The sequence below is a fragment of the Salvelinus namaycush genome, chromosome 26, assembly GCF_016432855.1.
Source record: "Salvelinus namaycush isolate Seneca chromosome 26, SaNama_1.0, whole genome shotgun sequence".
Taxonomy (NCBI): domain Eukaryota; kingdom Metazoa; phylum Chordata; class Actinopteri; order Salmoniformes; family Salmonidae; genus Salvelinus; species Salvelinus namaycush.
The window spans coordinates 3,658,303-3,802,481 of NC_052332.1; the positions used below are offsets into that span (position 1 = coordinate 3,658,303).

At 42.9% G+C, this 144,179-nt stretch overlaps 2 protein-coding genes across 3 annotated transcripts; one reads left to right on the plus strand and one right to left on the minus strand.

Moving 5' to 3' along the window:
• The first annotated feature begins 427 nt into the window (after window positions 1-427).
• Window positions 428-91,137, plus strand: LOC120021256 (solute carrier family 12 member 2-like). The gene is made up of 27 exons (XM_038964927.1): window positions 428-973; window positions 38,370-38,489; window positions 41,249-41,324; window positions 41,797-41,892; window positions 46,699-46,838; window positions 47,625-47,735; window positions 49,517-49,625; window positions 50,062-50,189; window positions 50,357-50,441; window positions 50,544-50,710; window positions 52,102-52,209; window positions 52,475-52,598; window positions 52,819-52,920; window positions 54,528-54,683; window positions 56,350-56,449; window positions 57,967-58,078; window positions 58,964-59,104; window positions 62,894-63,000; window positions 64,677-64,756; window positions 65,718-65,858; window positions 74,804-74,851; window positions 78,210-78,326; window positions 78,788-78,899; window positions 83,486-83,572; window positions 89,503-89,638; window positions 89,945-90,012; window positions 91,002-91,137. The coding sequence occupies exons 1-27, from the start codon at window positions 428-430 to the stop codon at window positions 91,135-91,137; spliced, it is 3,453 nt and encodes a 1,150-aa protein (XP_038820855.1).
• A 21,422-nt stretch (window positions 91,138-112,559) lies between these two features.
• Window positions 112,560-120,083, minus strand: LOC120021630 (F-box/WD repeat-containing protein 2-like). Of its 2 annotated transcripts, XM_038965436.1 has the most exons (8): window positions 119,649-120,083; window positions 118,658-118,944; window positions 117,012-117,234; window positions 116,385-116,579; window positions 115,890-116,023; window positions 115,454-115,540; window positions 115,060-115,229; window positions 114,522-114,810 (listed from the first exon to the last, which is right to left on the minus strand). In XM_038965436.1, the coding sequence occupies exons 2-8, from the start codon at window positions 118,922-118,924 to the stop codon at window positions 114,522-114,524; spliced, it is 1,365 nt and encodes a 454-aa protein (XP_038821364.1). In that variant the 5' UTR covers window positions 118,925-118,944; window positions 119,649-120,083. The 2 variants fall into 2 exon arrangements, with proteins under 2 accessions (XP_038821365.1, XP_038821364.1); XM_038965437.1 differs by lacking the exon at window positions 119,649-120,083 and having other exon boundaries at window positions 112,560-114,810; window positions 118,658-118,924.
• Between the last annotated feature and the right edge of the window lie 24,096 nt (window positions 120,084-144,179).

Consider the following 144,179-nt stretch of genomic DNA (forward strand, 5'->3'; position numbering starts at 1 on the left):
GCACCGAAAACATAACACCGCGGATTTTATTCGCTTTCGTACAAGTGTGCTGAAAGCGAGAGGACCGTGAAGCGTTTTGAAGACGCGTTAGCCTTGGCTGAAAGTTGATGCCTTTTTCTCGCTTTTTTTTGTAGTGTATATAACGTTAGTGAGGCAACTAGCAAGCCACCCTTCTCCATTCGTAGCTCTCCGCATGTCTGTGGACTACCTTTTCTCAATTCGGATGCACCGCGTTTCTGTTGGAGCGAATATCCAGACGGTCTTCCACCACTTGGGTGGTATCAGGAGTGTTCGCTGACTAACTTGATGTCGGAAAGAACTTGGGTTTAGCAGCAGTGTAGCTTTGCTATTGTACACGAGTTGTGCTGGACATTTAGCTAGCTAGGGTTGTCTCTGCAAGCTCGTCCATTCATCAGTAATATTTGCAATGTCAGCGCCATCCTCCACGCCTCCCGCTCAGGAAGAGAACCAGGCGCCAGAAAATGAGGGACTGACCGTGGATACAGGTTTGAAGCCCGCCGGCCCGACACCCAGCCCGAGTCGGTTCCAGGTGGACCTAGTGGCTGAAGCAGCCAGCGCCGCTGATAAAACGCCCAGCTCGGATTCCACGCTCGTAGCTGGGGACAAAGCCAACCCCGAAGGTTCGGAGCCAGCGGCGGGTGGTGAGGCCAAAGGCCGGTTCCGAGTGGTGAACTTTATGGATCCCAGTGGAGCGAGCCCACCAGAAGTAGTGCCCGCTGAAGGTTTCCAGAATGGGGACACCGTAATGAGCGAGGGCAGCCTGCATTCTTCGACAGGAGGCCAGCATCACTACCACTACGACACCCATACAAACACCTATTACCTGAGGACTTTTGGCCACAACACCATCGATGCTGTGCCTAACATTGATTTCTACCGGCAAAGTGCTGCTCCGCTGGGGGACAAGCTGATAAGACCCACCCTTTCGGAGCTGCACGACGAACTTGACAAGGTAAGCAACCGCGAATTTATGTTTTTGAAACGGATGCTAGAGCAATCTGCTTGGACAGATGCCACGTTCAAAACAACTGGGAACTGCGAAATTTCCGACTTCCGTGCGTTCATGACAACTGGGGGAAAAAGGAGCTCTGACTGGGAAAATGTGTTTGAATGGTCAAACAACTCGGAATTCCGAGGCGGGAAACCCGGGCCTCTTTCCAGAGCTAAGACTTTCCGATCTGAAGATCACCGACGTCATGATTCGATCTCGTTTTTTTTCTTCCGATTTCCCAGTTGTCTTGAAAGCAACTTTCTTTTTGCTAGCCAGCTTTCTGTATTTAGTTGTAATTTTGACATTGTTGCGGTCAATCCTATATTGTTTCGTGGCTCATTTTGCAGTCTCTTTTGCTCATTTTATTGCGCTTGTTTAAAATGATGGCTAAATTGGCAACATTGGTGAGACGTCAATGTGTGAAAAGGAGTTTTGCGCATTCTTCGATAGAAACTCATGTGAATAGGATACACGTATTCGTGGAACTTGAATAGTGTGGTAACATTTGGATTAGAGGTCGACTGATTATGATTTTTCAACTCCGATAACGATTATTGGAGGACTAAAAAAAGCCGATACCGATTAATCAGCCAATTCTTATTTATATATTTGTAATAATGACAATTACAACAATACTGAATGAACAATGAATACTTATTTTAACGTAATACAAAAATAAAATCTATTTAGTCTCAAATAAATAATGAAACATGTTCAATTTGGTTTAAATAATGCAAAAACAGTGTTTGAGAAGAAAGTAAAAGCGCAGTATGTGCCATGTAAAAATGCTACGTTTAAGTTCCTTGCGCAGAACATTAGAACATATGAAAGCTGATGGTTCAATATTCCCAGTTCTTCAATATTCCCCATTAAGAAGTATTAGGTTGTAGTTATTATAGGAATTATGACGCGTCAACTATTTCTCTCTATATCACTTGTATTTCATATACCTTTGACTATTGGATGTTCTTATAGGCATTTTAGTATTGCCAGCCTAATCTCGGGAGTTGATTAGGCTTGAAGTCATAAACAGCGCTGTGCTTCAAGCATTGCAGTAAAGTGCTGTTTGAATGAATGCTTACGAGCCTGCTGCTGCCTACCACCGCTCAGTCAGGCTGCTCTATCAAATCATAGACTTAATTATAATATAATAAACACACAGAAATACGAGTTTACTCTGGGCACGCTTTTCATCCGAACGTGAAAATGCTGCCCCCTATCCCAAACAGGGAAATATGGTCAAAACGGAAACTATCATTTTGAAAACAAAACGTTTATTCTTTGAAATACGGAACCGTTCCGTATTTTATCGAACGGGTGGCAACCCTAATTCTAAATTCCGGATACATTGCACAACCTTCAATGTCATAATTAAGTAAAATTCTGTCAAATTAATTAAGTCTTTGTTAGGAAGAAATGGTCTTCACACAGTTCGCAACGAGCCAGGCGGCCCAAACTGTTGCATATACCCTGACTCTGCTTGCACAGAGCGCAAGAGAAGTGACACAATTTCCCTAGTTAATACTGACTGCTAACATTAATTTATTGTAACTAAATATGCAGGGTTAAAAAATATATACTTGTGTATTGATTTTAAGAAAGGCATTGATGTTTATGGTTAGGTACATTTGTGCAACGATTGTGCTTTTTTTTGCTAATGCGCTTTTGTTAAATCATCACCCGTTTGGGGAAGTTGAAGTAGGCTGTGATTTGATGATAAATGAACAGGCACCGCATTGATTATATGCAACGCATATATGTGACGCTAGCTAAAGTAGTAATATCATCAACTATGTGTAGTTAGTTTTTTTTATAAGACAAGTTTAATGCTAGCTAGCAACTTACCTTGGCTCATTGCAGCCACAAGGTCCGTTTGACGCTGCACTCGCGTAACAGGTGGTCAGCCTGCCACGCAGTCTCCTCGTGGATTGCAATGTAATCGGCCGTAATCCTCGTCCAAAAAAGCTTGATTACCAATTCTTATGAAAACTTGAAATCGGCCCTAATTAATCGGCCAATGCCGATTTTTTTTAAATTTATTTTATTTTTGTTATTTTTTTTTTTACATTTAAAAAATGTAAATTTTATTTTTTTAATTTATTAATTATTATAATTTTTTTACACATCTGTCAACCTCTAATTTGGATATCAGATTAAGCAGCGCAGAGAACGCACAGTTCAGTAAACCAGAGTGAACGCTTTTTTTACAAAGTAGGAAATAGTCACTACAGGAATTGACAAACAATAGGATGTTTTACCTAGGCCATAGCAAAAACATATGTTTACCTAGCAATATGTCTGTATCTGACAGTTCCCACTTGAGTAGGGGGACCACATTTAAAATACCCAAATGCTGACAACAAGATGATTTTGTGGGACAGTGTAGGCTACATTATTAAAAAGATTTTGCTTCACCCCCTCAAAGTTTGTACTGACAGTTGTAGTCTATTGATGAATATACCATTATAGAATATGGATACAATACATCCTCCAATTGCAACATCTGCCTATGCCCACACACATGCTGCTGGGAGTGGTGTTGGAGGGCCAGTAGGAGGCACCCTTTCCTCTGGTCTAAAACAATATCCCAATGCCCCAGGACAGTGATTGGGGACATTGCCCTGTGTAGGTTGCCGTCTTTCGGATGGGACGTTAAACGGGTGTCCTGACTCTTTGTGGTCACTAAAGATCCCATGGCACTTATCATAAGAGTAGGGTTGTTAACCCTGGTGTTCTGGCTAAATTCTCCATCTGGCCCTCATACCATCACGGTCACCTAATCATCCCCAGCTTATAATTGGCTCATTCATCCCCCTCCTCACCCCTGTAACTATTCCCCAGGTTGTTGCTGTTAATGAGAATATGTTCTCAGTCAACTTACCTGGTAAAAAAACAATGTAACTAAGTTAGGCATGCCTAACTTCTAAATGGGCCATGGCATCATCAGTCACTTGTAAAACGTGAACAATTATCATTCACCAGTGAAATGTCAGCTGCGTCTGCATGCCAAATTTTTGATATTAGTTTCATGGAAATACCGTGCATTTGGGAAATATTCAGACCCCCTTCTCCCTTTCCACATTTTGTTACGTTAGAGCTATATTCTAAAATGTATTACATCTTTTTTACCTCCTCACACACAATACTCCATAATGACAAAGCAAAAATCGTTTTTTTTAAACATTTTTGCAAATGTTTTAAATTAAAATAGGTATTCAGACCCTTTGCTATGAGACTCAATTGAGCTCAGGTGCATCCTGTTTCCATTGATCATCCTTGATGTTTCTACAACTTGATTGGAGTCCACCTGTGGTTAGGGCTGTTAAGGTGACCGTATTACTGCCACACTGGCGGTCACGGGTCATGAAGGCAGTCAAATTTCACATAACCGTTTAGGTGCGCTAATTAGGCTTCTCCAAGCTCAGATGGTTATTAGTAGCCACCCAAACTTGCTAACTGCCTGGTACTCAGCACTCTTATTGTCCCTCTAATCACTCTGAAATCAATGCAAATGTTATCAAATCTAATCAAACACTTCATGAGAGCCCATGAGCTCATGTTGCGCGACATTTCTATCGGCTATGCAATTGGTGAGAAAACAGAGTGATGGCCTCTATTAAAAAGAGGATCCCATCAGCTTTCTATAGGCTAGGCCTACTATATTTATTTCTAAACTTTCCTAATATTAAGCACATTGCTTCTCTTTACAACAGGAGTATAGCATACCTGGCTGGCATGACAATTAACCATGGGGAAAGCATCCTCCATTCGCATTTTAAGTGCATAGATGCACCTTTTTTCCCATGGTTCATTTGGTGCATGATAATGGTCCATTCTAAATCAAAACAAATATCACATGTTATTTAGTATATTTAAAGATCTAGATTAAATCAAGAATTGTGTGGTGCGTGACAATATTAGCCTATCACTTGTGAACTTGATTTTCAAGTTTGGGGAAGGTAATTTTCACCATTTAAAAATGTTTTATAATAAAAGCATTAGATGGATAATCACATTTGATGTCAATTTTGATTTTTTTACCCCCCGCTAATGGAACGTTCACGCTTTTATCCTACTGCCGTGTGTGCATTGCTGAGCTTATAATGTGAAGAAATAGCCTAATAGTTTATCAACATTTTAAGCCAAATGTTCTGATCATTTGCATCAGCCTCATTACGTAAAAAAGTTTTTTTTTTATGCTAGTGGTTGTATTTATTTGGGAGCTATCGCATCCCACAACTGTCCCACACTGTTTGGGATATTTATTCTTCACACAGAATAGAATGGTCAACTTTTGTACTATGGGGGATAGTAGATTGACATAGGCTAGTGCTTTTGCTGTTTGTTAGGCCTACTCATCTTGTAGGGTGACAAAAAGTAAATGTGGACAGTTGTTCCATTGTCTTCAATATGCACTTCGGCATTAGATAAGGACGCGCGCAGTTGCGGGATGCTGTGTCTGTCTTCACTTATAGCCTGTGAGAAAGACCCGATCATGTGACGGAGAGCCGAGTGAGAGGTGCTTCGCAGCACGCAGGGAGAAGGGAATTCAAATTATTATATTCAGCCCAAGGGCACAACGGCCGCATGTGACTTTTTTCAAATCATCATTAGTCGCATCATGCAGCCTTAGAATGTATTAAAAATCAAGACATATAGACCGATGTTTGTATCACATCTAAAGTTACAGAAATAACTCAAAATTAATTGTTTCTTTGTTAACCGCTCAACACAAAATAGTCGCATGTGCGCACTCCCGCATGGCCAGGCACGACTCCATCATTAAGTTTGCAGACGACACAACAGTGATAGGCCCGATCACAGACAACGACGAGACAGCCTATAGGGAGGAGGTCCGAGACCTGGCCGTGTGGTGCCAGAATAACAACCTATCCCTCAACGTAGCCAAGACTAAGGAGATTATTGTGGACTACAGGAAAAGGAGGACCGAGCACGCCCCCATTCTCATCGACGGGGCTGTAGTGGAGCAGGTTGAGAGCTTCAAGTTCCTCGGTGTCCACATTAACAACAAACTAAAATGGTCCAAACACACCAAGACAGTTGTGAAGAGGACACGACAAAGCCTATTCCCCCTCAAGCAACTAAAAAGATTTGGCATGGGTCCTGAGATCATTAAAAGGTTCTACAGCTGCAACATCGAGAGCATCCTGACTGGTTGCATCACTGACTGGTACGGCAATTGCTCGGCCTCTGACCGCAAAGCACTACAGAGGGTAGTGCGTACGGCCCAGTACATCACTGGGGCTAAGCTGCATGCCACCCAGGACCTCTACACCAGGCGGTATCAGAGGAAGGCCCTAAAAATTGTCAAAGACCCCAGCCACCCCAGTCATAGACTGTTCTCTCTACTACCGCATGGCAAGCGGTACCGGAGTGTCAAGTCTAGGACAAAAAGGCTTCTCAACAGTTTTTACCCCCAAGCCATAAGACTCCTGAACAGGTAATCAAATGGCTACCTGGACTATTTGCATTGTGTGCCCCCCAACCCCCCCCAAACCCTCTTTTTACGCTGCTGCTACTCTCTGTTTATCATATATGCATAATCACTTTAACTATACATTCATGTACATACTACCTCAATTGGGCCGACCAACCAGTGCTCCCGCACATTGGCTAACCGGGGTATCTGCATTGTGCCCCACCCGCCAACCCCTCTCTTAAGCTAATTCTACTCTCTGTTCATCATATATGCATAGTCAATTTAACCATATCTACATACTACCTCAATCAGCCTGACTAACCGGTGTCTGTATGTAGCCTCGCTACTTTTATAGCCTCGCTACTGTATATAGCCTGTCTTTATACTGTTTTATTTCTTTACTTACCTATTGTTCACCTAACACCTTTTTTGCACTATTGGTTAGAGTCTGTAAGTAAGCATTTCACTGTAAGGTCGACACCTGTTGTATTCGGCGCATGTGACAAATAAACTTTGATTTGAATTGTTTGGAGAAAATATCCTCTATTTTATTCAGCTTTGTTCAATTGTATTCTTCATACTATAAAAATAATGCCATGGAATTCTAAGCAAATCTTTGCTAAATGAACTAGTGTAGCCCATACCCAGATCAGGGCCTAACATAAGGACAACTCAGAGTATGCTATTCTGTTCTTCTGAAATCGACTACAAGTTTTTGATATCATGTTTCTAAAGACAAGTCTAAAATAAATAATGGATTTACATTGCCTTCGGAATGTATTCAGACCCCGTGACTTTTTTCACATTTTGTTACGTTAGCTTTATTTTTATTTGTTTATATATATTTTTTCATTCCCCGAACCCCCCCCCCCCCCCCCAAATTGGAGTAAACTAATGAACAATAATACTTCGGTTTATACACATTTTACAGACAATCGTTTTTACAATTGTTATATTTTGTTTGTTTTTAGTCCTTCCTCTATTTCTGATGTCCATCCAGTTTGACTTCTATTTGTAACTGTGCTATTTCACAAAAGTTCTGAACCTATATACATTTTACAGACCCTGTATGTTATACGTTGGTTATCTTGTTATTAGTCCCACCCTTCAGCTCCATTCAACCCATCCCATCTATCTCTTAACACCATCCATTTTTGGATTTCTATATTCCATATATTTTTCTACTGTGCTGGGATGCTTCACAAAAGTTCTGAACTTTTCTGTTCTCATAGCTTCTACAGATTGTAAATTAAAGAAACATTTTTGCTAAACTAATTATTATATTATTGATCGATTTGACTATGACTTTTCAAATCACCCAGTATTGCTGTCTGCAGCGTTAGTTCTAGGAAAATGTTGCAATTCTTTAGCCGTTCCTGGACCTGTGACCAAAAACGAGCTACATATGGACAATACCAAAATAAGTCATCTAATGACTCTGTCTCCTCACAGCAAAATCTTAGAGCTGGGAAGATTATATCCCCCATATATAAAACATTCTATTGGTTGCAAGAATTTTGTATAATCATTTATATTGATAAATTCGAAGTTTTGAATCCAATGTTTTGCCTGTCAATTCATAAATCATGTGCCATGGTGGCAAAACGCCACCAGTCCTATTTATGATATTATTCACAAAAATTCTTTAAATTATCGAAAAATTAGGGGGTTTTAATCAATTAGTATATTTGACTTTAACCACAATGCTTGTTGTATTTTTTGTTCTGTCTTTTCAGGTGGATTAAATTGAAGTTGCAACCAACTTTAAAATGATTGTTTAAAAAAAAATAACTATTACCTATTATGTTGTTTTCAAATAACCGAACGTGAGCGGTTGTAATCTGAATAAAGGGAAAACGGCCATTCTTGAAAATGGGGTGAGACATTCTTACTAATTTACTAGAGAACCATTTTGGATTTAAGTAACTTTTGTATGATGATGTCGCTCTTGCTGCTGGTGGTTCTTTGGTCCTCTGGCCCTTCCTTGGACACTTTGTTAACTAACCTCCAGACGAGCTTCAATGCCATACAACTCTCCTTCCGTGGCCTCCAACTGCTCTTAAACGCAAGTAAAACTAAATGCATGCTCTTCAACCGATCGCTGCCTGCCCGTCCAGCATCACTACTCTGGACGGTTCTGACTTAGAATATGTGGACAACTACAAATACCTAGGTGTCTGGTTAGACTGTAAACTCTCATTCCAGACTCACATTAAACATTTCCAATCCAAAATTAAATCTAGAATCGGCTTCCTATTTCGCAACAAAGCCTCCTTCACTCATGCTGCCAAACATACCATCCTACCGATCCTCGACTTCGGCAATGTCATTTACAAAATAGCCTCCAACACTCTACTTAACAAATTGGATGCAGTCTATCACATTGCCATCCGTTTTGTCACCAAATCCCCATATACTACCCACCGCTGCGACCTGTACACTCGTTGGCTGGCCCTCGCTTCGTACTCGTCGCCAAACCCACTGGCTCCAGGTCATCTACAAGTCTCTGCTAGGTAAAGCCCCTCCTTATCACAGCTCACTGGTCACCATAGCAGCACCCACCTGTAGCATGCAGGTATATCTCACTGGTCACCCCCAAATACAACTGCGACCTGGCCAAGATAAAGCAAAGCAGTGCGACAAAAACAACAGAGTTACACATGGTATAAACAAACGTACAGCCAATAACACAATATAAAAATCAGTATACAGTGTGTGCAAGTGAAGGCAATAAATAGACCATAGTGGCGAAGTAATTATAATTTAGCAATTTACACTGGAGTGATATGTGCAGATGAGGATGTGCAAGTAGAAATACTGGTGTGCAAAAGAGCAGAAAAATGAACAAATATGGGGATGAGGTAAGTATTTGGTTGGATGAGCTATTTACAGATGGGCTGTGTACAGGTGCAGCGATCGGTAAACTGCTCTGACATTGACCAAGACAGGTGACTATCATCATGACATGCTGCACTTTTGGGTGGACACCCACCAGTCTCAATCAGTGAGAGAAGATTTGAAATAGACAAGATGGCGTACACATTGTTGGATTACTTTATGGCGCAAAACTAATTTAATGGAGCATTTTCTAAATTCAAAGGAAACCCCTGCAACTAAACATGGACGTTTTGGAGAAATGTGGTGTTTTTCACGTCTGTACTTGAGGAAGTATCAACAAGCTAAGGTTGGTTGAGAATTCTCTGCGGTACGCCAAACAGTACCTATCTAATAACGCCTATCAGCCAGCTGGAACAGAGTAATGGTCTGACTAGACAGATTTTTAATAGTTACAGGTATCCCTGAAAACATATACAGTTGAAGTCGGAAGTTTACATACTTAGGTTGGAGTCATTAACTCGTTTTCCAACCACTCCACAAATGTCTTGTTAACAAACTATAGTTTTGGCAAGTCGGTTTGGACTTCTACTTTGTGCATGACACAATTACATTTTCCAACAATTGTTTACAGACAGATTATTTCACTTATAATTCACTGTATCACAATTCCAGTGGGTCAGAAGTTTACATACACTAAGTTGACTGTGCCATTAAACAGATTGGAAACTTCCAGAATATGATGTCATGGCTTTAGAAGCTTCTGATAGGCTAATTGATATAATTTGAGTCAATTGGAGGTGTACCCGTAGATGTATTTCAAGGCCTACCTTCAAACTCAGTGCCTCTTTGCTTGACATCATGGGGAAATCAAAAGAAATCAACCAAGACCCCAGAAAAAAAATTGTAGACCTCCACAAGTGTAGTTCATCCTTGGGAGCAATTTCCAAAAGTATAAACACCATGGGACCACGCAGCCGTCATACTGCTCAGGAAGGAGACGCGTTCTGTCTCCTACAGATGAACGTACTTTGGTGCGAAAACTGCAAATCAATCACAGAACAGCAGCAAAGGACCTTGTGAAGATGCAGGAGGAAATGGGTACAAAAGTATCTATATCCACAGTAAAACGAGTCCTATATCGACAACCTGAGAGGCCGCTCAGCAAGGAAGAAGCCACTGCTCCAAAGCCAGACTACGGTTTGCAACTGTACATTGGGACAAAGATTGTACTTTTTGGAGAAATGTCCTCTGGTCTGATGAAACAAAAATGCAACTGTTTGGCCATAATGACCATCGTTATGTTTGGAGGAAAAAGGGGGATGCTTGCAAGCCGAAGAACACCATCCCAATCGTGAAGCACGGGGGTGGCTACATCATGTGGTGGTGCTTTGCTGCAGGAGGGACTGGTGCATTTCACAAAATAGATGGCATCATGAGGGAGGAAAATTGTGTATATATTGAAGCGCCATCTCAAGACATCAGTCAGGAGATTTGGTCGCAAATGTGTCTTCCAAATGGACAATGACCCCAAGCATACTTCCAAAGTTGTGGCAAAACAGCTTAAAGACAACAAAGTCAAGGTATTAGAGTGGCCATCACAACGCCCTGACCTCAATTCCATAAAAAATGTGTGGGCAGAACTGAAAAGTGTGTTACAAGGAGGCCTACGAACCTGACTGTTACACCAGCTCTTTCAGGAGGAATGGGCCAAAATTCACCCAACTTATTGTGGAAAGCTTGTGGAAGGCTACCCGAAAAGTTTGACCCAAGTTAAACAATTTGAAGGCAATGCTACCAAATACTAATTGAGTGCATGTACACTTCTGACCCACTGGGAATGTGATGAAAGAAATTAAAAGCTGAAATACATAATTCTCATTATTCTGACATTTCACATTCTTAAGATAAAGTGGTGATCCTAACTGACCTAAAACAGTCAATTTTTACTAGGATTAAATGTCAGAAATGGTGAAAAACTGAGTTTTTAAAATGTTTTTGGCTCAGGTGTATGTAAACTTCCGACTTCAACTGTATTCACCAGCCCTCTGGTTGACCTATTTCCAAGAAACTTTCCCTGTCTCCCAGTGTGTGTGCAGGTCTCTTGGAGCCAAGAGGATAGAAAGAAAACATCTTTGATCTCGCCGCTCATCTATCTGTTCTGATGTACGCCATCTGATGTACACTACTCATACTTAGTCACTCAAATCATTGTTGCTTTGGTTACGCTATGCTGTAAGTTTTTTCTATTGGCATTTGTTATTGGCTTGAAGAAATATTACTTGGCTTTTGATGTGGTCGGTCAAGACACACCCACTTCCAGCTTTGATGTTAGACAACTTCTAATATTACTTTCTCAAATAGTTAATTTAGAGTACCTTAAGACAGGATTATCTGACATTTTGACACTGATTGTTTAAAATGTATATTATTTTAATGTCTAGTAGCCTTTTGGTTTAGCTGAGTACAGATGCAGTCTTTCACACTTTACCATGACAAAGCAATCCCAGGCACACTGGCTAGTGTCCACAATGTCAGCCCTTTCATTTGGTCAGCAAATCTACGGAAATCCTTCTCTATCTGAAACACGCCCCATATAATACCACAAACATAGCTCTCAATTACAGAGCATTACCGCTAAGCATTGACACCATTCCCCTGGCATGCGCCTGGCATTGAGATGGCATGCCAGCCCTGAGCTTTCCTTATCGTTCTGTTCAACTTATTGGAAGATGAAAGAAAAACAACGGAAGGCCGCATGCCATGTTGACATTCCAGGGTCTGTTATGTCTCAGACATCATGGTAAGGAGGCGGGGGCCATTCCAGACGGACACACGGGAGGACGCTCAAGTTTAACTGTCTTGGCCTCCATATCTCCAGATGTGATTTTTTCCCACATTCCATCAATGTCCTCTCAATCCCTACATTTTGGGTAATATTTTTTTCTGTCATGTTCTTGTGGTGTCCGTTCTAACTGCAGGTATGGGTGGAGACTGTCCCCATGTGCTTTTTGGAACTGTACGCCTTACGGCTTGTATGTAGAGTACACAGTTATGATCTTCATAAGACATGTGGAACAGTATATTTAGCATGATGAACTCATAAAGCAACAACCCGCAACATGTTAGCTTTGACTGTGTCCTTTGTGGGAAATTGTGTGCCATGCTCTTGTGACCCAGTATATAATAGACTACATGAGGAGGTATGGTTAATTCATACCCAGACTGAAAATCTATGCTAGTCAGTTTCCTACTATAGTAGTGCAACCTCCCCTCCTTAGTTTCCACTATTGGTTTATACTGATCGATCTGCGGTCGTCTCCTTTTCCCAGCTTTGATATGTGTCCCAGCAGCACAACACATTACCATAGACATTTTGACATCCTGTTTTGAATGTATGAACACATCCCTCTTTCCTCCCTTTCTTGAAGTAGGTTAATGACTGATCTATATGTGATTGAATAAGTGAAGGAAGGTGTCCATCCTATACTGATTTCACCAATCCAACTCTTTCCAGATGTGCATTTACTTCAAAAAAGCGAGGACGCGTTTTCTACTATTCCAAACAGGGCCTTAGTCAGCATATTGTTGAACTTGTCACCATTTTTGTCCTTGCGGCATCAGTTGAACATGTGGTATTTTTGGCCAAATGCCTGCATTTGTACATCGGCAGTTGTCAGTAACCGGACACTGGTAAAATGTACTTTAACGCGTCGTATTTTGCTTTGACTAGGCCTGTAAATATTGACATTTTTCTGCATGTATGCACAGAAGGCTTAAGCCGAAGCTTAGCGTTTTCTGTTTCATAGACTAGAGGTAGACCGATTTTTAATCGGCATGGCCGATTTCAAGTTCATAACAATCGGTAATCGGCCTTTTTGGACGCCGACTATGGCCGATTTACATTGCAATCCACGAGGAGACTGCATGACAGGCTGACCACCTGTTACGCGGGTGCAGCATCAAAAGGACCTTGTGGCTTCAATGAGCCAAGGTAAGTTGCTAGCTAGCATTAAACTTATCTTATAAAAAAAACAATCAAACTACACATGGTTGATATTACTAGGTTAACTAGCTTGTCCTGCGTTGCATATAATCAATGCGGTGCCTGTTCATTTATCGTCGAATCACAGCCTACTTCAACTTCGCCAAACGGGTGATGAATTAACAAAAGCGCATTTACGGAAAAAGCACTTACGTTGCACAAATGTACCTAACCATAAACACCAATACACAAAATAAATACACAAGTATATTTTTTAAAACGTGCATATGTAGTTACAATAAATGCATGTTAGCAGGCCATATTAACTAGGGAAATTGTGTCACTTCTCTTGCGCTCTGTGCAAGCAGAGTCAGGGTGTATGCAGCAGGTTGGGCCGCCTGGCTCGTTGCGAACTATGTAAAGACCATAATTAATTTGCCCGATTTTATATTTTACATAATTATGACAACATTGAAGGTTGTGCAATGTAACAGCAATATTTAGACTTAATGTTGCCAGCCGTTTGATAAAATATGGAACGGTTCTGTATTTCACTGAAAGAATAAACGTTTTGTTTTTGCAATGATAGTTTCCGGTTTTGACCATATTAATGACCTAAGGCTCGTATTTATGTGTTTATTATAATTAAGTCTATGCTTTCATAGAGCAGTCGGACTGAGCGGTGGTAGGCAGCAGCAGGCTCGTAAGCATTCAAACAGCACTTTACTGCATTTGCCAGCAGCTCTTGGCAATGCTTGAAGCACAGCGCTGTTTATGACTTCAAGCCTATCAACTCCCGTGATTAGGCTGGCAATACTAAAATGCCTATAAGAACATCCAATAGTCAAAGGTATATGAAATACAAGTGATATAGAGTGTCCTATAATAACTACAACCTAAAACTTCTTAACTGGGAATATTGAAGACTCATGTTAAAAGGAACCACCAGCTTTCATATGTTCTGAGCAAGGAACTTAAACGTTAGCTCTTTTACATGGCACATACTGCACTGTTACTTTCTTCTCCAACACTGTTTTTGCATTATTTAAACCAAATTGAACATGTTTATTTGAGACTCAATTGATTTTATTTATGTATTATATTAAGTTAAAATAAGTGTTCATTCAGTATTGTTGTAACTGTCATATATATATATATATATATATATGATTAATTATTGGAGGGCCAAAAAAAGAAGATGCCGATATTAAAATAGGACAATTTTTTTTTATATATATATATATATATATGTACAGTGGGGAGAACAAGTATTTGAAACACTGCCGATTTTGCAGGTTTTCCTACTTACAAAGCATGTAGAGGTCTGTAATATTTATCATAGGTACACTTCAACTGTGAGAGACGGAATCTAAAACAAAAATCCAGAAAATCACATTGTATGATTTTTAAGTAATTCATTTGCATTTTATTGCATGACATAAGTATTTGATACATCAGAAAAGCCGAACTTAATATTTGGTACAGAAACCTTTGTTTGCAATTACAGAGATCATACGTTTCCTGTAGTTCTTGACCAGGTTTGCACACACTGCAGCAGGGATTTTGGCCCACTCCTCCATACAGACCTTCTCCAGATCCTTCAGGTTTTGGGGCTGTCGCTGGGCAATACGGACTTTCATCTCCTTCCAAAGATTTTCTATTGGGTTCAGGTCTGGAGACTGGCTAGGCCACTCCAGGACCTTGTTCTCCCCACTGTATGTGTATATGTGTGTGTGTGTGTGTGTGCGTGTATACATGCATGCATAAAAATCGGCCAATTGTAATCGGTATCGCCTTTTTTTGGTCCTCCAATAATCGGTATCGGCATTGAAAAATCATAATCGGTCGACCTCTATAGACTTTAGAAAATTAAAATAAGCCCAACCCCTCCTATGCTCCTACCCATCGATTGGTATCAAGAGAGCGACACGGTGTCCAGACAGCCAAGGTTTTAATGAAAAGTAGCATCCTATTAGTCCAATGCCATGTAGTTGGAAGAGCAGCCCTATTGTATGCAGATGGACTATATTAAACTTATTTTACCATCTTAGAATTACTTGTAATTGATACTCATAGTATGACATAATTGTCCACATGCCTTATGTTCTAGTCAATTAACATCACTGATTCCTGACCCTTTTTGCTCTATTTTATTTCCTTCGCTGTGTGCCACAGAGGAGGCTTTCAAATTCAGTCAGTTCGTGCCTGTCGCTTCAAAGTCCAGGTCTCACTACTACCATTTGAAATGTTTTTCCCTTTTATCAGTAGAGCCTGTTAAGGTTTGAAAACGCGAAATGGACATTCCAGTGTAGCCAATCAATCTGTGCCCGTGGACTTGCACAGAAATCAGTCAACCAATTAGCCATCGTTAGTGTTGCTAAAAGGGGACTTGTCAAGTGATAGACTGCAAAGTTACCTGACCATTGCTAGGCACACAGGCTCCGTTCCACACACAAACTCATTGAAAATGTATAAAAAGGGGCATCATTCTGCATTTGTAATGTGGCACTGCTTTGCTGCCACCCATTTTTTTGGTGGGGTAGATTGTAGCCTTTACTGTGTTCTTATTGGGCCTTGAACCCATTACCCAGCAGTAGCAGCAATAGCCGCATGCGACTTGTTATATTGAACAGCCAGAGTGGAAACCCTGACAGGGCAGATTTATTCAGTGCCGGGCGGCCAAGCGGAAGTGGATTGTGGTGTTATATATTGACGTCTTCCTATTGCCACTACAGTGCGGGGCTCAAAGTTGACGAGAGCCCAAACAGGCCAGCTGACTTCCAACTATAGTATGAGTCCGTACTGTGTGGCTTCTTGGCCTTAGTAGTGGGGGACCAGGCATGGAGTAGACATGTCTATGTCCCAGTTAGATGTTTTAATGAAATTTGAACACGTGGCCCAGACAAAAGAACTCCGTTTACAGTAAGTACGCCTTTGGTATTGGCTAACCTTTGTCAATTTTAAAGCCTTTGGATGCAATGACCTTATTGCTCTGATTACAACTTCTTGAGTGTTTCTATGAAGTTCAAGTTGTGTACGAAGTCTGCAAAATGCCCATGCCATCACTCTGTTACAATACAATTACAATCATGTCAGCATGTGGCTTTTGTTCTCATACATTCTTTGGATGGTGATGCTGTGTGCCGATACTTTTGTGTTCCCTTTGGCTCATGTTAGACGCTGACCAATCCCTTTGGCAGTTAGTAAATGTAGTGTGAAGTCTTGACCCCCTTCCTCTCTCTTTAAGAAGTGGCCAAATTTAATAGAGCGTTGCTGACAGACCTGTGACCCCCCTTAGACATTGTTGAGCTTTTTTCGGGGAATTCCCAGTTATGCGTTTCCATGCACGCAACTTGGAAGCCCTTGGTGGTGTGACACCCTGCTCTTTAAAAAAAAAAAAAAAACATTTATTGTATGCTATTCTGAATGATTGGATACTCCCTTATTTGACATGATCAGTCTAATGAAATTACATGGCCTTTTTAAGTGCAACGATTTTGGTCGCATTAGGCTTGGGCAGTATACCGGGGTATTTGGGGATGGTTTTTCAATACCATTTGAAACTGTTTTTGGAAGTTTTTCAATAAATTGTCATATTTTTAGCTACTTTAAGTAAATGCCTGCAGTCAACTTGTGCAATACTTTAGACCGAGCAGATCGCATTCTTCATTTCACCTGTCACATTATTTAACATTATGAAGCTTATCGTAGTTCCCCAGAACAGTTGAGCCAGTCACGTGTTTGTAAAAAGCACAACAGGAGAAAGCGGGAGCATGTGAGTCCAGCTGTGTATTGAAAGTCAAGTTTTTTTATTTATTTATTTCTTCCAATAGATGGGCAGCTACAGTTTCCTTTCACAGGAAATCCATTAGTGCAACACATTCATCAGAAATTGCTTCATTTTCATCAGATGGCAACAGAAGTTCACCGCTATTTGGCTGGCAACCACACAAGTAAATGAGCTTAGCCTTTTCATCTCTTTTTTGGCAACAACAATGCACGGCCATCATGTTTCTAATGTAGATCACAGAAGGGATGTTGCCAGCTACATTTCCTAATGTTTTGCTTAAGGTTAATCTTGCATTTTGCAGATAAAAGTAGGCTGGCTACACCAAGAAAAGTAACCGTGAAAGTAGCTACAGATCAGTCTGTGTGCTGAAATTACATTAAGAAAGAAGCATTTTAGATCAACGTTTATAAAACGCAGAATGATATTTCTTATGCATATTTTTCCCTGCGTATAAAAAATAATTTTGCTCTGTTTAACTTGCTAGTTAAGTAAGTAGTGTTCTCACCATACCAACATTTGAGTAATGATACGATACCAGGCCAAGTATCACGATATCGAGTAGTATTGTGATACTAAGGGGGAAAAATTCAGTGGCCTAGCATCTTGTTCGTCCCGTCCCCCGGACGCTTGTTCACGTTTTCTAAACGTAATGCACTTGTGCTACACTAAAACCTGTCACTGATAGTCACACTTCTACTCAATACAACACATATTGAATTTAACTTTACACTGTTCACTATATAATAGAATACTGCATCGAATTTGCTCATATTTGCAAAGGCCAACATGGAATGGGAGGAAGGAATATACATGCATAGCTGCATGGCATTGTGCCAGTAAGGGGAAAACACTGCATGAAACCTACTCTTCAGTTAAAGCCTTGACACTCTCCCTCTCTCCCACAAACACACACTGCTCCCGACTTAAATGTTAGGCCCCAAACAGAATGTAAGGAGCACCAGAAAGAGATGTTTGATATACACTAAACAAAAATATAAACACAACATGTAAAGTGTTGGTTTCATGAGCAAAAAAAAAATCCCAGAAGTGTTCCATAGGCACAAAAAGCTTGTCTCTCAAATTTTGTGAACAAATTTGTTTACGTCCCTGTTAGTGACAGGTGTGGCATATCAAGAAGCTGATTAAACAGCATGAGCATTACACAGGTGAACCTTGTGCTGGGGACAATAAGGCCACTTTCAAATTTGAAAGTTTTAGGACCTCCCGAGAGGTCTGAGGTGCTAGAGGCATCACACAGACCCGGGTTTGATCCCGGGCGGTATCACAACCGGCCATGATCAGGAGTCCCATAGGACTGCGCACAAATTGGTCCAGTGTCGTCCGGATTAGGGGATGGTTTGGCCGGGGGGGGCTTTACTTGGATCATCACGCTCTAGTGACTCCTTGTGGCGGGCCGGGCGCCTGCAGGCTGACCTCGGTCGTCAGGTGAAAGGTGTTTCCTCCGACACATTGATGCGGCTGGCTTCGGGATTAAGTGAGCAGGTGTTAAGATGCGTGGCTTGGCGGGTCATGTTTCGGAGGACGCATGACTTGACCTTCGCCTTCCGAGCCCGTTGGGGAGTTACAGCGAGGAGACGATCGAAATTGGGGAGAAAGGGGGTGTAAAAAAAGTGACTTTTTTTTCTTCACAAAACACAATGCCGCAGATGTTTTTAAGGGGGTGCGCAATTCGCATGCTAACTGCAGGAATGTCCACCAGAGCTGTTGCCAGAGAATTTTATATTCATTTCTCTACCATAAGCTGCCTCCAATGTTGTTTTAGAGATTTTGGCAGGATGTCCATCTGGCCTCACAACCGCAGACCACGTGTAACCATGACAGCCCAGGACATCCACATTCAGCTTTATCACCTGTGGGATCATCTGACGGCCATGTGAAATCCATAGATTAGGGCCTAATGAATTGATTTCCTTATATGAACTGTAACTCAGTGAAATCTTTGAAATTGTTGCATTTTATATTTTTGTTCAGTATAGTTAGACCTAGATGAATCCTACCATGGGCTGTTGTAGTGACCGTATTACTGCCACACCAGCAGTCATGAGTCATAACTGCAGTAAAATTCCATGTGACTGAGTCACGGGAATCTCCTCTTATGCACTCTGGACATGAGTTGGATGTACCCAACTCCCTAACAATCATCAGGTCGCTAATGGCCTGGTACTCGGGGCTCTCTTGTCCTTCTAAAGGTGGCCACATGCTTCCCAACTGAAAGAGTTTGGTTATGATGACATTTTGTGACATTTTTCAAAATTTGGGAGTTTGGTTAGGGTTTTGTCGGCTGTTCGGGCACTAGTCATTTTTTCTTCCTCCGTGATTGGTCAACTGTAGGGGTGACGTGAGTTTCTGCTTCTTGTCGATTCGGTGTGGATTCAACATGGCGAACGACAACTTTGAGCATCGATTGACCGAGGCGGTACAAAAGTACCTTTACCAGTACGATTCTAGCCATGCATTATATAAAGAGCAGCATGTAAATGCCAATTCGTGGAGGGAGAAGCTGGGGTCTGACCCAACCACTTGTGAAAAGGCGGAGTAGGGTTTGCAACAAGTTCGTCAAGGAAAAGAAACAAGGTCTGCAGTGGAGTTGCGGTTGGAAAGGCTACTCCAGAAATGTTGCTGCTGGCATGAGAAGCATGTAAGACTGAAAGCAACGTGCCGTCTTCACGAAAGGATGGGGTACGTTGTATTTTCTATATTTGTCGACAAAAAGAGTAGTCATGTTTTGCTAACAATAGTTAGCCAGCTAGAGATAGCTACTTGGCTGGCTAGTGTCTAGCTAGCTTAGCAGCATACTTGTGCAAGCCAACCAACTCAACTTTTGATCAAACATTTTGTCATAGAAAGAAAATCATAAGCTTTCCACATTGGTAAGACAAGTCAAAGTTTGGTAGCAAGGTCCAGCTAGTGTAAATGTTGCGAACGTTTGAGCGGAGTTGAGTAGCTAACGTTAGGCCAGGTATACTCAACTCTGCTCAAACGTTTCAAATGGTGTAGTCTCGGTTAATGATATTTGATGTTCATTAATGTTTTGGATATGTGTACTAAATAGACCTCTACATTTTCTTTTCAAGGCACAAACACCAGTGAATGGAGACGGCACCTGGTTTTGTTCTCTGCGCCCCAGTACTGCCTGTTCACCGGCCCCAAGCACTACCTCTGCAGCCAGCCCATCTCCCGCACTGAGTTGCAGTGCAGAATTACAAACGATCTCAATGCAGGACCTGGGAAGCTCTATCTTGGGCCCACCTCCAAGACCTACTCCACTGGCTTGCTCCTCAGCGGCGCCACAGAGCAGCAACAGTAGTAGCAGGGGTTTGAGGAGAAGGGAGACCTACTTCACTGGCTTGCTCCTCAGCGGCGCCACAGAGCAGCAACAGTAGTAGCAGGGGTTTGAGGAGAAGGGAGACCTACTTCACTGGCTTGCTCCTCAGCGGCGCCACAGAGCAACAACAGTAGTAGCAGGGGTTTGAGGAGAACGGAGACCTACTCCACTGGCTTGCTCCTCAGCGGCGCCACAGAGCAGCAGGGGTTTGAGGAGAAGGGAGACCTACTCCACTGGCTTGCTCCTCAGCGGCGCCACAGAGCAGCAACAGTAGTAGCAGGGGTTTGAGGAGAAGGGAGACCTACTTCACTGGCTTGCTCCTCAGCGGCGCCACAGAGCAGCAACAGTAGTAGCAGGGGTTTGAGGAGAACGGAGACCTACTCCACTGGCTTGCTCCTCAGCGGCGCCACAGAGCAACAGGGGTTTGAGGAGAAGGGAGACCTACTCCACTGGCTTGCTCCTCAGCGATGCCACAGAGCAGTAGTAGCAGGGGTGTGAGAAGGGACAAAAGAGCTGCAGACTCAGTCCTAGACACATCACTAGTAAAGACATTGCAAATGTTTGAAGACATCTCAAAATCTGGAGAACGTCATGCACCAAGCCACCAGCTTGTCCCAGAGGTAAATAAACACAAATAATTTCAGACTTTACTCTGATCCCCTTTCCTCTCTTCTGTTTACTTTCTTCCTCACCATGCACACTGCTCTCCAGACACTTATAATTTCCCCCCTCTTTTCATACTCTCCACAGGGTCCTGGCAGCTACAGCTGATTTCATGGATGAACTCTTGACCAATCTCCGGGAGGAATTCGATCACCAGCTGCACGAGTTCGTGCATGATTTCAAGAAGACATGGACCCGAACGACTGGGACCACAGTGAAATGTTCTATTGTTTAGACATCTCAGGAGTCACACTAGACACTTTCATTTTATTCCATAGTTTTACTTTTATTTACATTTCTGTTCCTACCACACTGTTTTACTATTGTTCAGAAATATTTATCTACACTCTGACACTTGCATTGTATTCCATAGATACTTATTTACATGTCTGTTCTTAGCAGACACTTTTGTATTGTGGTTTACTTTCAGAAGCAAGAATAAAGGTTTATTTGTGTGCTGAAAAAGCTCTGTTGCCATTTCCTCATCTCAATACAATGTGTTTCAATGCATTCTATTTCAACATCAGGGACTGACAACATACAGAAGAGCTGTGTGACACAGAATTGACAGACTTTCTTATACTTGTGGTGTAGCTCAATCTAATCTAAATTACTGCGCACTGAGACGTCCCAGAATCCGGTTTCATTTTATTAACAAGATTGAAACTACTGGTTCACAGTGCGGACAAAGAACTGAGACTGCATACAAGAATCCTCCTCCTTGCAGCCATGATGCCGAATGCATTCTGACTCCGACAATGAGTGGTGGTAGGTCCAGCTACGCCCAAATTTATTGAGATTAGCACCTGTGAAGGAGCGGTAGCAAGAGAATGTCATAAATACATATATATATATATATACAGTACCAGTCAAAAGTTGTACATTGTAGAAAAATAGTGAAGAAATGAAAATGATGAAATAATACATATGGAATCATGTAGTAACCAAAAAAGTGTTAACTTCTTTTGGCTGCGATCGGTATGATAACAGCCAGTGAAAGTGCAGGGCGCCAAATTCAAACAGACATCTCATAATTAAAATTCCTCAAACATACAAGTATTTTATACCATTTTAAAGGTAATCTTGTTAATCCCACCACAGTGTCAGATTTCAAAAAGGCTTTACAGCGAAAGCGCCACAAACGATTATGTTAGGTCACCGCCAAATCACAGAAAAACACAGCCATTTTTCCAGCCAAAGAGAGGAGTCACAAAAAGCAGAAATAGAGATAAAATGAATCACTAACCTTTGATGATCTTCATCAGATGACACGCATAGGACTTCATGTTACACAATACATGTATGTTTTGTTCGGTGAAGTTCATATTTATATAAAAAAAATCTCAGTATACATTGGCGCGTTATGTTCAGTAGTTCCAAAAACATCCGGTGATTTTGCAGAGAGCCACATCAATTTACAGAAATACTCATTATAAATGTTGATGAAAATACAAGTGTTATACATGGAAATATAGATACACTTCTTCTTAATGCAACCGCTGTGTCAGATTTCAAAAAAGCTTTACGGAAAAAGATAACCATGCAATAATCTGAGTACGGCGCTCAGAGACCCATCAAGCCAAAAAGATATCCGCCATATTGTGCAGTCAACAGGAGTCAAATAACATAAATATTCACTTACCTTTGATGATCTTCATCAGAATGCACTCCCAGGAATCCCAGTTCCACAATAAATGTTTGATTTGTTCGATAATGTTTATCATTTATGTCCAAATAGCTACTTTTGTTAGCGCGTTTGGTAAACAAATCAAAACTCACGAGGCGTTGCAGACGAAATGTCAAAAAGTTCCGTTACCGTCCGTAGAAACATGTCAAACGATGTATAGAATCAATCTTTAGGATGTTTTTAACATAAATCTTCAATAATGTTCCAACCGGAGAATTCCTTTGTCTTCAGAAATGCGATGGAACAGAGCTCGCTCTCACGTGAATGCGCCAGACTGAGCTCGTGGCTCTCTGCCAGACCTCTGACTCATTCCCCTCTCATTTGCCCCCACTTCACAGTAGAAGCATCAGAAAAGGTTCTAAAGACTGTTGACATCTAGTGGAAGCCTTAGGAAGTGCAACATGACCAATATCCCACTGTATCTTCAATAGGGAATGAGTTGAAAAACGACCAACCTCAGATTTCCCACTTCCTGGTTGGATTTTTTCTCAGGTTTTTGCCTGCCATATGAGTTCTGTTATACTCACAGACATCATTCAAACAGTTTTAGAAACTAATATATATATGCATATATTAGCAACTGGGACTGAGGAGCAGGCAGTTTACTCTGGGCACCTTATTCATCCAAGCTACTCAATACTGCCCCCAGCCATAAGTTTAAACAAATCAAAATTTGAGATTCTTCAAAGTAGCCACCCTTTTACCCTGACAGCTTTGCACACTCTTGGCATTCTCTCAACCAGCTTCACCTGGAATGCTTTTCCAACAGTCTTGAAAGAGTTCCCACATATTGAGCACTTGTTGGCTGCTATTCCTTCACTTTGCGGTCCAACTCATCCCAAACTATCTCATGGGTTGATTGTGGAGGCCAGGTCATCTGATGCAGCACTCCATCACTCTCCTTCTTGGCCTGGAGGTGCGTTTTGGGCCATTGTCCTGTTGGAAAAATAAATGATAGTCCCACTAAGCGCAAGCAGATGGGATGGCTGCAGAATGCTGTGGTAGCCATGCTGATTAAGTGTGCCTTGAATTCACAAAGACACGGCGGTTGGAACCAAAAGTCTTACATTTAGACTCATCAGACAGAAAGACAGATTTCCTCCGGTCTAATGTCCATTGCTCGTGTTTTTAGGCTCAATGAAGTATCTTCTTCTTCTTGGTGTCCTTTGGTAGTGTTTTCTTTGCAGCGATTCGACCATGAAGGCCCGGTACACGCGTTCTCCTCTGAACAGTTGATGTGTCTGTTACTCGAACTCTGAAGCATTTATTTGGGCTAAAATCTGAGGTGCAGTTAACTCTAATGAATTTATACTCTGCAGCAGAGGTAACTCTGGGTCTTCCTTCCTGTGGCAGTCCTTATGAGAGTCAGTTTCATCATAGCGCTTGATGGTTTTTGCGACTACACTTGAAGAAACGTTTAAAGTTATTTTCCGCATTGACTGACCATGTCTTAAAGTAATGATGGACTGTCGTTTCTCTTTGCTTATTTGAGCTGTTCTTGCCATAATATGGACTTGGTCTTTTACCAAATAGGGCTATCTTCTGTATTCCACCCCTACCTTGTTACAACACAACTGACTGGCTCAAACACATTAAGGAAATAAATTCCACAAATTAACTTTTAACAAGGCACACCTGTTAATTGAAATGCATTCCAGGGGACTACTTAATGCAGCTGGTTGAGAGAATGCCAAGAGTTTGCAGAGCTGTCAATGCAAAGGGTGGCTACTTTGAAGAATATATATATAATTGTATTTTTTGGGGGGGGGGTTACTACATGATTCCATATGTGTTATTTCATAGTTTTGATATCTTCACTATTTTACATTTTACAATGTAGAAAAATAGTACAAATAAAGAAAAACCCTTGAATGAGTAGGTGTGTCCAATCTTTTGACTGGTATTGTAGTTTATCAACATGTTAAGCTAAACGTTCTCATCTGTTGTGTCAGGCTCATTGCTTAAAACATTTTTTTTTATGCTAGTGGTTGTAATAATTTGGGATTAATCGCATCCCACCACTGTGTTTGGAATATGTATTTCTCACACAGAATAGAATAGGTCAACTTTTATACTATGGGGGATTGTAGATTGACATAGACCTAATGCTTTTGCTGTTCGTTAGGCCTACTCATCTTGTTGGCTGACAAAGTAAATGTGGACAGTTCTTCCAATATCTTCAATATGCGCATCGGAATTGGAAAAGGATGCTCGTAGTTGTGTCCCCGATGTCTCTTCCCTTGTAGCCTGTGAGAAAGACCCGATCATGTGACAGAGCCATGTGAGTGAGAGGTGCTTCAGCATGCAGTGGGGAGAAGGGAATTATATTCAGCCCTAGGGCACAATGGCTACTGGCTGCAAAAGGCATACATTTTTTTTAGGGGGATTATGACCACACAAAGGGGATGCAGCTGGGAAATATGAGACATCAAGTGCTTGTCAAATTGTGAATGAGAGACTGATGACCGTCCCTGATCACTCTATTGAGTGATCAAAAGTGTTATTATTTTTCCTCTCTCAATTTTCGCCTAAAACGACACACCCTAATCTAACTGCCTGTAGCTCAGGACCTGAAGCAAGGATATGCATATTTGTGGTACCATTTGAAAGGGAACACTTTGAAGTTTGTGGAAATGTGAAATTGATGTAGGAGAATATAACATTAGATCTGGCAAAATATATTTTTGAAATGCAAGAGAAAGGCCATAATGTATTATTTGCAGTTTCTAATGTTAATATATATATGACAATTCACCACCTGTGGAGGAAACTCAAAACACTTCAGCTAGATCGCTATCTCGATATATAACACCTACTGCTAGTAGCCATGAATTAATCTAATCTAAAGTAAATGTAATGCCTTACACGCACTCATGAAAAGTACATGACTGAGCATAAATAACAGGGTTCTTTTTTGTACGTTGAACTCTAAAGTTGTGTCAAACTACTTCGGCTAACAGTAATGGATTTTAAGGATATCTTTCTTTGCCCTGTGTTTCACTTTCTCTGGGTCTCTGAGAATGATCAGATGTTACAGCATGAGTGCCTTAAATCTCCTGCAAAAAAACAAATCCATCCACTTAATTAGTTATTAATCTCCCATATTCAAACTCTCTGGGAATCGAACCCAGGGCGCTTAGTGTGTGGAACTGCAATGGCTTCCAAGATGGCGTAGCAGTCAGACGTGTGTTTTGTCTTGTCCTGTCCCGTGTAAATATTGTTTTTTTCCCTTGTTTTTTCCCCACATATATTTCGTAAAATACTTTTATCTCACTTTGCATCTATGGACTGAATATACTCTCATGCAACCCGCCTCACCCAATGTGGTAAGGATCTGCTATTTTTATACTTTAGAAATGGAACCCCCACCAGAAGCTAGCAAGCTAACTAGCTAGTAGTCAGTTAGCCACTGCTAGCGGTCTTCACTGTTAACTCGGACACCAGCAAGCCTCAGCTCGGTCAATACCTGCCAGTCTGCACAGCATGATATCAACCCAGAGCATATCGGACTGCTTTTTCTTTACCTCATCTCCGGATTCCTACCGCAAGCTCTGAACCTTTACACCGGATCATAGCAGCTAGCTAGCTGCTATCCGAGTGGCTACTCCTGGCTAACGTCGCTGTCCCAAAGCAAGCACCAGTTAGCCTTGAGCTAGCCTCGAGCTAGGCCCATCTCCCGGCTACTCGAAGAGGTCCACCAGCCAATTCTTGGGCTACAATACCTCTTTTGCCAATTGGAGGCCCATCTGCTTGCCCCGCTAGCTGTCTGAATCGCCGTGTCCCCAGCTCGCCTAGCGTAGTAGCGACTACTGAATCGGCTCCCTGACTCATCTATTGCTACTCATTGGACCCTATGATCGCTCGGCTACACATGCCTCTCCCTAATGTCAATATGCCTTGTCTATTGCTGTTTTGGTTAGTAATTATTGTCTTATTTAACTGAAGAGCCCCCAGCCCTGCCCAATATGCCTTAGATTGCCCTTTTGTTCCACCCTCCACCCATGCGGTGACCTCACCTGGCTTAACTGGTGCCTCTAGAGACAAAACCTCTCATCGTCACTCAATGCCTAGGTTTACCTCCACTGTACTCACATCCTACCATACCCTTGTGTGTACATTATGCCTTGAATCTATTCTTCCACGTACAGAAATCTGCTCCTTTTACTCTCTGTTCCGAACGCACTAGACGACCAGTTCTTATAGCCTTTAGCCGTACCCTTATCCTACTCCTCCTCTGTTCTTCTGGTAATGTAGAGGTTAACCCAGGCCATGCAGCACCAAGCTCCACTCCAATTCCCCAGGCGCTGTCATTTGTTGACTTCTGTATACGTAAAAGCCTTGGTTTCATGCATGTTAACATAAGAAGCCTCCTCCCTAAGTTTGTTTTATTCACTGCTTTTGCAAACTTCGCTAACCCTGATGTCCTAAGGGCCTCCCGGGTGGCGCAGTGGTCTAGGGCACTGCATCGCAGTGCTAACTGCGCCACCAGAGTCTCTGGGTTCGCGCCCAGGCTCTGTCGCAGCCGGCCGCGACCGGGAGGTCCGTGGGGCGACGCACAATTGGGCTAGCGTCGTCCGGGTTAGGGTGGGTTTGGCCGGTAGGGATATCCTTGTCTCATCGCGCTCCAGCGACTCCTGTGGCGGGCCGGGCGCAGTGCGCGCTAACCAAGGGGGCCAGGTGCACGGTGTTTCCTCCGACACATTGGTGCGGCTGGCTTCCGGGTTGGAGGCGCGCTGTGTTAAAGAAGCAGTGCGGCTAGGTTGGGTTGTGCTTCGGAGGACGCATGGCTTTCGACCTTCGTCTCTCCCGAGCCCGTACGGGAGTTGTAGCGATGAGACAAGATAATAATTACTAGCGATTGGATACCACGAAAATTGGGGAGAAAAGGGGATAACATTTATTTAAAAAAAAAATAAAAAAAACAAAAAAAAAAAACAAACCCTGATGTCCTAGCCGTGTCTGAATCCTGGCTTAGGAAGGCCACCAAAAATCCTGACATTTCCATCCCTAACTACAACATTTTCCGACAAGATACAACTGCAATTCCACCCCCTTCAGCAATCTACTGCAGAGAGAGCCTGCAGAGTTCTGTCATACTATCCAGGTCTGTGCCCAAACAATTCGAGCTTCTACTTTTAAAAATCCACCTTTCCAGAAACAAGTCTCTCACCATTGCCGCTTGTTATAGACCCCCCCCCCCCCCTCCCCCCACCTATTCCAAAAAGTTTTGGGACACTAAAGTCCATAGAGAATAAGGGAGCCTCCTCCTAGCTGCCCACTGCACTGAAGCTAGGAAAAACTGTCACCACCGATAAATCTACGATAATCAAGAATTTCAATAAGCATTTTTCTATGGCTGGCCATGCTTTCAACCTGGCTACCCCTACCCCGGCCAACAGCTCTGCACCATGTTCAGCAACTTGCCCAAGCAACCCCCCCCCCCCCCCCCCCCCCTTATGCATCAGCTGATGAGCTGATGTTCTGCAAGAGCTGCAAAATCTGGATCCCTGCAAGACAATCTGGACCCTCTCCTTCTAAAATTGTTCACAGCAATTGTTGCAACCCCTATTTACTAGCCTGTTCAACCTCTCTTTCGTATCGTCTGAGATACCCAAAGATTGGAAAGCTGCCGCGGTCATCCCCCTCTTCATAGGGGGAGACACTCTAGACCCAAACTGTTATAGACCTTTATCCATCCTGCCCTGCCTTTCTAAAATCTTTGAAAGCCAAGTTAACAAACAGATCACCAGCCATTTCGAATCCCACCGTACCTTCTCCACTATGCAATCTGGTTTCCGAGCTGGTCATGGGTGCACCTCAGCCACACTCAAGGTCGTAATTTATATCATAACCGCCATCGTTGAAAGACAGTACTGTGCAGCCGTCTTGGCCAAGGCTTTTGACTCTGTCAATCACCGCATTCTTATCGGCAGACTCAATAGCCTTGGTTTCTCAAATGACTGCCTTGACTGGTTCACCAACTACTTCTCAGATAGAGTTATGTGTGTCAAATCGGAGGGACTGTTGTCCGGACCTCTGGCAGTCTCTATGGGGGTGCCACAGGGTAAAATTTTCGGGCCGACTCTTTTCTCTGTATATATCAATGTCGCTCTTGCTGCTGGTGATTCTCTGATCCACCTCTACACAGACGACACCATTCTGTATACATCTGGCCCTTTGGACACTGTGTTAACACCCTCAAACGAGCTTCAATGCCATACAACACTCAACTGCTCATAAACACTAGTAAAACTAAATGCATGCTTTTCAACCGTTCGCTGCTCGCACCCGCCCACCCGACTAGCATCACTACTCTGGACGGTTCTGACTTAGAATATGTGAACAACTACAAATACCTAGGTGTCTGGCTAGACTGTAAACTCTAATTCCAGACTCATATTAAGCATCTCAAATCCAAAATAAAATCTAAAATTGGCTTTCTATTTCGCAACAAAGCCGCCAAACATACCCTCGTTAAACTGACTATCCTACCGATCCTCGACTTCGGCGATGTAATTTACAAAATGGCCTCCAACACTCTACTCAGCAAACTGGATGCAGTCTATCACAGTGCCATCCGTTTTGTCACCAAAGCCCCATATACCACCCACCACTGCGACCTGTATGCTCGTTGGCTGACCCTCGCTACCTATTCGTTGCCAAACCCACTGGCTCCAGGTCATCTATAAGTCTATGCTAGGTAAAGCTCCACCTTATCTCAGCTCACTTGTCACGATAACACCCACCCGTAGCACACGCTCCAGCAGGTATATCTCACTGGTCTTCCCCAAAGCCAACACCTCCTTTGGACGCCTTTCCTTCCAGTGCTCTGCTGCCAATGACTTGAACGTATTGCAAAATAGCTGAAGCTGGAGACTTATATTTCCCTCACTAACTTTAACCATCAGCTATCTGAGCAGCTAACCGATCGCTGCAGCTGTACACAGCCCATCTGTAAATAGCCCATCCAATCTACCTACCTTCCCCATATTGTTTTTATTTACTTTTCTGCTCTTTTGCACACCAGTATTTCTACTTGCACATCATCTGCACATCTATGACTCGTGTTAATTTGCTAAATTGTAATTACTTCGCTACTATGGCCTATTTATTGCCTTACCTCCTCACGCCATTTGTATATAGACTTTCTTTTCTTCTATTGTGTTATTGACTCTATGCTTGTTTATTCCATGTGTAACTCTGTGTTGTTTGTCGTACTGCTTTGCTTTATCTTGGCCAGGTCGCACTTGTAAATGAGAACTTGTTCTCAACTAGCCTACCTGGTTAAATAAAGGTTCAATTAAAAAAATATGCTCACTTTGACATGGTGACAACAATTTAGGCTGTGTAGCGGTTTGGCTGTGTAGCGGTTTGGTCACATACAGCTGATGTGTTGTGCATTGAAGTCCACAAGCAAAGGGACAAGGTGAGAGGAGGAGCATGCGTAGAAGAAATACAACGTGGCTGCTATGAAAGTGAACTGTGTTTTCTCGTGATCAAGGGTTTATTCATTCTGCCGATTCTGTTGAAAATCGTTTCTTAAATAGAACAGAAATGGGGATGAACATACCCGAATTTGTCCAATAGAATCTCTTGTTTGCAACTTTTTGACTAATGATTACACCCTATATCAGCTAGATCCAGGCAAGAGAGTGCAAGGCGGTATTGAATGTCAGTCTGTCCGTGTGTCACTGTCTGTCGCCTCAAATTTCTCTCGATCTGTGTGCACCTACGTTGTAAACTTTCATTCATAGGTTAGGTTGTAGCAACCTCATGATGGGTATAGGGGAAATTCGAGTATCTTGTAGTAGCCTATCGCTGTTACATTGAACTGGGTGAATGGAATATGAATGAGTCATCCAATATGCTGTAATAGAAATAGGCCATGCTCATGGAGAACAAAAAATTGTCCTCCCTCATCTTAAACAACACTGACCTCCGCTGATAGAAACATTTTTTATTTTTTATTTAACCTTTATTTAACTAGGAAAGTCAGTTAAGAACAAATTCTTATTTACAATGACTGCCTTGTTCAGGGGCAGAAAGACCGATTTTTACCTTGTCAGTTCGGTGATTCGATCTAGCAACCTTTCGGTTACTGGACCAACGCTCTAACCACTAGGCTACCTGCCGCCCATAATGGGATGACTGTTCCCACTAAATGCTCAATTAGGACAGCATTTGCCTATAATGTGCACAGGGATTAGCAAGCATCTTTAACGTAATTGACACTCCGACCACCTGCTCTATCAAGATATCATCATTGGTTAATTTAAGTCACCGGGTAATTAGCTATCTGTTAACATTCAATATGTGCAGTGCCGTGAAAAAGTATTTGCCCATTTCTGATTTTGTCTTTATTTTTAACACTTTATATTATTAGACCTTCAACCAAAACCAAATATTAGATAAAGGGAACCTGATTGAACAAATAACACAACATTTTGATACTTATTTTATTGATTTAATAAACAAAGATATTCAAAATACTTTTTCACAATCCAGTGCCCCCTTACACTCAATAACTGGTTGTGCCACCTTTAGCTGCAATGGCTGCAACCAAACACTTCCTGGAGTTGTTGATCATTCTCTCACATTGCTGTGTAGGAATTTTGGCCCGCTCTTTCATGCAGAACTACTTTCATGCTCAAAAACCCACGAGTCGCTGAACTGCTCATTTCAGGTCATGCCACAACATCTCAATGGGTTTTAGGTCTGGACTTTGACTAGGCCGTTCCAAAACTTTACATGTTTTGCTTTTCAGCCATTCTAATGTATTGCTGAATGACCCATCTCCGCTTCGGCTCACTGGAGGATGGCCTGACATTCTCCTGTAAAATTCTCTGATACAGAGCCGAATTCATGGTTTATTCAATGATGGCAAGTCATCCAGGTCCTGAGGCAGCATGGCATCCCCAAACATCACACTACCACCACCATGCTTGACCATGGGTATGAGGTTCTTACTGTGGAATGCAGTTTGGTTTTCACCAGACTTAACGGGACCCATATAGTCCAAAGACTCATTCTTGCCAAAAAGCACCTGGAAGCATCTGGATAATCTTCCAGACTCCTGGATGAAGGTTCTATGCACAGATGAGTCAAAAGTTGAACTTTTTGGACGACATGGGTCCCGTTATGTCTGGCAATTCTTTTGTTGTTGAAGTTTTAAAATGGACTAGTGAAAGTCCAAACCTAAACCCTACTGTGATGTTGTGGCAGGACCTGAAACGAGCAGTTCACGCTCAAAAACCCACAAATGTCCATGCGTTAAAGCAGTTCTGCATGGAAAAGTGGGATTAAATTCCTCCACAGCGACGTGAGAAACTGATCAACAACTACAGGAAGCGTTTTGTTGCAGCTATAAGTAGCACAAGCAGTTATTTAGTGTACGGGGGAAATTGCTTTTACACACAAGGGGCATTGGGAGTTGCATAACTTTGTTTATAAAATACATTAATGAATTATCAAAATGTTATTTGGTCACTCGTGTTCCATTTATCTAATATTAGGTGTCATTCAGTGTCAAACATACAGTGCATTCGGAAAGTACTCAGACCCCTTGACCTTTGCACATTTTGATGATACAGCCTTATTAAAAAAAAAATATATTTTTTAATCCTCATCAATCTACATGCAATACCCCATAATGACAAAGCAAAAACAGGTTAAGACATTTTTGCAAATGTATAAAAAATTATAAACTGATAACAAATTTATAAGTATTCAGACCCTTTACTCAGTACTTTGTTGAAGCACCTTTGGCAGCGATTACTGCTTCGAGCCTTCTTGGGTATGACGCTATAAGCTTGGCACATCTCCCATTTCTTCTCTGCAGATCTTCTCAAGCTCTGTCAGGTTGGATGGGGAGCGTCGCTGCACAGCTATTTTCAGGTCTTTCCAGAGATGTCCGATCGGGATCAAGTCCGGGTTCTGGCTGGGCCACTCAAGGATATTCAGAGACTTGTCCCGAAGTCATTCCTGTGTTGTCTTGGCTGTGTGCTTAGTGTCATTGTCCTATTGCAAGGTGAACCTTCTCCCCAGTCTGAGTTCCTAAACACTCTGGAGCAGGTTTTCATCAAGGATCTCTCTGTACTTCATCTTTGCCTCGATCCTGACTAGTCCCCCAGTCCCTGCCACTGAAAAACATCCACACAGCATGATGCTGCCACCACCATGCTTCACCGTAGGGGTGGTACCAGGTTTCCTCCAGACATGGCGCTTGGCATTCAGGTCAAAGAGTTCAATCTTGGTTTCATCAGACCAAATAATCTTGTTTCTCATGGTCTGAGAGTCTTTGGGTGCCTTTTGGCAAACTCTAAACTCTTCTTTACTGAAGAGTGGCTTCTGTCTGGCCCCTCTACCATAAAGACCTGATTGGTAGAGTGCTGTAGAGATGGTTGTCCTTCTGGAAGGTTCTCCCATCTCAACAGAGGAACCTCCCTGACCAAGGCCTTTCTCCCCGATTGCTCAGAATGGCTGGGCGGCCAGCTCTAGGAAGAATCTGGGTTGTTCCAAACTTCTTCCATTTAAGAATGATGGCCACTGTGTTCTTGGGGACCTTCAATGCTGCAGAAATGTTTTGGTACCCTTCCCCAGATCTGTGCCTTGACCCAATCTTGTCTCTGAGCTCTACGGACTATTCCTTCGACCTCATGGCTTGGTTTTTGCTCTGACATGCACTGTCAACTGTGGGACAGGTGTACTCCAATTCAGTTTTAGAAACATCTCAAAGATGATCAATGGAAACAGGATGCACCTGAGCTCATTTTCGAGTCTCATAGCAAAGGGTCTAAATACTTTGGTAAATAAGGTATTTGAGAGAAAAAATATTTGCAAAAATTTCGAAACTGTTCTCGCTTTGTCATTATGGGGTATTGTGTGTAGATTGCTGAGGAATTGTTCTTAGTTAATCAATTTTAGAATAAGGCTGTAAAGTAACAAAATGTGGGAAAAGTCAAAGGGTTCTGAATACTTTCCGAAGGCACTGTATGCAAAATGAGAGAAAATCAAAGTGGGCAAATATTGTTTCACGGCACTGTACTTGTGACTGACAAGGTCCCTTTTATATCTAAAGACTGTGCTCCTAGTCAACAAGGCGCTGGTAAGTTTTCCAGCTCTGGTTGTTAGCGTGCCAAAAGTGACTAGAGGAAAAGGCCATGTGCTTTAGATGTGTGAATTTTTTTACCAGCTTTGTAAAACCCCTCTAAAATGTAGTGACTTTTTTAGACTCACTGAAAGGCTGGGTAATGCAATGCCGCTGTAGTGAAGCCAGAAGAATCAATAGTCCCAGACTAGGAAGAGCTAGCAAATACTCAAGATCATCTTTTATTCTGACGCTGGAGTAGAGAATTAGATGGGATGAGAGTGCGATGGGATGCATGACTCACTTCCTGAGGCTCTGAGCCTTGCCCAGCTCATCTATTGCATGTGCTATGACCTACTGGTGGAACGCGTGGACAATGTTTGTTAGTTTCCTGATCTCTTCCTCCTTTGTTGAGAGCAAATACCATGCGTTTTAGTTTGTCTGCTTTTTATGAGGATGTCTTCTGTGTGAATTGGTGACCGCCAAATTCTAATTTCACTGCGATCATCACAGCTGAGGGGCTAGCTCCTTTCGTTTTAGAAGAGGTGGGTTACTTACAGCAGTCTGACTAGACAGACCTATTGAGGCAGTAGTAGAGTCTCTTATAGCTCAATACATTGCTGTTCATCCTACTCTCCCTATGCTTGTCCACACCTGGGCCCCACATTCCCCCTCTCACCTGCCCCCTGGCAGCGCCTCCCTGGTCCCCCACAGACGGGCGTTGACAACACCCGAGCCAACCGACAACACCGACCCTTTTTTTATTTTTTATTCCTAGAATCTCTCGTCTCCTCCTCCAACAGCCCAGTGTACTTGCCACCGCCAGACCCCAGATGGCCTTGGTGAAGCAAGTGCTGAGCCCCGCCTTCCTATCCACACAACCCAACCCTTCATATGCCGGGGTACACGCCAGAGGCGCCGTTTCTCTTGTATAATTTATTCACCTATTTATATACCCATTGTAATAGAACCATGTCTCCACTAGACCTCAGTTTACCTACCCGACGTGCTAGAGTAGAGATGGTACAGTTTCCCCTGTAGTTTTCGTCCCTCCCTGCGGCTGTTTAATCTATGTATACCCAAAACCCAAAGGGGGGGGATTACATTTTGTGTGATGGTGTCAGAGCCTTCTGACAGAATCCTCTTTCCCATCAGATAATACACAAACACTCGGGGTGGGCTATTCCGTTTTAAGTGGCTGAGTGCAACTCGGTGCTACTTCAGTCAGCACAGTGGTTGCCAAGACAAATGAGAGGTGACGGGATAGGGGTTGACCTTGAGCGAGGAGCTCAGAATGCTGAGAAAGAAGTCAAAAGACCCCAAGGGGAAAGTGTGGTGTGAGGAGGAGATGCTCCTCTCTTCACTTTTTCTCTAGAGACGTGTGCAGAGTGCAAACTGCTGCAAGTGACGCATGGAGTGAGTATAGACCACATCTAGCTTAGTCTCATTTGTATGACTCTCTCATCCATCATTTAATACAATATGCATTACTTTGCAAATGTTCTACCTGTAAGATCAATAATTTTATCAACAAAGTCATTCTTCATTGTGCGATAGTAGCTATAGCAGCATAACTTCACAAACAGTTAAAAGTGAGTAACTATGTACATTGATGATTAAAGGGCAGAATGTACGTTAAAGGCAAATTAAATGAATGATTGTGGGATGGTAGCGCGTTGTTGTGCAACTCGATAATGCTGGCCAACAAATGTGCCCATCCGATAACTAGCATGATGAGTCAATGTTGCAAAGTTTCCGGAGCTGGGCAAAAATCACTGTCGTGAATATGGAGGGCAAATACCCCTGCTGTATCAGCCAGCCTGTATCTGCTCTGCGACACGGTCACCCTGCGGACTGGGGGCGATCAATGAACCCAAGGTCACCCATACATAGTTTTTATTAAATGTATCCTTTTCCTATGTTTATTTAAAATCCTCCCAAAACAGAGACTATGGAACCGTGGCTAACCGTGACTTGTCTCTTTGGTGCCGATACAATATGTATTGGGATTCTCACGATTCTATATGTATTGCGATTCGATATTGTGATTTTATTGCAATTCGATGTTCCAAACATATTGATCACCATATGTCTGCTGCAGAGAGAGAGAACACGAGAAAACAAGTTTTGATCAGTCAGGGAAATAAAACTGCTGAAAACAAATTGTCTCCCTATTTTAAAAAGAAGATTGAGAACATACCGTGGAGTTTTGGTGCAGGTACAGCCAACTAGTGAAAGAATAATATTGCAATATTGTCAAAATAATATATCGTTGATATGTAACTATCAAATGTTTTCCCTCATCACTACTATACATGTGTAAATGTTGTTTGGGGTCGGCCTTTTGTTCAGTGCCCGTAACGCAGGAAGTGTTTTCCCTCAGGATCACAACTTTTTTAACTTCAGAATATGAATGTCATTAAATTATTGATTTCATGAACCTTGTTTCGTAAGCTACATGTTAACGTGGGCTATTTTTAGCACTTTTCTGGGAGGCGTGATTGTTTTCATTGCTTTTACTGGGAAGCTTAGCAGAAGTAGACATGCTCATGTTATTTATGTTACTGCAGGGTGAGCTGCACACAGTATACTTCCTACTAGGTCACACCGCCTCAGTGCTAACAGTAAATCTGGTTCGTAGGCACATGATTACTTCATGCAATAGCTGTAGGATCAGCGGAGGCATTCAGAGTGACATAAATTAGGTTACTTACATTGTGTCTTCCAACGCCCCTGGATAATGTACATTTGCTGAAGCATTATGACAACTGAGCAACACAATGGTATGGATTAAATGAACTGTGCTTGGGTCATTGATAAGTCATTGTCTCAATGCAGCCTTATAATGCTGTGAAAGGATCCAGGAACCCAAATGATTTGGGTGGATCCCATCCTCCTTATAATACGAGCTTTGTTTCCAATAGGTATCAAAATTGTTAATTAATGTTACACCCACAGAGCTGCAATAGTCTTATAGACAGTTATAGAGGGCTACAAGTTTGCTGAAACATTTAATGCCATGATTTAGGGAGGGCACAGGGCCAGATATTATGGGATGTTTGTTGGTGTCAAGGAGAGACCCAATCGGTTCTTTAAAATCCATCTTCAGCTGTTCTGAGTTTCCCTTCATAATGTCATTGAATCCCACATGAACTATGATCGACTCAATTTCCGGATGCAGGTTTAAAATGTTTGGGAGCAGGTTATTGATGTCCTGTACTCGTGCTCCTGGATAGCACAACGTTTTTGCTCCAGGGACTGAGACATTGAACTGCCCAATACAACGGCCGGAGAAGGGGATGGATAAATCCGCCCATTCCTAGCCCTCACACAATTAGTTGAACCTTTGACGGGCCCATGAGAAGCAGGATAGCATACACCCGCTACTCCCGGCGATGGGTCCAGATCTCCCGCAGCAGGCAGTGCCCCTCTGGAGTCAGCGTAGTTGGAGTCAGCACAGCCGTCGCAGACACAGGCAGTCCCAGCGATGAAGGCACAGGTAGATCAGGCACCAGTGCAGCGAAGCTATTCCTTATGTCAATCTGCCCCGAACCTCTCGCAGACACTCCAGTCCGCTTAGCCGCTGCCTTTGGATTCCACGACTTGTGACATAAGACCAGCACTGATTGGAACAATCCTCTCGATGTTCTCTGTCTACTCCACTACTAGATGGAGGAGAAGCGGATGGAGACGACCTCCTTGGCAGGCAAGTTCCAGGGCACACAGATGCCATTCGGATAGAGACAGATGGCAAGGCAGGGACACATCCATCAGGCCCGTGCGGCAACCAGCCACAGGAGTTGAGAACGAGAATGTACCCAATTTTTGTGTTTTCCCAATGAGTGCGCACAGAATTGACATTTGCTAGTTAAGGATAGCCACCTCATTCCTGTAATCATGCGCAAGCAAACAATTGCCTAATTGGAACACTGGATTGTCTGTTGGCCTGGACGAACGTAATAAACACAGCTTCTACAGTGCTGGAAACATTCGTTGGCTATTCCAGGGGAAGCGGGCTCCATTGCAACTTTTCTAGCTCGCTGGCTAGTTGGGAGCAGGTGTTGACACAAGCACTTATGAATAAAAATAAAAGAGGACCTTGGAAACAACACGTAGAGGGGCAGGAGGTAACAGAGTTTGTGACAGAGAGTGAGTGGTCGGGGGGGGGGGGGGGGGGGGGGGGGGGGGGGCTGCAGGCCGGGAGCGTCCTGGGACACATAGATGGAACAACGCGTATTGGTGGGCCCTGAGAGACTTGACTTGGTGGGACAGCCACCCGCGTCACTGCATTGTCTCTGCACAGGAGGGATGCTTCCTGTGTTTGACCTTCTCCAGCCGATAAGAGGGCAGATGGACCCGTGTCTGTGTGAGAGAATAAATGTTCTGTGAAATAAAAATCGAGTAGATTGTTTCTGGAAATGAATAAACATGGGTGAACCATAGTTTAATTCCGAGCTATTGTTAGCCAGACGTCTTTCTCCATTGTGCATGCTGACCTTAGCGGTCTGTCTCATTTTGTTTACAGGAGCCATTTGAGGATGGCTTCGCCAACGGGGATGAGCTGACACCGGCCGAGGAGGCCGCAGCCAAGGAGGCGGCCGAGCCTAAAGGAGCGGTCAAGTTCGGGTGGATCAAAGGGGTGCTGGTGAGTGGTCAACCCGACAGACTCTGTTTGACCTTTTGCGTCTCCCGAGAGTCCTCATGCTTACCTTTTTGTTATGTGACACAATGTGACGTTTCCCCATCAATATCCCTGTATTTCCATCTCCCCCTCCCTTTTTATGTGTGTCTTTTACTTTCTGCCGTTTCTCTTTGACCCCTGCGTCTACATTGCTACTGCATCATAAGCACTTCTCTTTGTAGATATGACATTGTAGGGAATGCATTGTCCTTGAGTTATTCTCGAACACAATGTTCAATGGCATGGACGAAAATCCTGACTTGGTGTACATGTATTTAAAGTCGGGATTTTGACCATAGTATATTTTTCTGCCCTCTCATTCAAAGTACAGAGGAATTCCTTCATGACCCCACAATCAGGCTAGGCCTCTTTTAGTATTAAGTTAACGTATCATTCAACTTAAGATTCCCTTGGCTGTCTAATTGTATTTTATCAGTCCTACAGCAGTCAAAGAGGAACCTCAATAATTGAGATGTGAGTCGATCACATTCTACTCAAGATTCTGTGCAACTAGCAAGAAATGCTTTGGTGATTAATCCTTCGTGGTCTGTCCAGGCCATAAAATGTTTCTGTGAGTCTAGTGTAAGAATCTGTCAGGGTTGTAGGAATTTGTCACACATTACATTTTATTTATTTATTTAACCTTTATTTAACTAGGCAAGTCAGTGGATGCTCAATATTCAAATTTGAATACGAGTTTTACGTCCTACAAGACATCGGTTGCGGGACGAGCGTAATGCAGTATTGATGGGTACGCTTCCTGCTTTTACTTCCTGCTTTGCTTTTATGGGTACACTCGCAATGGCATTCAGTCCACATATTATGTCATCATTGACTGCAATGGGGACACCCGTTCTATTATTTGTATTTCTTTGGCAACACATGCTATTCTAACGGCTGTTACAGTGACCACGGTCATTTGGCTGGCCAATAACAGTCATCCCAAATTCCATGACTGTCACAGCCTTAAATAAATGTGGTACAAGTTTCTGCTGCTTTTAAAACAGTCAGATGGGTGAGAGGAAGGAAGGCTTTTACATGTCAAAATACAAGCTGGGTAACAAGAACCAGAGATTATCTGAGAAAGAACTAACTGTGCTGCACATCATCTGTCAGAACTGGAAACTTCAAACAACGAGGAAATGGCTTGAAATAAACTGTTTCTACTAGCTGTCATGAATGTAGTTAAAAGTACTTTACATTTTAGACAGGCACAGCGGTCTAAGGCACTGCATCTCAGTGCTAGAGGTGTCACTACAGACCCTAGTTCGATTCCAGGCTGTATCACAACCGGCCGTGATTGGGGGCCCCATAGGGTCCCATTGGCCCAGCATCATCCGGGTTAGGGTTTGGCCGGAGTAGTACAATCCCATTGTAAATAAGGATTTTTTTTTAAACTGACTTGCCTAGTTAAATAAAGGTTATAAAAAAAAAAATATATATATATATATATAATAAATAAATGAGTTTTCATGCCCATAGTCACACTTCAGAAATACTGTTCATTTGAAGCACAATATTCCTTAGCTAGATGTAAAATGGGGCGACTAAGACTTCCTCACCCCCCCCCCCCCCCCCCCCCCCCCCCCCCCAATTTTTTTAAACAATTATTGACATTTATTGTTTTATCTTAGATCTTTGATGTCACCTAGGTAATATTTTTGGAGGTTGTGGCAGTCCATTGTAGCCGGACTACGTTTGCTCAATCCCATTGTCCTTTGCGAGATACAAGACCGATCAGTGCAGGCGGAATCTGATGTAACATCATTTGAATGAACATTTCACATTACCATGGAAATGATTGCATCACAATACCAGGTGGCCACTGCGAGTGTACCCATGAGTTTACGTGTGAAATTGCCAGGGTTAGATGTTCCAAGCACATTCTATTTCTATGTGTGCTGCTGCTGCTACAGGGAGACGGGGTGTTGCCTAGGCAACCGAAGACTTGTTTGCTACAACACCTTAATTGTGTTGTAGCAAAGTTTCATCATGTTGTTTGGAGTCCATGTTACTGAAGAAACGGACTCAACCGTACGAATGCCTGGCTGTCCTGTCTTAAGTTCGTTCCAATTTTTTTTTTTTTTATACGATTATGACTTATTTTACTTTCATGTCGATCTTCATCCATAACTTTCGGGTTACACGGTAATTGTGCCAGCCCTACTTTTGTTCTGTATTCCAAATTCTGACTAGAGAAAAGATTCCTGGTGGGTATGATACTAATCAATGAGTTTATTATACTACTCAATTACAAGATATTTGCACTGAAATTGATGTAACTGTGGTAGATACTGATGAATGTTCTTTGCGGTTGACAGTGATTGGATTTTAATTTAGGCTGGTCATTAAAAGTTTACTTTTTCCTTACGTCAGCCTTGGCCAGGTTTTCAAATGTTATCTTTCAAAAAGAAAAGGGCTTCAATCAGGACTTAAATCACTGTTTAAACATTTCTTCTAACATTAAGTTGTGATCTTGGTGCTCGTAGCAATTTTTAAGACTAGTCGATGACACGGCGACACTGTTACTTTCACTAGGTTTGGAATTTTACCATTAACATTCATTCAGGTCAAATTGCGATTGAATCCTGCATCAAGTCTTGGACATCTAGTGGATTCCCACCAGCAATGTTCCAAGGCCAGGTTATTGGAAAGTACCTTGTTGAGTGAAGTGTTCCCGTTACCTCACATGCGTCCTAACTGCCACTCCTTCCTCTGTGCAGGTGCGCTGCATGTTGAACATTTGGGGCGTGATGCTCTTCATCCGCATGTCATGGATCGTGGGCCAGGCGGGAATTGGTAAGACTACACCATGGAGTAGATTTTTTTATTTAACCTTTATTTAACCAGGTAGGCAAGTTGAGAACAAGTTCTCATTTACAATTGCGACCTGGCCAAGATAAAGCATGTTCATGTGAACTACTGTTTTAATTCACACACAATGTCACCCCGAACCCCCAGCCACCCCACCAAACCACCCCTCTTTCTCCCATCACCTTTTGACCATTTACCATCCAGGTGCTAAATGTTGCCACACGGCAACACATGCAGGCAACTGTTACACACTAGCTTGTTTTTGTAGCGGCGCCGCTACGATTCACAGGCCTTCTGACACTAACCCATGTGTGAATATGAGTGAGAGGCTCAACAAGCAAAATGGGCTGCTTATTGATGCTCATTATTGCAGTTATTCGCCTCCTAGGAGTTTGTAGAAATGTTAATGCTGATTTTGTTTTGTCGCTAGTTAATCATGTCCTCCATTTTCTTTCAGTTCTCTCCTGTGTGATTGTTCTCATGGCAACAGTTGTGACCACCATCACCGGCCTTTCGACCTCAGCGATTGCGACTAACGGCTTTGTACGAGGAGGTATGAACCTTTGCATCTTTCAAGGTCCAATGCAGCCATTTTTTATCTCAATATCAAATCATTTCTGGGTAACAATTAAGTGATTTTGTGTGATTTTTTTGACCATTTTAATTTAAAACAGAAACGTGGCTTCTTAGCAAAGATCAATTTCCCAAGCCAGAATTTAGCTAGGACAGTCTGAGAGTGAAAAAGAGAGATTGTGCAAATGAACAAAGTTGTGACGCATGCTTTTCTGAAGGAAGAGCAGCATTTGTACGTGGAGCAGAGGGGAGAAGAAGAAGGAGAGAAAAAAAACACTAGTAGGAAGCACAGGGGGGGGGGGGGGGGGGAAAGCTGCACAGACAACTCATCCAGAACTTTGACTTCTGGCAGAAAGCCATTAAGATATTAGTATTGAATTGCATAAAAGTGTAGCTTCATCACCTCGTGCGCCACAGAACAGAGACTCACCGACATATTTAAAACGCTATGGACGCACCAGCTACTTCAAAATGGTCGCACATCCTATCTGAGCCCTTGCCCTGACATCATCCAGGTAAAAGAGAACTACAACAGCGTAGCTCAGAAACACATCTCTCCCTCTACAGTGCACTCGAGAGATCCGAGCACAACTGTGAACACAGACAGCCTGGGATGTTCCGTGTTCGACAAAACACAAGACGATGATAAACCAGCACCATCAGTGGATGACAAAGCCTTCTTGGACATTATTAACAAACAGGTTTTCCAGGATGATGGAAACAACTGGTCCTGCCATCTCCCATGGTGGCACCAACAGCATAAACCATCATGCTGTTACCAAACTTGGCATCTGCAATGTTCTTCAAGTAAATGTGTTTGTGAGGTTGACCATGCGGTTGGATTGGAACAGTGAGGAGGCATACGAGTAAGATGTGTTTTTTCTTGCCCAGAGTAAGGCTTTTAATAGCAAACGTGAAGATACTAAGCTGGCCACTGTACAAGTATTTACAAAAAACGATAAACAGGACAATGAACAAAAAGGTAGGCCTAATAAACTCAAAAGAAAACCCAGGCTCCAATCATGGCTGTAAACCTGGCAGCATGCCTACCTGTCTGTCTAGTCCAAACAACAATAACGCACAGGGATTAAATACACATTCCCACAATGCATCAGCCAATGGAAAGAAGACATGACACAATGAACAAATAACATTCACAATGCAAGAAATTCAATAAAACTTGTTCATAAACATATCTGTATTCATACCAGCACACTTAAACTACATGACCAAAAGTATGCCGACATCATCTCATTCCAAATTCATGGGCATTAATATAGAGTTGTTGGGCGATTAGGCCTGGCTCGCAGTCGGTGTTCCTATTCATACCAAAGATGTTTGATGGGGTTGAGGTCAGGGCTCTGTGCAGGCCAGTCAAGTTCTTCCACACCAATCTCGACAAACCATTTCTGTATGGACCTCGCTTTGTGCACAGGGGCATTGTACTGCTGAATCCGGAAAGGGCCTTCCCCAAACTGTTGCCACAAAGCTGGGAGCACAGAATTTCTAGAATGCCATTGTATGCTGTAGCATTCAGATTTCCCTTTACTGGAACTAAGCGGCATAGCCCGAACCATGAAAAACAGCCACAGACCATTATTCCTCCTCCACCAAACTTTCCAGTTGGCACTATGCATTGGGGCAGGTAGCGTTCTCCTGGCATCCGCCAAACCCAGATGGTGAAGCGTGATTCATCACTCCAGAGAACACGTTTCCACTGCTCCAGAGTCCAATGGCGGCAAGCTTTACACTCCAGCTAACGCATGCTCAGCCATGGAAACCCATTTAATGAAGCTCCCGACGAACAGTTCTTGTGCTGACGTTGCTTCCAGAGGCAGTTTGGAACTCGATAGTGAGTGTTGCAACCGAGGACAGACACATTTTACGCTCTTCAGCAGGTGGCAGTCCCGTTCTGTGAGCTTGTGTGGCCTACCACTTTGCGGCTGAGCCATTGTTGCTCCTAGACGTTTCCACGGCACAATAACAGCACTTACAGTTGACCGAGGCAGCTCTAGCAGGGCAGAAATTTGACAAACTGACTTGTTGGAAAGGTGGCATCCTATGACGGTGCCACGTTGAAAGTCACTGAGCTCTTCAGTAAGGCAATTCTACTGCCAATGTTTGTCCATTGAGATTGCATGGCTGTGTGCTCGATTTTATACACCCATCAGCAGCTGGTGTGGCTGAAATAGCCAAATCCATAAATTTTGAAGATGTGTCCACATACTTTTGTATATATATAGAGTATTAATAAATATGCTTCTCATAAATCATTAACCGTTTGCAATGTCTTGTTATTTATAATAATGCTTTAGATTAGGTGACTGAAGACAAGGACGATCATCAGTGTTTTTGTAAAATGTTCAGTGGAAATTAAGTCTTGTTTGACACATTTTAAAGTGAAAAATCTGAGTCTCAGCATCAACCTGTTACCGTGGAATTTCCCTTTACCGTTTTTACCAGCGCTGTCTGATCTTGGCACTTCTGACCACTAGACTTGGCTATTGGTGCATAGAAATGAGCCTCTCATATCAATAGATTAATACTGTAGAAAAAAAATGAATAATTCAAGAGATGGCTCTCCCAACAGTCAGCTCAGCTCAGCTCAGTTTTGCATTTATAATTCCACCTTAATATATTTCTCATGAGTTGCGCAAGGTCGCTTCATGCTGATTTTTATTTAGTGTGGTTTTTTTCTGGCCTTTTCTTGGCATGTTTGGATGAATGGGGCTGAGGTCTCCCACACTACTGAAAGGCTAACCTTTTAACTTTTCTCTGGAATTCATTCAAACGTGCGTCCCGCAGAGCAGTTGCCGGCTCATGTGACATTTGCTTACTCTCCTGTGTTTGGATATGGATTTACAGGTGTGATTTTTACCAGCTGGACTTGGCTATCATTACCATTATCCACGGAATGGAATATGTATTATCAGTCGAGGGCCTCAATGAGATGTTCCCTGATTCATTTGGAGTCGAATGAAGGAGGGGGAAAACACCGTCCACACATTGGTCCCAGTTGTCGCAGCATGAGGGGAAATTCAGTATTGTGTTTCTAAATTTGCAGCAGTTCTCCCTCAAGTCACTGAAAGAGACCAATGCTGGCAGGGAGGTCTGAAATGGATATTAGGACACTCCACATGGGCAAGGGAAAACAAAGGATTAGATTCATTTTAAAATGCGCTGGTGATGAAATCATATTGTAGTAAAGGATATTTGTGTTTTCTGTAGGGTACTCCTCCTGGAGACCGCCTAATCGATTTAATTTTCATAAGGTTTCCAGTTTACCACAGCCAGATTGTTTTCGGGCTACAGGCGGCAAGAGAGGCTCCATATAGTGGCTATTGTTTTGTCTAGAGCAGCAGAGTAACCAAAACACGCACACTATCTAATTTCAACATCCACTCCTCCTGAATTGATTTTCTTTCGAAGTAGGCTAATCCATTACCCTTCGGTGGAATGCAAAAACTTTTCACCAAGGCTAAAACCTTTTTTTTCCCCCTTGGTAATATCTGTAACATGTTCAAACAAACCTTTGCCTAAGAGAAAGTTCCCCCTGCTGCTACTGCACCTGCTCTAGCAAAGTAAAGTTGGTGCATTATGATGGCAAGAGTAGATTGAAATCACATGCCATTTGTAGGGATTACTGTAATACTCCCAATTACAGCACTGTGTAGGTTTTTAATCCTACCCCCCAAAAAATTCCACATATTCCCACATCTCCCTCCCTCCAAATGGTCTCTCAATATCAAAATGTAAATTTTACAGAGGGCAAATCAAAATGTGCTCTCTGAAAGTTTGACTTTCAGGGGATATTCCTGAACGGTTGTTCAATTTAACGTACTGATGTTGACGCTTGAATGGGGCCGAGAGCCTGGAAAACAGCTTCTATCTCAAGGCCATCAGACTGTTAAATAGCCATCACTAGCCTGCTACCACCCGGTTACTCAACCATGCACCTTAGAGGCTGCTGCCCTATATACATAGACATGGAATCACTGGTCACTTTAATAATGGAACACTAGTTACTTTAATAATGTTTACATAATGCCTTAATAATTTCATATGTATATACTGTATTCTATTCTACTGTATTTTAGTCAATCCCACTCCGACATTGCTCGTCCTAATATTTATATATTTATTGACTCTATTCTTTTACTTTAGATTTGTGTGTATTGGTGTATATTGTTAGACATTACTGCACCTTTGGAGCTAGGAACACAAGCATTTCGCTACACCCGCAATAACATCTGATAAATATGTGTATGTGACCAATAAAACTAGATTTGAGTGTAGGTGGAACGAATAGAGCCAGCAAAATATCCCCCATGTGCTCAAGCATGACCCCACATTAATTTGTCCACCCACTCATGCCCTCAGAGATCAGTCGTTTTGGTTCCTTCCTTTGTCTTGTCCCCCACTCGTGTCTGTATGAGCACTTGAGGTGCTCTCCAAAGCTATCAGCAGAGAGGTTGTATAAAGAGAGATCAACGAGGATCTCTACTCAGCCTGTCACACTACAAACTCATTGTGCAGCTAAACGTGTCAATTCATTTGTCTCCCATCTTGGAGCTCCTCCATCCTATCCACTCGTTTGAGCAGATATGTTGTTTTAAGGGTGTCGTTGAGATGAGTGTACTAGGCTGTACTGCAGTTAGTTTTAATGATGTATGCAAATTCAATAGGCTAGCCTACATAATACAGTTATTTGATTAAACAATGTGTTTCGCCTTTCTGAGACAAATTAAATGAAATGTAAATGCTTCGTCCATCTGTCTCTTTGCAGGAGGGGCATATTATTTGATATCCAGAAGTTTGGGGCCAGAGTTTGGCGGCTCCATTGGTCTGATCTTTGCCTTTGCCAACGCTGTGGCTGTCGCCATGTACGTGGTGGGCTTCGCAGAGACGGTTGTGGAGCTCCTCGGAGTAAGTCACCCAATCCTTCCCCACGTCATCATCCAAGATCAACATTTTCTTTCAGTTTTATTTGTTACTTTTTTTCATTTTGATTAAATATTTGGTTTTCCCTCAAAAGGTTAACTTGAAGATTCAATAATACTGCTGAAAAAGCCTACTTTTTTAACACCATAGTTTCCACATCTCTAATAAGCGGTGAAGGATGCTTTGGGTCTCCTGATGTTCAATGTTTATTCTTAGGTTGTTTGCAAGGAGGACTGAAAAGCCACTATTTATTTAGGGGCAGCTCATGCAAAGTTAATAACGATGACGCTTCTCCTTCGAGATCTTTGAAGTATTTTAAGCAAGGCTCACTCAGCGTGGTACAATCCTGCCCCCACACAGTTTTTTTGCATTTTGCTGATTGCAGTGTGCCATTGGCGTCAAGTGTAAGCTGCAAGTGTAATGAATTGTTTTCTCTGTTCATCAGAATTTCAAGCCCCTGAATTTGTTTTGCATTTCAGTAGTGTTTTTCTTTTTTTTGTGATAAAATTTGGTCAGATGTTTTTCCGCCTTTTTGAGATGGGGTTGGTAAAAGAAATGTGTTGCATTTTACATTCCATTTTGCGAGTTAAGTTTCGAACTCAGTTGTAAAGAAGTTGAAAATAAAAAATAAAGCAAAATATTTGCAACGCTTTTTCAACTGGCCAGTATCACAGTAACGTAGCTGAACACCAGACAGCCAGTTATGAATTTGAGTGTTTCTCCTACCTCTTGGTCTGACAGTGAAGTTAATATTCTCCTGTGATTTCTCAGAGCGTGGATTGCATTATGACGGATGAGATCAATGACATCCGAATCATCGGTACCATCACCGTCATCCTTCTCCTGGGTATCTCCTTGGCAGGAATGGAATGGGAAGCTAAGGTAAGATGATAACATACAACTCGGTTTGATTGAATAGAGCCCTCAGTCATGGTTTCTATCTAGAACTTAAGGTGATATTGAACTGCAACTCATCTCTGACGTCAAGCTGAAATTGACCTCAAATAAGCAGAATTCCTTCCAGACTGACTGAATGCAGACATTGATGTACACTGTGCAGTAGGCTAGATGTAATACATTGCTCTGTTTTGTGGTTAATGCTAGTTGGGAGGTGTGGTGAAAGTGTACAGTTGAAGTCTGAAGTTTACATACACCTTAGCCAAATACATTTAAACTCAGTTTTTCACAATTCCTGACATTTAATCCTAGTATAAATTCCCTGTCTTAGGTCAGTTAGGATCACCACTTTATTTTAAGAATGTGAAATGTCAGAATAATAGTAGAGAGAGTGATTTATTTCAGCTTTTATTTTTTTCATCACATTCACAGTGGGTCAGAAGTTTATATACACTCAATTAGTATTTGTTAGCATTGCCTTTAAATTGTTTAACTTGTGTCAAATGTTTTGGAAGGCCTTCCACAAGCTTCCCACATTAAGTGGGTGAATTTTGGCCCATTCCTCCTGACAGAGCTGGTGTAACTGAATCAGGTTTGTAGGCCTCCTTGCTCGCACATGCTTTTTTAGTTCTGCCCACACATTTTCGTATGGGATTGAAGTCAGTGCTTTGTGATGGCCACTCTAATACCTTGACTTTGTTGTCTTTAAGCCATTTTTCCACAACTTTGGGAGTATGCTTGGGGTCATTGTCCATTTGGAAGACACATTTGCGACCAAACTTCCTGACTGATGTCTTGAGATGTCGCTTTAATATATCCACATAATTTTCCTACCTCATGATGCCATCTATTTTGTGAAATGCACCAGTCCCTCCTGCAGCAAAGCACCACCACAACATGATGTAGCCACCCCCGTGCTTCACGATTGGGATGGTGTTCTTCGGCTTGCAAGCATCCCCCTTTTTCCTCCAAACATAACGATGGTCATTATGGCCAAACAGTTCTATTTTTGTTTCATCAGACCAGAGGACATTTCTCCAAAAAGTATTATCTTTGTCCACATGTGCATTTGCAAACCGTAGTCTGGCTTTTTAATGGCGGTTTTGGAGCAGTGGCTTCTTCCTTGCTGAGCGGCCTTTCAGGTTATGTCGATATAGGACTTATTTTACTGTGGATATAGATACTTTTGTACCTGTTTCCTCCAGCATCTTCACAAGGTCCTTTGCTGTTGTTCTGGGATTGATTTGCACTTTTCGCACCAAAGTACATGGTACCTTCAGGCATTTGGAAAATTGCTCCCAAGGACGAACCAGACTTGTGGAGGTCTTCATTTTCTTTTCTGAGGTCTTGGCTGATTTCCCCATGATGTCAAGCAAAGAGGCACTGAGTTTGAAGGTAGGCCTTGAAATACATCCACAGGTACACCTCCAATTGATTCAAATGATGTCAATTAGCCTATCAGAAGATTCTAAAGCCATGACATCGTTTTCTGGAATTTTCCAAGCTGTTTAAAAGCACAGTCAACTTAGTGTACGTAAAGTTCTGACTCACTGGAATTGTGATACAGTGAATTATAAGTGAAAAAATCTATAAACAATTGTTGGAAAAATGACTTGTGTCATGTACAAAGTAGATGTCCTAACCGACTTGCCAAAACTATAGTTTTGGTTAAACTATAGGAGTGGTTAAAAAACGAGTTTTAATGACTCCAACCTAAGTATATGTAAACTTCCCGACTGTAACTAACATGTTCATTCTGTCCACAGGCTCAGATATTCCTGCTGGTCGTTCTGATTACGGCCATCTTCAACTACTTCATTGGCTCCTTGGTCCCACTCAAGTCCAAGGAGTCGCAGGGCTTCTTTGGCTACGACAGTAGGACCCTGTTTGGTTCTCCCTTTTACACAACACAAACTGACATGACTGTCAAGCAAAAGTAAAGACAGTCCAAGACGTGTCAAATTAAATTAGATTGACACAGTACCGGTGGTTTCGTTGCGGAGCTATAATTCTGAATTCATGTATTCTTCTCTGAACTCATGATCTGCATGACTACTGTATGCAGCATGACGTACTGGCTACTCAAAGTTGTACTAGAGATTTTTGGATGAAGTCACAAGACCAAACCAATTGTATTATTTGTAATTCACTTTGCGACCTGGTTCCAGCTCACAGATCAACTGATCGAGTCTGACTATCCTAAGATACGCTCTGCATGCTTTGTGACTATTGCGCCATCTTGCATTCTCTCTTGATCTGCTCACCTCTCCTTTCTCTCTATTTCTCTTTCCCCCTGCTCTCTTGCTCTAAGGTGCGATTATGATGGAGAACATGGGTCCGGACTTCCGAGGCACAGAGTCGTTTTTCTCCGTCTTTGCCATCTTCTTCCCTGCAGCCACTGGCATTCTGGCTGGCGCCAACATATCAGGAGATCTTTCTGTAAGAACCCCTGGTCATTGTTTAGAACAAAACAAGCAGATGACTTATCCCAATTCATATAAAAAGGATACAATCAATGGAACTCATATTGTCTTGATTAAAAGCTTAATGTGTGGGACTTGATATGAAATCAGTGTGGGGGACTAGGCATTTCTTTATATTCACAGGACCCACAACTGGCCATTCCAAGAGGAACACTCTTAGCCATTCTGATCACTGGCATTGTCTACCTGGGGGTTGCCATTTCTACTGGTCTGTGGAATTTCTTCTCATTTGTCCCGAACAAGACCGACTAAATTATACATATTACAGATCGAGAGTTTGTGACAATTTGTCTCTTGTTTCTCATTAAAGGCTCTTGCATTGTGAGAGATGCCACAGGAAACGGCAATGACACACTCGGCGCACAGTTCATGGCCAACTGCACCGATGCCGCCTGCAAGTTTGGCTATGACTTCTCCTCCTGCAAGGGTAACGACGGCCAGTACAACTGCAGATACGGACTCCAGAACGACTTCCAGGTACATTACACGACTACACTACAAAGGTATGTGGACACCTGCTCGTCGAACATCTCATACCAAAATCGTGGGCATTAATATGGAGTTGGTCCCCCCCCCCTTTGCTGCTATAACAGCCTCCACTCTTCTGGGAAGGCTTTCCACTAGATGTTGGAACATTGCTGCAGGGACTTGCTTCCATTCAGCCACGAGCGTTAGTGTGGTCAGGCACTGATGTTAGGCGATTAGGCCTGGCTCGCAGTCTGTGTTCCAATTCATCCCAAAGGTGTTCAGTGGGATTGAGGTCAGAGCTCTGTGCAGGCCAGTCAAGTTCTTCCACACCGATCTCGACAAACCATTTCTGTATGAACCTCACTTTGTGCACAGGGGCACTGTCATGCTGCAACAGGAAAGGGCCTTCCCAAAACATTTGCCACATTTGGAAGCATAGCATTTCTAGAATGCCGTTGTATGCTGTAGCGTTAAGATTTCCCATCACTCGAACTAAGGGGCCTAGTTCGAACCATGAAAAACAGCCCCAGACCATTATTCCTCCTCCACCAAACTTTACAGTTGGCACTATACGTTGGGGCAGGTAGCTTTCTCCTGGCATCCGCCAAACCCAGATTTGTCCGTCGGACTGCCAAATGATGAAGCATGATTCATCACTCCGGAGAACGTGTTTCCACTGCTCCAGAATCCAATTGCGGCACGCTTTACACCACTCCAGCCGAGGCTTGGCATTGCGCATGGTGATCTTAGGCTTGTGTGCGTGGAAACTCCATGGAAACTCATTTAATGAAGCTCCCGACAAACATTTATTGTGCTGACGATGCTTCCAGAGGCAGTTTGGTACTCTGTAGTGAGTGTTGCAACCGAGGACAGACGATTTTTACGCGCTTCAGCACTCAGCGGTCCCATTCTGTGAGCTTTTGTGGCCTACCACTTCGCCGTTGTTGTCCTAGATGGTTGGACTTCACAATAACAGCACTGGGCCAGCTCTAGCAGGGCAGAAATTTGATCAACTGACTTGTTGGAAATCCTGTGATTGTGCCACGTTGAAAGTTGCTGAGCTCTTCAGTAAGGTCATTCTCCTGCCAATGTTTGTCCTATGGAGATTGCATGGCTGTGTGCTCCATTTTCTACATCTGTCAGCAACGGGTGTGGCTGAAATAGCAGAATCCTCTAATTTGGAGGGGTGTCCACATACTTTGTGTATGTCTGATTGGGTGATGATTGTTACCTAGAACGGCAGCCATTATGTGGCAATTTTTATCACCGTTGAGTGGTGAGGGGGACTTGAAGAAACGTACATACTTAGTCCTCTTCGTCCCGGGTGGGACAGAAGTTGTCGAAGAAAGGTATGGCCTTATGGGCTCAGCTGTTTAACCGGTATCATGCCTTTTCCTTAGGTCATGAGCATCGTGTCCGGGTTCGGCCCCATCATCACTGCCGGAATCTTCTCCGCCACTCTGTCCTCTGCCCTGGCTTCTTTGGTCAGCGCCCCCAAAGTGTTCCAGGTAAGCCCCTAGACTCCGTCCTCAGATCCTGCTTCCTTAATCTGTCCCTGCTAGTCACGTTATGCTTTTACCATATTATCCTTACTTTATGGAATAGCCTGCCGAGTTTATGCACACGTCCTGTTACAGTTCCTGTCCCATAGACACAGATCAAAGGCAAGGTTGTGATCTTGTATCCCAATGTTCCTCAGGTCATCCACCTAGTGTCCCATCTACTGATTAGTATAGCGGTGTCCAATTCCAATGGTTTTTCCTTCTCCTCCAGGCTCTATGCAAAGACAACATCTACCCCGGCCTTGAGATGTTCGCCAAGGGGTATGGCAAGAACAACGAGCCCCTTCGCGGCTACATCCTCACCTTCTGCATCGCTCTGGCCTTCATCCTCATCGGTAATTACGCCGTCCAGGTTTAGCCATCTAACAATGACACTATTATTCACAATATGGCATTCTGTAGTATGTCAGGAAAATTGAATTCAGTATTATGTCAGTATATCATTCAGTAGTACATCAGTAATATATCATTTAGTAGTATAAAGTGTACTATTGAATGTCTATGGACAGTTCCCTATGAACAACTTAATCTGCCATGTTTTTGTCTTTATTTTAGCCCAGTTGAACATTATCGCTCCCATCATCTCCAACTTCTTCCTGGCCTCCTACGCTCTCATCAACTTCTCTGTATTCCACGCCTCTCTGGCCAACTCTCCAGGTAAGTCCTTTTGGGACAACAACAACACTTTCCTGAGGAAAAGCAGATAGTCTGGAATTTCAGTGCGACCAAAAAACAGAGCCCCAAAGGTCCTGACTATGGCCAGAATGAAGTCATGAGTCTTAACAGTTAAGTCATTAGGCTTAAAGGTGAGATTTAATAGGAAATAGGACTTCCAAACAAATAATTTATAGGTGGGAGCAGTCCTCACCTCATCCTCATCTTTCTGATAAGGCCCACAGTTTTCTTCTTAAGGAAGTAAATTGGAAGAAATGGGATTGTCTCAATGGCTCTCAGTATTATACAAATGATTGATAGATGCTTGGTTGAAAGCAATACTGCTGGGAAACCTGTACTGCTGCTTATTATTGAATGCAACACATTCCGTATATTGGATTTGACCCTTGTCTGACTGATGTGATTTGTGTAGAAGTCAAACCTCCAGGGACTGGGGTTTAGTAGTGAGGCTAGCTTGGCATGATGGCACAGTGTCATTAAATATCACTTAGTTGATCCAAGCTGGATGATGTCCACTCAGTTTCAACTGTCAGTCTATTGGTGTCAAGAAATCAAGATCTTTACTGTCATTTTTTTCGTACCTGATGGTCATCAGTTGTGCCTTAGTCAAGACGGAAAAAACAAATGAGTGTACGAATTTGAAACAACAATTTCATTGTTGTATCATCCAGCAGTCGTTGTATAAAGTGATGTTTGTTTTTCTGTTAGTACCACACAAAAAAGCCCTAGGAGAACGCCAGGTACAGATTTTATATCTAATTCAGACATTGTCCACGCAGACCATTTAATTACACGGATTTAAAGGGTACATGACTCACCACAGGCAAAGCAAAAGACACTTGGCTTCTCGCCTCTGGAAACTCAAACTGGCAATGTCAAACGCCTTCTTTTCTGGCCACCTTTACAGCCCGTTTTCGCTCTCCCATGAGTGTATGTAAAAATGGGCATGGGGCAAAGAATGACGTCACTCCAATGTACCCTTCATGTCCTGTGGTTTTTGTAGTTCTTGTCATTGTGTAACCGTGCGCACAGTTAAACTGTGCCCCATTGTACCCGTTTACTAAACTCCCACTAGTCTAGTCTCTTTAGTATCTAATTAACTGGGATCCAGTAGTGGATGTAACATTATTGCGCAATGTTGTTTTTTTTACACCATTTTTAATCCAAGTGCATATCCATATGCTCTTTCCTTAAATTAGTGACATTGCTATATTAAGCCGCCGCCCATTTTTTATGATTCAGTAATTTCACTCATAACAATGATGTTTGTTGGAATATGTGAAGAAGTAATGCAAGTCATAAATGAACAAGAGCTCTCAGCTATGGTAAGCCGCAGCTCTCCATAGACACTTGCTGATTCTTCATAGACATGAGTGGCAGATTTGTTCTAGTCTTTTGGATTCTACCTCTGTTCATGTTCGTATGTTATTCCTTAGTTTTGGATATATAACCCATTCTAACCTCTCTACGGTCTTTTACAATAAGGATAAAGGTCATATGCTGGCACCCCTTGGTATTACTGACCGCCAAAGTGCATTTTTACGAGGGTCCTTATAAGGGAGTCCACCTAACGTTTCTCTGACCCTTAGGGTGGCGCCCCAGCTTCAAGTTCTACAACATGTGGGTGTCCCTGGCTGGCGCTGTGCTGTGCTGCGTGGTCATGTTCGTCATCAATTGGTGGGCAGCCCTGATGACCAACGGTATTGTCATGGGCCTCTACATCTACGTGAGCTACAAGAAGCCCGGTGAGTGACTCAATTTAGGCCAAGTCGGCCATCTTGGATTGCCTCAACATCGACGTGTTATTTTGCCAAGATAGGTGCTCATTGAGAAACTTGGCTAACATGGCTTACGGTTATCTTACTTTACAAATATCATCACCATATTATTTCATGAATTAGCCTACCCTTTAATTGAAAAAATATAGCAATGTCCCCAAAAGAGGTCAATCGCTGTGAATTACACCTGACCACTTAGTGTAAATACTTTCCTAGTCTTTTGATTCCACTGAAACATAAACCTTTATGACTAAGCCACATTAGCACAATGCACTGAAAGTCCCCTGATGCCCAAAGATGCTTTGAACACTCCCGAGTGACGCAGTGGTCTAATGCACTGTGGTCTAATGCACTGCATCTCAGTGCTAGAGACGTCACTACAGACCCTGGTTCCCATGATCGCGAGTCCCATAGGGCGGCGCACAATTGGCTCAGCGTCGTCCGGGTTAGGGGAGGATTAGGCCAGGGTAGGCCTTCATAGAAAATAAGAATTTGTTCTTAACTGACTTGCCTAGTTAAATAACATAAATGCTTTGAACACAATGTGAATCAGGCCCCACTATTGATATTTCAAGCTTTTTGTATTGCTGATGCATACATGTATTTTGGTGAAGTGGTAAGCATTTGCATTACAATTATGTTTTTGTTGTGCACCCTCTGCTGCAGTGCAGCCCAGGCCAACATGGTTGAAATGTATTTTTAGCTAAACGCAGGGTTGTGGAAACTGGCAGTATGACTACAGCCGAAATGAACCAGCTATTCACAATGTGATGCTGTATTAAGGTTACATTTGAATCAGAGGGCTTGCCGCTTACAAGGAAGGCAGAACGTGGGTTGTCAAAAACAATGGCTCTCGGCTCTATTTGCAGGGTAGAACATATGTTTCCACCAAAAAATATTCTGTCAACTTCGTCATTCAGTCTGTTAATTAGCATACGGATTTATAAATTCTTATTTTTACCTTGTACATGAATAGACTTTCCCTCCGATGTTTCTATGGTGATTTGCCAAAGGGCTGGCTCATTCTCCTGTTAACTTTTCTTAAGCTGCCCACCCACGCAAGGCAGCGTGACTTTAAATGGGGGGCTTTTAAATGTCTAGTGCTGGGAGGGTGAGGCGGGTGAGGGTGCGGATACATGCAGTTACATGTGCTCGACTGTATTAGTGCTCAGGCTCTCTGGCCTGGCTGTGCCGATTCTATTCTGGAGCAAGCTGGGAACTGGACTGTTGAGGTCCCCACAGAGGTAAGATGGTCGATTGGAAGTCCCCATATGGAACCGCTGGCTCTGGGTAAACAAACCTGACCTGCGCTGGAAACCCCAGGAGTAGCACCAGACACCGATATAGACATTCACAGAGGCACACTTGTATGAACAACACACACATACACAACTAGCTTCACACACTCCGTTTGACATGCAGCTATATACACAGACATGCTCTCCCTCACAGACGTACACACATTCTCACACACGCAGAGTCACAGCTTCACATACAGCTCTACACACTCATGCACAGCATCCCTACTGACGCCCACACTGCATGGGACTTGTTCCAATGTCCTGACTGGCTTAATGGTCACCCATACAGGGTCCTGACTCCAGAATGTGACGATGTTTGTCCTCTCTTCCAGATGTGAACTGGGGCTCCTCGACCCAGGCTCTGACATACCACCAGGCCCTGACCCACAGTCTGCACCTCAGCAGTGTTGAGGACCACATCAAGAACTTCAGGTACAGTGTAGAACACACTTTAACACACACACACACACACACACACACTACTTAGACCAACGGAATGGTATGGTCTTTGAAATGCAGTGGCCCGTAGAAAGGCTATGTTCTTAACACTCACTAAACCACCTTAGTTTTACCACCAGCGTCCTTCCTGGCGTTAGTTTCATTATGCTACTTTTTAAATATTTACTGGGTAAAATGTTCAGCATTCACGTTGTCATAAAGGCTGTTGCCCTGTTACTTCTAACAGTATCTGATAGGCAAATTAGATTAACAACTCCTCCACTTAATTACCCTTCCATGTTTCTAGGCAAGTTGTCACTAACACATGCCCACTGAGGTGTGCAGATCCGGTAAGGCTGCAGCAGGCTGACTGCATCCGGGTGGCAGGGGAGGATATTGCCGTTTGTCCAGTCAGGCTACAGCAGGCCCATCTCTCCGTCTCGGCATGACACATCCCCTTGGAGAGGGTTGTGTAACTGCACACCTGGGACAACAGTGGCAGATACTTGGCATCCTTCACACTGCCTTGGCCTTGGCTCCCACAAAAGTGGGAGACTAAATGGTCTATTCTCGAAAACCTCGAAAACGGTGGAGAGCATGGGAGTTGGGGTATAGAACCGTGTTTCTCGAAGACGTGGGCACTGCCACAACCACACAAACAAGGGGGCAGACATATTCTAGTACTAGTGTTCTGGTGATACAATATCAAGTTGATGCTTACCTTGATTTTAATCAAGCGTACACTCTCGTTCAGGATCTTGTTCAGAAACACTGATATAGGGAAAAGCGTTCCATCAGGTCACCCTCCGAACTCGTCCGAGCCACAACACGACAATCTCATGCTCTATTGTTCACCTGCTCACACACAGGACTGTAAGAGTTGCTGTGGACGCTTTTCAGAATGTGCAATTCGTCCTGGAAGTGTTCCCTTGGCAATAAACCGGCGGGTGAGGGATTATGGAGCGTCTGATATTGTCTTCGGAATTCAAACGTGTTACTCCTGGACTTCTCGTTTCCCTCCCTCCTGGCTCTCTTAACCCCATGTGCTTAACATAGCTTTGATTTGATGTGCGTTACTCCGGGAACTCTCCATCCAAGTCTGTTCTTGTTCCTCACTGAGGAGATGATTCAAACGTCTTCTCTCAAGGTCATTAGAAGACATTGAGTGAGATGAAGCACTGAGGAGTACTGTGTGCATGTGACCTGGCAAAAAGTCTAAAGGGTGAGGCAATCGGTGGCCATTGGTTAACCCTCCTGGAGAGGTAGTGGGTGCATGTTTTTGTTTCAGCTCTGCGCTAAACTGACCGAAATCTACTAAATCAGCTGCTCATTAGAACTTTGATTAATAGAATCATTGATTAATCATTTGATTAATGCTCATCAAGTATATCTCCATGAGGAGGGTTGGCCATCCTTGGGTTAGATATTGGTGTCCCTAGTATGTGTACCATTTACTGTTAGCATGGATACTAGCTAAATGCTGTTTTTGTATTGACTATGTTTTACCACAGACCCCAGTGCTTGGTGATGACGGGATACCCCAACTCCCGTCCGGCTCTGCTCCACCTGGTCCACGCCTTCACCAAGAACGTGGGCCTGATGATCTGCGGCCATGTGCGCACGGTGAGTCACCAGAGACTTCGCCTACCTGGAGACCATTTTGGCTCCATCACATAACTGTACCATTGCACACAACAGGGCCATTTTACAATGTTTCACTCTTATTTTATAGCATAACCTAAACCTTAGATGACTAATCTCAATGCAATGTCATAATTACTTCTAGTTAACTACCGGTGACTAAGTGCTTTATTAACTCCCATTAGAACCAATTTGCGGGAAACAGAACACAGTGGCTGCCCTATTGTTTTGGACATTGTTTGTTGTGTTGCTCATATTTATCCCGTTTACTTTCTAATTCACATTTCATGTTGATTGAGTCGTTGCTCCCAATTAGTGATTTTCTTCTTTTTTTTCTCATGACTTTTAGCGACTTTTTTCCCATCTAAATCCCTCATTTGTGCGTTACCTGGGGGCAATAAAATTACCGCTCCATTAAAGCGGTGTGGGACTGGGGAAATGTAATCGTCCCCGCACTGTGCCCACAACGCTCTCTCTTTCTCTCATAAACACACACACTTTCTCTATTCTTCCATTAACACTGTCAAAAAAGAGTGAGTGCGCCAACACCAGCCAATGGTAAAAACATTCCCTCTTAATGGCGGTACATTTTTCTGGCTAAGGGCTGCTTTTTACGCTTAAGCACCTCTCTTCAGAAATAAGGAAGAGACTCCATGTGTGGACCTTTTAAGGAGTGGCTGTTTTGAATTGGGGCTTCTTCCAGGAAAACTTAAGATCCTTTGATGGTAATTGGTACGGTAAATATATCCACCACCTGTGATTTTGACTGTGCAAGGTGGAACTACATCTACGTTTGTTAATGAGTTGCTAAATGCTACACTTCGCCTTTAGCGTGACTGTTCTTATCTATGTGTGTTGTGTCCACAGGGCTCCAGAAGGCCCAACTTCAAAGAGCTGTCCAACGACCAGACGCGTTACCAGCGCTGGCTGCTGAAAAACGAGACCAAGGCTTTCTACACCCCTGTGTTTGCCGACGACATGAGACAGGGCACCCAGTATCTGTTACAGGTGAGAACAGACCAACGCTGCAATTTGTGGAAGCGGTGGGATCTGCTGTAGTTTATTTATAAGTACAACATTTTTGTTCTATATAAACTCAGCAGAAAAAGAAACGCCCATTTTTCAGGACCCTGTATTTCACAGATAATTCGTAAAAATCCTAATAACTTCACAGATCTTCATTGTAAAGGGTTTAAACACTGTTTCCCATGCTTGTTCAATGAACCATAAACAATTACTGAACATGCACCAACAGCTTACAGACGGTAGGCAATTAAGGTCACAGTTATGAAAACTTAGGACACTAAAGAGGCCTTTCTACTGCCTCTGAAACACACCAAAAGAAAGATGCCCAGGATTCCTGCTCATCTGCGTGAACGTGCCTTAGGCATGCTGCAATGAGGCATGAGGACTGCAGATGTGACCAGGGCAATAAATTGCAATGTCCGTACTGTGAGACGCCTAAGACAGGGCTACAGGGAGACAGGACGGACATCTGATCGTCCTCGCAGTGGTAGACCATGTGTAACAACACCTGCACAGGATCGGTACATCTGAACATCACACAGGTACAGGTACAGGATGGCAACAACAACTGCCTGAGTTATACCAGGAACGCACAATCCCTCCATCAGTGCTCAGACTGTATGCAATAGGCTGAGAGAGGCTGGACTTGTAGGCCTGTTGTAAGGCAGGTCCTCACCAGACATCACCGGCAACAACATCGCCTACGGGCACAAACCTACCGTCGCTGGACCAGACAGGACTGTCAAAAAGTGCTCTTCACTGATGAGTTGCGGTTTTGTCTCACCAGGGGTGATGGTCGGATACGCGTTCATCGTCGAAGGAATGAGCGTTACACCGAGGCCTGTACTCTGGAGCGGGATCGATTTGGAGGTGGAGGGTCCGCCATGGTGTGGGGCAGTGTGTCACAGCATCATCGGACTGAGCTTGTTGTCATTGCAGGCAATCTCAACACTGTGCGTTACAGGGAAGACATCATCCTCCCTCATGTAGTACCCTTCCTGCAGGCTCATCCTGACATGACCCTCCAGCATGACAATGCCACCAGCCACACTGCTTGTTCTGTGTGTGATTTCCTGCAAGACAGGAATGTCAGTGTTCTGCCATGGCCAGCGAAGAGCCCAGATCCCAATCCCCTTGAGCACATCTGGTACCTGTTGGATCGAAGGGTGAGGGCTAGGGCCATTCCCCCCAGAAATGTCCGGGAACTTGCAGGTGCCTTGGTGGAAGAGTGGGTTAACATCTCACAGCAAGAACTGGCACATCTGGTGCAGTCCATGAAGAGGAGATGCACTGCAGTACTTAATGCAGCTGGTGGCCACACCAGATACTGACTGTTACTTTTGATTTTGACCCCCCCCTTTATTCAGGGACACATTATTCCATTTCTGTTAGTCACATGTCTGTGGAACTTGTTCAGTTTATGTCTCAGTTGTTGAATCTTGTTATGTTCATACAAATATTTACACATGTTAAGTTTGCTGAAAATAAACGCAGTTGACAGTGAGAGAACGTTTCTTTATTTTTTCTGAGTTTATATTTGAATTCTACTCTGGTTTCCCTAGAAACACATGCCTTTGGATTCATGCCTAATTTGAATAAATTTTCCTGAAGATCAAGCACATTCAGACATGGGCACCCAGTATCTGTTGCAGCGTTTGTCTGTTCTCACATGTAACGGGTGGAAGCGGTGGGATCTACTGTAGTTTTTTTTATAAGTACGACATTTTTGTTCTATATATATACAGTGGGGAGAACAAGTATTTGATACACTGCCGATTTCGCAGGTTTTCCTACTTACAAAGCATGTAGAGGTCTGTAATTTTTATCATAGGTACACTTCAACTGTGAGAGACGGAATCTAAAACAAAAATCCAGAAAATCACATTGTATGATTTTTAAGTAATTAATTTGCATTTTATTGCATGACATAAGTATTTGATGACCTACCAACCAGTAAAAATTCCGTCTCTCACAGAGATGTTAGTTTTTCTTTAAGAAGCCCTCCTGTCCTCCACTCATTACCTGTATTAACTGCACCTGTTTGAACTCGTTACCTGTATAAAAGACACCTGTCCACACACTCAATCAAACAGACTCCAACCTCTCCACAATGGCCAAGACCAGAGAGCGGTGTAAGGACATCAGGGGTAAAATTGTAGACCTGCACAAGGCTGGGATGGGCTACAGGACAATAGGCAAGCAGCTTGGTGAGAAGGCAACAACTGTTGGCACAATTATTAGAAAATGGAAGAAGTTGAAGATGACGGTCAATCACCCTCGGTCTGAGGCTCCATGCAAGATCTCACCTCGTGGGGCATCAATGATCATGAGGAAGGTGAGGGATCAGCCCAGAACTACACGGCAGGACCTGGTCAATGACCTGAAGAGAGCTGGGACCACAGTCTCAAAGAAAACCATTAGTAACACACTACGCCATCATGGATTAAAATCCTGCAGCGCACGCAAGGTCCCCCTGCTCAAGCCAGCGCATGTCCAGGCCCGTCTGAAGTTTGCCAATGACCATCTGGATGATCCAGAGGAGGAATGGGAGAAGGTCATGTGGTCTGATGAGACAAAAATAGAGCTTTTTGGTCTAAACTCCACTCGCCGTGTTTGGAGGAAGAAGAAGGATGAGTACAACCCCAAGAACACCATCCCAACCGTGAAGCATGGAGGTGGAAACATCATTCTTTGGGGATGCTTTTCTGCAAAGGGGGCAGGAAGACTGCACCGTATTGAGGGGAGGATGGATGGGGCCATGTATCGCGAGATCTTGGCCAACAACCTCCTTCCCTCAGTAAGAGCATTGAAGATTGGTCGTGGCTGGGTCTTCCAGCATGACAACGACCCGAAACACACAGCCAGGGCAACTAAGGAGTGGCTCCGTAAGAAGCATCTCAAGGTCCTGGAGTGGCCTAGCCAGTCTCCAGACCTGAACCCAATAGAAAATCGTTGGAGGGAGCTGAAAGTCCGTATTGCCCAGCGACAGCCCCGAAACCTGAAGGATCTGGAGAAGGTCTGTATGGAGGAGTGGGCCAAAATCCCTGCTGCAGTGTGTGCAAACCTGGTCAAGAACTACAGGAAACGTATGATCTCTAATTGCAAACAAAGGTTTCTGTACCAAATATCAAGTTCTGCTTTTCTGATGTATCAAATACTTATGTCATGCAATAAAATGCAAATTAATTACTTAAAAATCATACAATGTGATTTTCTGGATTTTTGTTTTAGATTCCGTCTCTCACAGTTGAAGTGTACCTATGATAAAAAAATTACAGACCTCTACATGCTTTGTAAGTAGGAAAACCTGCAAAATCGGCAGTGTATCAAATACTTGTTCTCCCCACTGTATATATATTTGAATTCTACTCTGGTAGCCATAGATACACAAGCCTTTGGATTTATGCTAAATTTGAAATATTTTTTCCGGAAGTTCAAGCACATTGAGTCAAAGTGCATGATAATATATTGAAACCCATTGTGGTGTGGAGTTGAGGTCAATTCGAGTTCAACTCCATGGAATGGTCAAATGACATGGAAAACTAGAATAGAAAATGATCCATGGATCAAGATTGAATTAACCCCAATGCAGGTGGTATACTTTAATGTTATGATTGCCGGCCAAACAGACTTGTTCATGCTTGAAAGCGATTGCGTAAGCTGATCTTTTGGGAGGTGCAGCACCCTGTCAAATTGATCTACAGATAGGGATTCATTTAGTAGCGGCTTTAGGTTGGTCCGATCCTGTTCTCCCCCTCTGTTTTACCCAAGGCTGCCGGACTGGGTCGCCTGAGGCCCAACACTCTGGTGATTGGCTACAAGAGTGACTGGAGGGACGGAGACATGATGAACGTGGAGACCTACATCCACATGATTCAGTGAGTAAACGGGGGCTTTGCAAGCCTTCTCATCAAAAGGCCGTCCACAAAGACGCCCGATTTAGAACAGTCATTGTTTTAAAGCACCTGAACATGAGATGGGTTGTGAAGATAACAAGCGTTGTCACACAACTAAAGTACTCTATATGGAGTACTACACACACACATACACACACACTAGTTTGGACTTCTGTCAACTTCTATTCAGTCGCAAATCAAATGTTAAGCAACAGATGTAGACTAACAAGTACTTGGGGATATGGCTAGACGGTACACTGTCCTTCTCTCAGCACATATCTAAGCTTAAACTTAATTTAAGCTTAAGTTAAATCTGGGCTTGGTTTCCTCTATCGTAATCGCTCCTCTTTCACCCCAGCTGCCAAACTAATCCTGATTCAGATGGCCATCCTTCCCATGCTAGATTACGGAGACGTTATTTATAGATCGGCAGGTAAGGGTGCTCTCGAGCGGCTAGATGTTCTTTAACATTCGGCCATCAGATTTGCCACCAATGCTCCTTATAGGACACATCACTGCACTCTATACTCCTCTGTAAACTGGTCATCTCTGGTTAATACTTATTTATAAAACCCTCTTAGGCCTCACGCCCCCCTATCTGAGATATCTACTGCAGCCTTCATCCTCCACATACAACACCCGTTCTGCTAGTCACATTCTGTTAAAGGTCGAAGTGCACAGTTTTCTCAATCATGGACTCTCTTACGGACTCTCTTACAGACTGTTGTGGCTGCTTTATGTGTTGTATTGTTGTCTCGACCCCCTTGACTTTTGTACTGTTGTCTGTGCTCAATAATGTTTGTACCATGTTTTGTGCTGCTACCATGTTGTTATGTTGTGTTGCTACCATGCTGTGTTATGTGTTGCTGCCATGCTATGTTGTCTTAGGACTCTTTATGTAGTGTTGTGTTGTCTCTCTTGTCGTGATGTGTATTTTGTACTATATTTGTATTTCATTTATTTTTAATCTCAGCCCCCGTCCCTGCAGGAGGCCATTTGAATTTTGGTAGGCCGTCATTGTAAATAGGAATTTGTTTTTAACTGAGTTGCCTAGTTACATTTTTTAAAAGAACAATGAAATGCTTACTTACTTACCTTCCCAACAATGCAGAGAGAAAGAAAATAGAGAAACAATAGAAAAGTTAAACATGTTATACACAATGAGTAAAGATAACTTGGTTATGAGATTATGCACCAATGGATTTAGGCTGAATCAGTACCTGGCGTAAAGTGTGGGGATCATTGTATTAGATTGGAAGGTTAGAGATGGTTCAGCCCCAGCATATTAAAACCTACGCTAATACTCTAAGCAATCTGCTCTTTAGTTTTCATTTTATTCACGCTTCTACTATACACTTACATCAATGCAGTTTTATAGAATGGGTGAAGTCATGCTTTCACGTGGTCTGTGAAGATCCCATCTCTACCAGTCAGGCATTTAACTTTGTCCTTCGAAACTTGGCCTCTTTCATTGCGGCTTGAGTTCTTAGCTTGTTTGTTTGCGTTCGCCTCGTTAAAGTGCATACGCGTGTTTAGTCTGAGTGGAAAACTGCACGTTTCATGTAGTTTGTTGTACACACACACACAGGCCCTGCTCAGTGTCAAGCGGCTTCCTGTATAATGCAAACAGAGTGCGTTTGTTTGTTTGTGCCTTTCAGCGATGCCTTTGACTTCCAGTACGGTTCCGTGGTCCTCAGACTGAAGGAGGGACTGGACGTATCCCACATCTCAGAACAAGGTGTGTGTACAAACAACACACACTGAAACACTTTCGTACCAAATTACATGATATACTTACCCACACACACACACACACTCTCTTGCCAAACGACTAATCTTAACAGCTTGTCTCATTTGTTTCCTCCTAAAGCTTTATTCAGTTTTTGAGAAAATGAATTCAGCACTAGTATTTTGCCGCGTCCTGTTAACGTGTTCAGCGCAACGATTGTGTCTGGGCCAATTTGCAACTACACAGGGAATCGAGAGCATCCAATTGAGGTGTGGTTGTTAAACTAAAGTTGGAGAGAGGTGAATAAAAGGGATTTTTCAGTAGATTAACCTTCAAAAGACAGTCCAGCTGCAGATTATTGAAGTTAGGCACTTTGATTTGTTCTCACGCAGTCACTCCCTGTTAACCTTCTTATTCCTCTTCACTTAAAGGTTCACATTTTCTGAGGAAGATCATTTCTTGGTTGAAGAGTAGACGTGTTACTCACGTACCATTCGTTCACCAATAACTCTTAGTCAATGCATGTTGATAATAACAGCATTAAAATAAAACTCAAGTCTAAATTCATCTTCCTTAGTCCAGTCAGTTGACCTGGCTTGTACCATGGCCAATAGTGGGCGGCGACTCTGCTTTTCCACCCAAATTCACCTAAATTGGCCCAAATGGCTCAGCCACCATTTCAGAACACACTGTTTGCCTTTTACCCACCAAATAACCCCATCATCAAGATTATTTCCTACATTTTAAGAGTTACCTTCCACATCTGTGTTTAGTGGACACAAAAATGACTCTTGTTTAAGTTTTTTTCCACTGACAAAGCCCATGCTATTTTCCAGGTAATTGGTTTTTGACGTTTACATGATGTTCTTTTTGCTCTAGGCTAATAGTTTAGCTTCACTGGTCATATGTTAACAAACATTAACAGATGTCCAGTAAACATGGTTAATGGTTTAGCTTTGTCGTTTCACAGATGACCTGCTGTCGTCGCAGGAGAAGACGTCAGGGATGAAGGATGTGGTGGTGTCCATCGACATGAAGGACTCTGACGGAGACTCGTCCAAGCCTTTTTCCAAGGCCACCAGTGTTCAGAACAGCCCAGCCATTCAGAAAGGTCAGGTGTCATTCTAAAGTAACCCACATATAAACAGTGAGTGCCTTTTTACACCAGTCGTTGTGCGCACATACCTGATTCGGCTAATCGAGGTCCCGATTGCTGTGCAGGACGGGAACACTCTTGAGCTCTGAAGGAGCAGGAAGGTTGGTCACCTAATTTTTTACAACTTCACATTGAGATATGGAAAATTAGGCATTTGTGAAATCACAATGTGAACGTGCTGTTTTGGCTCTTGAGGAAGGGGTTTCAGATGTAAGAATTCTGAAAGCAGTTTACCGCCACACGTTGATCCCCCTCTAGATCTCGCAAAGGCCTCACTTATGCTTCTCCAGCCAGTAACTAGGCTACACTGAGTGGCGGGCCTGTAAACCGCACTACTCAGAGAGGAAGTGGCCTCTGACCCTGTGACCCCCAGCCTTCCCACTGGGCCCAGTCTCCACAGCACACAGATGGCTTTACTACAGTGTGTGTCCTTGTTTGTTTACACACACACACTTGTGCATGTACACACACATACACGAAAACATCTCATGCATGTACAGTTGTGGCCAAAAGTTTTGAGAATGACACAAATATACATTTTCACAGTCTGCTGTCTCAGTTTGTATGATGGCAATTTGCATATACTCCAGAATGTTATGAAGAGTGATCAGATGAATTGCAATTGCAAAGTCCCTCTTTGCCATGCAAATGAACTGAATCCACAAAAAACATTTCCACTGCATTTCAGCCCTGTCACAAAAGGACCAGCTGACATCATGTCAGTGATTCTCTCGTTAACACAGGTGTGAGTGTTGACGAGGACAAGGCTGGAGATCACTCGGTCATGCTGATTGAGGTCGAATAACAGACTGGAAGATTCAAAAGGAGGGTGGTGCTTGGAATCATTGTTCTTCCTCTGTCAACCATGGTTACCTGCAAGGAAACACATGCCGTCATCATTGCTTTGCACAAAAAGGGCTTCGCAGGCATGGATATTGCTGCCAGTAAGATTGCACCTAAATCAACCATTTATCGGATCATCAAGAAATTCAAGGAGAGTAGTTCAATTGTTGTGAAGAAGGCTTCAGGGCGCCCAAGAAAGTCCAGCAAGCGCCAGGACCGTCTCCTAAAGTTGATTCAGCTGCGGGATCGGGGCACCACCAGTACAGAGCTTGCTCAGGAATGGCAGCAGGCAGGTGTGAGTGCATCTGCACGCACAGTGAGGCGAAGACTTTTGGAGGATGGCCTGGTGTCAAGAAGGGCAGCAAAGATGCCACTTCTCTCCAGGAAAAACATCAGGGACAGACTGGTATTCTGCAAAAGGTACAGGGATTGGACTGCTGAGGACTGGGGTAAAGTCATTTTCTCTGATGAATCCCCTTTCCGATTGTTTGGGGCATCCGGAAAAAAGCTTGTCCGGAGAAGACAAGGTGAGCGCTAGCATCAGTCCTGTGTCATGCCAACAGTAAAGCATCCTGAGACCATTCATGTGTGGGGTTGCTTCTCAGCCAAGGGAGTGGGCTCACTCACAATTTTGCCTAAGAACACAGCCATGAATAAAGAATGGTACCTACACATCCTCTGAGAGCAACTTCTCCCAACCATCCAGGAACAGTTTGGTGACGAACAATGCCTTTTCCAGCATGATGCCATAAGGCAAAAGTGATAACTAAGTGGCTCGGGGAACAAAACATCAATATTTTGGGTCCATGACCAGGAAACTCCCCAGATCTTAATCCGATTGAGAACTTGTGGACAAAAAAAAATAAAAAATTCTGACTAACTCCAAGCATTGATTATGCAAGAATGGGCTGCCATCATTCAGGATGTGGCCCAGAAGTTAATTGACAGCATGCCAGGGCGGATTGCAGAGGTCTTGAAAAAGAAGGGTCAACACTGCAAATATTGACTCTTTGCATCTACTTCATGTAATGGTCAATAAAAGCCTTGTAATTATACTTCAGTATTCCATAGTAACATCTGACAAAAATATCTAAAGACACTGAAGCATCAAACTTTGTGGAAATTAATATTGGTGTCATACTCAAAACTTTTGGCCACCACTGTATACACGTGCTCACACACAGATGGCTTCAACATTGTGTCTGTCTGCTGCCTCCTTAAACTGTGGACAAATAAACAGGGGAACTGTTCCCACATGTCTTACGGACAGGCTGGGAACTTCAGTTGATTTCCGACACGGAATTTTATTTATGCCACACACGTCACGTTTAATTGTTTCCTCCCGTAGGGAGTCCCATGTCCGTGACCCTGTGGGTAGGCCTGGGCGATATGGCCTAAAAATAATATTGATTTTTTTCAGACCTATGGACAAATAACATAATTGTATTTATTTAACTAGTCAAGTCGATTAAGAACAAATTCTTAGTTACAATGACGGCCTACCCCGGCCAAACCCGGACGATGCTGGGCCAATTGTGGGCCGCCCTATGGGACTCCCAATCACAGCCGGATGTGATACAGCCTGGATTCGAACCAGGGACTGTAGTGGTGCCTCTTGCACTGAGATGCAGTGCCTTAGACCAAATAAGAATTTGTTCTTAACTGACTTGCCTAGTTAAATAAATAAAACAGCCTTATTCTAAAAATGATTCAACAGTTTTTTTCCCTCAATCTACACACAATAACCCATAATGACAAGTAAAAACAGGTTTTAGAAAATGTTGCTAATTTATAGAACAAAATATTAATCTGAAATATCACATTTACATAAGTATTCAGACCCATTACTCAGTACTTTGTTGAAGAACCTTTGGCAGCGATTACAACCTCGAGTCTTCTTGGGTATGACGCTACAAGCTTGGCACACCTGTATTTGGGGAGTTTCTTCCATTCTTCTCTGCAGATGCTCTCAAGCTCTGTCAGATTTGATGGGGAGTGTTGTTGCGCAGTGATTTTTTTCCCCCAGGTCTATCTAGACATGTTTGATCGGGTTGAAGTCCGGGCTCTGGTTGGGCCACTCAAGGATATTCAGAGACTTGTCCCGAAGCCACTCCTGCGATGTCTTGGCTGTGTACTTAGGGTCATTGTCCTGTTGGAAGATGAACCTTCGCCCCAGTTTGAGGTCCTGAGCGCTCTGAAGCAGGTTTTCATCAAGGATCTCTCTGTATTTTGCTCCGTTCATCTCGATCCTGACTAGTCTCCCAGTCCCTGCTGCTGAAAAAAATCCCCACAGCATGATGCTGCCACCACCATGCTTCACAGTAGGGATGGTGCCAGGTTTCCTCCAGACGTGACGCTTGGCATTCAGGCCAAAGAGTTCAATCTTGGTTTCATCAGACCAGAGAATCTTATTTCTCATGGTCAGAGTCCTTTGGGTGCCTTTTCGCAAACTCCAAGCGGGCTGTCATGTGCCTTTTTAATGAAGAGTGGCTTCTGTCTGGCCACTCTACCATAAAGGCCTGATTGGTGGAGTGTTGCAGAGATGGTCATCCTTCTGGAAGGTTCTCCCATCTCCACAGAGGAACTCTAGAGCTCTTTCAGAGTTACCATCGGGTTCTTGGTCACCTTCCCGATTGTTCAGTTTGGCTGGGCGGCCAGCTCTAGGAGAATCTTGGTGTTTCCTATCGTCTTCTATTTAAGAATGATGGAGGCCACTGTGTTCTTAGGGACCTTCAATCCTGCAGAAATGTTTTGGTACCCTTCCCCAGATCGGTGCCGCGACACAGTCCTGTCTCAGAGCTCTATGGACAATTCCTTTGACCTCATGGCTTGGTTTTTGCTCTGACATGTACTGTCAACTGTGTGCCTTTCCAAATCATGTCCAATCAATTGAATTTACCACAGGTGGACTCCAATGAAGTTGTAGAAACATCAAGGATGATCAATGGAAACAGGATGCACCTGAGCTCAACTTCAAGTCTCATAGAAAAGGGTCTGAATACATTATTTTTTAGATACCTATTTTATACCAAAATGTCAAACAACCTGTTTTCGCTTTGTCATTATGGGGTATCAAATCAAATTTTATTTGTCACATACACATGGTTAGTAGATGTTAATGCGAGTGTAGCAAAATGCCTGTGCTTCTAGTTCTGACCATGCAGTAATATCTAACCTAACAATTTCACAACAACTACCTTATACACACAAGTGTAAAGGAATGAATAATAATATGTACATAAAAATATATGAATGAGCGATGGCCGAACGGCATAGGCAAGATGCAGTAGATGGTATAGAGTACAGTATATGCATATGAGATGAGTAATGTAGAGTATGCAAACATTATATAAAGTGGCATTGTTTAAAGTGGCTAGTTATACATGTATTACATAAATTCTTCCTTATTAAAGTGGCTAGAGACGAGTCAGTATGTTGGCAGCAGCCACGCAATGTTAGTGATGGCTGTTTAACAGTCTGATGGCCTTGAGATAAAAGCTGTTTTTCAGTCTCTCGGTCCCCGCTTTGATGCACCTGTACTGACCTCGCCTTCTGGATGATAGCGAGGTGAACAGGCAGTGCCTCGGGTGGTTGTTGTTCTTGGCCTTCCTGTGACATCGGGGGGTGTAGGTGTCTCTCGATTGTGCATCTGTAAAGGTTTATGAGTGTTTTTGGTGACAAGCCAAATTTCTTCAGCCTCGTGAGGTTGAAGAGGCGCTGCTGCGCCGCCTTCACCACGCTGTCTGTGTGGGTAGACCATTTCAGTTTGTCCGTGATGTGTACGCAGAGGAACTTAAAACTTTCCACCTTCTCCGCTACTGTCCCGTTGATGTGGATAGGGGGCTCCTCCCTCTGCTGTTTCCTGAAGTCCACGATCATCTCCTTTGTTTTGTTGACATTGAGTGTGAGGTTATTTTCCTGACACCACACTCCGAGGGCCCTCACCTCCTCCCTGTAGGCCGTCTCGTCGTTGTTGGTAATCAAGCCTACCACTGTAGTGTCGTCTGCAAACTTGATGATTGAGTTGGAGGCATGCATGGCCACGCAGTCGTGGGTGAACAGGGAGTACAGGAGAGGGCTGAGAACGCACCCTTGTGGGGCCCCAGTGTTGAGGATCAGCGGGGTGGAGATGTTACCTACCCTCACCACCTGGGGGCAGCCCGTCAGGAAGTCCAGGACCCAGTTGTACAGGGCTGGGTCGAGACCCAGGGTCTCGAGCTTAATGACGAATTTGGAGGGTACTATGGTGTTAAATGCTGAGCTGTAGTCGGTGAGCAGCATTCTTACATAGGTATTCCTCTTGTCCAGATGGGTTAGGGCAGTGTGATTTGCGATTGCGTCGTCTGTGGACCTATTGGGGCGGTAAGCAAATTGGAGTGGGTCTAGGGTGTCAGGTAGGGTGGAGGTGATATGGTCCTTGACCGGTCTTTCAAAGCACGTCATGATCACGGAAGTGAGTGCTACGGGGTGATAGTCATTTAGCTCAGTTACCTTAGCTTTCTTGGGAACAGGAACAATGGTGGCCCTCTTGAAGCATGTTGGAACAACAGACTGGGATAAGGAATGATTGAATATGTCCGTAAACACACCAGCCAGCTGGTTTGCGCATGCCCTGAGGACGCGGCTGGGGATGTCGTCTGGGCCGGCAGCCTTGCAAGGGTTAACACGTTTAAATGTTTTGCTCACGTTGGCTGCAGTGAAGGAGAGCCCGCAGGTTTTGGTAGTGGGCCGTGTCAGTGGCACTGTGTTGTCCTCAAAGCGAGCAAAGAAGTTGTTTAGTTTGTCTGGGAGCAAGACATCGTGGTCCGCGACGGGGCTGGTTTTCCTTTTGTAGTCCGTGATTGACTGTAGACCCTGCCACATACCTCTCGTGTCTGAGCCCTTAAATTGCGACTCTACTTTGTCTCTATACTGACGCTTAGCTTGTTTGATTGCCTTGTGGAGGGAATAGCTACACTGTTTGTATTCGGTCATGTTTCCGGTCACCTTGCCCTGATTAAAAGCAGTGGTTCGCGCTTTCAGTTTTGCACGAATGCTGCCATCAATCCACGGTTTCTGGTTGGGGAATGTTTTAATAGATGCTGTGGGTACAACATCACCGATGCACTTGCTAATAAACTCACTCACCGAATCAGCGTATTCATCAATGTTATTGTCCGACGCTATGCAGAACATATCACAGTCCCCGTGATCGAAGCAATCTTGAAGCGTGGAATCCGATTTGTCGGACCAGCGTTGAACAGACCTGAGCACGGGCGCTTCCTGTTTTATTTTCTGTCTATAGGCTGGGAGCAACAAAATGGAGTCGTGGTCAGATTTTCCGAAAGGAGGGCGGGGTAGGGCTTTATATTCGGCGCGGAAGGTAGAATAACAATGATCCAGGGTTTTGCCAGCCCGGGTCGCGCATTCGATATGCTGATAAAATTTAGGGAGCCTTGTTTTCAGATTAGCCTTGTTAAAATCCCCAGCTACAATAAATGCAGCCTCAGGATATGTGGTTTCCAGTTTACATAGAGTCCATTGAAGTTCTTTCAGGGCCGTCGAGGTGTCTGCTAGGGGGGGATATACACGACTGATTATGATCGAAGAGAATTCTCTTGGTAGATAATGCGGTCGGTATTTGATTGTAAGGAATTCTAGGTCAGGTGAACAAAAGGACTTGAGTTCCTGTATGTTGTTATGATCACACCACGTCTCGTTAATCATAAGGCATACCATACCCTCCCTTCACCCTTCTTCTTACCAGAGAGATGTTTGTTTCTGTCGGCGCGATGCGTGAAGAAGCCAGGTGGCTGTACCGACTGATAACGTATCCCGAGTGAGCCATGTTTCCTTGAAACAAAGAACGTTACAATCTCTGATGTCTCTCTGGAAGGCAACCCTTGCTCGGATTTCGTCTACCTTGTTGTCAAGAGACTGGACATTGGCGAGTAGTATGCTCGGGAGCGGTGCGCCCGTCTACGGAGCCTGACCAGAGTTGACGTTGCTCTTATATCCAAATATGTGTAGATTGCTGAGTTTAAAAAATATATATTTATCAATTTTAGAATAAGGCTGTAACGTAACAATATGTGGAAAGAGTCAAGAGGTCTGAATGCTTTCTTAAGGCACCGTATAGTACTTTAAAGTATTTTTACTTAAGTAGTATTTTGGGGTATCTGTAATTTACTATTTACTTTGACAACTTTTACTTCACTACATTCCTAAAGAAAATAATGTACTTTTTACTCTATACATTTTCCCTGACACCCAAAAGTACTCATTACATTTTGAATGCTCAACAGAACAGGACAATTGTCCAATTCATTCACTTATCAAGAGAACATCCATGGTCATCCCTACTGCCTCTGATCTGGCAGACTCATTAAACACAAATGCTTCATTTGTAAATGATGTCTGAGTGTTGGAGTGTGCCCCTGGCTATCAGTAAAAAATATATATATATAATATAAGGAATTTTAAATGATTTACTCTTTTACTTTTGATACTTAAGTACATTTTAACAATTCCATTTACTTTTGATACTTAAGTAACCTTTTATTATTTTCTCCGAACTTGTCCAGATTATTTATTTATTTAGTCATTTTCCACAACATTATTCTCCATCTTCTCACACTTGCGAACCTCGACCAGAAAACCTCTCAAAAATACCTTAGAAGTGAGGGATTTAGGTCCAACTTTGTATGTTTTAACCCCCTAAGGTTGATGTCTGCGTCCCCGCATAATTCTAATTAGCATAATAAAAAATCCCCATAAAAATCCGTCAGTTTAAAACTAGAGATGTTTTTTTTGCATTGGATGTGACTCAAGCCACCGCATCCCCCTATGTTGCACTTACGCATCTGCGGTGACAGAGCTAGAGCGTCAGACTATGAGATATCCCGAAAATCAGTCATCTCACAAAATCCTCTGTAGCGTCTAAACGGTTTGACTTACAAACTATTATGTCTATGGAAAGATGAGTCTCTCACGGACACGATGGTGTTCTCCGTTTTGCTCTACGCCCCGTCTTGGGACTTGTCTGAAGTCGGTACAGCCGATCTGCCAACTTCTGTCTGTAGCGTCCAAACAGTTTGGGCTACACACGAGTATGATCCCTCTGTGGAAAGGTGAGACTCTCACGAACATGCACGTCGGTTGTTTTGCTCTAAGACGCCCACTGGCCTCACAAGACTCGTCTGAAGGTCCCCTGGTACCAGTCGAAAAAATGAATGGAACTATATATGGAGACTGTTTAGTGCCAAAAAATGTGCTAACATGTCAACAACAGCAACCCAAAAAATCTTGATCTTTCTTACATCTCTCAGATATAGGGGAGACACTAGAGAACAAACTTATTTGGATTTTTGGGGGACTATCCATGTAGTGAATGAATCTGTTATTCAATGTGTTTGTATGGGCTAATAGCAGTAAGGCCAAAATACATTTTTTATCAAAAAATTGTTTTATACTTCAAGGGGTCTTACAATTCTAAATCAAACAGCTAAATAATCTTTGGTGTGCCCTTAAAACAATTGCATATTGCTTAGTAGAACCCCCCCCATCCCCCGGCTTAGACTCGGCTTAGACTCTTATGGGTTAAACTTTCAAGTTGTCGTGAAGCAGTGTTTCTCAAATGGTTGAAGTTGCAGCCAATAATGTTTGTCTCTGTGAAGACTAAAGAGTGTGCCCTGGCTATAAACACTGGCTTCGCTAACTTGGCGTGTCCCAAGAGCTCATCCACTACTAAGGCAGTGGTGGAGTTTTCCGATGACCCAATTTCTAACCATTGCCTGGATTCAACATTTCTTTCCTGAGGGACCCCAAGTGTGTGTGCTTGTGTGTTGCCGCTGATGCCTTTTCCATTGGAGCCCCATTCCATCTCGTTTTGGCGCAGGGATAAATGACACAGCGGTCCACCTGACACCACGCCCCCAGAACAGACCCCTCATTGTAGCGGTGCTATTGACGCATGTTTCCCATCATGGCGACAGCAGCAAAAACGTTAACCTCTCCGTTCTCTCTCGCTCTTTTTTTCTTCTTTCCCTCCCCCTTTTTTTTTTTTTTACATGATCCAGATGACGATGACGAATGCAAAGCCGCAACGAAGCCCCTATTGAAAAAAGGCAGGCAGTCCACCTTATTGAGTTCCCTTACTTTTCCTTTTCTCTCCTTCTATTACTTTCACTCACTTGTACGCATTCTCATTCTTTGTCTGTCATGTAACCGTATTTAAATAAAACACGTTTATCTTGTTCTCACTCTGTCATGAGCGTTCGAAAAGCTGTTGAACCTGGTTGAGTTTGGTTTTCTTTTTCTCTGTTTCTATTGCTCTCACCCTCATGCAACACATTGTCTCTCACTCTTTGTTACTCTGTCATCTAGTAGTCTTAACTGCCTGGCTCTGGGAATAACTGTTTGTTCCTCCTTTCCTCTTTCCGCTCCTGCTCCTGTAGCTCTAGCACAGTCTCTGAAGCGCCGTTGTGTGTGTGTGTTTATAGACATCTGCTCTGTGGCAGTGTGAGAGGATCTTCCTCTTTGTTCTTAGCTGTGTGTGTGTGTGTGTGTGTGTACATCTGCTCTGTGGCAGTGTGAGAGGATCTTCCTCTTTGTTCTTAGCTGTGTGTGTGTGTGTGTGTGTGTGTGTGTGTGTGTGTGTGTGTGTGTGTGTGTGTGTGTGTGTGTGTGTGTGTGTGTGTGTGTACATCTGCTCTGTGGCAGTGTGAGAGGATCTTCCTCTTTGTTCTTAGCTGTGTGTCTACATCTGCTCTGTGGCAGTGTGAGAAGGTCTTCCTCTTTGTTCTTAGCTGTGTGTCTACATCTGCTCTGTGGCAGTGTGAAATGGTCTTCCTCTTTGTTCTTAGCTGTGTGTGTGTGTGTATACATCTGCTCTGTGGCAGTGTGAGATGGTCTTCCTCTTTGTTCTTAGCTGTGTGTGTGTGTGTATATCTGCTCTGTGGCAGTGTGAGAGGGTCTTCCTCTTTGTTCTTAGCTGTGTGTGTGTGTATACATCTGCTCTGTGGCAGTGTGAGAGGGTCTTCCTCTTTGTTCTTAGCTGTGTGTGTGTGTGTGTGTGCACTCTGATGTTGTATTTTCTTTCAATCTTTTCTATCCTGAACTTCCTCAGTCGTAAGTGCCTGTTTCTTCTCTCTGCAGAGATGACAGTCTTCAGTACTTTGTCACTGTCTCGATCTGTTCCTTACTAGCAGGCTGCTCTTTGGGTTTGTCTGTTTTTCCTCTCTTCCTCTCATTCTTTCTCTCCCTCTCTGCCTGTGTCTCGCTCTCCTGTTGTAATAGTCATGTGCTTTTCAGGTACATCTGTTTGATATCCATCCTGTCAACTTAGCCAAGTCACAGACATACACTCAGACAGACCGAGTAGAGAAGGGAATGTTACAATAAAGACACTCACTGACTGCACACAGTTTACATTACACTGAGCCCACTTCACATTACACTGAGCACACAGTTTACGTTACACTGAGCCCACAGTTTACATTACACTGAGCCCACGGTTTACATTACACTGAGCCCACAGTTTACATTACACTGAGCCCACAGTTTACATTACACTGAGCCCACTTCACATTACACTGAGGACACAGTTTACATTACACTGAGCCCACTTCACATTACACTGAGCCCACAGTTTACGTTACACTGAGCCCACAGTTTACATTACACTGAGCCCACAGTTTACATTACACTGAGCCTACTTCACATGACACTGAGCACACAGTTTACATTACACTGAGCACACAGTTTACATTACACTGAGCCGCTTCACATTACACTGAGCACACAGTTTACATTACACTGAGCCCACTTCATATTACACTGAGCCCACTTCATATTACACTGAGCCCACTTCACATTACACTGAGCACACAGTTTACATTACACTGAGCACACAGTTTACATTACACTGAGCACACAGTTTACATTACACTGAGCACACAGTTTACATTACACTGAGCCCACAGTTCACATTACACTGAGCCCACAGTTTACATTACACTGAGCCCACAGTTTACATTACACTGAGCCCACAGTTTACATTACACTGAGCCCACAGTTTACATTACACTGAGCCCACAGTTTACATTACACTGAGCACACAGTTTACATTACACTGAGCCGCTTCACATTACACTGAGCACACAGTTTACATTACACTGAGCCCACAGTTTACATTACACTGAGCCCACAGTTTACATTACACTGAGCCCACAGTTTACATTACACTGAGCCCACAGTTTACATTACACTGAGCCCACAGTTTACATTACACTGAGCCCACAGTTTACATTACACTGAGCACACAGTTTACATTACACTGAGCACACAGTTTACATTACACTGAGCCGCTTCACATTACACTGAGCACACAGTTTACATTACACTGAGCCGCTTCACATTACACTGAGCACACAGTTTACATTACACTGAGCCCACAGTTTACATTACACTGAGCCCACAGTTTACATTACACTGAGCCCACTTCACATTACACTGAGCCCACAGTTTACATTACACTGAGCCCATAGTTTACATTTCACTGAGCCCAATTCACATTACACTGAGCCCACAGTTTACATTCCACTGAGCCCACTTCACGTTACACTGAGCACACAGTTTACGTTACACTGAGCCCACAGTTTACGTTACACTGAGCACACAGTTTACATTACACTGAGCCCACAGTTTACATTACACTGAGCCTACTTCACATTACACTGAGCACACAGTTTACATTACACTGAGCCCACTTCACATTACACTGAGCACACAGTTTACATTACACTGAGCCCACTTCACATTACACTGAGCCCACTTCACATTACACTGAGCACACAGTTTACATTACACTGAGCCCACAGTTTACGTTACACTGAGCCCACAGTTTACGTTACACTGAGCCCACACAGTTTACGTTACACTGAGCCCACAGTTTACGTTACACTGAGCCCACAGTTTACGTTACACTGAGCCCACAGTTTACGTTACACTGAGCCCACAGTTTACGTTACACTGAGCCCACAGTTTACGTTACACTGAGCCCACAGTTTACGTTACACTGAGCACACAGTTTACGTTACACTGAGCAGACAGTTTACGTTACACTGAGCACACAGTTTACGTTACACTGAGCACACCGTTTACGTTACACTGAGCACACAGTTTACATTACACTGAGCCCACAGTTTACATTACACTGAGCGCACTTCACATTACACTGAGCACACAGTTTACATTACACTGAGCACACCGTTTACATTACACTGAGCACACGGTCCCCCTTGTCCGTATAATTTTATTAATTATGATCTGAAAGACAAAACGGATCCTAGACACTTTATGAATGTGGGCCCAGTCTGAGTCACACAGAGGAATTCCTAGCTAAGTCATCTCCCTCATTGAGGATGCAGCTTCCTGTCCTGTCTTGATCTTAGTGTCTGACATAGCACTTTTTTGGCCACACAGACAAGAGCCCCCAGAGGTTGAACGTGGCCGACCAGAGGCTGCTGGACGCCAGTCAGCTGTTCAAGAGGAAACAGGGCAAGGGCACCGTGGACGTGTGGTGGCTCTTTGACGACGGTGGTGAGTTTGGCCCTCCAGACCACCAAGGGGGTGTTTTCTGGATACTTTGTGCCTATTGGTTGCTGTTACAGAGCAACTTGGTTGTAGTTGGAAGTTTGACAAACAGTCTATTGAGGACAGTCAATTCAGGAAGAGGTCAGGATGACTTAGCAGTCTGAAGCGTGCTGCACTCAGAACTAGAATATCTCTTTGGTTGAGAATATTACTGGTTACGAATATCACCAGTGAGTAACATATGCAACGAGAGTAACATGCCGCTGAGAAATTAGAAAAATATACATTGGACAAGAGACTAACATTGTACCAACATGAGTGGAGTAGGCACAGCAGCCATGTAGACACTTTGGAAACATTTAGAGAGACCCATAACTCTGCACATCAGTAAGAAGAGACTGGTGTTGCCGCATTGCACCAAACACAGAGTAGTGACTGACTGTGTCTCTGTAATGTGACTGTGCCAGGCCTTACCCTGCTCATCCCCTACTTGCTCACCAACAAGAAGAAGTGGAAGGACTGCAAGATCCGCGTCTTCATCGGAGGCAAGATCAACAGGATCGACCACGACCGCAGAGCGTGAGTGACCTTCTATTCACTACAGATCTGTATTGCTTTCTATTCGCTGTAGATCTATACTGCCAATGGGAATGTATTGAAAGTATACTACATGACCAAAAGTATGTGGACACCTGCTCATCGAACATCTCATTCCAAAATTATGGGCATTACTATAGAGCTGGTCCCCCCTTTGCTGCTGTAACAGCATCCACTCTTCTGGGAAGGCTTTCCACTAGATGCTGGAACATTGGTGCAGGGACTTGCTTCCATTCAGCCTCAAGAGCATTAGTGAAGTTGGGCACTGATATTGGGCGATTAGGCCTAGCTCGCAGTCGGCTTTCCAATTCATCCCAAAGGTGTTCGATGGAGTTGAGGTCAGAGCTTTGTGCTGGCCAGTCAAGTTATTCCACACCGATCTTGACAAACCATTTCTGTATGGACCTCGCTTTGTGCACGGGGGCATTGTCATGCTGAAACAGGAAAGGGCCTTCCCCCAAACTGTTGCCACAAAGTTGAAAGCACAGAATTGTCTAGAATGTCATTGTATGCTGTAGCGTTAAGATTTCCCTTCACATGAAAAACCGCCCTAGAACATTATTCCTTCTCCACCAAACTTTACAGTTGGCACTATGCATTCGGGCAGGTAGCGTTCTCCTGGTATCCGCCAAACCCATATTTGTCCGTCGGACTGCCAGATGGTAATGTGTGATTCATCACTCCAGAGAACGCGTTCCCACTGCTCCAGAGTCCAATCGCGGTGCACTTTACACCACTCCAGCCGACACTTGGCATTGCGTGTGGTGATCTTAGGCTTGTTTGCAGCTGCTCGGCCATGGAAGCCCATTTCATAAAGCTCCCAACGAAGAGTTCTGCTGACGTTGCTTCGAGGTAATTTGGAACACTGTAGTAAAGAGGATGCCTGGTTGTTCTTTAAATGTAATTTCCTCACCATCTTAAAAAAGCATGCCCCTTTCAAAAAAATGTAGAACTAAGAACAGATATAGCCCTTAGTTCACTCCAGATCTGACTGCCCTCGACCAGCACAAAAACATCCTGTGGTGTACTGCACTAGCATAGAATAGTCCCAGCGATATGCAACTTTTCAGGGAAGTCAGGAACCAATACACACAGTCAGTTAGGAAAGCAAAGGCTAGCTTTTTCAAACAGAAATTTGCATTCTGCAGCTCTAACTCCAAAACGTTCTGGGACACTGTAAAGTCCATGGCGAATAAGAGCACCTCCTCCCAGCTGCCCATGGCACTGAGGCTAGGAAACAATGTCACCACCGATAAATCCACGATAATCGAGAATTTCAATAAGCATTTCTCTACGGCTGGCCATGCTTTCCTCCTGGCTACCCCAACCCCGGCCAACAGCTCTGCACCCCCCGCAGCTACTTCCCAAGCCTCCCCAGCTTCTCCTTCACCCAAATCCAGATAGCAGATGTTCTGAAAGAGCTGCAAAACCTGGACCCGTACAAATCAGCTGGGCTAGACAATCTGGGCCCTCTAAAATTATCCGCCGCCATTTTTGCAACCCCTATTACTAGTCTGTTCGACCTCTCGTATCGTCCGAGATTCCTAAAGATTGGAAAGCTGCCACAGTCATCCCCCTCTTCAAAGGGGGTGACACTCTAGACCCAAGCTTACAGACCTATATCCAGCCTGCCCTGCCTTTCCAAAGTCTTCGAAAGCCAAGTTAACAAACAGATCACTGACCATTTCAAATCCCACCGTACCTTCTCCGCTGTGCAATCCGGTTTCCGAGCTGGTTCCAGGTGCACCTCAGCCACATTCAAGGTACTAAACGATATCATAACCGTCATCGATAAAAGACAGTACTCTGCAGCCGTCTTCATCAACCTGGCCAAGGCTTTCGAATCTGTCAATCACCGTATTCTTATCGGCAGACTCAACAGCCTTGGTTTCTCAAATAACTGCCTCGCCTGGTTCACCAACTACTTCTCAGATAGAGTTCAGTGTGTCAAATCGGAGGGCCTGTTGTCCGGACCTCTGGCAGTCTCTATAGGGGTACCACAGGGTTCAATTCTCCTTGATCCACCTCTACGCAGACGACATCATTCTGTATACATCTGGCCCTTCTTGGACACTATGTTAACAAACCTCCAAACGAGCTTCAATGCCATACAACACTCCTTCCGTGGCCTCCAACTGCTCTTAAACGCTAGTAAAACTAAATGCATGCTCTTCAACCGATCGTTGCCCGCACCCACCCGCCTGACTACCATCACTACTCTGGACAGTTCTGATTTAGAATATGTGGACAACTACAAATACCTAGGTGTTTGGCTAGACTGTAACCTCTCCTTCCAGAATCATATGAAGCATCTCCAATCCAAATTAAATCTAGAATCGGCTTCCTATTTCGTAACAAAGCCTCCTTTACTCACGCCACCAAACATACCCTCGTAAAACTGACTATCCTACCGATCCTCGACTTTGGCGATGTAATTTACAAAATAGCCTCCAACACTCGACTCAGCAAACTGGATGCGGTCTATCACAGTGCCATCCGTTTTGGCACCAAAGCCCCATATACCACCCACCACTGCGACCTGTATGCTCTCGTTGGCTGGCCCTCGCTACATATTCGGCGCCAGACCCACTGGCTCCAGGTCATCTATAAGTCTTTGCTAGGTAAAGCTCTGCCTTAGCTCAGTGGTCACCATAACAGCACCCACCCTTGGCACGCGCTCCAGCAGGTATATCTCACTGGTCAACCCCAAAGCCAACACCCCCTTTGGCCGCCTTTCCTTCCAGTTCTCTGCTGCCAATGACTGGAACGACTTGCAAAAATCGCTCAAGTTGGAGACTTATATGTCCCTCACTAACTTTAAGCATCAGCTATCTGAGCAGCTCACAGATCACTGCACCTGTACACAGCCCATCTGTAAATAGCCCATCCAACTACCTACCTCATCCCCATATTGTTTTTATTTACTTTTTTTTGCTCTTTTGCACACCAGTATTTCTACTTGCACATCATCATCTGCACATCTATCACTCCAGTGTTAATTTGCTACATTGTAATTACTTCACTACTATGACCTATTTATTGCCTTACCTCCTTACTCCATTTGCACACACTGTATATAGATTTTTCTATTGTGTTATTGACTGTACTTTTGTTTATCCCACGTGTAACTCTGTTGTTTTTTTGTCACACTGCTTTGCTTTATCTTGGCCAGGTCGCAGTTGTAAATGAGAACTTGTTCTCAACTGGCCTACCTGGTTAAATAAAAAAAATCTGAACAGTTTCCAACTGTGCTAACATAATTGCAAAATTGGTTTTGTAATGATCAAGTAGCCTTTTAAAATTCTAAACTTGGATTAGCTAACACAACGTGCCATTGGAACCCAGGAGTGATGGTTGCTGATAATGGGCCTCTGTACATATTTCATTAAAAACAATCTGCCGTTTCCAGCCACAACAGTCATTTACAACATTAACAATGTCTACAGTGTATTTCTGATCAATTTTATGTTATTTGAATGGACAAAAACAAGGACATTACTAAGTGACCCTAAGCTTTTGAACAATAATGTCTATATATAGTGTACATTGTAATACTATATGCGTTTTCCACTTCCATTTTTGACATTCCATATTGAGTAATACATTTTTATATTCTCTTACATCCTAGATTTAGGTCTGTCTGGCAAATTCCCTCAAACCCCTAATACCGCCAATGCTAAATAAGATCAGTGTGTTACAGGTTCAAGGGATGAGCTTGCTCTGCTCTTAGCTGCCCGTCAGAGCCCTATGCTACATTGCCTTCCAAAAATACAGCTTAGTCACTGACTGGCACAGGTACGGCCCTTACAGGATTAAACCCACGTTATTCCACCACCACATTAAATCTGCATGTTTTTCTATATAACAATTTGTTATATTTGCTTCACAGAAGCAGGTTAGGGTCTCCGTTGTTCTTTCTCTTTTCTCTCTGTGTTGTTGTGGCGGCAGTGTTATTGTCCAACACAAATGTCCTGACCCTCACTCTCATTGTCCCCCACAGCTGCCTCCTGCCTCCTTTTGTTGGCTAGAATGAGCACTGGCAACCCAGGCCTTCCATTTTAGAGTATGTGTGTGTGTGTCACAAGCCATATTAGCCTTGCTAATTTAAAATAGCGTTTCAGTATTGGCAAACTATATTTTTGGACCTCGTTTGTTCTATACTTGGACCTCATTGTTGCAATTATATCCCATCCAAACTCTCGGCATGTAATTGAGGATTCAAGTATCCCTTTGATATGAAAGTCATTGTATATAAGAGTCGCTGTGCTTACTCGGACATGACATGTTTGGAGTCGCTGAAGATGTTTTGAGGAGAAGTTATCCCTGTCTTTTTTTTTTACCTAGGGAAATGAGTGTCATAAAGAGAAAGCATCTTAACAGCTTTCTCCTAAATATCTGGAAAATATTGATTTCAGCTCGCACCTGTTCGCTATGCTACTTCAAACAGTAGCAATCCTTTCAAATGGCTTCTTGATGCCCTCAGTGGCTTGTGCGGTCTCTCCAAAGCTCTTGGATGTAAAGTGGCATGAAAACTGCTTTAGTGTTGTGTTGTTACATTTTCTCCTCAGGATGGCCACCCTGCTCAGCAAGTTCAGGATAGACTTCTCCGACATCAACGTACTGGGAGACATCAACACCAAGCCCAAGAAAGAGAAGTATGTGATTTTTCTCTCAAGATTTGATTCTCCCTCACATGACAGTTCTGAGGTTGTCGGGCGGGTTGGGGTTCTAAATTGAAATGTCAAGGCAAAAACGCCAAGGCCTCCCGAGTGGCGCAGCAGTCTAAGGCATCACAGTGCTTGAGGCATCACTACAGAACCGGGTTCTATCCCAGGCTGTCTCACAACCGGCCGTGACCGGGAGTCCCATAGGGCGGTGCACAATTGGCCCAGGGTCGCCCGGGTTAGGGAATTGAACACTTATGGGAGATTCTGGAGCAGTGCCTGCGACTGCGTTTTCCACCACCATTAACAAAACACCAAATGTATTTATTAGGACACCCATTCGCCGCTGCGAAAGCGTCAGCTGCTCTTCCCGTGGTCCACATGAAACATGACATCGTACAGAACATTATTAGTCAAGGACTGAAATACATACATTTTAAACATCACACACAGCCGACATATTAGTACACACATACAATGTCTAAGTCTAATACATAGCACAGTGCAAATTACAATGCAACATATATCAAATGGCTCTCTCTTAATGGCTCTCCCTTTGTGCAGTAAGGTGTTATTTTTGGACCTGGGAACTGAAGAGGCTACTGGCGTGCATGTCTTGTACCGATGAGGGTCTGAACTGTGTGCCAACTGCTTGAACAGACAGTTCGGTACCTTCAAAACATCAGTACCTTGCACAAAGAACAATAGTTATGCAGTCAATCTTTCCTCAACTTTGAGCCAGGCGAGACTGACACTTTCCCTCCGTGTACATCTAAGTGTGATATGTGCAGCTTTGTTCTGGACCAACTGCAATTTACCTAGGTCCTTTTTTGCCGCACATGACCACACAGCTGGGCAGTAGTCCAAGTGTGACAACTTGGGCATGTAGGACCTGTCTGGTCGACTGAGATGTCAAGACGGCAGAACGCCCTATCATGGTCAGACCTCTTCCCATTTTAGCAACCATTGAGTCTATATGTTTTAACTATGACAGCTTGCTATCGAGAGTTACACCCAGCAGTTTACTCTCCTCAAATTTCTCAATAGCCACATTATTCAATATTAGATCTAAACTGTGAGGTAGATGAACCTGTAGCCATATTATTTCCATATCATCTGACATGAGATTAGCTCTCAGCCTAAAAGGAATATGACTCTGGACATACAGTGCCTTGCAAAAGTATTCATCCCCTTTGCATTTTTCCTATTTGTTGCATTACAACCTGTAATTTAGATAGATTTCTATTTGGATTTCATGTAATGGACATACACAAAATATTCCAAATTGGTGAAGTGAAATGGAAAAAAAATACTTGATTAATAAAAAAAAAGAATGGAAAAGTGGTGCGTGCATATGTATTCACCCCTAAATAAGATCTGGTGCAACCAATTACATCCAGAAGTCAGATAATTTGTTAAATAAAGTCCACCTGTGTGCAATATAAGTGTCACATGATCTGTCACGTTTTCAGTACACCTGTTCTGAAAGGCCTCAGAGTCTGCAACACCACTAAGCAAGCAGCACCATGAAGACCAAGGAGCTCTCCAAACAGGTCAGGGACAAAGTTGTGGAGAAGTACAGATCAGTGTTGGGTTATAAAATAATATCCAAAACTTTGAACATCCCACGGAGCACCATTAAAACCATTATTAAAAAATGGAAAGAATATGGCTCCACAACAAACCTGCCATGAGAGCCGCCCACCAAAACTCACGGACCAGGCATGGAGGGCATTAATCAGAGAGGCAACAAAGAGAACAAAGATAACCCTGAAGGAGCTGCAAAGCTCCACAGCGGAGATTGGAGTGTCTGTCCATAGGACAGACCACAAGCCGTACACTCCACAGAGCTGGGCTTTACGGAAGAGTGACCAGAAAAAAAGCCATTGCTTTCAGAATTGAATACAGGGAAAGTCTTGAGGGAAACCGGTTTGTCTTCCAGAGATTTGAGACTGGGACGACGGTTCACCTTCCAGCAGGACAATGACCCTAAGCATACTGCTTAAGCAACACTCGAGTAGTTTAATGGGAAACATTTAAATGTCTTGGAATGGCCTAGTCAAAGCCCAGACCTCAATCCAATTGAGAATCTGTGGTATGACTTAAAGATTGCTGTACACCAGCGGAACGCATCCAACTTGAAGGAGCTGGTGCAGTTTTACCTTGAAGAATAGGCAAAAATGAAAGTGGCTAGATGTGCTAAGGTTTTAGAGACATACCCCAAGAGACTTGCAGCTGTAGGTGGCTCTACAAAGTATTGACTTAGGGGGGTGAATAGTTATGCACGTGTAACAGTATTACTTTAATCCGTCCCCTCGCGAACCAGGAACCCTCTGCACACATCAACAACAGTCACCCACGAAGCGTCGTTACCCATCGCTCCACAAAAGCCGCGGCCCTTGCAGAGCAAGGGGAACCACTACTTCAATTCAAGGTCTCAAAGCGAGTGATGTAACCGATTGAAACGCTATTAGCGCGCACCACCGCTAACTAGCTAGCCATTTCACATCCGTTACACCCACCCCCCTTTCAACCTCCTCCTTTTTCCGAGGCAACCAGTGATCCGGGTCAACAGCATCAATGTAACAGTTTAACTTTACGGCGTCCCCTCGCCCCGACCCGGGCGCGAACCAGGGACCCTCTGCACACATCAACAACGGTCGCCCACGAAGCATCGTTACCCATCGCTCCACAGAGCAGAGCAAGGGGAACCACTACTTCAATTCAAGGTCTCAAAGCGAGTGACGTAACCGATTGAAATGCTATTAGCGCGCACCACCGCTAATTAGCTAGCCATTTCACATCCGTTACACACGCACAAGTTCATTTTTCTTTTGTTTGTTTCACAATAAAACATATTTTGCATCTTCAAAGTGGTAGGGATGTTGTGTAAATCAAATGATACAAACCCCCCTAAAAATCCATTATAATTCCAGGTTGTAAGGCAACAAAATAGGGAAAAATGCCAAGGGGGGGGGTGAATACTTTCGCAAGCCACTGTACATGGAAATACCTCCTCCATTTACATTTCTATCTTTCCAATACAGTGAATTACGAAAGTATTCAGACCCCTTCACTTTTTCCAAATGTTACGTTACAGCCTTACTCTAAAAGGGATTCAACTTTGTTTTATCAATCTACATACGATACCCCATAATAACAAAGGGGGAAAAATGTATTTAATTTTTTTGCCAATGTGTTGAAAATAAAACATTTAAATATCACATTTACATAAGTATTCAGACCCTTTACTCGTTACTTTGTTGAAGCACCTTTGGCAGCAGTTACAGCCTCGAGTCTACTTGGGTATGACGCTACAAGCTTGGCACACCTGTATTTGGAGTTTCTCCCATTCTTCTCTGCAGATCCTCTCAAACTCTGTCAGGTTGGATGGGGAGCATCGCTTCATCATTATGGGGTATTGTGTGTTTGATTGAGGGGGAATTTTTTTTACTCCATTTTACAATAAGTCTAATGTAACAATGTGGAAAAAGTGAAGTGGTCTGAATATTTTCCGAATGCACTGTATATTCTATAACCATGTATAGCTACTATTGCATCAAATGAATTATCTAAGTGTGTTTCAGAGATGGCCTGGATGTTTTCTGATAATACATTTCATGAACCTTGTTTCTCAGGCTACATACTAAACTCAGCAAAAAAAGAAACATCCTCTCACTGTCAACTGTGTTTATTTTCAGCAAACTTAACATGTGTAAATATTTGTATGAACATAAGATTCAACAACTGCGACATAAACTGAACAAGTTCCACAGACATTGAATAATATGTCCCTAAACAAAGGGGAGGGGGTCAAAATCAAAAGTAACAGTCAGTATCTGATGTGGCCACCAGCTGCATTAAGTAATGCAGTGCATCTCCTCCTCATGGACTGCACCAGATGTGCCAGTTCTTGCTGTGAGATGTTACTCCACTCTTCCACCAAGGCACCTGCAAGTTCCCGGACATTTCTGGGGGGAATGGCCCTAGCCCTCACCCTCCGATCCAACAGGTCCCAGACGTGCTCAATGGGATTGAGATATGGGCTCTTCGCTGGCCATGGCAGAACACTGACATTCCTGTCTTGCAGGAAATCACGCACAGGGTCATGTCAGGATGAGCTTGCAGGAAGGGTACCACATGAGGGAGGAGGATGTCTTCCCTGTAATGCACAGCGTTGAGATTGCCTGCAATGACAACAAGCTCAGTCCGGTGATGCTGTGACACACCACCCCGGACCATGACGGACCCTACACCTCCAAATTGATCCCGCTCCAGAGTACAGGCCTCAGTGTAATACTCATTCCTTCGACGATAAACGCGAATCCGACCATCACCCCTGGTGAGACAAAACCGCAACTCATCAGTGAAGAGCACTTTTTGACAGTCCTGTCTGGTCCAGCGACGGTGGGTTTGTGCCCGTAGGCGATGTTGTTGCCGGTGATGTCTGGTGAGGACCTGCCTTACAACAGGCCTACAAGCCCTCAGTCCAGCCTCTCTCAGCCTATTGCGGACAGTCTGAGCACTGATGGAGGGATTGTGCGTTCCTGGTGTAACTCAGGAAGTTGTTGTTGCCATCCTGTACCTGTCCTGTAGGTGTGATGTTCGAATGTACCGATCCTGTGCAGGTGTTACACGTGGTCTGCCACTGCGAGGATGATCAGCTGTCCGTGCTGTTTCCCTGTAGCGCTGTCTTAGGCATGTCACAGCACGGACATTGCAATTTATTGCCCTGGCCACATCTGCAGTCCTCCTTGCAGCATGCCTAAGGCAAGTTCACGCAGACTATGGTGGTTGTGATGGAATCCGATGGAGAAGGAAGAAGAACAGAACGGGCCTGCCTCGGGGAGGAGGTGTGCTTCGACTCATGCCAGCCTGACTCACAGCACATGTAGCAGTGGATGGAGTCGGAATCCTCGGGGAGATGGAGGGCCCAATACCTTTTTTCCTTTGGTCAGGGATTGGCTGAGCTGTGGAGGGTGCCCGTGGACGGCTGCATTCTGTTGGTGTACTCCCAGGATCAGAGCTGACTCCCAGGGCCGGTATGTCCGCCCTCAGCGGGGAAAAGCTATTTAATAACTGAATCTGATCTACTAGGATATATGGAGGACAACCAGACTGTCTCCCACCCGACCTCCTTCACATTGCCGGTGTCTCCCACTGGCCGCCGAGTTAAGCCTACCATCTATCCAGTGGTTTGGAGCAGGTCAGTACTGCCAGACTCATCGACCCCCTTGGCTGTAGGAGGCATTCAGAACTGACATTCTGTGTGCCTGGGCTGCATCCAAGTACTTAGAAAGCACATCTTGTTTTTCCGCAGTTGAGGTAGCAGCCGGAGAATCTCTTCCCTGAGCTGTTTGACGATGATACATTTGGATCAGACAAAGAATTCACGTTCATTTGAGTTCCACCTTATCCTGTTCTTGCGTTGATATGATCTCAGACCTAGCGCATTTGAGCCCAGATGTAGACGCGAATACCACTGCTGTTTTGACTCTAACACTGCAAGCGTTATCTTGCTCTCTTAGCATGATGGCTAACCACTAACTATTGTGTTTTTTTTAGCAGGAATCCGGGACACAAACTTGCGTTCCCAGCTATCTGAACTTCCAATGGTTAAAGATGATGTTGTTGACATGATTAAAAATGATTTCATGAAAACAACAGACCGAGTGTAGACCGCTCTGATGACGGCTGTTGCGTGATGACCTATGCCCTCACATAGCATTGGGTTGAACTTTGACACCTTCAATAATCATGAAAGTGTTGGCTCGTGTGACTCAATATTAGGAAGGTGTTCCTAATGTTTGGTATACTCAGTGTATATACTCAAATATACTTGCCTGTTATATATACTGTGCGTGTGTACTAAAGTTTCTAACTAATCATTTACTAACCTTTAAACCCCTATGGTTGTGCAGTGTTACTGCTTTTGAAGAGATGATCGAGCCGTACCGGCTGAAGGAAGACGACATGGAGCAGGATACGGCGGAGGCACAGAAGGCCAGCGAGCCCTGGAGGATAACCGACAACGAGCTGGAGCTCTACAGGGCCAAGGTAAATCTAACCACTCTGGCCATCACCATATTACTTACTCCTATCCAGTTATTTCAGATCTGTGAACATGGAAGTGGTAAGGGGCTAGCTGTAGGATGCTGGGAGCCAAATAGAACCAGCCTATAAAACGTTTTGAAATGGGGTCCTCCAGAGTTGAGTATTGTGCCCAATGTCTTTGAGATATATGGGGATGAAAGTGCTCCCATATCTGCCTATCCTACAGCAAAGTGTGGCTGCTGCTTCAGATGGTAATCTCGACGAATGTGTATCCATTTTAACCTGTGTTTTTGTTTTGGTTCTTCTCAGACTAATCGTCAGATCAGACTGAACGAACTGCTGAAGGAACACTCAAGCACAGCTAACCTCATTGTCATGCAAGTAGATTTAAGAGCATGTCTTTTTTTGTGTGGTGTGTGTGCACGCAGAAGTATTGAAGCCTTGTGTCTGGGGCCGGCAGGTAGCCTAGCAGGTTAAGAGCATTGGGCCGGTAAATGAAAGGTTACTGGTTTGAATCCCCGAGCCGAATAGGTGAAAAATCTGTCAATGTGCCCTTGAGCAAGGCACTTACCCCAAATTGCTCCTGTAAGTTGCTCTGGATAAGAGCATCTGCTAAGTGACTAAAATGTCAATTGTAATAACAGCCGCTAAGTGAATCAGCTGGGTGCCCTGTAAACTGAGACGCCAGCTGCCCTCACACTCTCTTGCTCTCCTCTGTCTCCCTCCTCGTCCCCTTTAGGTCTTCTCTCCTCCTTCTCTCCCTGCCACTTCTCTTTCATATTTTCTCTCTGTTGCTCTACCTTCTCTCTTTCTCAATCCACTCATCTTCTTTATTTACCTCTTCCTATTCTCCCCCTCGCCATTTTCCTACCATCATCCTGCTTCTCATTTATTCTCCCTCTGCTTCCTCACTCATCCTTCCCTCTCTATGCATGGGCGCACACACACAATACTCCACTCGCACTCATTAAGTAGCGCTGTGGGTTAATTGCCCTTGCGTTGTCTCTTTCCACCACTGGCTTGGCTCTGCTTCGGTCCCTGCTGTCCTATCCTATTCACAACACCACAGCACTACTGCTCTCCTCACCTCCACCACTAATACTGAACGGGGCCAGTGGCCAGAGAGCAATAGAAAAACCCATTGTCCTCAGTGTCACTGGACCTCCATTTTGTGTCTCATTAATGGATGTGTAGAATAGGGTGTTTCAATGCTCTGTTAGTCATACTGCACTTTATTGAAGTATGCGTGTGGTATTGAGTTTATTGTGCTGTAGATATACGGGGCACGAGGGTGAGATTTGAAAGAATCCAAATGGATAGGGCTATTTCTGTCACTCATCACATCACACTCTCTCTCGATCTACAGGAGCATGCCCTTGGCCAGAAAGGGAGCGGTGTCCAGTGCTCTCTACATGTCCTGGCTGGAGACTCTGTCCAAGGATCTGCCTCCCCTCCTCCTGGTGCGCGGCAACCACCAGAGCGTCCTCACCTTCTACTCATAAACACACACATGCTGCCTTTGGGATCTCCCATCCCTACGCCAGCCCTAACTAAGACACGCACACATATTCTTCAATGAAGGTAGAAACAGTAGCAATTGATGATAATATTAATAATGATAAAGGATATGGTGTTGCTGTGGACATCCAGCCTCTTACACTACATGATCAAAAGTATGTGGACACCTGCTCGTCGAAAATCATGGGCATGAACATGGAGTTGGTCCCCCCCTTTGCTGCTATAACAGCCTCCACTCTTCTGGGAAGACTTTACACTAGATGTTGGAACATTCCTGCAGGGACTTGCTTCCATTCAGCCACGAGCATTAGTGAGGTCGAGCACTGATGTTGAGCGATTAGGCCTGGCTCGCAGTCGGCATTCCAATTCATCCCAAAGGTGTGCGATGAGGTTGAGGTCAGAGCTCTTTGCAAGCCAGTCAAGTTCTTCCACTCCGATCTCGACAAACCATTTCTGTATGGACCTCGCTTTGTATACAGGGGCATTGTCATGCTGAAACAGGAAAGGGCCTTCCCCCAAACTGTTGCCACAAAGTTGGAAGCACAGAATGTCATTGTATGCTATAGCAATAAGATGTCCCTTCACTGGAACTAAGGGGCCTAGCCCGAACCAGGAAACAGCCCCAGACCATTATTCCTCCTCCACCAAACTTACAGTTGGCAGGTAGCGTTCTCTCCTGGCATCAGCCAAACCCAGATTCGTCCGTGAGACTGCCAGATGGTGATTCATCACTCCAGAAAATACGTTCCCACTGCTCTAGAGTGCTCGGCCATGGAAACCAATTTCATAAAGCTCCCGACGAACAGTTATTGTGCTGTAGTTGCTTCCAGCGGCAGTTTGGAACTCGGTACTGAGTGTTGCAACTGAGGACATACGATTTTACGCACTTCAGCACTGTGGCCTACCACTTCGCGGCTGAGCCGTTGTTGCTCCTAGACGTTTCCACTTCACAATAACAGCACTTACAGTTGACCGGGGCAGATCTAGCAGGGCAGAAATTTTACGAACTGACTTGTTGGCAAGATGGCATCCTATGACGGTCCCATGTTGAAAGTCACTGAGCTCTTCAGTAAAGCCATTCTACTGCCAATGTTTGTCTATGGAGATTGCATGGCAGAATCCACTAATTTTAAGGGGGTGTCCACATACTTTTGAATATAGTGTATGTGAAAGGGCAGTCGGTCAGTGAAGTCCCCACTACTCTTTTGAAACTGGAGAACACGTGGGGGTTATTTCCGGCACCCCTGGCTAACACATTCAACCTAACGTGAGAAAAGAAGTGCACAATTTAATTTACAAAGTTGATTTCCTCTCTGGCTTGAAAGCGCCTGTTCATGCTTCGCACTATTTTGTTATTATTATTCCAATTCTTCTTGATGTCATGTTAAGTTATATATCTTTTTTTTCCTTCAATGCAGCAATAATGCCTCTCTTATTTTTCATTTTCTTGTGTTGGGAGAGAGTCATGTCGAATGCTTTGCAACATGTGCCTTCCAGTTGAAATCAATAATTAAACTATTTAATCGCTCTACCCAGATTGAACGGTATGAAAAATGTATAAGAGCTATTTTTATTGAGAATTTTTATGGTGGTGGATTGATTGTAGGAGGTTAGCAGAGAGTCTCCACTTGATGGCATAAAAAGCTTTTCTCTGGTGTTTATTTTCCTCCTCCTTCCTCCATCCCTAAATTATTTCCTGTTTTTTTTTAATGGCCTCTGACTTTGTTTTCTATCTGTTTGTTTGTCTTCCTTTTAAGCTGTGTAAATGAAATAGTTTCTAGTGCAGTACCCTCTACTTAATACTAGAGTCAATCTGCTTCAATTCTGAAAGTTGATTGGATGATGTCGAAGAATTGTCTCGTAACAAAAAGCATCCGCGGGTCTAGAATTTGAAGTTCCAGGGTTCTTGTTTCCACACTGTGTCAGAAATGACTGCAGTTGGCTAGAATACGGCATAGCTTCTGATTAGCTTTGCCCTGCTGAAGAGCCAGTTGTCTCACAACAGCTGCTAACACAAACAAGTGTTTCAACCAAAAACAAGTTCTTAGTCCAAGTCTCCTTTGGACTCGAGTAGGTCCCCACGTTGAAGTCTGTCACCATATTGGAATCTATCGGCTGAATCCTAACTTCAGATGCTCCAATTCTACTCAAACGTGTTTGCGGAATTCGTGTATCGATGTCCGTAGGAGACTTGAAAGTGAGTTACTTATCGCATAGCTCAAGTTAGGACACGGCCCCTCGGGTTCCCCACATTGGAGTGACTCTACGAAGGAACTGGTCTAGCCCTTACAACCGCGAATTAAAACTTTGCCTTAATGCTAGAAGTAATGATTGTTGTCATTGTCTTATAAGCCGTACTGGCTGTGTGATTATACTCGTGGGTCAATGCAGATGTAGCTATAGAGGAGTATTGCATAAAGAAGAATGTACTGTCACTCTACTTTATCCAGTATTTTAAAAACAATTCTGTATATGTATGTACCATTTTCTTATTATTGTTTCCATTTCAAGAAAGCCCACCTTAGTCTGTTACATGGAACAGTCTGGAATCTGCTTGCTTTAGGTTCAACCATTAATAGAAAAGTGCCGTTTCGTGTCAGTCTTTTCTCCAGTTGTGGTGGCATTAGCTCATTCTGCCTCTGACAATGGTACCTGGACATACTCTGGTGTAGACTGTTTTTACGTATTCCACTCAACAGTGGACCGGAGTCCTTCATGCCCACATGTCTGACTGTTTGTCCGCTTGCCCTGATGTACATTGGACTAGTAGCCTCAATTCTCCTCCGTTCGTTTCTGTTCAATGCAGAAACGACTCCCACTCTGTCTGGTCTGTGAAGATGAGTAGGGGCACTTTGCTGAGTATCTTTCCGTGGCTGTTCTTTTTGGGTGTTCAAAAGAGGGGCAATTGTTGGTAGAAGATATGGATTAGCATGATACATACCTCTATGCAGGTGAGCTACTGTAATAAGGGTTTGGGATAAAATCCCATGCATGGTTTATTTGAAGGGTTTCACTGTCCCTCAGTTCATTTTTGGACCATTTAGGCTGGCCCATAAACCTATTGTCAGCACACTTTGCCATTGTTCCGGGAGAGTTAAAGTTGTGGTGCGTACCATGTGGGGCCTTTCTCGCAGGGGTGAAATTTCCCAAAGCAAAGGGTGCATGTTAACTGTTTCTTTAACTTGTGAATGAGGGTTTTATAATAACTGCCGAAAGCTACTGGATCAAAACAGGGTTATTTGCGTTTATAATGTACAGTATTGCCCACGCCTTACCCAACACGCTGTCTATAGGTCATAGCATTTAGGGCCAACCACGTCATTGCCCCTCTCTTCCCTAGTTCTTATCCTTTATGCAATTTCTTAAAAAAGAATGACTTTTTAGGCAGGAGGTTTGGGTCAGTTGAATGTAAATCTGATAAACACTAAACTGAGAGTTAATTTTATTTTTTACTTCTACAGTGCCGAGTTCAATGTTTTTGCTATAAGCTACATCCTTTTAGATTCCAGTCCCACATGGAAATCCAAGTGCAGTGTGCTTTGTATTCCAGGCTCAATGAACTATTCCCACCCACACGACTGCATCTCACCGTTCTGTGTCCTTTATCTAGAGAATGACTACGCCATGTGATTGTGAACGAATATATACACATATAGTGTAAATATACTAGTGTATAAAATTATATTTCTTTGAAATATGTGCAACGCATGTACATTATTGTTTTTTTAGCTTTTTTTTAGCTTTTTAGAAACCAGATGGTACAATCTTACTTACCAAGATCTGTTCTGTGTATCGGTGAGTAAACCACTCAACCCTCAGTTACTATACAAAGCAACAATGTTACAAACAAAACACGGGTTACTCTACATTTATATTTAGATATATAAATAAGAAAATGTGTGTCAATACAACCGGGCGGGGATTTTTGGCATGAGTGTGTTCTTTTTTCCATCTATGTATAGGTGTGAGGAGAGGAATACTATAACGTCCTCAAAACGTCATTATTTAGCCGAAGCCTGACACTACTGTGCTCTGTCCAAGAGACCAAAACATGTTGCCTGTAACTTGTGGCCTAGCCATGTTGAGACGTCTTCATCCTCTGTATTTGTATTGATATGCTGTACTGTTAACTGTCACAGATATGCTTTTTTCAAACATTTTAACATACTTTGTACATGTTTATTGCAATAAATCAAATGAAATCAATCATCATTGAAGCACTTGGGTATTTTTTTACCCACCTATAACTAGCATTTTAAACAAGGTAGCACCTTCAGAAGTACTTGATTTGCACAGCAGCATACAGTGCCTTCAGAAAATATTCTTGGACTTGTTCCACGTTTTGTGTTACAGCCTGAATTAAAAATGTATTTTTCTCGATCTACACACACTGCCCTAAAAATGAGAGTGAAAACATGTTTTTAGAAATGTTTGCAAATGTATTGAAAATGAAATATAGAAATATATTTTATTTACATAAGTATTCACACCCCTGAGTCAATACTTTGTAGAAGCGCCTTTGGCAGCGATGACAGCTGTGAATATTTCTGGGTAAGTCTCGAGCAGCTTTCCACACCTGGATTGTGCAACAATTGCCTATTATTCTTTTTCAAATTTCTTCAAGCTGTTGATCATTGCTAGACAACCATTTTCAAACAGATTTAAGTCAAAACTGTAACTTGGACATTCAGGAACATTCACTGTCTTCTTGGTAAGAAACTCCAGTGTAGATTTGGCCTTGTGTTTTAGGTTATTGTCCTGCTGAAAGGGGAATTCATCTCCCAGTGTCTGGTGGAAAGCAGACAAGTTTTCCTCTATGATTTTGCTCCGTTCCGTTTATTTTTTATCCTGAAAAACTCCCCAGTCCTTAAAGATTACAAGCATACCCATACCATGATACTGCCACCACTATGCTTGAAAATATTGAGAGTACTACTCAGTAATGTGTTGTATTGGATATGCCCCAAACATAACTTTTTGTCCTGAATACAAAGTGTTAATTGTTTGCAGTATTACTTTAGTGCCTTATTGCAAACAGGATGCATGTTTTGGAATATGTGTATTCTGTACAGGCTTCCTTTTCACTCTGTCAATTAGATTAGTATTGTGGAGTAACTACAATGTTGTTTATCCAACCTCAGTTTTCTCCTATCACAGCCATTAATTAAACTCACCATTGGCCTCATGGTGAAATTCCTAAGTGGTTTCCTTCCTCTTTGGCAACTGAGTTAGGAAGGACGCCTGCAACCTATTTAGGCTTGCCATAACAAAACTAAGGGGTTGAATACTTATTGATTCAATAAGTCATTTCAGCTTTACATTTATGAATTTGTAAAAATGCTTTGTAAGTCACAAGTTGCATGGACTCACTGTGCAATAATAGTGTTAATTTTTTTTATGACTACCTCATCTCCGTACCCCACACATCAGTCGAGCAGTGAATTTCAAAAACAGATTCAACTAAAAAGACCAGGGTTTTACAATGCTCGCAAAGAAGGGCACCTGAAGAAGCAGGCATTGAATATCCCTTCGAGCATGGTGAAGTTATTAATTACACTTTGGATGGTGTATCAATACACTCAGTCACTGAACTTATTTAGGCTTGCCATAACAAAACTAAGGGTTTGAATACTTATTGATTCAATAAGTCATTTCAGCTTTACATTTATGAATTTGTAAAAATGTATAAAAACATTATTCCACTTTGACATTATGGTGTATTTGTGTAGGCCAGTGACAAAAAACATCGCAATTTAAACTATTTTAAATTCATGCTGTAACACAGAAAAATTTGGGAAAACGTCTAGGGGTGAGAATACTTTCTGAAGGCACTGGATCTCCTGGTTGGAGGGAGTTGACACTTGATTTAGAAACTATAAATCCCATGGTGAGACCTGTTCAGTTTGTAAACCTGGCTGAGAAATATCCAGTGCACGCAACCACACCTCTACCACCATCTAGTGCTCAGATGTGCTCAGTTACGACAAGCTCTGTCTACGAAGACATGATAGTCATCTTGTTGAATACTGTAGTTTTGCAATCCCAAAACATTGTGGATTATTGCTAAATAGAAACGTAGATGCTTCATTTCTTATTAGTTAAATTTACCATGAAGGCAAACCAGCAGTACGTACCCAAACTATTACTAGATACAGTACGCAGGCCAAGCAATTACGTGCAAATGATTCATTTTATACAACTTATCTTTCATATAGGCTAATTGTGACCCACCACAACCATTTACAGCCAAGATGGCCAGCCCTCCCACTCAAGGAAATTGGGTATATTTACCAGCTCATTTAGCAAGCATAATAGCCCCACTTGTGCAGCCTGCCTAAAACTGTTATGCAGTGTAAACACATTGCCAAACACAGTCCGCAACAGTTGTAACCCTCCTCACACTTAATACAAATACATTTTTAAAAGTGCTTTGTCCTACTCCCTAATACAGACGATTACAGGTAGATGAAGCATAAGCTGGCCATTGAGCGCCCTGTCCCTTGGCAAGCCTTTCTCTGTCTCTAGCTAAATGAGTGCATTATCTCCCTCATTAAACAGCCATTGTTCCTCTGCCTCAGAACGTTTAGCACACAACAGCTAACATTTCCGCTGCCAGATCTCAGCCAAAGGGCTGGATTCAATCTGTATCGCTGAAGTTCAGCGTTATAGCGTGATTGATATTTAAAGGGGGGCTGAACTTCCTGATTTGGCCTCGTTTTTCAGCTTGGTCATTAACAAATGCAGCGTCCAGGACTGATACCAAACGAGCGTTGTCTTGGGGGGATGGATTAATTTGGGTGTCTCTTGTGTGCGAGTCTGTTCTTATGTGGCAAGCTTTTGTACACTGACTCTGCCAAAACAGTACACAGTCATTCACCCTTCTACATACAGTGCATTTGGAAAGTATTCAGACCCCTTGACTTTTTCCACATTTTGTTACGTGACAGCTGTATTCTAAAATGTATTTTTTTTTTAAATTCTGCCTCAATCTACACACAGTACCACATAATGACAAAGGAAAAACAGCCTCGCATCTTGGGTATGACACAACAAGCTTGGCACACCTGTATTTGGGGAGTTTCTCCCATTCTTCTCTGCAGATCTTCAAGCTCTGTCAGGTTGGATGGGGAGGGTCGCTGCACAGCTATTTTCAGGTCTCTCCAGAGATGATCGATCGGGTTCAAATCCGGGCTCTGGCTGGACCACTAAAGGACATTCAGAGACTTGTCCTGAAGCCACTCCTCCCTTGTCTTGGATGTGTGCTTTGGGTTGTTGTCCTCTTGGAAGGTGAACCTTCGCCCCCAGTATGAGGCCCTGAGCGCTCTGGAGCAGGTTTTCATCAAGGATCTCTCTGTACTTTGCTCCATTCATCTTTCCCTTGATCCTGACTAGTCTCCCAATCCCTGCCACTGAAAAACATCCCCACAACATGATGCTGCCACCACCATGCTTCACTGTAGGGATGGTGCCAGGTTTCCTCCAGATGTGACGCTTGGCATTAAGGACAAAGAGTTCAATCTTGGTTTCATCAGACCAGAGAATCTTGTTTCCCATGGTCGGAGTCCTTTGGGTGCCTTTTGGCAAACTCCAAGCGGGCTGTCATGTGCCTTTTACTGAGGAGTGGCTTCTGTCTGGCCACTCTACCATAGAGGCCTGATTGGTGGAGTGCTGTAGAGATGATTGTCCTTGATTGTCCCATCTCCACAAAGGAGCTCTGTCAGTGACCATCGGGTTCTTGGTCACCTCCCTGACCAAGGCCCTTCTCGCCCGATTGCTCAGTATGGCCGGGTGGCCAGCTATAGGAAGAGTCTTAGTGGTTCCAAACTTCTTCCATTTTAGAATGATGGAGGCCACTGTGTTCTTGGGGACCTTCAATGCTACAGAAATTTTTTGGTACTCTTCCCCAGATCTGTGCACTGTCACCTGTGAGAGAGAATACAGTAGACGGCACACGTGTGATTTATGACCCTACTTGATAGGTCAGGTGTGTATGCCCATATATGGGCATCCTGCCTTCCGCTCTCACGGTAGGGGGAGGGTGTTTATTTAACCAGATAGTGCATCTGTTCCTTTGAAGCTGTCGAGATGATTGATGTGTAGGGACCTCGTTGAACTGGGGGATGTGTTTGAACATTTCAAAGAGTATGGCCCCCACCCTGTTGTAGTGACCTGAGGGCTGTTGTCTATGAAACAGGAATGTCCGGGGTTATTGGGGGGCAGACGCATTATAAATAAGCCCCAGGACACCAAACAAGAAATTAATATAAACCCAGAACACCAAACTAAACATGTCTCCTAGGCCAATTGTAGGTGTACTTTGTGCCTTGTGTCAAGAACAGTGACAAAAACATCGAGGACATTCTGTGTGAGGCCCCTGAATGTTTTAATGGAGTTTTGGATATGAATGATGGACATATGGGTTACATTTTCCAACCGGAGGATTCAACTTTGAAGATTTTCACAGACAGCTCCCTTTATCAAACAAAACCCGGGAGTTTTTCTCCTGCGCTGCGTATGAGAGAATGGCTTAAGATACTGCTCGGGCTATGCCAGATCGAACACGCCCTGTGTGGGGCAACGCTGCCCGGGTATGCGTTGGAAGAGGAAGTGTGCGGGCGAGCTGATTTGAAAGCCATAAGAATCTCTTCAATGGCGTATAGTCCAGACTCCAAAGGGACAATTTTAGCATGTGCCCAATTCAATAGTTCAAATGCAACAAAATCAGTTAGTTCGTATATATTTTCAAAAGCCTGCATGGATGTGAACTATTAAGGGGCCTGTCTTTAGCTTCAGGTGGGGCGATTATCATATATTCCTGGCCATGATGAAACAGTTGGACAATCTTTTCCAACATCGTGAACAATTACGCCGCTTCTATCCTTAAGACACAACCGGGGCCTAATTGCAAGAAGGTTGATCTATCCAGGGAAAGAAAATTTACGGAACGTGGAGTGTGCGAGATATCTTGCGAGGAAGAGACAAGGTCTGATCAGGTCACAGCTTGAAAATGGGGAATTAGAAACGGATGGGTGTCTGAGTTAATCATATAGCCGCCCCCTTTATCTGTAAGAAAGGAATAGTAAAATTGCTTAACTAATTATAACATGTTTTAACCTTTTATGGCTGCAGGGCGGTGCCGGTACACTTATGACAACAGCCTGTCCAAGTGCAGGGCGCGAAATTCAAAATATATTTTTTAGAAATATTTAACTTTCACACATTAACAAGTCCAATACAGCAAATGAAAGATACACATCTTGTGAATCCAGCCAACATGTCCGATTTTTAAAATGTTTTACAGCGAAAACACCACGTATATTTATGTTAGCTCACCACCAAATACAAAAAAGCACAGACAGCTTGCACAAAACCAACCTAACTAACCAAGAACCAACCAAACTAACCAAGAAACAACTTCATCAGATGACAGTCTTATAACAAGTTATTCAATAAATCTATGTTTTGTTCGAAAAATTTGCATATTTGAGGTATAAATCATAGTTTTACATTGCAGCTACAATCGAAAATAGCACCGAAGCAGCTAGAAAAATTACAGAGACCAAATTGAAATACCTAAATACTCATCATATATGAAAAATACATGGTGTACAGCAAATTAAAGACAAACATCTTGTGAATCCAGCCAATATTTCCGATTCTTTAAGTGTTTTACAGCGAAAACACAATATAGCATTATATTAGCTTACTACAATAGCCAACCACACAACAGCATTGATTCGTTAGGCACGTTAGCGATAGCGACAAAACCAGCAAAAGATATTAATTATTTCACTAACCTTCTCAAACTTCATCAGATGACAGTCCTATAACATCATATTACACAATACATATATGGTTTGTTCGAAAATGTGCATATTTAGCGGCACAAAACGTGGTTATACATTGGGAAAACTTAGCATCTTTTTCCCAGAATGTCCGGATATATTTCTGACACTCACCTATTCTAATCAAATAACTATTCATAGACTTTACTAAAAAATACATGTTGGACAGCAAATTAAAGATAGCTTAGTTCTTAATGCAATCGCCGTGTTAGAATTCTAAAAATAACTTCATTACGACATGCAGCTTACGTTATGGCGAGAGAGCGCCCAAAATCTGGGCGCAAACTAATAGTACACATGTTCGACAGATATATGAAATAACATCATAAATGGGTCCTACTTTTGATGATCTTCCATCAGAATGTTGTACAAGGGGTCCTTCGTCCAGAACAATCGTTGTTTGGTTTTAGAACGGCCTTTTTCCCTCTCGATTTAGCAAGCAAAACTTGCCAAGTGGCGCGAAGCTCTCCATCGTCAACAAACTCAGAGAACGGAACACGCCAAAACTCCCGAAAAAATTTCAATAATCTGATTAAACTATATTGAAAAAACATACTTTACGATGATATTGTCACATTTATCAAATAAAATCAAAGCCGGAGCTATTAGCCGTCTATAACAACAGCTTTTCAGAAGCCAATCCGGAAGTCCTTTCCGCGTCTTCCTGAGCAAAGGAAATTGGGGTCCTGTCATTCCAAGCGCTCTCTTTTGACCATAGAAAGAGCTAGAGACCCCATTTCACCTCTCACCGCCTATTGACATCTAGTGGAAGGCGTATGAAGTGCATGTATACTAATACATATCAAGCAAAAGATTAGGTAGGCCCTGGAACAGAGCCTCGATTTGAGATTTTTCACTTTCTGACAGGAAGTTTGCTGCAAAATGAGTTCTGTTTTACTCACAGATATAATTCAAACGGTTTTAGAAACTTGAGAGTGTTTTCTATCCAATAGTAATAATAATATGCATATTGTACGAGCAAGAATTGAGTACGAGGCCGTTTGAAATGGGCACCTTTCATCCAAGCTACTCAATACTGCCCCTGCAGCCCAAAGAAGTTAAAAGGTCTGTACTAAATATTTAGAATTAAATAAAGGTTTTTAAAATTGTCTCTCACCTTTAACGAAAGGAATCTGTCTTTTCTCTCTCCCAGTCTGTCTCGGAGGAAATGTTTCAGGAAAGACGCGTGTGTGCGTTTCAAAACAATGGGCTTTTCGGGGGGGGGTGTGTCTGCAGTTGTTTTTAAAACAATGTTTTTTATTTTTGTATGAATACAGTCTTTCCTACAACAGACAGTTCTAAATATAAGCATTTAAAGGGTGTTAACGTGTAGTACTGTGCTGTAATAATATATATATATAGGATGTATAACAATTTTTTGTATGTGTATAAAAAACATTCTGGCTTGGTTAAATATTGCGATGTTAAATTGTTTGTACTAATTATAGCATGTTTTAAAAGGTCTGTACTAAATATTTAGAATTAAATAAAGGGTTTTAAAATTATCTCGCCTTTTAACGAAAGGAATCTGTCTTTTCTCTCCCCCAGTGTGTCTCAGAGAAAGACGTGTGTGTGCGGGCGTGTGTGTGTTTCAAAACAAAGTTTTTTTTCGGGTGTGTGTGTGCGTATGTCTCTTCAATTGTTCTTGAAACAATTCAAAATGAGGGGTCATCTACATATAAGCCTCTCAAAACACACATTTTACCCCGAGGATAGGGGTTACGTGTGTGGGGTTGTGTGTGCGTCAGGGCTAACAGATCCATCGATCATTCCGACAGATGAAAACCTGTTATCGCAGATCCCATCAGAACCTTAATTAACCAAATAAATGAGAGCACAACATCTTCAACACCATCCCACACACACACACACCTCCTTTAACTCCCATGTCCGAGGAGTCAGAGCAGCCACACAATGTTTTTGAGTAATTGGAAAATTGTGTAATAAATCAGAGTGGCGATGGTATTGATAGAAGTGTTCGTGTTGTGTACCGAAATAAGTTCAGCAATACAGAGATTCGACCGTTTTTTAATTTCACATGGATGAATCAGAACCTTGATTATGCAGTTTTTAATGTGATGATCTTGGATACGCTGAGCGAACTTTTAGAGAGGGCAACAGATTTTGCCGAACCTCGTGATGTCTTACAGCTTGAAATTTGTGGAGATAGTATGCGAAACACTGTGTCTCTTGTTTTACCCAATGCCGCAGCAGATCTTGAACAATATATAGCCCTGCTGGAACGACTTGTTCAATCTAATTTATCCATCATAGCTGCTAGGACCTTAGAGCTCGTTGTGCAAATCGTACGTCAACGCCTAGGTGGAGGGGGTCAGAGAAGGAAACTTGATTTTCTCATGCAATCAGAAATCATAAACAATAAAAGGGCATATCTCATAAATGTTCACAATCCTGGTAATCAGCTATGCTTTGCAATAGGCCTAGCACATTTACTCAACCCTGGATGTACTGATCTAGAGGCTTTACAAAAGGCTAGGGAGCTCCAAAATGCCGCGGGTCTAGGTATACAGGATGCTGTGGCTTTCTCTGACATAGTCAAATTTGAAAAATTTCTGAACATCAAGATTGTGGTTTTGTACCACGGTAGAGCTAACGCAGCTCTCTTGAAATTCCAGAACAACCCACAACCTCATCCTCAGATTCTGTACTTTTATGTGCAAAACGCCCATTATTATGCTATTACCAACATCACAGCGTTTTTAGGAGCGCCATGTGTGTGTCCATCATGTCATACAGGCTACACCCGAAAGGGGTGGGGGGGGGCACTCTTGTCGTTATAACTGTTCAGTATGTCTGGATGAAACATGTCCGATGCAACCCTTAAACCTAACACCCTGTGCGGATTGTCAACGCACATGTCGTTCGGCCTACTGCTACGAAAAACACAAAATTGAAACATGGCACCCCAAGGCATGTAAATCTGTAAGCAGTTGTGACATTAACAAGAAATGTCCAAAATGCCATTGCAATTACAACCTTAAAATAGACAACCCTAAACCTCATGTGTGTGGAATCATACATCGCCCAATCTGTAAAGGGCCTTTGAAAAGCAGAGACGCTGAAGTGGTTCAAGAAGTGCCACACAAGTGTTATATTCAGCCCTTGGCATGTTCAGCCCCTGAACATTCAGAGAAATATGTGTTTTATGATTTTGACACTAATCAGCAATCAGGGGTTCATTTGCCTATTTTTGTATCTACCATGACTTTCAAGGGTGAAAAGTGGTCAGCAGAGGGGCCCAATTGTACACTACTCTTTCTTAAACACTTCAGAAAACCCCAGTATAGAAACTTCACAATTCTAGAGCCTTATGATTCCTATCTTCTTTTGAACCCCCTGATACAACAAGGCGTTACACCCAGTGTCATGGCGCAAGGAAGTAAAATCTTGTGTTTTGTAGATCCCGCCTTCAACCAGAGATACATTGACAGTTTAAGTTTCTTTCCCATGAGATTGGCTCAAATGCCTGAGGCCTTGGATTTTGAAAACTCTGTGAAAGGGTGGTTTCCTCATTTCTTCACATCTGAGGAGAATCTACATTATATTTGATCTTATCCCAGCCCCGAAATGTACGGTGTGATCAAATGTCTCCCAAAGAGCGAGAGAGATTCATGACATGGTATGAGGCAGTATGTCATAACACATTTGATTTCCATAAAGAGATGGGAGTCATGATGTGGTTATACTTCGTGAAGGATGCCTCAGATTCAGAGAAGAGGTCATCAAAGATGCCGGCATTGACCCCTGGAGTTGTACAACTATTGCATCGGCATGCATGAAAACCTATCGTACCCACTTTTTACCTCCAGCATCTATAGCTATTCCATCGCCTGACAACTACCGACGCCAATTCAAGTCATACTCCAGCGGGTCCATTCAATGGTTGGAGTACCCAGGATAAAAACATTTTTATTCAACATGCTTTGAATAGTGGGGAGAAGGCGGTTGGGCCGTATCACGTTGATGTATACACACAGATTGACGGTGTTGAGACAGTGTTTGAGTACAACGGGTGTTTCTTCCACGGTTGTAAATCTTGCTTTGTGCCCCAGGCCATGTGTGTCCTAACCCAAAATACTTTTGGGGATATGTACCAGGAGTTCCAAGACAAATTGGAATCTTTACAGGCTACTTATGGGTTGAAAGTGAATGTGACGTGGGAGCATGAGTGGACCGAACTCTGATTCTCATCAAAAGTCTGATCCTCATGTTCGAGCGTTCCTTTCCAGCTTTGACACACCAGAACCCTTGGAACCCCGACAGCCCTTGTATGGAGGTCGTACTTTGACATTACGGTATGTAGCGCAACCCGACGAGACAATAGGATATGTAGATTTTACATCCCTTTATCCTCATGTAATGAGTTCCTCATGCTATCCTTTGGGGCATCCCGAAATTATTCACCGTGACTTTGACTTACCCCAAAACTATTTTGGTCTGATTAAAGCAACGGTTTACCCTCCCCGGGGTTTGTTTCTGCCAGTGTTGCCTTACAAGGGACCTCAAGGAAAACTTTTCTTTCCCTTTTGTCGCACCTGCAGTAAAAACAACAACCAGGAAAAGCCTTGTGATCATTCAGATCAAGAAAGAGCTCTGACAGGTGTATGGGTCACAGTTGAATTCTCTAAGGCTCTAGAGAAGGGGTATCGTGTGGCCAAAATCTTTGAAGTGTGGAACTTTTCCAGGAAATCAATCACTATTTTTAAAGAGGACATCAAGACCTTCTTGAGAAGCAAGCAAATGGCTTCAGGGTATCCTGCATCGGTCACAGATCAAGAGAGCAAAGACAAGTACATTCAGGACTATCATGACAGAGAAGGTTTACGTCTTGACCCTGACAGAATAGAGGTCAACAAAACCAAAAGAAATCTGTCGAAATTGTACTTAAACTCACTTTGGGGCAAACTTTCCCAGAGAAGCAATATGCTAACAACGTCGATCATTAAAGACCCCGAAGAATTTAGGGAATTCGTTTTTTCGGACCAATAAGAAATTTCAAATTTTTCATTCTTGAGTCAAGACATTGCCCTGGTGCAATGGAGACGTAACAAGAAGTGGGTTCTATAAATGTGTTTCTTGCAGCATTTACCACGGCCTATGGTCGACTTGAACTGTACACGCTCATGGAACAGTTGCAGAGGCGCGTTCTTTATCATGACACAGACTCTGTGGTCTATATAAGCAAACAGGGCGATTGGAACCCCCCTCATAGCAACTATCTGGGTGGTTTAACGAGTGAACTCGAAGATGGTGACCATATCACAGAGTGGTCCTCCTGTGGTCCCAAAAGCTATGCTTTTAGGACTAAAGACAATCACGAGGTGTTGAAAGCCAAAGGCGTGACTCAAAACTATGAAAATGCCCCGCATGTAAACTTGGAATCAATCACACGCCTGGTTGAGGGGTTCATAAACGACCGGGAATAGTGAATTGGAAATTTTGAACTCCTACAAAAAGATTGTTAGGGATAAAAAGGGTTTCCATCTAAGGAATGCCCCACTTACTAAAAGATTCCGGGTAGTCTATGACAAGAGATTGCTTTTACCTGACGGGACCACCTTGCCCTTTGGCTACTGACTTATGTTACAAGCCCCGTGTGTCTTAAACCTTAAGGTAGAAGGTTTTGATCCCCGGTTGCAACTACCATTTACGGCCTTAATCGCAGGCCCATCCAATAGCGGTGAAACTTGTTTTGTAAAAAGTATTTTAGAGAATTCTGAACATGTATTATCTCAGAAACCTGACAATATTGTGTGGTGTTATTCATGTTACCAACCTTTGTATGATGAGCTGTTGATGAAAATAAAAATCAAGTTTGTTGAAGGTGAACTTTTACCTCATAAAAACAATCTGCTGGTTTTGGACGATATGCTATTTGCAGGTAGCGAACATCCTGAAATTTACCAAGTTTTTACACAATATAGTCCTTCGAGACAACAGCATAAGCCCTGAGCCTTCTTGATGCTTGGGATCTGATGAAGCCCTTCTGGTCATAGCATTGGCTACAACCTCACTTACAATATTTTTAGCCGCTGATTTTAAATGTGGTTTGGCTATGCTGAGGCCTCTCTTCATAAAACGGTCAAACCATCCTAAAGAGGTTACGAAATATGCCTCCTATCCCCGAACCGTACATGGTCGGGGATCCGTGATAGCTGGGTAATCCATTACCCACTTGGTCAACATAGTATGAGATATAGCGGTTAGGGTCAAGATGGTGGTTGTGTTCCATAACCATTTTAATTTATTTGTATTATGTTTATAAAAAAGGTATACAGTATATCACAAAAGTGAGTACACCCCTCACATTTTTGTAAATATTTGAGTATATCTTTTCATGTGACAACACTGAAGAAATTACACTTTGCTACAATGTAAAGTAGTGAGTGTACAGCTTGTATAACAGTGTAAATTTGCTGTCCCCTCAAAATAACTCAACACACAGCCATTAATGTCTAAACCGCTGGCAACAAAAGTGAGTACACCCCTAAGTGAAAATGTCCAAATTGGGCCCAATTAGCCATTTTCCCTCCCCAGTGTCATGTGACTCGTTAGTGTTACAAGGTCTCAGGTGTGAATGGGGAGCAGGTGTGTTAAATTTGGTGTCATCGCTCTCACACTGCCTAATACTGACTGGTCACTGGAAGTTCAACATGGCACCTCATGGCAAAGAACTCTCTGAGGATCTGAAAAAAAGAATTGTTGCTCTACATAAAGATGGCATGGGCTATAAGAAGATTGCCAAGACCCTGAAACTGAGCTGCAGCACGGTGGCCAAGACCATACAGCGGTTTAACTGGACAGGTTCCACTCAGAACAAGCCTCGCCATGGTCGACCAAAGAAGTTGAGTGCACGTGGTCAGTGTCATATCCAGAGGTTGTCTTTGGGAAATAGACAAGATAAATAATACAATTTAAGTAAAGTATAAGATAAACAGTATTATCCTAAACTGAGAGATGAATAAAAAAAATGTGTTATCACATCAACATCTTATAGAATGTACCTGTTTTCAGTATAGAATGACATGTATACAGATTATATTACAACTTTTTGTGTTTTGTCTTAGTGATTGTTCTTTAGTAAATAGGATACTCAACAGTGTGTTAGCCCGAGAAACATTAATTAGATGTTTTATGTTTGTGAAACCTTGAAATGTACACAATGAGAAGTGATATTGTAACACCAGTTTTTAACGGGGTAATTGTATCAAATATATATCTTTGCATGTTTGAATTAGAGCTCCTTTTTTGGAGACAATCTGTGTGCTAATGACCCGATATTGTTTCAAGCACAATTGAAGAGACCCACACACACGTAACCCCCATCCTCGGGGTAAAACGTGTATTTTGAGAGGCTTATATGTAGATGACCCCTCATTTTGAATTGTTTCAAGCACAATTGAAGAGACATACGCACACGCATAGACACACACACCCGAAAACAACATTGTTTTGAAACACAAACACGCCCCGCACACACACACGTCTTTCTCTGAGGCACACTGGGAGAGAGAAAAGACAGATTCCTTTTGTTAAAACCCTTTATTTAATTCTAAATATTTAGTACAGACCTTTTTAAAACATGTTATTAGTTAAGCAATTTTACTATTCCTTTCTTACAGATAAAGGGGGCGGCTATATGATTAACCCAGACACCCATCCGTTTCTGCCAGAGCCCTGCAAAATGACCTCCAGCAGGCCACAAATGTGCATGTGTCTGCTCAAACGGTCAGAAACAGACTCCATGAGGGTGGTATGAGGGCCCGACGTCCACAGGTGGGGGTTGTGCTTACAGCCCAACACCGTGCAGGACAACACCGAGCAGTCACATGCACATTTGTGGCCTGCTGGAGGTAATTTTGCAGGACTCTGGCAGTGCTCCTCCTTGCACAAAGGCGGAGGTAGCGGTCCTGCTGCTGGGTTGTTGCCCTCCTACGGCCTCCTCCACGTCTCCTGATGTACTGGCCTGTCTCCTGGTAGCGCCTCCATGCTCTGGACACTACGCTGACAGACACAGCAAACCTTCTTGCCACAGCTCGCATTGATGTGATGAGCTGCACTACCTGAGCCACTTGTGTGGGTTGTAGACTCCGTCTCATGCTACCACTAGAGTGAAGGCACCGCCAGCATTCAAAAGTGACCAAAACATCAGCCAGGAAGCATAGGAACTGAGAAGTGGTCTGTGGTTACCACCTGCAGAACCACTCCTTTATTGGGGGTGTCTTGCTAATTGCCTATAATTTCCACCTTTTGTCTATTCCATTTGCACAACAGCATGTGAAATTTATTGTCAATCAGTGTTGCTTCCTAAGTGGACAGTTTGATTTCACAGAAGTGTGATTGACTTGGAGTTACATTGTGTTGTTTAAGTGTTCCCTTTATTTTTTTGAGCAGTGTATATACGAACTAACTGATTTTGTTGCATTTTAACTATTGAATTGGGCACATGCTAAAATTGTCACTTTGGAGTATACGCCATTGAAGAGATTCTTATGGCTTTCAAATCAGCTCGCCCGCACACTTCCTCTTCCAACGCATACCCGGGCAGCGTTGCCCCACACAGGGCGTGTTCGATCTGGCATAGCCCGAGCAGTATCTTTAGCCATTCTCTCATACGCAGCGCAGGAGAAAAACTCCCGGGTTTTGTTTGATAAAGGGAGCTGTAGCCGCTGTCTGTGAAAATCTTCACAGTTGAATCCTCCGGTTGGAAAATGTAACCCATATGTCCATCATTCATATCCAAAACTCCATTAAAACATTCAGGGGCCTCACACAGAATGTCCTCGATGTTTTTGTCACTGTGTTCTTGACACGAGGCACAAAGTACACCTACAATTGGCCTAGGAGACATGTTTAATTTGTTGTTTAGTGTTCTGGGTTTATTTTAATTTCTTGTTTGGTGTTCTGGGGTTTATTTATAATGCGTCTGCCCCCCAATAACCCCGGACATTCCTGTTTCATAGACAACAGCCCTAGGGTCACTACAACAGGGTGGGGGCCATACTCTTTGAAATGTTCAAACACATCCCCTAGTTCAACGAGGTCCCTACACATCAATCATCATGACAGCTTCAAAGGAACAGATGCACTATGTGGTTAAATAAACACTCTCCCCCTACCGTGAGAAAGGAAGGCAGCATGTCCTGCAGGATGCCCATATATGGGCAGACACATGACCCATCAAGTAGGGTCATAAATCACACGTGTGCCGTCTACTGTATTCTCTCTCCTGTGGGACCTTATATAGACAGGTGTGTGCCTTTCCAAATCATGCCCAATCAATTTAATTTACCACAGGTGGTAAATCAAGTTGTAGAAACTTCTATTTAATCCATTTTAGAATAAGGCTGTAACGTAACAAAGTGTGGAAAAAGTCGAGGAGTCTGAATACTTTCCGAATGCACTAACTTGTAACAGTCTAACCAGGTCTTGTCTTAAAATCGCTTGTGATAGCCAACTTCTTTCGCCAATTGGCTTTCAGCCAGTATACTGGTCATTAAAAATATTCATGCCAGGAGACCACCGATTGGCCAGCTCAGCCAATGAGCCAAAATATCATGTTCTCTGAGGAAATAGCAAGCATTTTTGAGTTGTTTTTTCTCCAATTTGTGTTAGCCACCAATACGAGTATAGAACAAGTCAACATTATTTGGGTAGGAGTGTCGATTGCGGTTTCTCCTTGTACATAGGCGCTTTCAAGGTAAGGAAACATATCTAATTTCCCTATTTAACACATAGGGAGGAAAAAAAGACAAACTATCATTAAGGTTAGCAACTTCCATTTATTTGAAAGATTGCAATATTGTTATACACAACCAACATACCTGAATTAAGCTGATTGATGTATGCAATTGAAAAAAAGATTGGTTGGGTGTGTGATGCTATTACAGTGCAATACAGTTTAGTGAGGCGATGCATGTAGAGGTCTGACCTCAGAGGCCTTGTTTGAACTAATGAAACATGAGATTGTCTAGGTTTACCATACCATTCACCATCTGCTTAGTAAGGCATCAATAGAATGGCAGGAGAGCTACTTGTCTGTACAGATTATAGAACTTGGGAGAAGGGAAGCATAGGCTGTCTGAAAATGTTACTAGCTGTCAAATCCTTGCTGCCTCCATCCTTGTTTCCTCAACTACCTCTTTACCTTTCATTGGAGAAGATCCTAGGTCCCTCCCTCAAACCTCCCCCAATGAGCGTTGAGAGGGAGGGCAAGGAATTGATGAAACAAGAATGGAAGAAGCATGCATTTAACAGCCATTAACATTTTCAGAAACAGCCTTGGTGTAAAATCTATCCGGTCTTTTCCACTTAACTGGTAAGACTCCTGATATGTTTGAGGTCTCTTTCAGAGTATTAAAACATCTCTGGGCTAAATTCACCTCTGAGCAACCAATGTGACCTTTTGAGAAAGTCACATATGTAAGTGTTGAAATGGACATTTAAAAACTGCATGGATGGGGATTTGCTCTTAAATTAGTGACTCGGTCTGCTAAGTACACTGCTGAACCGAATGTCACTGTAAAACATAGCTGAGAGTCAAGTCTTGCTTTGACTCCCAAGCTGATAACCAATTGCTCACTCTCATTTACATTGTGCAAACTTCCCAACATCAAATCCTGTAAAAAAAACATTTACCTGGTCTATACTTCAATACCGCAATTCACAAGAAATATTCAAGTGAATCATGTAGGGTAAATGGCGGCAAGATTTAGTGTTACATGGTGGCAAGATTTAGTGTTGCACGGTATACCGGTACCACGGTAATAAAAGGTACCAAAACGGATGATCTTTATAATACCAACATTTTAGAACACCATTGTACCGTTTCACGATACTACCAACTTGTTCAGCCCTGCCAAACTAAAGAGCCTGCTGTAAAATGTTTAAATTCAGTTGAATTTAAGCAACAGCCACTAGTCTCTTGTATGCGCAGGTCCAATGATATCCACTTCTGTCATTCGCGTATCAGGTGTCGCAGCTGTAATCAGTGCGTTGCATCCACTACAGCCCTCACTCACCCGCGTCTATTCCGCCATCAGTTTAAAAATATATAGAATTTACATGCTGACCAGACCGGACGCGAGCGTCGCAGTAGAAATCCATGTTATTCAATTATTGCACCCATACTGCTCGCACGCTCGCCAACGAGCGTCTGCGTTGCCAAGGGCTAAAATGAACTCCTTTCTATTTCTGACGCTGATCGAGCTGCAAGTCCTGCCTCTCCCATCTCCTCATTGGTTTATAGAAGCAGGTACCCACCTCCTCATTGGTTATACCCACATGGGTGATTGAAAGACGAACTGTGTTGCCGGTAGTCGTGGTAAAAGTGTAGATGCCAATCACCATATAAATTCAAAGATGAAAAAGCCTGGAAGGATGAGAGATGACTCGGTTGGCCGTTTTATGTGTGGATTAATTATCGGAGTAGAGGACCTTGTGCATTTCAAGTAAAATAACTCAATGTTTATATCCCAGGACAAATTAGCTAGCAACAGCAAGCTAGCTAAATAGCCATTAATGCTTTTCGACCTGTCCCCAAATTAATGTAATTGGTTCAGAGTTTGTTTTGATATTTTAACCTGCGTGTCGTGATGGCGTTTGGTGTGGAGGGACAAAATAAATGTATGCACGATGGCGAGCGAGGACGCAGAGTCTTCTGTTAGATGTGTACATTTGTTACTTTGGAATAGCGAGCAATGTTGATACATTGTATTATTTCATCGCCTGTTATTACCAAGAACACAGACCAGTCCAAGTAGTTCAACGGCATGCAGTGTCAGAGGTGAAATGGAGCACTCTTTCGCGACAGGCATGCTTTACAGCAACAACAAAAAACGTTGTCTTTAGTTGGCCTAAATGTTCAAAAAATATTACCCATATTAACGGAATGCCTTTTTCCCCTTTCTATCGGGATTCGTGCGCATTTGATATAATTTCACAAACCATGTCGCGGGCCGTTTTAAACTAATCCCGGGTTGTTAAATATTGGTTTGATTACAAACAACATTCAATCATGTTATCTAGCTAGCCAACAACCTGGTAATTGACAGTAGGCTTAGGCACATTTGATTGGCACAGGAAGGAAAAGGGTTTGCTACTTAACTATATCATACTATAAACTATATCAAAAATCGATTACTTTCTGGTGCTCCTTGAATTCTGTTTGGTGCCTATCCTTTTAAAAGTTGTTAGCATGGGACTATGTGTGTTTCTGGGAGGGAGAGTGGTGTGTATGAGCGTGAGGAAATGTCTTAACTGAAGAGTAAAGGTTCCAAGCAGTGTTTTCCCCTTACTGACAATGACATGCAGATCATTATGCATGTATATTCCTCCAGCCAAATATGACCAAATCAGCCATTCTATTATACAGTGTGAAGTTAAATTCAATGTGTTGTATTGAGTAGAAGTGTGAATTTCAGTGACAGGTTTTTGGAGAACGTTTGGGAAACAAGTTTCTGAGGGACAGACAGGGCGAACAGGATGGTCGGCCACTTATTTTTCCAACGTGGCATCATGATACTTGGCCTGATGTAAAATGTTGGTATCGTGACAAGCCTAGTAAGTTTAGAAAGACATTGTATGCGGTTGGTTATAGTATGGAGAGTACGAAAGATAATAAAAAATATATATACAATTACAACATTCATTATCTCATTGCAATGTGCCTGGTAATAATGAAATTCTAGTTTGATTTGTCACAGCTAGGTGAATATTCAAATCAAATCAAAAGGCACAACTTAATGTCAAGTTGACTTTTAAAACAAGCACCCCTAAGAAAAGCATTATCAAACAATGGATTTACATTGAATATCCAACAACGCTTCACATGGTACAAATCCGATGCACCAAACCACTTTGAACATTTCAACATAAAACTCTCATGGGGATGGTTGGTGACAGTCTAGGCAAAACGTAGGACACACTGTGCCAAAGTCATAGATGTACTTTCTTGTAACGAAGTATTGTGTTAAGGCAACTTCCCGCCTCGTAACTGCTTGAAGAACCTTGTCCGAAGTTTAAAAGTTCTGATACATGGTAATACAAGGGAAATATCTACAGCTGTAGAGCCTGACTTGTTTTGCAATGTTTTTGTAAAGTTGTCACAGTCTAATGGTTGTAGACCATGCAGTTTTTCGAGAGTTCGGTCTTCATTAAGCCACCGTTCCGGTCCTTGTATTTCCTTCAAAGTGAGAAGACCCATGGCAGGGTTGGAACTAAAATTAACTGCTGCCTTGGCCCTCTGAACTGGGCCTTTCTTCCCCTTGTATTCATAGCAGCGTTTCGGTGCGTCTTATGGTTGGCGAAGCCATCTCCAATACTCTATCTGACAGCATGTCACATGATGCATGTATGTATGAGAGCACGTGTCAAAACAAAAAAAGGTTAAACAACTTTGGCCCATGCATTATCTAACTTGATGTTGGGTTTAGAAAGTCAGAGCACCCTGTTTACATGGCAATTGACAACCTAGCCCTCGTAGGTTTCGCCCATAGCTTTCTTTATCGGTTTTCTTTCCACAGAACCAAGTGAATGCTATGGTCAGGCATGCTCGTGGCGAACACGAGGCCAGAGTCATTTCGCCCATCCAGCCCATTGAGCCAGGAGGTGACTCCCGGCAGGAAGCTGGAACCTCGTTTGGACTTTCTGTAGGCAGGCAGAGGCCAACGACCCGATATCTTTTCTGTCCTCAGGTCCATGACATACAGGAAGTCGGTGTCGAAGAGGAGCGAGAACACCTCGCCGAAGCTGAGCAGGGAAAGGTTGGCGGGGTCCTGCGTTTTGATGACCCTGGAAAGAAGGAGATTCAGCAACTGATTGTTGGCAGGTATGAAGGGCTCCGATACATTCCATGTATGAACACCCACACAACTCCTTTTGTTCGCAACCATGGATATTGTGAGTCATATACTCCAAAGTTCTGAGGATTCTGTGGCTTATTCACAGCAAGTCTAGCAAGGAATCAAGTCGTTTACAACCTGGTTGTTTTGAGGGTTAAAGTTCTGTTTCTATCAGGAAACAAGGCCCTGGGCAGTTTACCTGAGGATATCGAAGCTGGCAAAGTCCCACTGGTAGACCCCCAGGTCCGAGCTACAAACGACATAGCGGCCGTCAAACTGCAGGCGAGGCTGCAGACACACACTACGGTCCTCTGACACGGACAAGGTCTTCAAGCACTTGCAGTTGATTTCCCTGCCTATAGGCCAAATCTGTGAAATAACCAATGATACACACACATTCATTTGTTTATATGTGTGTGAATATATGCATCTCTGTAGAGAAAGCAGCACTGTGGTCAAACTGTGCTGAGGGGGACACTGTATGGAGCCATCTTAAGTATTACAGTGACAAAAGACAAAAAGCACAGGGTTAAATTATTGCATGAAAGTTGAATGGCAGCAGATGCAAAGAACTAATTAATGAACCATATTACCTTTATTTCATATTTGTCAGCACTCAACAGAATGTAGTCGCCAGGACAGTGTACCATGGATTCTACTTCACTCTTCTGAAGAATCACCTACACAAGGGAAACGGTTTGTGAGACGAGTTTGGGTCCTTCATCTAGTATTCTTATTGAACAGTTTGTAAACAAAATGTACCCGCAAAACAAAAGCTGTGAATGTGCTAGATAGGGCTTTGCTATAGATTGCAACTGCAAACCCTTCTCCTTTCATCCATTTGCACAAGACAATGGGCACAATCACTGATCTACAAATCACCTTGCATCCCAAATATCTACTCAAGATTAGCAAAACATGTTGTGCAATTCTGCCCCAGGTCCTCAACGGATACCCACAAACATGCCGATTCAATTTTCCAGCAATCCTTAACATAACCAAGGACAGGAGATTGATAGGCAGGTTTACCTTGGTGACCCACTCAGTATGTCCCGTGAGGGTGTTGAGGCAGGCGCCTGCCGACAGGGACCACACCTTCACAGAGAAGTCGGCCGAGCCGCTCACCAGTGTGTCCAGGTCATCCTTGTAGTCCACGCTGAACACTGCCAGAGGCAAGGAGAGAGACCTGGCTTTAGTACACCAACACACATGGCTCTGCCATTTGTGACCATCATAATTCGTAGCCTTAAGAATGAATTTTTTTTGTAAAATAGAGCTATTTAGACACTGATAAGGTCTCTACAACCGGTCTATGGAGGCTACTTGGAGTGGTAGCTCCCATGCATAAAATCAGAGTTCATATCTGCCTGTCAATCAAAAACCCACTGATCAGCACAGTCCAGCTGTCTCTAGGAAACAATGCCTAACTCACAAAAGTTATTTCCTATAACCCAAAATGAACAATGGATGTAACACCCCTAAGTCAGGAACTGGGAAAGGTAGGGACCCCAGCAGTACGCTGACCTGCACCCGTGTGCCCACGGAACTGCTGGATCTTGGCACCTGTGCTCCACTCCCAGCAGGCGATAGTGTTGTCAAAGGACCCAGTCACCAGCTTCTGCTCGTCAAACTTCACTGTGGCGCAGGTGTGCGTCTGAATGCCGTAGATGCACTGCCCTGTGCGGACGTCCCACAGTTTGGCAGAAAGGTCATCAGAGCCTACAAGATCATTTGTGAATTTTACAACGAGGATAGCCTGATGAAAACAGCTCGGCTGTCGAAACGTTGGTGAATTAAATTATTGCACCGGAGCTGGAGGTTGCAGCTTTAACATTTTATTTTAAAGAAATGCCATCAGAGCCTACGAAATAATTTGAGTTTTACAAATGAGGAATTAAACAATTACATGTATGAATGTAACGACAACATTTTAACAGACGACAAAAGACCTCCAGCAAACTAGCGATTGTTACAGATACTACATTTTGCACAAAAGTGCCAATTGAAGCATTATCCACAGATGCTAACACCTAAACCTTAAATTCAACCTAACAGGCAAAAGAGTAATAGGCCACCTGGCCAAATTTATGGTAGGAGAACACTGAAGACCACTCCACCACACCCCAGAATGACCATACGCATATAACCCACCTGTGCAGAGAAGGCCGTCCTTGTAGTAGAGGGCGTAGACGCGCGCACTGTGCCCGATGAGCGACGAGGTCTCAAAGGCCTCCTGGTCCTTCAACTGCATCATGCGCAGCTTGGCCTTGAGGTAGATACCCTTCCAGTGGGACGCGTCCTGGATGGAGTCATCGATGCGCCAGCCCAGGTCCCGGCACACACCCTGCCACACCTCCGTGCACGCACTGATCACCTACGGGAGTTATCAAAAGGATTATATAGTTCAACCGGAACCGAGGACAAAGCAACCCAAACAAACGTCAAATCTAACTAACTAACCGAGGCAAATCTTAGGAGGAAAAATGTGGAGGTCCAATATCAAAGTTCACCTCAATAACGTTGGAGTAAGTACCATTTTACAACACACGTTAAAATAGGTCCTTACTTGCACCACACCATTAGTACATTTCTCAATCCAAAATATTATCAGTAACCACGTTTCCATCCTGTTATGCGAGTAAAGTCATAGCGTACCAAAAAATTTAAATCATGACAGCTGTGATGGAAACAGGAAGTTTCGGTTCAATTTTATAAATATAGACACATTTTTTTGTTCAACATGGTGGGATCTTTTTGTGTATGTATAATTAATTGTGGTGGAAACGCCTTTATGCTCCAATATTGATATAATAACCAACATATCAAAGTCAACTTATAGTCACATGATGATACGGATGTGTGGTACTACCACTCAAACAATGCAGTTTATTAGTCTACAGATGAAACAAGTTATGATGACCTTCACAGGGTGGTGAAAGTGCATTGTGATGAGCTTGATGCTCCTTTCCAATAAACATTGAGGGTCTTATTCTGGTGGCATGATGATCGATGCTTGACAAATAAAAATATTCTCAATAACCATAATAACATCATGTAGACTAGCCTACCCGCACTGTATCTGCCAACTGTTGGCTTGAGCACACGTGCCAAGACCAGAGGAGGCACATTTGCCATTTATCACAACAGTTTGTGACCAAACTATCAGTACAGTTGAAAATGAGGTGGAAACACATTGAGAACTTGATTTTTATTAGGTAAATGAAAACTTAAGCAAAAAGAAAATGTTCTGTGTACTCTCGTTATCCACAACAAGTATGTTTGGTGGAAACACCACTGGTGGGAGAATGCACATTTTCTTTATGCTGATTCTAAGATATTCCCATGAAAATCTGTCACCAATTGGATGGAAACCTAGCTAGTGTCACATGTGGGAGACCCTGGCCTTATTCAATTGCTTGCACACCAGCTACTAACAAATACCCCTTCAAACATACTGAGTTGTACTGTGCTGGCCTGGTTATGCATCCACCAATAGTTGGACAGAACCACACTGGAAAGGTGAAAGTAGAAAAAGAACCAAGCCAGCACAGTATGGTTCAGGTCAGCACGATGGTGTGAAAAGGGTATAACATGAAGCCTGGGCCACATTCAGTTTCCAAACATTGCAGATAGAAATGCCATGAATAGAGCCATCCCTTGTTCATGTGTGTCCTATATAACATGTTTTTCTATCTGAACGTTCCAAAACAGTGTGTCCTGCTGAATGCGCCACAGACCTTTATCGTACTGCTTATACACCACCAGAGATCCAACCACCATGACAGAGAGAGCCTGACCTTATTCCACTGCTTGCACACCAGGCAGCAGGTGAGCAGGGTCTGCGGGTCGAGCCAGTGCAGCAAGTAGAAGGTGAGCTCCAGGGGCAGCAGTCGCAGGAAGTCCCGCTTGAGCAGCGCCTCCAGTCCGTTGGACAGGTGCCGCAGCTGGACTGCACCGCTCAGCGAGATGAGTTGGTCCAGGGACTGGTTGCGCTGCTGGTCGCTCAGTGTAAGGAAAGAGGCGGAGACCGACTCCAGCCACCCCTCAAAGGCCGCCTTCTCCATGGACACATGAGAACGTCGACCTGCGGTTACAGGGTTCAGTAAACGTTACATACCATTATTATGTGTTTAAAGGTAGACTCGGCGACATGGCGTAGATGCAGAAAGTAAACAAACAACTTAGTAGGTACATTTCTGCAACAGCTAAGAGTGTTGAAGCGCGAGGCTCAACTTCTCGGTTGTTTTGGTCCCGTGGCTACCAAACTAACAGCGTGAAGCGAATCCGTGCACATGGGTGGATCATGTGTGAGAGTGAAGTGTTGTGTATCGCTAATCTCAATAACTGCAGTGCTGCTCGTGGCAACATCATTTGGCTGAGTTTACCTTTAAAGCGTAGTTAAAATACATTCTCAAAGATCACCTTTGACTGTTTAGAATATTTCATTAACACTACCAGCAAATGTATACCTCAATCGTTTACTTAGGCCTAACTAGCTAACGTTACATACTTCACAAGTTTAAGGCAACATGAGTTCTTAGCTAACTAACGTAGAGACAAGACTGCCTCTGTTGTATCGAGTAGGACATCTACTGTTCTGACTAGCCAGCTAGCTTTGCCCCTTTTATTTAAAGTAATAGCTAAGAGTTCAAGGAATGTAACTAGCATTTGTAAAGTTAACGTTGCTAAGCTAGCTAGCTAACGTTAGTTTCAGTAGTATGGTGCATTGTACACTAACGTGAACATGTAGGTGATCTAGCTAGCTGTAGAAACGGTAGTACAACTTACCATTTCCCGTAGAACCCGTATCTGTGGGAGGTATTGTGCTAGCTAGCTAGCCAAGGCGGACGGGAAAACCTGTTATTCTTTGCGTTCTACAAAACAATAGAACGCTACTTAGAACTATCAGAATATTCAATTTTGCTAATGTCAAAAGGTCATTAGTTTATCAGCTTATAAAATAAACGTTACGTTAGCTTTTCTGGCTGGCTAGCTAGCTGGAATGAGGGAATCTGCTTCTTTCCGAAGTTAACGGATAGGTAATGTTACACGCACCAATACTCTTGCGTATACAGTCACGTATTACCTAAACGTAGATGAATACATTTACTACCGTTAAGCTAGCTATATCCAATCTAACTCGATGGATGCACCCACTGAGGTAATGGCTGGAACCATAGAGATAGATAGAGGACTCATTTTTGTGTCTGTGACAGCATAGGCAGCGCCATTGAGGCAATCTCCGGTTTGAAGTAGTCCATTTTCTTTTTCGCGTTTGCCTTAGCCCTCCTCATGACCCGGTTGGACATGACTCCAATAGGGTCACCAGGACGGATCAGCCAATGAAGTCGGAAGTCCTACCTAGTTGACCACATTAAAATGGTGGAAGCCCTCAATTGCGCTGCCTATACTACAATGTAATTTTGGCCACTAGAGGCCTCTATCATTCTCTATGGATGCATGCCTTATGTTGCAAACGTTCTTCCGGCTACTTAGCGATGGTTTTCCGGGTCAATCTCACTTTTTTCAAAATAAAAGCCAGCTTTATGATTTTGGATTCACAGAACGCAATGACTGTTCTGCCAGGTTAGTGAAGGACGAACGAAGTAGATAGTCACAGTGGTGTGTATTCATGGATGCGTAGGGAAGTCAGGCTTCCCCCCAAAAAACATACAAGAATGTATCTTTCTTCTCTGTGTTTCATAATTTAACTTCAATTCGCAAGAGGCTTTGTATTTAACCTTTATTTAACTAGGCAAGTCAGTTAAGAACAAATTCTTATTTACAATGACGGCCTACCAAAAGGGACACCAACTAACTTTGTTAGTTACTTTTGATGTTGAATCGTTATATGCAAATATTCCACACGATGGCGGTATTGAAGCTATGGAACATTTTCTTCTGCAACGTGACACCAATGAACTACCTTCCAGTGCATGCATTATAACATTGGCTGAAATAATACTCACACACAACTACTTCGTGTTTCTAAATTATTTCTTTATTCAGACGAGGGGTACTGCTATGGAATCCCCCATGGCTCGTAACTATGCTAATTTGTATGTGGGTTACATGGAGAAACAGTCTATTTTCAATCCTCAAAAATGTTTTCTTACCTAACATCATTATTTGGAAAGGGTATATTGATGATGTTTTTGTTCTATGGAGGGGTGATGCAAAACAGCTCCAGGCGTTCCATGCTTTTCTTAACTCCTGTTCTGAGCATTTGAGATAAACTATGCAATTTTATGTCAAATTAGTTTTCTTGATCTTCTGATCTTGTGTGAAGATACTGATCTTTACAGGAAACCTACTGATCGTAACAGTTTGTTGAGGGCTGATAGTTGAAAATAGTTTGCCTTACAGCCAATTCTGTCGAATCACAAATAGATTTTGACAGAAATATGTAATTATTATATTCAGCCCAAGGGCGCAACGGCCACAAAAGTCATGGATTTATTTAGGGGGCATTATGCCACACAAAGGAGATGCAGCCGGGAAATTTGAGGCATTATCAAGTGCTTGTCAAATTGTGAACGAGAAACTGATGAAGTGTGTACAGCATGCGCAAAAAACAAAGCATGCTCATGCCTTTCATGAGACTTTTTTCAAATCATTATTATAAATGCATCATGCAGCCTTAGAATATATACAAAAAATCCCCCAAAAAAGGCTTCCCGAGTGGCGCAGCATTGCAGTGCTTGAGGCGTCACTAGAGACCTGGGTTCGATCCCAGGCTGTGTCACAGCCGGCTGTGACCGAGAGACCCATGAGGCGGTGCATAATTGGACCAGCATCGGAGAGGGTTTGGCAGGCCGGGATTTCCTTGTCCCATCGCATTCTAGCGACTCCTTCTGGTGGGCCGGGCGCCTACAAGCAGATTTCAATCGCCAGCTGGACAGTGTTTCCTCTGACACATTGGTTCGGATTGCTTCCTGATTAAGCGAGCAGTGTGCCAAGAAGCAGTGCGGCTTGGCAGGCTCGTGTTTCAGAGGACGCATGGCTCTCGACCTTCGCCTCTCCCGAGTCCGTAGAGGAGTTGCACCGATGGGACAATTGGGGAGAAAAAGGGGGTAAAAGTAAATAAAAAAACGTAAAAATATATTTGTATCACAACTAAAGTTACATAATCAACTAAATTAAGCATATCGGAATACCTGTTTCTTTGTTAACTGCTCAACACAGAATAGTGCACACTACTTTAAATCTTTGAGAAAATATCCTTTATTTTTTTATTCAGCTATGTTCAATTGTATTCTTAATACTATAAAATAATACCACAGAATTCAAAGCTTATCTTGTCTGCTAAATTAACTAGTGAAGCCCACATCCATATGGCATAGCCAGATCAGGGCCTAAAATAAGGACAACTCAGAGTAGGCTATTCTGTTCTTCTGAAAAAGACTACATATTCTTCATATTATGTTTCTTTAGACCTGTCTAAAATAAATAATGGATTTATTGTGATGATGTAGGCTATATTACATGGATTTATTAGACTTTTTAAAATGTAGATGTTCCAAAGTTTTGCATCAGTGGCTTGTAGGCTATGAGTGGAAGCCAGGAGAGGCTAAAAGTGTTTATGTTAATTAACGATCAATTAGCGTGAGACCTGCAGTTATTTGCTTGACAAAAACTGGCTGACAAAATTTCATGACTACCACAGCCCTAGTCTGGATTGTTACATTACATGAGAGCACCATTGACCGAAGAAAAAAAAAACTGTGTTTACAATCTCCCCAACTGCAACAGAAAACGAGGCAAATAATTATAAATGCAAGCAGAAGTTAGGCAAACACACAATTTCCCCAGAATTCTGGAGTTGGTAAGCATTTGGCTGCCCAGTTTAACTTTACTAAACCCAAAAGATTATTATAAAAAAGAACATGGGAGACAACTAAATGTCCATGTCTAGATGCAGGAGGTTCATTTGAATTTAGGAAATGCCCTGTTATTAAATTAAATACATTTTCTCTCCATGAAGTAATCCAACATTGTGTACACCGCCATCTTGTCTATTTCAAATCTTATCTATTTGATCGAGACAGGTGAGTGTCATCATGACATGCGGGACATTGGGGTGGACACCCACCTGTCGCAATGAGAGACACATTGTTGGATTACTTCATGGACCAAAACATTTATTTCATTTAATAACGAAGCTAAATTCTAACAAACCCCCTGCAACTAGACATGGGCGTTTAGAAGAAATTGGTTGTCTTCCAAGTCGGGAATTGAGGAAGTATCGTTAAGGTTGGTTGAAAATGTTTGTGCTACGCCAAACAGAACCAATCTAAAAACACCTGACTAGGCAATATTTTCAATAGCTAGTCATACTGTAGAAATCAGGAAAAATACCTACTGGTGTATTTTAATGCTGAGATACATAAGAATTTAAGATAAGGCCACTTTATTATCATAATTTTGCACCATTCAGTCAGGAGATATGATGCTCAATGTCACCAAGCTGTCCTGGGCGTCTGATGGAGAAAATGCAAAGTCCTAGTTCAGATTTTTTTCAAATACATTTGGCATTTAAGGATTTTTACACAAAATACAAATGATATCAAACATAGTAAACAATTCAGCACATTAACCAGGTTTCCTTCCAAACATTTCATGCGGATGAATTACCTGACTCATGAAAATAATCACGACCGGGCTGATGGAAACAGAAAATGCCGGTACAATTTTACACATGTCAATGGACAATTTGTTCGTTCGATATGGTGGGATCTTTTTGTGTTGTTAAAATGCGAGAAATGGCGGTGGAAACACCTTTACAGTGCCTTCCAAAAGTATTCATCTCCCTTGGCATTTTTCCTATTTTGTTGCATTACAACCTGTAATGTACATACACAAAATTGGTGAAGTGAAATGAAAAATATAACAAACATTTGAAAAAATAAAAAACGGAAAAGTGCTGCGTGAATATGTATTCACCCCTTTGCTATAAAGCCCCTAAATAAGTTATGGTGCAACCAATTACCTTCAGAAGTCACATAATTAGTTAAATAAAGTCCACCTGTGTGCAATCTAAGTGTCACATGATCTCAATATATACACCTGTTCTGAAAGGCCCCAGAGTCTGCAACACCACGAAGCAAGGGGCACCACCAAGCAAGCGGCCCCATGAAGACCAAGGAGCTCTCCAAACAGGTCAGGGACAAAGTTGTGGAGAAGTACAGATCAGGGTTGGGTTATAAAATAATATCAGAAACTTTGAACATCCCACGGAGCACCATTAAATCCATTATTAAAAAATGGAAAGAATATGGCACCAAAACAAACCTGCCGGGCTTTACGGAAGAGTGGCCAGAAACAAAGTCATTACTTAAAGAAAAAAAATAAGCAAACACAATTGGTGTTTGCCAAAAGGCATGTGGGAGACTCCCCAAACATATGGCAGAAGGTACTCTGGTCAGATGAGACTAAAATTGAGCTACGTCTGGCGCAAACCCAACACCTCTCATCACCCCGAGAACACCATCCCCACAGTGAAACATGGTGGTGGCAGCATGCTGTGGGGATGTTTTTATCGGCAGGGACTGGGAAACTGATCAGAATTTAAGAAATTATGGATGGTGCTAAATGCAGGGAAATTCTTGAGGGAAACCCGTTTCAGTCTTTCAGAGATTTGATACTGGGATGGAGGTGTGCCTTCCAGCAGGACAATGACCCTAAGCATTATGCTATAGAATCACTTGAGTGGTTCAAGGGCAAACATTTAAATGTCTTGGAATGGCCTAGTCAAAGCCCAGACCTCAATCCAATTGAGAATCTGTAGTATGACTTAAAGATTGCTGTACACCAATGGAACCCATCCAACCTGAAGGAGCTGGAGCAGTTTTGCCTTGAAGAATGGGCAAAAATCCCAAGGGCTAGATGTGCCAAGCTTATAGAGACATACCCCAAGGTGGCTCTACAAAGTATTGACTTAGGGGGGTGAATAGTTATGCACACTCAAGTTCATTTTTTTTGTCTTATTCCTTGTTTGTTTCACAATAAAAAAATATTTTGCATCTTCAAAGTGGTAGGCATGTTGTGTAAATCAAATGATACAAAGGCAACAAAATAGGAAAAAATGCCAAGGGGGGTGAATACTTTCGCAAGCCACTGTATGTGCAAATACTGGTATAATAACCATCATATTAAAGTAAACTTGGAGTCACTCAATGATATGTGGTGTGATCCTCCCATTATGACTTGGGAAAGCATGCAGTTTATTAGGCTACAGATTAAATAAATTATGATGAACTTCACAGTGATGAGCTTGATGTTCCTTTCCAATAAATATCAAGGTACTTATTCTGTTGACGTGATGATTGATGCTTGGCTGCCGATTGACAAATAAAAAGAATCTCGCTAGTATCATAATAATTTAATCATGTAGGTAGCCTGCCCATAGCTGTTGGCTACAGCACACGTGCAAAGACAAGAGTGGGCACATTTGCTATATACAGTGCTTTCAGACCCCTTCCATTTTTCCACATTTTGTTACGTTACAGCCTTATTCTAAAGTGAATTAAATAAATGTTTTTGCCTCACCAATCTACACACAATACCCCATAATGACAAAGCGAAAACAGGTTTTTTTAAATTTTTGCAAATGTATTGCTATGAGACTCAAAATTGAGCTCAGGTGCATCCTGTTCCATTGATCATCCTTGAGATGTTTCTACAACTTGATTAGAGTCCACCTGTGGTAAATTCAATTGATTGGACATAATTTGGGAAGGCATACACCTGTCTATATAAGGTCCCAGGGTTGACCGTGCATGTCAGAGCAAAAACTAAGCCATGAGGTCGAAGGAATTGTCCATGGAGGTCCGAGACAGGATTGTGTCGAGGCACAGATCTGCTTAAGGGTACCAAAACATTTCTGCAGCATTGAAGGTCCCCAAGAACACAGTGGCCTCCATCTTTCTTAAATTGAAGTAGTTTGGAACCACCAAGACTCTTCCTAGAGCTGGCCAACTGAGCATTCGGGGGAGAAGGGTCCTGGTCAGGGAGGTGACCAAGAACTCAATGGTCACTCTGACAGAGCTCCAGAGTTCCTCTGTGGAGATGGGAGAAACGTTCAGAAGGACAACCATCTCTGCAGCACTCCACCAATCAGGCCTTTATAGTAGAGTGGCCAGACGAAAGCCACTCCTCAGTAAAAGACACATGACAGCCCGCTTGGAGTTTTGCCAAAAGGCACCTAAAGTAAGATTCTCTGGTCTGATGAAATCAAGATGGAACTCTTCGGCCTGAATTCCAAGTGTCATGTCTGGAGGAAACCTGGCACCATCCATACGGTAAAGCATGGTGGAGGCAGCATCATGCTGTGGGGATATCTTTTAGCGGCAGGGACTGGAAGACTAGTCAGGATCGAGGGAAAGATGAACAGAGCAACTTGATGAAAACCTGCTCCAGAGCGCTGAGGACCTCCGACTGGGGCAAAAAATCATCTTCCAACAGGACAACGACCCTAAGCACTCAGCCAAGACAAGGGAGGAGTCGCTTCGGGACAAGTCTCTGAATGTCTTTGAATGCCCAGCCAGAGCCTAGACTTGAACCCGATCAAACAGTTCTGAAGAGACCTGAAAATAGCTGTGCAGCAACACTCCCCATCCAACTTGGCAGAGCTTGAGAGGATCTGAGGAGAAGAATGGGAGAAACTCCCCAAGTACAGGTATGCCAAGCTTGTAGTGTCATACCCAACACGACGCAGTAATTGCTTCAACAAAGTACAGAGTAAAGGGTCTGAATACTTGTTTTTGCCTTGTCATTATGGGGTATTGTGTGTAGATTGATGAGGTAAAAAAATAAAATTCAATACATTTTTGAATAAAGCTGTAACATAACAAAATGTGAAAAAAGTCATCAGTTTTGTGACAACCATCAGTAGAGTTGAAAATGCGATGGAAGTTGTCTTTTATCCTCAATAAGTCCGTTTGATGGAAACATCTCTGGTGGAATAATTTACATATTGTTTTATGCAGATTTTAGAATATTTGCATGGAAGCCTAACTACTTTCAGAAATGAACATTGACATTACAGCAAGCACACATCTAATTTCCTAAGCCACTTGTCTAATTTCCCAGAAATGCAGTAAAAATTATTATGATCTACTAACATAGCTAGTAAAATAGGCCAAGACGGCCACTATAGGCTTTTCCCAATGTGAGCATTTCTCAAGATTAGAGCAAATTAGGAAGAGCCTGTAATAGGATATCAAAATCAAATCAATTGTTATTTGTCACATGCGCCGAATACAACAGGTTTAGACCCTACAAGCCCTTTTAACCAACAATGCAGTTTTAAGAAAAAGTAATAAATAGATAAGTAAAATGTTTAATTAAAATAACAAATAATTAAAGAGCAGCAGTAAAATAACAGTAGCGAGGCTATATACAGGGGATACCGGTACAGAGTCAATGTGCAGGGGCACAGATTAGTTGAGGTAATATGTGATCCGATTCAGGAAACTAGGCGTATGTCGCAAGTCACGACTTCACAGGAGAGCCTTTTGAACTAACATTTTTTTTTATCAAAATGAGTTTTTTTTGGCAGAAATTGTTTCTCGAACGTGAACTTTCGTGTGCCTTAATATCAAACTTGTATGTCATCTGTAAATATGAATACAATTGTTAAATTACGAGCCTAGTTGAAAAAGCAGCAACCTTCCTGCTAGCCATGATTGGTTGAGATAATGAGTGGGCTGGACGTTGCATCTTGTGTCTATAAAATGAGCTGCTGTTTTAAAAAAAAAAAAGATATTATGTTAGCCATGGAGAACTACAAATATGTTGCTGCCCTGAATTTATCAGGCACCATCGACAAAGGTAAGTGGGAAAAGTTGTGATGGACTACTTTCTGGACGACGATCATGCCATGCTATGCTCACTCTCTCATTTCATAACACATTTTTAAATTAGTGGAACACAACGAGCCAAAACAAGCTGCAAACTAAACAGAAGCTTTCATCTATGTATACAGGTAAGAATCTAGCTACAGATTCAGTTATTATGTTTCTAATTTAGTCAGAAAGTTGTTTTCATTGCCAGATGGAGTTCGATGGCTGGCTTGCTAACTAACAATGGACCTAACGTTCTTTGGTTCACTTTAGCTTGCTATGACAACCGGTTTGTATTGCTAGTAACGTTACTCTATGGATCGGAATTATAGTTCATTTAGCTATCTAGTTAACGTGACATGTCTAAACAAAAGATCCCAAGTTAAAGCTTGCTGTTAGCTAGCTAACGTTAGCTGAGGTTGGGTGGCTGGCTTGCTTGACGGCTAACATTATCTTGTGTGTAACATAAATTATGTTTTCTCAGAATGACATTTTGCATTGCTAGTTATAGCCTAATGTTAGCTCGCTAACATTGAACTTATTGGTTAACTTTAGCTAGCTATGACAATCGGTTTGTATTGCTCGTTAAAGCTTGCTGTTAGCTAGCCAGTTGACGTTAGATGGCTGGCTAGCTACAGGAGCTAACATTACCTGCATGAACTGTGTGTAGTGATGTTCTCTCAGAATACCAATTCGCATCTATTGTATAATAATGCTAAAATATTTGTATCTGGAAATTGTCTTTCAGCATTAATCATCAGAACACGCCTGACTCTAATCCACCAGTCATCAAAAAGAGAGCTGGCCCAAGCAACTACATGCACCAGGGAAAACACGTGGACCTGAATTGTGATAACTGCAGTTGCCAAAACAAGAACAAGTTTGTGCTCTGGTAGTGTGCCTGATGGACCATGCACAAGCTACACCACAATCTGGACCTTCACTTTCTGATCACAGGCCACACCAAGTTTGCCCCTGACTTGTGCTTTGGCCTCATCCAGCAGCACTTCAGAAAGACCAGAGTGAACACTTTGTCTAAGATTGTTGGTGTTGTGAAGGACAGCACTGTGACGGGTCAACATCACTGGAGCCTGGTGCTGTTGTCGCCAAGGAGCGTTCGGACTCAGTCGGGACCAGGTTTCAGCTGCTGCGCACCGCTGACATCCTTCCTCCCAAAGATGGTCTGCCTGTAAAAGCACCACCTGGACTGGACACAGCTAGACAAACTATCTTTTTGATAAGATCAGGACGTTTTTTTGACGAGGAAGCTACGGACATTACATGCCCTGCACCAAAGTCAAGGGCAGGACAGAAACAGGCTCTCCAAATATAGCTTCCCTTATTCATGCGTGGTTTGGACCAGTCATCATCACTATCTGCAGTGCCTCTATTCACATGACTCTCCCCTAACACACGCCATACGCTGCTTTTTTTTAATCTCCAGGCCACAGAAATGGTAGCATTGTTGGTCCTGAGTGGGCGAAATAATTGATTTATGGCTCAAGGCCAAAATAAAATCACAATTTATTGGTCACATACACATATTTAGCAGATGTTATTGCAAGTGTAGAGAAATGCTTGTGGTTGTAAACTGGAGCAGTGGCTTTCAAACCACCAGCTGCTTTCACCCTTCACCCTTCACACACACACATACAAGGAGACCAGGAAGTCAGACTCTTACATCTAAATATAACTAGCCAAACTCTCTATCCACCCCTGCACATCTGGTCTTCAAGAGTCAAGTGTATCTTCCCCAGGGGCCTCATTTATAAATGTTGCTTTGTAAGATTTCAACACCTTTGTTTTTTAAAGCTTAAATATGTTCAGGAGTAAATTAGCTGAACAAGTCACATGGACTCACTCTGTGTGCAATACCAGTGTTTAACATGATTTTTGAATGACGACCTCATCTCTGTACCCCACACATACAATTATCTGTAAGGTCCCTCAGTCGAGCAGTGCATTTTAAACACAGATTCAACCACAAAGTTCAGGGAGGATTTCCAATGCCTCGCAAAGATGGGCACCTATTGGTAGATGGGTAAAAAAAAAAGCAGACATTGAATATCCCTTTGAACATGGTGAAGTTATTAATTAAACTTTGGATCGTGTTTCAATACACCCAGTCACTAAAAATATACAGTCATCCTTTCTAAATCAGTTGCCGGAGAGGAAGGATTATAATATGTATTGACTCGGGGTTCAATATTTGTCTTTACATTTTTTTTTACAAATGTTTTAATTTTTCTTCCACTGACATCAGAGTATTTTGTGTGGATCGTTGATAAAAAAGAACAATTAAATAAATTTTAATCCCACTTTGTAACAACAAAATTTGAAAAAAGTAAAATACTTTGAAGGCACTGTACAGTATATCATAACCATTGAAGAATACATTCCTCAACCTTTTCTAGCCATACAAAAATTACCATGCACATTTCTCGTTAAATTAGGCCTATTAGATAGGCTAATTACATTTTCTGGTTTTGCTCTATGCATCTGAAAGGGAGCGTGGCTTATAACATACATTTTAACAGGTGAACAGACAGTTGATGTTTTGCACATAAATCAAATGTTATTTGTCACATACACATGGTTAGCAGATGTTAATGCGAGTGTAGCGAAATGCTTGTGCTTCTAGTTCCGACAATGCAGTAATAACCAACAAGTAATCTAACCTAACAATTCCACAACTACTACCTTATACACACAAGTGTAAAGGGATAAAGAATATGTACATAAAGATATATGAATGAGTGATGGTAGCTAGTGGCTAGTGATACATGTATTACATAAAGATGGCAAGATGCAGTAGATGATATAGAGTACAGTATATACATATACATATTTTTTATTTATTTTTATTTCACCTTTATTTAACCAGGTAGGCAAATTGAGAACACGTTCTCATTTACAATTGCGACCTGGCCAAGATAAAGCAAAGCAGTTCGATACATACAACAACACATAGTTACACATGGAGTAGAACAAACATACAGTCAATAATACAGTGAAAAAATAAGTCTATATACAATGTGAGCAAGTGAGGTGAGATAAGGGAGGTGAAGGCAAACAAAATATATATAAAAATAAATAAAAATATAAAAAGGCCATGGTGGCGAAGTAAATACAATATAGCAAGTAAAAAAAACACTGGAATGGTTGGTTTGCAGTGGAAGAAAGTGCAAAGTAGAGATAGAAATAATGGGGTGCAAAGGAGCAAAAAATAAATAAATGAATACAGTAGGTAAAGAGGTAGTTGTTTGGGCTAAATTATAGATGGGCTATGTACAGGTGCAGTAATCTATGAGCTGCTCTGACAGCTGGTGCTTAAAGCTAGTGAGGGAGATAAGTGTTTCCAATTTCAGAGATTTTTGTAGTTCGTTCCAGTCATTGGCAGCAGAGAACTGGAAGGAGAGGCGGCCAAAGGAAGAATTGGTTTTGGGGGTGACCAGAGAGATATACCTGCTGGAGCGCGTGCTACAGGTAGGTGCTGCTATGGTGACCAGCGAGCTGAGATAAGGGGGGACTTTACCTAGCAGGGTCTTGTAGATGACCTGGAGCCAGTGGGTTTGGCGACGAGTATGAAGCGAGGGCCAGCCAACGAGAGTGTACAGGTCGCAGTGGTGGGTAGTGTAAGGGGCTTTGGTGACAAAACGGATGGCACTGTGATAGACTGCATCCAATTTATTGAGTAGGGTATTGGAGGCTATTTTGTAAATGACATCACCGAAGTCGAGGATTGGTAGGATGGTCAGTTTTACAAGGGTATGTTTGGCAGCATGAGTGAAGGATGCTTTGTTGCGGAATAGGAAGCCAATTCTAGATTTAACTTTGGATTGGAGATGTTTGATGTGAGTCTGGAAGGAGAGTTTACAGTCTAACCAGACACCTAGGTATTTGTAGTTGTCCACATATTCTAAGTCAAAGCCGTCTAGAGTAGTGATGTTGGGCAGGTGCAGGCAGCGATCGGTTGAAGAGCATGCATTTAGTTTTACTTGTATTTAAGAGCAATTGGAGGCCACGGAAGGAGAGTTGTATGGCATTGAAGCTCGCCTGGAGGGTTGTTAACACAGTGTCAAAAGAAGGGCCAGAAGTATACAGAATAGTGTCGTCTGCGTAGAGGTGGATCAGAGACTCACCAGCAGCAAGAGCGACATCATTGATGTATACAGAGAAGAGAGTCGGTCCAAGAATTGAACCCTGTGGCACCCCCATAGAGACTGCCAGAGGCCCGGACAACAGACCCTCCGATTTGACACACTGAACTCGATCAGAGAAGTAGTTGGTGAACCAGGCGAGGCAATCATTAGAGAAACCAAGGCTGTCGAGTCTGCCGATGAGGATGTGGTGATTGACAGAGTCAAAAGCCTTGGCCAGGTCAATGAATACGGCTGCACAGTATTGTTTCCTATCGATGGCGGTTAAGATATCGTTTATGACCTTGAGCGTGGCTGAGGTGCACCCATGACCAGCTCTGAAACCAGATTGCATAGCGGAGAAGGTATGGTGGGATTCGAAATGGTCGGTAATCTGTTTGTTAACTTGGCTTTCGAAGACCTTAGAAAGGCAGGGTAGGATAGATATGGGTCTGTAGCTGTTTGGGTCAAGAGTGTCCCCCCCTTTGAAGAGGGGGACAACCGCAGCTGCTTTCCAATCTTTGGGAATCTCAGACGACACGAAAGAGAGGTTGAAAAGGCTAGTAATAGGGGTGGCAACAATTTCAGCAGATAGTTTTAGAAAGAAAGGGTCCAGATTATCTAGCCCGGCTGATTTGTAAGGGTCCAGATTTTGCAGCTCTTTCAGAACATCAGCTGACTGTATTTGGGAGAAAGAGAAAGGCTTGGGCGAGTTGCTGTGGGGGGTGCAGTGCTGTTGACCGGGGTAGGGGTAGCCAGGTGGAAAGCATGACCAGCCGTAGAAAAATGCTTATTGAAATTCTCAATTATAGTGGATTTGTCGGTGGTGACAGTGTTTCCTATCTTCAGTGCAGTTGGAAGCTGGGAGGAGGTGTTCTTATTCTCCATGGACTTTACAGTGTCCCAGAACTTTTTTGAGTTTGTGTTGCAGGAAGCAAATTTCTGCTTGAAAAAGCTAGCCTTGGCTTTTCTAACTGCCTGTGTATATTGGTTCCTAGCTTCCCTGAAAAGTTGCATATCACGGGGGCTGTTCGATGCTAATGCAGAACGCCATAGGATGTTTTTCTGTTGGTTAAGGGCAGTCAGGTCAGGAGAGAACCAAGGGCTATATCTGTTCCTGGTTCTAAATTTCTTGAATGGGGCATGCTTATTCAAGATGGTGAGGAAGGCAATTAAAAAAAATATCCAGGCATCCTCTACTGACGGGATAAGATCAATATCCTTCCAGGATACCTCGGCCAGGTCGATTAGAAAGGCCTGCTCGCTGAAGTGTTTCAGGGAGCGTTTGACAGTGATGAGTGGAGGTCGTTTGACCGCTGACCCATTACGGATGCAGGCAATGAGGCAGTGATCGCTGAGATCTTGGTTGAAAACAGCAGAGGTGTATTTGGAGGGCAAGTTGGTTAGGATGATATCTATGAGGGTACCCGTGTTTACGGAATTGGGGTGGTACCTGGTAGGTTCATTGATAATTTGTGTGAGATTGAGTGCATCAAGCTTCGATTGTAGGATGGCTGGGGTGTTAAGCATGTTCCAATTTAGGTCGCCTAGCAGCACGAGCTCTGAAGATAGATGGGGGGCAATCAGTTCACATATGGTGTCCAGAGCACAGCTGGGGGCAGAGGGTGGTCTATAGCAGGCGGCAACGGTGAGAGCCTTGTTTTTAGAGAGGTGGATTTTTAAAAGTAGAAGTTCAAATTGTTTGGGAACAGACCTGGATAGTAAAACAGAACTCTGCAGGCAATCTTTGCAGTAGATTGCAACACCGCCCCCTTTGGCCGTTCTATCTTGTCTGAAAATGTTGTAATTAGGGATGAAAATGTCAGAATTTTTGGTGGTCTTCCTAAGCCAGGATTCAGACACGGCTAAAACATCCGGGTTGGCAGAGTGTGCTAAAGCAGTGAACAAAACAAACTTAGGGAGGAGGCTTCTAATGTTAACATGCATGAAACCAAGGCTATTACGGTTACAGAAGTCATCAAAAGAGAGCGCCTGGGGAATAGGAGTGGAGCTAGGTACTGCAGGGCCTGGGTTCACCTCTACATCACCAGAGGAACAGAGGAGGAGTAGGATAAGGGTACGGCTAAAAGCTATGAGAATTGGTCGTCTAGAACGTCTAGAACAGAGAGTAAAAGGAAGTTTCTGGGGGCGATAAAATAGCTTCACGGAATAATGTACAGACAAAGGTATGGCAGGATGTGAATACAGTGGAGGTAAACCTAGGTATTGAGTGATGATGAGAGAGATATTGTCTCTAGAAACATCATTGAAACCAGGTGATGTCATCGCATATGTGGGTGGTGGAACTGAAAGGTTGGATATGGTATAGTGAACAGGGCTAGAGGCTCTACAGTGAAATAAGCCAATAAACACTAAACAGAACAGCAATGGACAAGGCATATTTACATTAAGGAGAGGCATGCTTAATCGAGTGATCATAAGGGTCCAGTGAGTAGAGGTTGGTTGGGGTCACGGCGATCCAGACAGCTGGCCGGGTAGATGGCTATCGGTAGCAAGATAGCATAGGATGGAAGTCTATTTTTTTTTTTTAGACACCTCGTGCGTTTCCGTCAGTAGATTAGTGGGGTTCCGTGTAGTAGAGGGGATCAATCCAATTGGCAAAATAGATATAGTGACCCAAGAAAAATTGTCCGATATACTTATTCAGATAGCAGCCGATAAGACAGCTAACGATTAGCGGGCCCCAGATGAGCGTTCAGGTAACGTTGCGACGGAGGTGCCAGTTGGATAACTCCCTCGGGCAGACAATGTCGGCAGTCAGTCGTGAAGGCCCGATGGGGCTCCGCATCTGCAGCAACAACAAAAAAACAAAAAAAACAAAAAAAACGGGTCCGGATAGGTGACTGTAGCCCAGGAATGGCTGATGGAACTCCTCAGCTAGCTAGCTTCGGAATAATTTAAGTTTGCTCCGGGATCGACGTAAGCCAATAGTCACACGGTTTGCAGCTAGCTAGCTGCGAAATCAAGGTGCAAACGTCCAGAGCCTGCGGCTGAAATCCGGGGACACTGAGAAAAATAGGCCCGGTATGCTCCGGTCCGAGTCGCGTTGCACAAAAGTGCCGATAGATTATCGAGCTAAAGGAATAGCTGAAGACCACAAAACGTGGGCAGCTGAAACTCCAACGCTAGCCAGCAAACCGGCTAACTTCTGGGCAGCTTCAGATCAGCTACTGGCTAGCTTCTAGTTAGCTTCTGGGTAGCTTCCGGCTAGCTTCTGGCTAGTTTCGGCCGGCTTCTGGTTAGCCTCTGGCTAGCTACCACTGTGGATTTTCAGATTTGAGGTAAATAATACTTTTTTTTGTAATTGGTGAGGCGGGTTGCAGGAAAGCTTTTGTAGTTGAGTTCTTGGATAATAAAATATATAAAGATATGCGAAGAAAGGTGTAAATATATATGTATACAGGACACGACAATACGAGGACAAAAAAAGACGTCTGAACTGCTATGCCATCTTGGAACGATGGCACGATATGAGATGAGTAATGTAGGGTATGTAAACATTATATTAAGTGGCATTGTTTAAAGTGGCTAGTGATACATTTTTACATAATTTCCATCAATTCCCATTATTAAAGTGGTTGGAGTTGAGTCAGTATGTTGGCAGCGGCCACTAAATGTTAGTGGTGGCTGTCTGATGGCCTTGAGATAGAAGCTGTTTTTCAGTCTCTCGGTCCCTGCTTTGATGCACCTGTACTGACCTCGCCTTCTGGATGATAGCGGGGTGAACAGGCAGAGCCTCGAGTGGTTGTTGTCCTTGATGATCTTTATGGCCTTCCTGTGACATCGGGTGGTGTAGGTGTCCTGGAGGGCAGGTAGTTTGCCCCCGGTGATGCGTTGTGCAGACCTCACTACCCTCTGGAGAGCCTTACGGTTGTGGGCGGAGCAGTTGCCGTACCAGGCGGTGATACAGCCCGACAGGATGCTAGTGTGTAGGCTACCACTGTAAGTAGGCTTACTTTAGTAAATTTTTTTCAGAGTAGACAAATGTTTCAGAATTTGCGGGCAGTGCAGCATGTTTATGAAACGATTCAAATGAACTGTTTAGAGGTCCACAACAATTTACAATTGTTTTTGTCTTTCAGAAATGATCAGATACGGCAAATGTCACTGCAAAAGAACGATCTGGCCATCTACTCTTATAAGTTTTTCCTAGCCACCGTGCTTCTACTGTACATCTGCATTGCTTGCTCACTGGGGTTTTAGGCTGGGTTTCTGTATAAGCGCTCTGTGACAACTGCTGATGTAAAATGGGCTTTATAAATACATGTGATTGATTTGGTTGAAAAGAAAACATTCTGTCATCACCTCCAAAGACATTTGATTGCAAGTGCTATTTCCTTTAGTTATTGTCTTGGCCTAATTCCAATACTTCCAAAGAATAAAGCAAAAGAAGGGCGTTATTGTCACTATAAAATGTGAATGATTGTCACGTTCTGACCATAGTTCTTTGTTTTAGTGTTGGTCAGGACGTGAGCTGAGTGGGCATTCTATGTTGTGTGTCTAGTTTTCACGTTTCTATGTTTGGCCTGATATGGTTCTCAATCAGAGGCAGGTGTTAGTCATTGTCTCTGATTGGGAACCATATTTAGGTAGCTGTCACGATCGTCGTTAGGAGAAAGAGAGGAGGACCAAGGCGCAGCGTGATATAAATACATTCTTCTCTTTATTAGAAGAAGACGAAACGAACACTAATACAAACTAGACAAAACAATAAACCGACGAACGTGAAGCTATGATAAACAAAAGTGCAGACACAGGCAACTTAGACATAGACAATTACCCACAACCTGCCTAAATATGGCTCCCAATCAGAGACAATGATAGACAGCTGTCTCTAATTGAGAACCAATCTAGGCAACCATAGACTTACATAAACACCTACACTGAACACAACCCCATGAACTCTACAAACACCCCCTAGACAATACAAACACCCTAGACGAGACAAAAAACACACAAACATCCCCCATGTCACACCCTGACCTAACTAAAATAATAAAGAAAAACAAAGATAACTAAGGCCAGGGCGTGACAGTAGCCTGTTTTGTGTTGGGTTTTGTGGGTGGTTGTTTTCTGTCTTTGTGTCTATGCACCAGATAGGACTGTTTCGGTTTTTCACATTTGTTGTTTTTGTATTTTGTAGTGTTCACATTTATTGTCGTTATTAAACATGATGAACACTAACCACGCTGCGCTTTGGTCCTCTCCTTCGTCTACAGAAGAAAGCCGTTACAATGATGGGCATCAGCCATGCAGAGTTATAATGCTCGTTCATGCACACATCTTTATGACAGGTCTGATTTATAATGTTCGGAGGCCAAATCGAGCTACGTATGGTAGGTGGGGGCGGTACGTCCTGTATAAACAGAAACTCACTTCCTTGAGAACAAACATGGAGAACTTTGACAAACGGGTATCAGAACAAGTTCACAAATAAAATACATCTTTATGATAGCTCGTGTAGGGATTTCAAAGACCCCAAAATTTGTTTGAACTCCTGGAAAGAGATCAGGGAGGTATTGGGGATAGATGTGGTAAAGAGGTCAATGGGGGATAGAAGGATGCTGGTTGGACACACATTCAACAAATCTGATTTAATATAGTGGATATTTGTCAAATCCATCATGATTGATGTTTTGTAACAGGCCCGCAGTGTGGTTACTAAAATCGGATTTGGATATATTTGGCTGTTTTCGCTGCATAACATTTAGAAGTTGTCCTTTTTCAGGTTTAGAAAAAGTGACTGCTAAATTCTAACTCCCTTTTGTATAAGCTGGTAGCATAATGTAGCTATCATACAGAAATCGGTGGTGGTAATAAGTCGTTTTAACTGTAATGCAGTTGATTGATGATGATATGAACAAGTATTTGGGTTGACATCCATACAAGTATTATACTCAGATTTTTACCTCAACATAATGTTAAATACACATACTGTATAGGCTAATTTTGCTGGGGGGCAATGGGGAGAATTAGGATGGAGATGCAGGTGGGAAACAGTGCAGCCTTTTTACTTCATGCCATCTTGGCTGAGCTCCTATGTCAAGCATTGGGAAACGGACTCCAATATCTTAGAAGAGGTAAGGTATTTTTGTTTAACCAGTTTCTCGTAATTAGCTGGATGGCTATACAGATTAGCACTGAATCACTATGAGTGGTGCAGTGCAGTGCAATTTATTGGATGCATACTGGCAGCTCCCCAAAGCACACGAAGTATGATTGCTCAGACTTTTGAGGAGGCCGCATCTCTGTAAATGCTGTATGGCCACTGCAGAGGACAGATTCACCATAAGTCGGCTTTAAGCAGTCGCTTATAAAAAAATATATACTATACAGTACCAGTCAAAGGTTTTTCTTTATTTTTACTATTTTCTACATTGTAGAATAATAGTGAAGACATCACAGCTATGATATAACACATATGGAATCATGTAGTGACCAAAAAACTGTTAAACAAATCAAAATATGTTTAAGATTTTAGATCCTTCAAAGTAGCCACCCTTTTGCCTTGATGACAGCGTTACACACTCTTGGAATTCTCTCAACCAGCTTCACCTGGAATGCTTTTCCAACAGTGTTGAAGAAGTTCCCACATATGTTGAGCACTTGTTGGCTGCTTTTCCTTCACTCTGCGGACCAACTCATCCCAAATCATCTCAATTGGTTTGAGGTCGGGTGATTGTGGAGGCCAGGCTGTGTAAGGTCATCTGATGCAGCATTCCATCACTTTCCTTCTTGGTCAAATAGCCCTTACACAGCCTGGAGGTGTGTTGGGTTATTGTCCTGTTGAAAAACAAATGATAGTGGGACTAAGCGCAAACCAGATGGGATGGTGTATCACTGCAGAATGCTGTGGTAGCCATGCTGGTTAAGTGTTCCTTAAATTCTAAGCTAAATCACAGACAGTGTCACTAGCAAAGCACCCCCACACTTCCTCCTCCATGATTCACGGTGGGAACCACACGTGGACATCATCCGTTCATCTACTCTGCATCTCACAAAAACATGGAGGTTGGAAACAAAAAATGAAATTTGGACTCATCAGACCAAAGGACAGATTTCCACCGGTCTAATGCCCATTGCTCGTGTTTCTTGGCCCAAGCAAGTCTCTTCTTATTATTGGTGTCCTTTAGTAGTGCTTTATTTGCAGCAATTTGACCATGAAGGCCTGATTCACACAGTCTCTTCTGAACAGTTGATGTTGAGATGTGTCTGTTAATTGAACTCTGCACCGGTACCCCCAGTATAAAGCCTCGCTATTGTTATTTTACTGCTGCTCTTTAATTATTTGTTATTTTAATTAAACTTTTTTTTCTTCTTAAAACTGCTTGTTGGTTAAGGGCTTGTAAGTAAGCATTTCACTGTAAGGTCTGTACAGAATACCTGTTGTATTCTGCGCATGTGACAAATAACATTTGATTTGAACTATGGCTAATTTACAGTCACGTCAAACAGTGCAGACAGAATAACAACAGTAGCTGCATTTGTTTAAGCTGTTTTCTAGTGACATTTTTTGGGATACATCCATAACAATGAGCTAATGAGGCACGATTTTGCCTGGCATAGAAAATGTGCTCACTCGTCAGGACACTGTTGTTCAGAGGAGCTAGCCAACAACACAGCTAACACAATCACTTCAAACTGAAGCTGGTAAGACTGCAATCTAGCTCTACTTTGTTTGACCTTTTTTCTATTGACATTTCTTTGTATATATCCATAAAATTATGCCAGCTGATTCATGATTTCGACTGGCTGAGAAATGCTGCCTGCCTCTCTCGTCCCGACTCCCGACACCTACACATTCATTACTATTGGACAGTTGGAGATCGAATTTGAATATTGAAACAATGTTGCAAATGTCGGAGAGACATACAGTAAGTTTTATACAAATCTCCAATGTGGAGAACTAAATGTTAGTCTAAAAGAAATGTGAGATAATGTCTAGATCATTTTTTATAAGTTTATAACTTCCCTGCCTGGGTTGATGAGACACTGGATTCAGATGGAACAGAGTAAATAGGCATATTAACATCATAGATTTAGCCGGTGGTAACTTGTGGAATAGACACCGGCTGGAATGCGCTTTTAACCAATCAGCATTCAGGATTAGACCCACCCGTTGTATAATGTATTAATTATGTCTCATGTTGTGTCCCAAATGACACCCTATTCCTTATAAAGTACACTACTTTTGCCCAGAGCACTGACAAAAGTAGTGCACTTAATAAGGAATAGGGTGCTATTTGGGAGACTACCCTATTGTCCAGCTACCATAGGCTTGGAGCTAACCAACTGGCAAGAATACCCCTTGCAGGCCTTGGTTGTGTGTGCTAAACAAAAAATAGCTGACGCTGAGTTGAAGGGAACATTTCATTACCCTACACTGTACGGTGTACATTTACATTTAAGTCATTTAGCAGACGCTCTTATCCAGAGCGACTTACATTTAACCTTTATTTAACTAGGCAAGTCAGTTAAGAACAAACTCTTATTTTCAATGACGGCCTAGGAACAGTGGGTTAACTGCCTTGTTCAGGGGCAGAACGACAGATTTGTACCTTGTCAGCTCGGGGATTTGAACTTGCAACCTTTCGGTTACTAGCCCAACGCTCTAACCACTAGGCTACCCTGCCGCCCCGTGTACACATCAGTGTGAAGACAGAACTACCTTGCACTGAATTATGGGAACTGCCTTGCACTGGATTATAGTACACACACACCCCCCCCAGTCAACAGCGTGATGTAATGCGTTAGTTCTGTCTGACATGTTTTGCTCAAATTAAAACGCTTCACTTTTATATAACCAATGACTAGCTATAACCTACATAACGAAAGGCACAAATGCGACGACTAGAAAAATGGGCAGTGACTCATACAGAGCCATGCTCAATTAGGCTCATGCCTCCATTGCCTTGTGTAATGAACAATGTGTGATGGCCCAAAGGAGTGACTGTGTTGTGCGTACTGTGTGGCATTGAGTATGGCTGAGTGGAAATGTCATTTTCAGAGATGCACTAGAAGACCTTAAAGGTTGAGGTAAAGTGTATCTCAGAGATTTTTAAAAGTTAGGGTTAGAATGTTAAGGACTGTGATCTGGTAAGAAGTTTATATTCCTTCTTAGAAGTTTCTCTATGACAAAGCACATAAAAGCAAACCACCCGAGCCACTACCTGTTCACCCCGCTTCCATCCAGAAGGCGAGTTCAATACAGGTACATCAGAGCTGGGACAGAGAGATTAAAAAACAGCTTCTATCTCAAAGCCATCAGATTGTTAAACAGCCACCACTAGCACAGAGAGGCGGCTGCCTACCTCAGACTTGATATCATTGGCCACTTTAATATTGCATTACATTACTCATCTCATATGTATATACTGTATCCTTCACTATCTATTCTTTACTATCTATTGCATCTTAGCCGCTCTGTCACTGCTCATCCATATATTCTATACTTACTGTATATATTCTCATCCCATTCCTTTACTAGATTGTGTGTATTAGGTTTTGTTGTGGAATTGTTAGATAGATACTGCTGCACTGTCAGATCTAGAAGCATAAGCATTTCGCTACACTCGCAATAACGTCTGCTAACCATGTGTATGTGACCAATAACATTGGATTTGATTTGAAAGCGTGCACGCACACACGCATGCTGTGACCACACACAATAAAAAGTATCTTTAAACACATACACTGATTAACATACTCACATACACTCATACAGATGCAACAAAAGTGGGGTCCCTTTTAACCTGTAGTTTTTAATGTGGTCACAAGGGGGCCGTGTGTGATGGTATTTGTTGTGGAAGGAATCCCACAGCATCTCAACGGGGTCTTGTCAGAAAGGATGTCTCTGGCTTTTGCGCTACCCTTACATAAGACAATTTATCACAATGAGCCTTAACCTACATTAAAAAAAAGTTAAATGAACATGACACCATCACTACTAGACAATTAGCCATAACCCAGAAATGTCTGATCCATCCAGCTTCTCTGTTTGGTTCCCATCCTCTCGGCTGTCTGCAGATATCAGATCATGTTTGTTTGTGTGTGCACGGTATGCCTCTGTCACTGTTTATGTGAGAAAGTTTGTGTAGAATGTATATCTGAATTAGTGTGCTTGATGTACACGGAATGTACAAAACATTAGGAACGCCTGCTCATTCCATGATATAGACTGACCAGGTGAATCCAGGTGTAAGCTATGTTCCCTTATTGATGTCACCTGTTCAATCCACTTCAATCAGTGTAGATGATGGAGGAGACAGGTTAAAGAATCATTCCGAAGTGTATCAAGAATGGTCCAACACCCAAAGGACATCCAGGCAACTTGACACAACTGTAGGGAGCATTGGAATCAAAATGGGCCAGCATCCCTGTGGAATGCTTTCGACACCTTGTAGAATCCATGCCCCAACGAATTGAGGCTGTTCTGAGGGCATAAGGGGGTGCAACTCAATAGTAGGAAAGTGTTCCTAATGTATTGTACACTCAGTGTATATAAACACATTCTTTGCTGTGCTTGTTGTCCATGTTTGCATTGTATACCGTATCTGTGTGTCTGTATAATTGGTTGATTTTGATTGATTTGAATGCATCTTCATGGTGCCCAGCCCACATGGGCTTATAAGACTTTGTATTTGTTTTATCCAAATAAAATGATCGTTCTTAAATATGTTCACACGTACTGTACATACGTACATACATACCTAAATACGTACATAGATATTTGCATTCCTACTGAAATTAAAACACAAAACAAAAAACGTTCAATTCTACAACTTATCTTATCGCGTCTTCAAAGTTTTGGAAATAAAATTTGCAACCAGGAATACTTCTCTGAATTCAAGTTTTTCTTCATCACTACTCCAGAATAGCATTTCTTCAAATAAGGTTACTCTTAAATCCTCATAATAAGTACAGTAAAATAATGCAGTTCATTCTCGATCTCCCCTAAATCTAAGCTGCTCATCTTCATTTATGGCATTGAACTGTCCTACTTCAATTGCCAGAGGCAGTATCCCGGTTCTCAACTGGGCACACAAGGATCTTTGATTTCTTGTTAGGTGACAGGTGACATAGGGTTCTGAATCATATGTGTTTTTGATTTGGTTATAAGTTCTGAGTTTTGGCTTTAGACATATATATCAGTTGACCATTTTTCTTTGTAACTACAGTAAGGGTTAACTTGTGTTTGATCATTTTGAGATTGCATGTTAATTTGGGGCGAGCTTATGCACTCCAAGGAAACATCTTATGGCTCTGTTTTGAATAGACTTAGCTGTTTAGGCTTCTTTACAACCCTAGATTCCAGCAGTATAGTTCAATAATTGACACACTCACACATTAATTATAGAGCCATGAATATGTAAAATAGCCAAGGTCTTTACAGATTTTCTATTTACTACCAACAGACCCCAACACTCTACTTGCAGAAGGGACTTTATACCCTCTTCAAAGGTCATATATTATTCAAAAAGGATATGAGCAAGTGTACCTTAGGGGTATTGCTCCAAAGAAAAGTAATTCATATTTCCTACACTACCCTTTTTCTGAAGTGCATCATCTGGGTTTTAACTTGGTTGATCATTAATATCTACTTTGTACAACAGAGATTGACAGTGTTCAACATACATTGCAAATCGTGCTCAGTCTCTGCAAGAAATTGAAAACAATATTGTCTACGTACACTAGTATCCCCAGAGTTGTGTCATGTACTTTAACCCATAAATTAGCATGTTTGATTTGCTGTGCCAAGTCGTTCCCTAAAAGGGCAAATAACTTTGGGGAAAGCACATCACCTTGTTTGACCGCAAACAGAGTGAGAAACCATCCAGTCCTCATGTCATTTACCTGTACACAGGTGACTTCAAAACTTCATTAGATAAGTCATTAATTCCTATGGCTTTCTTTGGTTTAGCCAGCTCGACCTCCTCTAGGGTAAGAGTGGTTAGGGCTGTAAGAATCCTTTATTTCCTCCTCTAAGAAGAGCATGTTTCTTTCAAAAACTCATCAAACATAGAAGGGCTAACTTATTTATCTGAAGTCTAAAACGGTTGTGGGTTATTGGTCGGTAACTGTTCCAACTCTAATGCCTGCCCCTGCCTAAATCTACGCTTTATAAATTGTCATCTTTTCAAAAAATTATATTGACAAGCTTTAAATTAATTTCTTAGCTTTTCCTTCTTCTTTTGATTTCCTTTTCGCATTAGAAACCTTTCTTCACACAACCTCATCTATTTTTTCTGGATGTATTAATTCTTAGGGATTGGCGTCCCGTCAACGGGACAGTTGTAAATCATGCAGCGCCTTATGTC

Excerpts from the sequence above, each read along its gene's own strand:
- LOC120021256 (XM_038964927.1), top strand. The coding sequence starts at position 428 with ATGTCAGCGCCATCCTCCACGCCTCCCGCTCAGGAAGAGAACCAGGCG. Across the intron at positions 41,893-46,698 it reads TAACGGCTTTGTACGAGGAG|GAGGGGCATATTATTTGATA; the intron begins GTATGAACCTTT and ends GTCTCTTTGCAG. Across the intron at positions 58,079-58,963 it reads TCTGCGGCCATGTGCGCACG|GGCTCCAGAAGGCCCAACTT; the intron begins GTGAGTCACCAG and ends TTGTGTCCACAG.
- LOC120021630 (XM_038965437.1), bottom strand. The coding sequence starts at position 118,924 with ATGGAGAAGGCGGCCTTTGAGGGGTGGCTGGAGTCGGTCTCCGCCTCT. Across the intron at positions 117,235-118,657 it reads TGTGCAAGCAGTGGAATAAG|GTGATCAGTGCGTGCACGGA; the intron begins GTCAGGCTCTCT and ends TAACTCCCGTAG. Across the intron at positions 114,811-115,059 it reads GCCAGCTTCGATATCCTCAG|GGTCATCAAAACGCAGGACC; the intron begins GTAAACTGCCCA and ends CCTTCTTTCCAG.